Source organism: Lepisosteus oculatus, chromosome 3 (assembly GCF_040954835.1).
Source record: "Lepisosteus oculatus isolate fLepOcu1 chromosome 3, fLepOcu1.hap2, whole genome shotgun sequence".
NCBI classification, from domain to species: Eukaryota; Metazoa; Chordata; class Actinopteri; order Semionotiformes; family Lepisosteidae; genus Lepisosteus; species Lepisosteus oculatus.
Window position 1 is genome coordinate 17951425 of NC_090698.1, and position 144179 is coordinate 18095603.

At 36.4% G+C, this 144179-nt stretch overlaps 10 protein-coding genes and 2 long non-coding RNA genes across 16 annotated transcripts in view; 9 read left to right on the forward strand and 3 right to left on the reverse strand.

Annotated features, from left to right (window-relative positions):
- Positions 1–45, reverse strand: part of LOC102693275 (SPARC-like) — a 9975-nt gene extending 9930 nt beyond the window's left edge. Inside the window, exon 1 of the mRNA XM_015340233.2 lies at positions 1–45. This exon is cut by the window's left edge and continues 36 nt beyond it. The gene's annotated coding sequence lies outside the window, so the exon portion shown is untranslated.
- Positions 46–3338: 3293 nt separating this feature from the next.
- On the forward strand, positions 3339–8593 carry LOC107076515 (uncharacterized). Its single transcript, XR_001477733.2, has 4 exons — positions 3339–3399; positions 4736–4803; positions 4898–4942; positions 5740–8593. It is a non-coding gene; the product is annotated as an uncharacterized lncRNA (long non-coding RNA).
- Positions 8594–20981: 12388 nt separating this feature from the next.
- LOC107076514 (uncharacterized) lies at positions 20982–24874 on the forward strand. The gene is made up of 3 exons (XM_015340224.2): positions 20982–21175; positions 21712–21780; positions 22364–24874. The coding sequence occupies exons 2-3, from the start codon at positions 21727–21729 to the stop codon at positions 24602–24604; spliced, it is 2295 nt and encodes a 764-aa protein (XP_015195710.2). The 5' UTR covers positions 20982–21175; positions 21712–21726; the 3' UTR covers positions 24605–24874.
- A 4178-nt stretch (positions 24875–29052) lies between these two features.
- On the forward strand, positions 29053–32484 carry LOC107076512 (mucin-1-like). The gene is made up of 3 exons (XM_069187689.1): positions 29053–29131; positions 29240–29308; positions 30706–32484. Exons 2-3 carry the CDS (start codon positions 29255–29257, stop codon positions 31882–31884), a joined length of 1233 nt encoding a protein of 410 aa, XP_069043790.1. The 5' UTR covers positions 29053–29131; positions 29240–29254; the 3' UTR covers positions 31885–32484.
- Positions 32485–36886: 4402 nt separating this feature from the next.
- Positions 36887–41971, forward strand: LOC107076511 (uncharacterized). The gene is made up of 3 exons (XM_015340212.2): positions 36887–37032; positions 37235–37304; positions 38355–41971. Exons 1-3 carry the CDS (start codon positions 37001–37003, stop codon positions 40734–40736), a joined length of 2484 nt encoding a protein of 827 aa, XP_015195698.2. The 5' UTR covers positions 36887–37000; the 3' UTR covers positions 40737–41971.
- A 1859-nt stretch (positions 41972–43830) lies between these two features.
- Positions 43831–49370, forward strand: LOC102693675 (uncharacterized). Its single transcript, XM_069187690.1, has 3 exons — positions 43831–43969; positions 44308–44377; positions 46078–49370. The coding sequence occupies exons 2-3, from the start codon at positions 44324–44326 to the stop codon at positions 48706–48708; spliced, it is 2685 nt and encodes an 894-aa protein (XP_069043791.1). The 5' UTR covers positions 43831–43969; positions 44308–44323; the 3' UTR covers positions 48709–49370.
- Positions 49371–55462: 6092 nt separating this feature from the next.
- LOC107075343 (uncharacterized) lies at positions 55463–65374 on the forward strand. 3 transcript variants are annotated; one of them, XR_011189053.1, is made up of 6 exons: positions 55463–55584; positions 55685–55753; positions 58595–58666; positions 59065–59103; positions 64228–64307; positions 64687–65374. XR_011189053.1 is itself a non-coding variant. In XM_015340237.2 (4 exons), the coding sequence occupies exons 2-4, from the start codon at positions 55700–55702 to the stop codon at positions 59566–59568; spliced, it is 630 nt and encodes a 209-aa protein (XP_015195723.1). In that variant the 5' UTR covers positions 55463–55584; positions 55685–55699; the 3' UTR covers positions 59569–62636. The 3 variants fall into 3 exon arrangements, 1 of the variants encoding a protein (XP_015195723.1); XM_015340237.2 differs by lacking the exons at positions 64228–64307; positions 64687–65374 and having other exon boundaries at positions 59065–62636; XR_011189054.1 differs by lacking the exons at positions 55463–55584; positions 55685–55753; positions 58595–58666; positions 59065–59103 and adding an exon at positions 63705–63841.
- A 5108-nt stretch (positions 65375–70482) lies between these two features.
- Positions 70483–75086, forward strand: LOC107076518 (uncharacterized). Its single transcript, XM_069187691.1, has 4 exons — positions 70483–70611; positions 72569–72631; positions 72947–74521; positions 74927–75086. The coding sequence occupies exons 2-3, from the start codon at positions 72578–72580 to the stop codon at positions 74489–74491; spliced, it is 1599 nt and encodes a 532-aa protein (XP_069043792.1). The 5' UTR covers positions 70483–70611; positions 72569–72577; the 3' UTR covers positions 74492–74521; positions 74927–75086.
- A 7328-nt stretch (positions 75087–82414) lies between these two features.
- LOC107076520 (uncharacterized) lies at positions 82415–86537 on the forward strand. Its single transcript, XR_001477736.2, has 4 exons — positions 82415–82430; positions 82806–82890; positions 84703–84771; positions 85402–86537. It is a non-coding gene; the product is annotated as an uncharacterized lncRNA (long non-coding RNA).
- A 4902-nt stretch (positions 86538–91439) lies between these two features.
- On the forward strand, positions 91440–94892 carry LOC107076519 (uncharacterized). The gene is made up of 2 exons (XM_015340231.2): positions 91440–91574; positions 92424–94892. Exons 1-2 carry the CDS (start codon positions 91467–91469, stop codon positions 94035–94037), a joined length of 1722 nt encoding a protein of 573 aa, XP_015195717.2. The 5' UTR covers positions 91440–91466; the 3' UTR covers positions 94038–94892.
- A 353-nt stretch (positions 94893–95245) lies between these two features.
- rchy1 (ring finger and CHY zinc finger domain containing 1) lies at positions 95246–106008 on the reverse strand. 2 transcript variants are annotated; one of them, XM_006627259.3, is made up of 9 exons: positions 105874–106008; positions 104370–104489; positions 103196–103311; positions 101037–101115; positions 100669–100713; positions 99140–99198; positions 98701–98730; positions 98112–98232; positions 95246–96788 (listed from the first exon to the last, which is right to left on the reverse strand). In XM_006627259.3, exons 1-9 carry the CDS (start codon positions 105925–105927, stop codon positions 96660–96662), a joined length of 753 nt encoding a protein of 250 aa, XP_006627322.1. In that variant the 5' UTR covers positions 105928–106008; the 3' UTR covers positions 95246–96659. The 2 variants fall into 2 exon arrangements, with proteins under 2 accessions (XP_006627322.1, XP_015195742.1); XM_015340256.2 differs by lacking the exon at positions 105874–106008 and adding an exon at positions 104852–105112.
- Positions 106009–107356: 1348 nt separating this feature from the next.
- spp1 (secreted phosphoprotein 1) lies at positions 107357–114821 on the reverse strand. 2 transcript variants are annotated; one of them, XM_015340210.2, is made up of 7 exons: positions 114714–114821; positions 112032–112101; positions 111807–111857; positions 110364–110414; positions 110187–110252; positions 109334–109687; positions 107357–109090 (listed from the first exon to the last, which is right to left on the reverse strand). In XM_015340210.2, exons 2-7 carry the CDS (start codon positions 112083–112085, stop codon positions 108773–108775), a joined length of 894 nt encoding a protein of 297 aa, XP_015195696.1. In that variant the 5' UTR covers positions 112086–112101; positions 114714–114821; the 3' UTR covers positions 107357–108772. The 2 variants fall into 2 exon arrangements, with proteins under 2 accessions (XP_015195696.1, XP_015195695.1); XM_015340209.2 differs by having other exon boundaries at positions 109325–109687.
- Positions 114822–144179: the final 29358 nt, after the last annotated feature.

Genomic DNA, 144179 nt, shown 5'->3' on the forward strand with positions numbered 1-144179 from the left:
TTGCGCATGCAGAGTACAGCAAGAGTCTGAGCAGCCTGGTAAGACATTGTCATACTAATTAAGGGGATTAAAGTCAAGTTCAAGGATTTTCTTTTTTGGTTGTTTTTTTTCAGTGCTTAACTCTAAGTGGAGGAATGTTCCTGGTGGGATGGGGTTTTGTAAACCCCTCAGCACTGCACACTGACTATTAAACCAAGTTTATTAAAAAGAATTCTACAGTTTCCTTCTACCACGCATGCTGGATACATTTGATTACTATAAATTGTCCCTTTCTGGGGGTGGGGCTGTTCCTGGTATGATCAGGATCAAGAATAAGACTGAAACAACCGAGTGAGCCTGATGAGTTGACTGGTTTCCTCTCATTAGTTGTCATTATGTTTTACAGTAATCCAAGGGCAAAGAGGCAAACATAAACAGTGTCAGACGATATCTTGGAGTAAAGGCAATTTCACAACAAGTAGCACCCTTCAGTTTTGTCTCACTGTGTTGAGTTGGTAGACACACAGTAGACATAAAACAAGATTTGCTGCTTGATTACTAGGTAATTAATCCTCCCTTTCTAGAACGATTTAGACCTTAATGCCTGTCTTACCTGCAATAATTGTGGAAATCCATGCTAGACCACCAATTCCTATGGGTTATTACTCAATCGTCGATCATCCCATGAGGTTTGCTTAACAAAGGAAGGATTAACCATTCAAACATTCAACAGCTCATAAACCTGTAGTCTTGCTTGGTCTTGTTCAACCCCAAAATTTAAGTAGGAAGAAAGAGTTTTAAGTAGTATTTCTCTGTAAATGAATACTATTCTTTTTTTCCCATGTTTACATTGAAACATTCAATTCATTAATTTTCTCATTTGTTCAAATGTCACAAAAGAAAAGTAGCATGATGGCTTGCCACCTATAGTCTATTATTTTCTGAAAATTCAAGTTTAATATGATTTTACCCTTAAAAAAAGCAATAGGGTGATTTAAAAGAGATTTGCTCTTAACAAAAAACGTTCTTTCTATGTTATGAGTGTAATTTGATATTCTAAGGGCAGTCATATTGTTTTCATTTTTAAAAAAGCTTTGAACAAACATAATAAATTGCTTTTCTCATTCATTTCATCCTGTTATTTTATTTTGAAAAAATTAAAGTAGGCTTGTCACATTCTTTTTAACACGTGAGTTACTGCAGACTTTTAATTGCAGTCATTAAACTTTTTCCCCCGTTTTGCTCAGCTGCCTCAACCACATTTAATTAAATGCTTTAAATACCTTGACATGAGCAACCCGCAGTTGTGTGCTTCTCTGTAGCTCTGTAGTGGTCTAATTAAACGAAATGTTCCAGTTTTCTGTCTGAACAAGGTTACCAAGAAATCAGGTTGTCCCCTAAATGTCAGCAATGCAGTTATCAAATTCAGAAAGTCTTTTAAAGAGGATAATATGAATATCATGTCAAGAAAAGTAGGTACAAAGCATTAGCACTAGTATTAAAGGATGAGATGTGTTTGGAATATTTAATCAGTCTTTATTCATTTTGCAGTAGATCACTGTAATATAGTTGTCTTGGACTTATCCTAAAAAAAATGTTTTTTAGATTCTCTTCTGTTACTTTTTAATTACATTTTGAATCACAATTAAGAGGAAAACAGTCACTCAAACTGGCTGGACACTAGTAATTTTACAATATGCTGAGAGGTAGAGACATTATTTTCCCATTACTACTGCCATATTGTCTGTTTTAAAAAAGGAACACCATATTAATTTGCATATATTTTACATGCAAGAATCTAGCATGTTTCAGAAATAGGCAGAGTTCAGCATTTCTTACACTTCAGTAAAGAGCAATGATTGGAGATTAAAGTTTTTGTAAGACAGTATGAGTTATGCTTGTTTTTTTAGTTATTTTGAGTTAGGCCTGGGAGATGACAACACCCTCATATACTGTATTTGTGCATATACATTACTGTATATAACTCCTAAAAATTATTTATAACATCAGTATGTCTTTTGCTTTTTAAACAACTGTGGTCACATTTACTGTGGTTACTGTAAAACTATCTACAATTTTATGTTTTTAAATAATTAAAGATTTTTACACAAGTACATCTAGAGAAATCTACAGGAAGAATGAAGGTTTACTGACAAAAAAAAGTAGTTGAGAAGAATTTAATAGTAGAATATTACAATCACTACAGTTTAATTTATCTCAAGCATTGTGATCATTATGATCATGAGACAAGATAAGACCCGCCAATTTACTACAAAGCATACAAGCATTGCCTATTTTTTTCGATAACTGTCCTGCACCCATTTTAAGAGAATGTATTACAAACAATGACAAGAACCTGTGGAAGTCTAAATTGCTGTTTGCTCATTATGTTCAAATTCCAATTTGAATATGAATTCATCTACAATTTCACAGAACTGTTTTTAACATTTTGAACACAAATTGAAATAAGTTCACTTGTATGAGTTCCTGCAATTTATAATTAAAAACATATTTTATCATATCATTACTGTGGCCTTCTGCCACAAAAGATTCACATTCTAGATAAAGTGTTACATCTATATAAATGAAAGATTCTTAATATCTTTAAAGATTATTGGGAAGATTTTTAAAGAATATTGGAAGGTTTCCAAATGAGATGAGGGTGTTTGACACATTACTCAATTTTCTAGAGATGAAAATGATGTGCTCCCATCTGATTAGATCATTAGCCAAATCCTTTCTACAGCTTTAAAAAGCCTTAGGTGTTTATGTGGGCAGATCACTTTTGTTTCTAGACAAGCAGATACTTAAAATTTTGGAGAAGGTTTTGTAATTCTTCTAATATGAAAGTTTTAGAATACAGAAAGTGGAATGATGGTATGGCACTTAGTGCTGAGGCCTTATAACTCTTGCCTCCTGGGTTTGATTCTGGACTGAAACACCTTCTGTGTGAACTGTGCATGTTCTCTGCATGTTCGCATGACTGCATGAGTAGTGGTTTCCTCCCATCACACAAGACACACTAGCTGGGTCAATGGGTGTCTGGAGATTTTCTCATGTGTGAGTGTGTCTGTGAGCCCAGCGATGGACTGGCAACCCATCTAGGAAGCAGCCTTGAAGTAATGACACTAGTAGCAACACATTATGTCCCTGAATTCTGGTAACATGAATTTATAATCTGCACTTAGGAGCTGTAATTTATATAAAGTAAGAAAAAAAATCTGAACACACCCTAGAATGGGGTGCTATTATTTAGCAAACCATTAGCATTCCATTCCTTTAGCATATCCATGATAAAAAGTGATTCTGATTGGATAACATAATACAGAGTAAGCATTCATATGAAGCAAGTCAGCTGTTTTTAGACAAAACCAGAGTCTGAAGATAGAAAACTGACACAGCATTCTCATTAATTGAAAGGTAAGGGGTTTTATTGAAATGTTTATCATTGATTTACTATTTTGTTATTATTGCATTATTAGGAATTTTACTCTTTGGACTGATTTTGTCTTTTTTGTGTCTTTTCTGTTTAATATTTATAATCATAGGAGTTGAAAGCTTTGTTTTTAAAAAAAACCTTTTCTATTTTTGAAGTGCTTTTCTTCTATGAGTAATTCTACGTTTTGTGTTTGAATTTAAATTGCATATGAAGTTCTTTTTTAATATACTTGCTGAAATCAGTCAACATTTTCCAAAAAGATGAATATGATTTTAAAGTAAGGGTAATCACAGTTTTTCAGATTTGTTAAACCCTCATCCCCCATATCAGATAAATATACAGCTAATTGAATGATGCAGAAATCCAACCTAATGGTGTTTTTTAAAACATACTTGTATTTAATAGTTTTCATTTCATTAGATAAAAATGTTGTTAATTACAGCAAAAGCAGTCTGGTTTCATGACACCCTGTTTGATGTAATTTTAGCAAATATACTTTTTATGTTACCAGTCTAGGGTTAGATTAAACAAATGCAGTACATAAATAATATTTTTATTCTTATTATATAACAATGATTAGAGATAATATAATGCAAATGTTGAATTAGGCTCATATATTCATCAATTCATAAATGGAAGGAAACAGGTTATTAAATCCACCATTAACTATAGTGTCATAACCACCCATGAAGAGATCATTCTCTCTCACATTGTAATAATCATTGGTAATTCATCTTGTAACCTCAAAAGAAGTCTGGTAGTGAGCAATTCTAAGAAAATAGAATTAGTCTGTTGGCAAAGTCATTATTACTTGCTGGGAATCAGACAGCACTCAGAGGAGGTGTCAAAGGTTATTCTTTAATTTGCCACATGTAATAAGACTGTATAAGAGTTTGCATTTGTGAGCACTGTTAATTTGCATTGAGATACATGTTGCAACTCTTTAAATCCTCAGGAAAGTGATTGCATTTTTAAAAGTCTACCTCCTGGTGGATTCTTTTTCTGTCAGTAGTACACATGTCTTTATCTGTAACCTAATCAGCTTTGTTAGGGGGGTTCTCTATTTACTATCTTAAGTACAGAAATTGTATTGCTTGCATTCATTACAGTTGAAGTTGAATTCAATACAGTATTGGCTTAGTTCTCAGTATTTAATGAGTTATGATATCATAACATCATTACAGTTTACTAATATCATATATCTTTTGATGAGGCTTTTAATGAAATGCTCACTGGGACCCTCAGTTATAAGAAAACCATCTTGAATTATTATTACAACAAGAAAACAGAATACCAAAAAACAATGTATTTTTACAGGAGGAGATTGAGATATGAAGAACATAATCTTGGTGTTGGGTCTTTTAAGCTCTTGTCTAGCTGCTCCTGTGAGTACCTGAAACACTACATGATATCAATGTCTTAAATACTGACATCTTACACTCACACTTTTTAAACTTACTTATTTGTGTGGTGATTTAGGTGAATCAAATGCATGAGAGAAAAGCCAGATCTATCAGTTATGAGGTAAGAAATAGATTTGCTGTAAGATTAAAGTCCTGTCATTTCATGTTCTGATGTAAAGAAAATATTTCACCAGGGTTATACTGTAATGATCCATTAAATTACAATTCTTTTCAAGATAATTATACTCAGCATAATTTTATTTAGCATAATGCCATCTCTTTTCATCACTGGGATAATGTTTACTGTATTTGGTATGACTGTGTATTTATGGGAGCTTATTGTATTATTTTAGCACTTGTCTATGAATGATTTCTTTACATAAATGACTCAAGACATTGAGGTCTTAGACTATGATTACAAGTGCAAGCAGGTCTTATTGCGCCTTCTTAAACCAAAGCACTTGATGGTACTCCAGGTGTTGTCTTGGTATATATGGTAATCCTATGATGACATGAACTATTCTCCCTACTGTATATGATTGGCTCAAAATAGCGATCACATATGTGAAGTAATTCCGAAGTGATTGTAATTTTGTCGTTTTATTAGGTTGAAAGATTTGCGTTGCAGTTTTTATTAAAATTATTTTCAAAAGAAAGCCAGATTCAGCCACTTAAAGTCAATGGTCCTGAATTGTCCAGCACAACAAAATACCCTGATTCTGAACTGGTTTAAAATAACAGTTCCAGGTTTTCTCAGCTAAATTAGTTTTTTCTCCCTTTTTGACACCTTGCTCAAATTTGTAGATTTTTTTTTATAACTAATTATTCTCCACAGTCCCTGTCTATTACTTTAAGGATCTCAGGAAATGTGAAAAATCAAGATGCGGATTTTTTAACCAGATTTTTTTTCTTACATAGGATTTTGGTTTCATGATGCCAAGGATGATGCAGACTTTCTCAAGATATCCCTTTCCAATTCCATTTCCAGTTCCAAGATTTCCGATTTCTCTTCCTTCTCAGCCACTTCCCCCTCCAATAATCCTCTTACATGCTCCTATGGCTCCTTCAGTTCCAGAGCCCTTGCCTCCCATTATAATTATCCAGCCAGACCAGCCTGCACCAGGCCCCGCCTCTCCCCAGCCAGTCCCACCTTCAACCGGCCCAGGCAGTACTGCTCCTTTCGCTCCAGTTTACCTCATTCCAAGATTTTATCCCAAACAAACTCCCATTCAACCAGGACAACCTCTCTAATCCACTAATGAAAACATTAGAAATTGTATCATTGGTGAAGGTTAAAGGAATATAAATACTGTACTAGTCTGTCAAAAAAGACAAATATATATTGTTTTTATACCTAAATGGGTAACAATTTCTAATACTGTACACAAATTCCTAATTGATTTGACAACAATAGCACAGGAATAACACATGACTATTTAACAAACATCTTCCTAGTTCTTCTGCAATTCAGTGTGAATTTAAATCTCTTCAATAATACCTGATCACATTGGGTAGTGTGCATGCAACTCAGATTGTATAGTGTCACATTTCATACAGCTAATTCCTTTATACGGTTTCTTTTAAAACCTTGTTTTTACCCTTCCACATACATACAGTATCAGGTTGTTGTGCTTTCGAGTTCCAAAACTTAATGCTCTTAATATTGGCACATAGAACATGAGGTTTGTCATTCATCATGTGATTACAAAACTTGCATGGACTATAAGTTAATTCATGTAAATTCCTTTGCTAAAGAACAATATGGCATAAATAAATAACAGCTCAAATTTCACTAGAAGAGGAAAATGCCTACCCATGTATGATGAACAATGAACGGTAGCTTCTCACTGTGTGTGCATTATGTGGTTTTGCATTTAACTGAATCCCTAAAAAGGTACAGGGTAATTTCAGACTCATTGTTCATTATACATTAGTTAGAACAGTTATCCACAAACATATCCATATACAGATTCCTGTAGTGATCCTCTAATTACAGCCCCCAGATTGAAATGGGTGATAATCACCCTTTATCCACATTTGTTGTTTTTTATCCACTAACCAATCCAAACACATGGATCTCCTTAAATGCCTAGTGGCAGCAAGTACAGAATTGATCTATAATGAGGCACATTTTCAAAAGCATTCAGAAAAATTAATTATACCATATCAGATGTTTATATACTTTTATAAAATTCACAATTATTATCCATGTAACATTAATGAATAATGATTGTTGTTACTTTTGTCACCTTATTACATATGGGTGCAATTTTCCAGTAATACTTTCTTAAATGACATGCAAGAGCGTACATATACAGACAAAAGTGCAAAATAATGCTGTTCAGTCTCATTAAGATGTCAAATGATTAAGTTTTTCTCTCATTTTTTGTGACACATCTCATGTTTCTCATGCCACCTCTAACATGGACTATGTTAATATGAAATATTCTTTTTTTTTTTACTTTTATATACACAATAAAGTCCATACAATACACAAAGACAAGCCTTATAACTCTATGCCAGAATAGTGTTATTCGTTAAATAACATTGATCTGTATTTTCCAAAGCAGAATACAAATTTCAAATACAGGGAAAAGGGAGAGGCCTCTCCTAACTTTGAAAGGTGTTAGGCTTGTTTTGATTTTCTTCTGAGACTTGGTAACACTGTGTAGAATTTCAGATTAGACAGGTTGTCAGAAGATGTGTTACACTGAGAATTATTCATTCAAGAATTACTGAGCTTTAACATTTAACTACAGATGGTGACTTTATAATTAAAATGAGCATATTCATCCAGATCTGTAGATACTATAGCTGTACTTTATATGGGCTCATGTGGTTTATATGAGCCTTTAGGAATAGAAGAAATGCTGCTCTTTAGCTGAAAATCAAACCCTGCTAAAGTGTTGTTCACTAGCAGCAGCAAGAAACAAAGATATTTTACTGACTAAAAAAAAACACTTGACAATAAAAACAATACTATAGCATGTACTAAAGATATAATTATAAACAAAAGATTAACATCTCAGGGCAGCTAAAGTCCAAGCACACAGTCATGACAAGTACAGCAGAATAAATATACAAAGATTGTCCATTGAGATTTCCTGACCCGGATATCGTGGATGATCCTGACGGAAGACTGGGTACCTAAGAAGCTCAACATTCTGAAAACATTTCAAATTCCACGCAGCTGGGAATGATTCTAAAAAGGACAAAGGCTAAAAACTCATTGCACTCAATGCCAACAAAATTTGGTTTCATGTACAAGTATGCAAACAAGATGAAAACAAGTACTAAATCAAATATGTGGTGAAATAATATTTTTGTCTCAGCGTTATAAAAGTTTTTTCAAGTGTTGTATTGTTTCTATAGACATGTATGCAAACAACTACAAAATCTAATTAAACTAAAAAAATGAATGCCTGCACACATTTAGTAGTAAGAATAATGATTAAAATGTGTAATAAAACAGCAACTGCATGAATGATTATTGTGTTTTGCTTATAATTATGACAACTACTGTATGTAACATTATTTTTACTGTACTGTATAAAACTTACATGTATTTATTGTATATTGGAAAGTGAAAACTTTGATCTCCGAAAGAGAATTTGAATGCTAGAAGAAAAAAATAGTCATTGCAAAGGTCCCAACGTATATCAGCTATAACCCAAATCTGTTTTTTTCTTCTATGTACCACATATAATTAAGTGTACACTGCTTGCCTTGTATTCCATTATGTAAGACAATTAAATGACACATGTCTGGATTACGTGCAACTGTTTCCATAATCCTAGGTGCTCAAGTGTTTATTTTACAAGGAAATTATACCTATCCAGCACTGAGTCCATTCTTCTGCTGAAATACTTGACAAAAAACAAAGAGGTAAACAAAATAACAATAGACATATACACATTGTATTCATTACTTAGGCATATGATTAAAGTGTGCAGTTAAAAACAACGAAAATGCCATCCTTTGTCTCTTCAACTGATTCTGTTAACATCTGTTTTACGATGGTTGGAAAGGCATGACATTTTAGGATTTGCTTTCACATGCTTTCATTATACACAATTACTATGCAAAGAAATAGTGCAGGTTTACTAACATTCATATAGAAACTATACAACAAGTCTTGTAGTTTTGAAATTCAGCATACTCTAGTAAACTGTATGCCTTGAAGAAATGAAAATCGCATTTAGAAATTTTTTCATTTTTAGAAGGATTCTTTCAATTTCGTGGTCTGTGAAGATAATCTCTATCTAAAGCAAATACTTTTCTACAAAGCATAATTATGTTGTGCTATAACATCTGCTTCTTTTAACATATCTATATTTGCGAATCATCTAAATCTACAGTCAGCAAAAAATAATTACTTTAAATGACTACTTCTTAGCATAACCACCTCCCTCAGACCAATTAAATTGTACAAGGAATTATTAAATACACCTGAATGATTTTGCTGTGGTGAAGTCAAAAGTCAATTTAACAACAGTGTTTTTTTAAACATACACATAAAACCCTCGTTCCTATATTTGTATCTGCATAATCAACCTTTAGTTCCTCCTTTGTAATTAAAACATATTCAAAGATGCCTCTAATTTGTGTTGGGTTTCTGCTGAGTTTCCCCAATGTACAGTGCCTTGCGAAAGTATTCGGCCCCCTTGAACTTTTCAACCTTTTGCCACATTTCAGGCTTCAAACATAAAGATATAAATTTTTTATTTTATGTGAAGAATCACCAACAAGTGGGACACAATTGTGAAGTGGAACGAAATCTATTGGATTTTTGAAACTTTTTTAACTAATAAAAAAATGAAAAGTGGGGCGTGCAAAATTATTCGGTCCCTTTACTTTCAGTGCAGCAAACTCACTCCAGAAGTTCAGCGAGGATCTCTGAATGATCCAATGTTGTCCTAAATGACTGATGGTGATAAATAGAATCCACCTGTGTGTAATCAAGTCTCTGTATAAATGCACCTGCTCTGTGATAGTCTCAAGGTTCTGTTGAAAGCGCAGAGAGCATCATGAAGACCAAGGAACACACCAGGCAGGTCCGTAATACTGTTGTGGAGAAGTTTAAAGCCGGATTTGGATACAAAAAGATTTCCCAAGCTTCAAACATCCCAAGGAGCACTGTGCAAGCGATCATCTTGAAATGGAAGGAGTATCAGACCACTGCAAATCTACCAAGACCTGGCCGTCCCTCTAAACTTTCAGCTCAGACAAGGAGAAGACTGATCAGAGATGCAGCCAAGAGGCCCATGATCACTCTGGATGAACTGCAGAGAACTACAGCTGAGGTGGGAGAGTCTGTCCATAGGACAACAATCAGTCTTACACTGCACAAATCTGGCCTTTATGGAAGAGTGGCAAGAAGAAAGCCATTTCTCAAAGATATCCATAAAAAGTCTCGTCTAAAGTTTGCCACTAGCCACCTGGGAGACACCCCAAACATGTGGAAGAAGGTGCTCTGGTCAGATGAAACCAAAATCGAACTTTTTGGCCACAATGCAAAACGATATGTTTGGCGTAAAAGCAACACAGCTCATCACCCTCAACACACCATCCCCACTGTCAAACATGGTGGTGGCAGCATCATGATTTGGGCCTGCTTTTCTTCAGCAGGGACAGGGAAGATGGTTTAAATTGAGGGGTAGATGGATGCAGCCAAATACAGGACCATTCTGGATGAAAACCTGTTGGAGTCTGCAAAAGACCTGAAACTGGGACGGAGATTTATCTTCCAACAAGACAATGATCCCAAACATACAGCAAAATCTACAAAGGAATGGTTCACAAATAAACGTATCCAGGTGTTTGAATGGCCAAGTCAAAGTCCAGACCTGAATCCAATCGAGAATCTGTGGAAAGAGCTGAAAACTGCTGTTCACAAACGCTCTCCATCCAACCTCACTGAGCTCGAGCTGTTTTGCAAGGAAGAATGGGCAAGAATTTCAGTCTCTCGATGTGCAAAACTGATAGAGACATACCCCAAGCGACTTGCAGCTGTAATCGCAGCAAAAGGTGGCTCTACAAAGTATTAACGCAAGGGGGCCGAATAATTTTGCACGCCCCACTTTTCATTTTTTTATTAGTTAAAAAAGTTTCAAAAATCCAATAGATTTCGTTCCACTTCACAATTGTGTCCCACTTGTTGGTGATTCTTCACATAAAATAAAAAATGTATATCTTTATGTTTGAAGCCTGAAATGTGGCAAAAGGTTGAAAAGTTCAAGGGGGCCGAATACTTTCGCAAGGCACTGTATGTTGCAAACACACCCAATCTGGTCATTCCTTATGCACAAAAGGTATTACTGCAGGTACACATGAATAGTAATGAATATATGCAGAATATTGTCTGTTTTTTAGACATATTTTATTTCTGGTTTATATAATATTCACCTATAATATAGCCTCTAATAAAGTATTCTTTTAATTGTTTTTCATTTAGCATGTGGACAAAAAAGAAGAAGATGCCAGAGTGCATAAAAGGAAAAGATACGGATAATTACCACCTTGTTATTGTCTCCAAAGATCAAATATTGACATTTGTACTGATTTGGCTCACAAAGATGTTTTGCTTATTGAGAAACTGACAAACCATAACTTGTAAACGTGAATCATCGAAAAGCATGCCAAAATGTACTGTACATGCGTAGATTTTTAGTTTTCTTTTCTTTTCAGCAAATAACTGGGTTATTACATCATAGTTGTGTCTGAAAAAAATGTGCTTGCATGCTTATTTGGTGTAAAAGCCCCCATTAAATTCATAGAGGTTTCTCCTTTAGTGCTGATTGGTTAGCGCGCAATTAAGATCATATTTAAACAGCAGTGACAGGATTGGAGCAGAGACCTGCAGAAGTTTCAACTGAGTCACGTATCATGCTGTCAATACTTTAAGGGTCTGCCAAATCAGGCACTGCCAGCAATGGAGCATCCTGAAAGAGGTAAACTCGTTCATCCTTGCTCCTTCTTTAGAAAAAGGAATGGAATATCCATGCAGAGCTTATGACTTGTTCATTTTTAATGCTGCAATAATTTACCAATGTTTTGTTTTAGGAAGTGGCTTCAAAATGAAGTCGCTCGTGCTCACTTTTTTGTTCCTGGTGAGCTTCAGCAACTCTGTTCCTGTAAGTAAGGATTACAGTTTACCTGAATATTACTTTGAGGAGACACGTTTGATATGATGATTCTCACTTTATCTACTGTTATTGATTGTTGGTTGTTGATTTTAGGTCTCTGAGAAACATTCTCGTAAAGGTAGATCTTCAAGCTTTGAGGTAAGAATAAGAATAACTAATGTTTTTAACAACTCCTTATTAAAGAAAGAAGATACAATTAGATTGTTATTTATAAGTCAAACAAGGGATTAACAATTGTTCCTTTAAAATACTGTATTAAACAGAGCAAAATAAATGTGCATCTTTGTAATGTTACAATACATATACAGTACAAATGTATATGATGGAAATATAACCAATTCATAACTTCACAAACTTAGAAGTGTTTTTTAAGGGTGATGTTGTGGATGTCACAATAATTATTAGATCCCAATCAATTGAATTTTTTTTTAAGCAACCAAAATTTGCAAAATATAAATCAGTATAATAAATCAAATCATTTTTATGGAATAGAGTACAAGCATCAAAATCCAGGTCTCGGATTCAGTACTCCTTTTTAAGATGGCATTTAACTTTTTTTTTGCATGAGTTCATTTTTGGCAACTTCAATATTTGGTCTGAAATTAAATGATCTCGACTAAGATAGACCTACACCAAACACATTGGAAAGTTGTTGAAGTATCATGAGCTTATTTAAAATATTGTAGTACATACTGTACATATGTTACAAAGTTAAAAAAATAAAATGGGATTTCAGTGTTTTCTAATTGCGTTTAACTTGTGTGTCAAAATCAAAAATGCAGTTTTACAATAAAAACTACAGCATAACCATCTAAAGACTTTTGTAACTTTCGTTGAGGATATTTTGATTATTTTGGCAAAAAAAACTTATTGACATTTTAACTTAGTGTTAAAAACCATTGCATTGCAGCTGTCTCTTTCAACATTGTTTTGGATACATTAGGCATATGAGGTGGGAAAATAGTTGATGATTAGAGCAGGGTCCTGGGTTCGATTCCAGAACTAGGGTGTCTTCTGTACGGGTTTTGCATGTTTTACCTATGTTAGCATGAGTTTCTCCAAGAACATAGGCTTGCACCACCTCCCAGAGACATACTGACGGAGTTAACAGGAGTTTCTAAATTGTCCCTGTCTGCGTCCTGCAATGGAATGGTGCCCATTCAACCATCCACGGTGAAGTCCCACCTTTAACTGATGTCTTGATATCCTGATTTCCTTCAAGAAACAGCTGGATGAGTCCTTCAGATCAGTTAGCTACTGGCAACCAAATGAGTCAGACAGGCCGTGTGGCCTCCTTTCAATTGAAATCTTTCTTATTTTCTTATGGATGCATATTTTGGGCATGCCATCTAATTACTTACAGTTCAGCAAGGATGCACAATGCTGCAATTTTATTTAGATTACTTTTTGCCAGTTAAAGCTGATGTAATTATGTTCTACAAGGAATAACAACACCCAAGAATCAGATGCTTGAGATTCTTTATTGAGTATTTAGGTATGGTATTGGCTTAACCATCTTGGTTAAGGGCCAGCCACAGGATGAGGAGGCTTGGACCCCTGCAGAAGATTGACCAAGGGGCAGCTGCACAGGTGGAGATGGGGTAGAGGATGCAGGAGACGAAATATAGAAAGAGATGGATTTGTGTGATATCTATAGTTTTGGAGAACTAACATTGGGAAATATTATGATTTAAAACTGTTGGCTTTAGAAAATAACTTGGTTGCCTTCATCCCTCCTGAAATTCCATTTCACAAAAATGTGCAATGATCCTGCTCACTGTTAAAATAGTGCCTCAAGAGACTATAGTATAGATTTGTCTGAGGTTAAGTACAATCTGAAAACAAAACAAAAGGAAAATATTTTGATTAATTTAGGATTACATTTATCTGAATGACCACCTATATAAAAACAATTATTTTGTCAATAAATTAACTTGCCCTCCTATTAAAAGTGTGAGACACAGTATAAAGTTATCTGCATAACTAGGCCCATGACGTGGTTCTTAAGCCAACATATTTTCTGGGGTCTCCAATCCATATTTACTTGTTAGCTCAAGCTGAGAATGATTCATCACCAAGTGATGAAAGAACTTTGATTAATTTGATGCATATTTGTTATTTATTTCTGTTTTATCCATGCATGATTATTATGAAGTTCTTTCTAAAATTCTGTAAGGATGCAACTCTCCTGTTTCCACAGCTAAATCTTGACAAACTGTACTGCACAATGACAATTCTTTTTCATAACAGAGAGCAAAGAACTTGTGGATCACAACTGATTAGCAGCAGAATTAATCTTGTTTTTTCGTGTGTTTTATTTGCAGTCTATGGGAGGATTTGCACAAGGAAGGTTGACAAAGCCTGTCCGAAGTGCTTTTCCCTACCCTGTCCGATATCCAGTCTACAGGTCACAAGCTTCTGCTCTTGGTCACGCTCCTGTACCCCCGCTTATAGTTCGCCCTCCCATCCCTCCTCCACCGCCTGCTCCCCGCTTACCTCCCATCATAATTCGTCAGCCTGCCCCTCCCCCCCCTCCTCCCCGGTTACCTCCCATTATCATTTCCCCACCTGCCCCTCCTCCACCAGCACCCCGGCTGCCCCCCATCATCATTCGCGCTCCTGCCCCTCCTCCTCCAGTTCCCCAGCTGCCCCCCATTATTGTTCCTGCTCCTGCCCCTCACCCTCCTCCCTTTCCTCCTCTGCCACCCATCATCATTCGCCCTCCAGCCCCTTCGCCTCCACCAGGTCCTCCTCTGCCACCCATCATCATTCGCCCTCCAGCCCCTTCGCCTCCACCAGGTCCTCCTCTGCCACCCATCATCATTCGCCCTCCAGCCCCTTCGCCTCCACCAGGTCCTCCTCTTCCTCCCATTATTGTCCGCTCTCCCCCTGCCCCACCACCCCAGTTCCCAGTCCTACCCCCCATTATTGTCTTGCCAGGGTTTGGTGACTCAGAAGATCCTAGTTCTGGCCCAGGCCCAGGCCCAGGCCCTGCACCAGGCCCAGGACCAGCACCAGGTCCAGCACCAGGTCCAGCACCAGGTCCAGGACCAGGCCCAGGACCAGGCCCAGCACCTGGACCATCACCAGGCCCAGCTCCAAAGCCAGGCCCCGGACCTCAAGACCCATTTCAACCACCCATCATAATCATTTCCAGTCCTCCAGATCCTGCTCCGCAACCCTCCCCACCGGTCATCTTTATGCCAGGGGTGGGGGATGACATCTACTTTGGAGAGGATGGAGGACTTGTGTTCGGAGATGGAGGAAACGGAGGGGGTGGGCGGGGAGACAATGGCAATGGCGGTGGGGGTGGAGGAAAAGGGGGTGGAGGAAATGGGAATGGGGGTGGGAGAAACGGTGGAGGAGCTGGTGGATACATGAATGGAGTAGGATATGGGGGAGGAAATGGGGGTGGGGGAAATGGTGGAGGAGCTGGTGGATATGGGAATGGAGGTGGATATGGGGGAGGAAATGGGGGTGGGGGCAATGGGGGAGGTGGTGGTGGGGGTGGATATTTGAGTGGGTTAAATGGAGTTGGGAGAAATGGTGCAGGTCCTGGTGGAGGTGGAAATGGGGGTGGAGGAAGTGGAGGTGGCAGAAATGGTGGAGGATCTGGCGGATATGGGAATGGAGGCGGTGGAGGATATGGGAATGGGGGAGGAGGATATGGGGGTAGGAGAAATGGTGGAGGAGCTGCTGGATACGGGGGTGGGGGAGGAGGCAATGGGGGAGGTGGCGGATTTGGAGGTGCTGGGGGTGGATACGGGCCTGTAGCTTCCCCAGTTTTCATCTTCCCCATCGCTGATGATTTAGCTGGACAAGGTCTTTATCCCCCTTCTCCTCCAGCTGATCCCTCCAGTCCTACTATCTTCATTATCCCTGATGGTAAAGGACAACCAGTAAATGGTGGATATGATGTTATCCCCATCGGCTTCCAGAAAGCTCCCAAATCTACCAGCAGTGACAGGAGAGGAAGTGTGGGACAGTCATCTTCCTACAGACCCAACGTGCAAAGGTCCAGTCAGGGAAGCAGATCACCCAGAAGCACAATAGTGCAAAAGGGATAAGTAAAGTGATAAAAGACCATTGAGAGAGCCACAGGAAAGTGATTTTCAACATATTCATGTACTCACCTACTTTAACACCAACTCATAATAATGTGACTTCAGCAATAAACACAGAGCTATGCATGTTTCTTCTATATTTTGTTAATGAATAATCAAAAGTATTGATAAAGAAGACACTAATTGTATTTCCACATCACCAAAAGTAATGTTTTTATCTTTGCTACTCTTGAAAACGTCTATGCATATATTCCATTTTATTCCTAAAATTTAAAATCACCTTATTAAATGTAATTACCTCACTATTAAAAACATAGAGTATGTTGAATACAGAAAATGCAGAAATGTGAACTTTTCGGATAATATAATAATTCTCAAGGAACTCAGGCTTAAACCAAATTGTCTTGCAATGAAATTATTTGCTGTTTCATAGCTGGAACTCTGTGCCTTTGTGTTTCTTTGGACACCACTCTGTGTAAAAGACATTTATTTGTTAATGTATTTGCTAACAAAGTCTTCTGAAGTGTTAAAAATAAAATGTAAATAACAATATTCCCCCAGTTATTTGCCTTTGTGTTGGAGCTGATCCAGTTAGGTAGAATTTATTCCTCATACAGAGTATGTGTTAAATATACCAGACTTTACATTATACATTTTCATATTGTAGTAAATGAAGGCTTAACTATGAAAAAATATATTTTAAGTTAACAGACTTTCACTATCATAAATGTCAACACATCAGCCATGACGTCAAGTATAAATATATAGAAAAAAAAACATTGGTGCTGTTTTATCTAAAGAATCTAATTTTCATTTAACTAAAAGACCAGTTTATTAAAAGATCTCAAGTTGAAGTAGAAAGAAATTATAAATATTATTGAATACAATACTAAATCTCTTTTGTTGTGTTTTTCTGTGGCATTCCTTATAATTACACTGTCAGGAATTTACAATTATTCATAAGTCTGGCTTTGGTTTACCATAGGACATGTTTGGATTTGCACAGAAAAAAGAGGTTTCATAGACAATAACAATAAGTTCTAGTGAATGTAAAACATAACTCACGAAACAAAGCTTTGGCAATAAAATATTACTACAGTGCAAAGTATTTACTTACACTACTACTGAAAGAGAAGAAGTGATAGCTTCTGAGTTTTTTTAAAGCAATACATGTGATGGTAGTTCTTGTGCCAAAATGGCCCATGTTGTTTGTGAATGAGTACTGGAGTAACATTGAGAAATGCAAGTCAGAGCAGAAATGGTGTGTTCTTTATATTGTATATTAATGTAAATTCTACCTAATTGCAAAATTCAATTTTATCATGACACTATATACAATTATTTTAACTTATTATCATTAGTAATACGTATAGAAATATGTTTTCAGCAATAGAATTTCAATTGTTGTTTAAGGGTCAGAAAAGTACTGGTTATACTTTACAAACATTTTAAAGTGATTGTATGAAGGCTTTCCTGAATCTAATACAAGCTTACATGTTGCAATTCAAGAACTAAAGTGAATCAACAATGTACTGTAAGTGACATGAGATGCTTTTGTTTATGGACACACACTGAAACAAAAATCAATGCTGACCCAACATTAATTCCACTAATGACAAAAAGTTGAAAGACTATATTGTGCGATGGGGGTGTCTAATCTGGGTCCTGGAGTGTTGGTGGGTGTACGGCTTTTCACGGTTTCTTTAAACATCACCTGAAGATGTTTAATTGGTCCATTTAAACTAGTAACCAGCTGCTTTAGCTCATTAAGACCTGAGCTGTAAGTAAAATTTGCTCATGCAGTGTCCCTCCAGGACAAGAATTGGATATCTCTGATACACAGTACATCATTAAGATGGAATGCATAGAAAAAAGTAATAGAATTGCTAGTATTGCAGATACTGTATACTGTATGAAGAATAATGACCTTGGTAATCCTTCTGGGTTGTTGTTGGTATGCACTGTTCAAACCCCCATTCAACTTTCAAACAGTCATGGTGTTTCCAGGCTCAATTTGACAAAAAAACACAATCAAATAGTCAAATGCTTCTAGTAGCTTCCACTTCCTAAATGTCACATCATTTAACTGCTTAATGACTAAAGTCAGTTTTTACAGATTAACTATCATGTTGCTCAATCAATTTTGCTTTTTTGAGAAGCTACTGTATGTGCATTTTTATACTGCATAACTAATAGATTATAGTCTACAGTCTAAGTACTGTTGTTGAGACAAGCAATGACCAAACCCTAAAAGTCTGATAACTATTCTCACCAGCAAAAGAATACAATACATAAAGATGTATTTATGTTTTTAACACAATATCTTTGAAGTGTGCTTAAAGATGTTCTTAAAAGTAACTGAGATTTTGAAGAACTGGAATAGAAAATGTGCACGGATCACTGATAACTTTAAGTTTAAAATGCAAGATGAGTAATTATGTGCTCTTCATTCAGCTAAGGTAGGCTGAATGAATTTTTCCTCTGTTTTGTGCAACAGATCAAACATCCATGTCTTTGTTTCACCATATTAAGTACAAGTAGATTATGACTGATATTGATCTGGAAATTTATCAAAACTACATCAACCAAAATATTTTGGTTAATGGTACGAGTGATTGTGATGTATCTGATAACCTAGATCTAGAAATGTTTCAAAAATGATTGCTGCTGTCATCCTTTTCTTATCATATCCCCTTATCCAAAGTGACTTTCAGTACAGGTATGAAATGTCTTTAATACATACAAAATGAACAGTCACAATTACAGTATGTACTTACATCAAGCTTACAGAATAAAAAACAAGGGAAGTACAAGCTAGTAGCCCCAAGTACACAGACAGTGTGGACACTGTGCAGCAACGAATGTAGCCTGGTGTCATTCCCTCCATGTTTACAGTGAACAGGAGAAACCAGCAGACCACAAAACCGGCCTGAGAGTCAGTGACTCTAAGAGCAACTATGCTACTGAGTTACTCAGGAATGCAACTAGGATCTGAGAGCCCACAAGTGCTGTCTAAACACATGTTCTTGAGCAGGCACTGAAATGTGGTCAGGGATTGAAGAGTTTTGATCACTGTGGGCACATCATTCCACTGCTATAAAGAAGGGCAAAGAATGAGACATGAACAGGTTCTGGAAGTGCAGGAATACAGTGAGGGTACAGAAAGTCTGGCAGAACAAAAGGAAGGGGGAGAGTGAGAGGGGTTGTACACCTACAGAATGGAGAAGATAAAAGGCAAAGACTAAAGTTCTGAATCAGATGTGTGTGGATGTAATAAGCAAGTCATAAAGAAAACAGTCACTAGTGTTTGCTTTCCAGTTTTCCCAACACATGTTGATTTTCCTTTTTCATGTATTTCTGGATCATGAGGTATCTTTGCATTTTCTTTTCACTGCCTTAAGGATTTGAAAAGACCCATGTTGCACAGTGTTGACTTACACAGAAATTTGATATAGCGATGTTAAGTTTGATATAGTGAATTTGATATCAAATTTGATATAGTGGAAATAGATAAAGTATATACAGCAAATTTTGATATAGTGCTGGTTATAGCTTTTGCCCAGGATTGGCAACATCATAGTACCTTGTGTCATATGAGCTGATTCTACCCAATCACCTGATTCTACCCAATTCACTCTGCTGAAACTAGATAGGCTGACTGGTATCTACATACTGTATCACTTTATTGGGGGGAATTAGCACTGCTGTCTGTAGTTCCAGTGTCCTGGGATGGATTCTGGGTATCTGTCCAGGAAGAGTACATTATTTGATTATGTCTGAGCTTGTGAGACTCTCATCAAGTGCCCCAGTTACATCTTTAATCACATTTACAGATTACATAACCATATCTACCTTTAGCATGATCATTCTGAATAAGGGTCCTCCATTTTAAAAATCTTTAACTTTGCAGAAGAAGGCAATAAAAAACGTACATTCCAATATGAAACTTCCCCTTACACGGAGAGGTTAATTTGGCAGTGAACAAATATGCTTAGAACCAATTGATGGAGCTGAGAATAAAAGAAAAGGATTTTTACTGTTGCACTGACAAAATAATGTACTTACTACAACTGTCATTTAAAATTTGTTAAAGCTAAATCCCTGGTTTCTTTCAAGTAAAAAAAGTTAATTTAGTCCATCATTTGGTGATCTGAATAGGAAAGATGTTCTGGTCTTCTGGTTTTCATTCTATACTGAATTCTTAATGACCTGAACTAAGTATGAATTAAGTGTTTGCTTTCTAGGTCTTTGCTCAGTGAGGATTACAAATTACATTCTAGCGGACTGGTTGACTGCGGCACACTTGAAATTGGAGTGAATATTAGTATGGAATTTCGGAAAACCTGAGAATGGTCAGATATTGCAATAAGCTGCTTTAGATAGATTGATAAGACTTTATTGATCCCGAAGGGACATTGAGGTGTTACAGCAACCCAGCCCAAGACAAGCATGACAGACATCAGAATAGACTAAAATTTAAATAAGTACAGCAATACAAAATAAAATAGAGTTTGGCAAAATGTGCATAGGTATAAACAGATTGAAAGTACCACAGTATATCAATGCAGTGTCCAAAAGGTACATGAGTGCAACATGCTGTCCAAAGATGAGCATATAAAGGGCTAACAGTCCTAGCCTAGGGCAGGGTTATAAACCCTGACAGCCGCCGGGAGGAAGGATTGAGTTTTTTTCAGTATTCTTTGCCTCTTCTTGTAGCACAAATTAGTTAATGTGTTTATTTAAAGGTGCATGATATTATGACTGTGCCTAATATCGAATAATAGCATGAGGCAGGTACATACACAGAAATGATTTCATAACTTTTCAAAAGCATTCTTTTCTGTAGCTGGATGCCCTCAGGTGAATATGGAGATCAAGATCAAATTAAGGCTCTTGCAATTAAACACAATATTAGATCATAGATGGTTAAATAGAAATGATGCTTTGGGAAAGAGTAAAATTTTTAAAGACCAAGGTTTAAACCTGAGGGGAATTGATTGGTTATTAAGGCTTGTTGTTATGGTTTAAATACATCAGCTATTTGACTATTTGCAGATCAGAAGAGAGGAGACGGCAAGCAACTTGTTTGTCATTGTCACTAGACATTCCTCAAATGTAAAATTAACCTTCAAGCAGCAGTAGAAGGTAAGGCCAAATTTTTGGCATTTTCCTGTATTTTGTGTCTTATTGCACTTAATTTATCAAAGCAACCCAGATTCTTTGTTTCAATAGTTTCAGCCCTGCTGCTTTCAGCATAACTAGATTAAATGTAATAAATGCAAATGCAATAAAGAAAAAATATACATATACAAAATGCAAAATAAACAATAATAATTTAATAGAACATATACTGTAAAAAGATAATAGTTGTTAAAACAAGATGTTAACTCTATATTTTGGATTTTGATTATGATTGTTCTAATCACATTGAGCATAAAAACTGACTTTTTCAGTGGTAAAATGACAGCAAATTATTTAAACGATTAAACATAAATTGTACATTGAATTTTTTTGTATTTGATAGTTATGTAATTGGATTGAATTAAATAACTAAAACTTTAGATAGATATTCAGACAGAATTGCAGTTTTAAAAATATGACTTTAATTTCAATAATGTGATTGTGGTTTTCCCACTTGTTGATTATTTAATATCAATACTTTTAATTTTAATTAATTATAGGTTTGCCAATAAACCATGATGTTTGCTGTTCTCTGCCTGTGTTTCTTTGGCTCAGTACATAATGCCCTTGTAAGTATTTCTGTGAGGCCTACAATATTGTAAGATATTAATTTTAAACAGATAATATATTTTAATAAACATATAAAATAATAACAATATCATAAAATGTTTAACTTCTTTGATCAAATATTCTGTTTACTTGTATTTTATGAAAAACGATAATATTATAATATAGTTTAGAAGGATAATTAGTTATGTAACATTTATTTGAATAGAACATGTAAGCGATTTATTGAAAAGCATGAACAGGAATGTTGAATCTATCTAATTCCTGGAATTTTAGATTTAGATTTTGGAACTATTGTGCACAACACTGATGTATACAATTTGTGTGAATTAATGTTTAATAATATAATATCAAAGTTCAGTAGTTAATTTAAAACAGCAATGTTATTCTGAATATATATTGAATATTATTACTTCATAACTGAAAGGGCTCAACCCACATATACATATAGTTGAAGGCATGTGGTATCTATACGGTATGTAATTTTTTCTACAGCTAATTTTAGAGATCCATTTTCTTCTCTATCATTGAATCACAGCCATGTGCACTAATTTCTGAAGTGGACCTTTCCTTGGTTGTTTTCAGCTTACACAACGAAGAGGCCAAACACAAAAACACCGAGCTCAGTCTTTGTCGGAAGGATATGCAGCCCCCACTTATGTCAGGCTGTACCCACAAATAATATTACCTGGATCTCCCCCTGTTCCCTCAGCTGCTGGTCCAGATGTGCCTCCAATAATATTCGCCAGGCTTCCCACTGCTCCCCGAGCTCCTGCACCAGCAGTGCCCCCAATTATAATTGCTGGGCCTCCACATGCTCCCCAGGCCCCTGGACCTGCCACTCCTACAGTCATATTTGCCAGGCCCTCCCCTTCTCCCCAAGCCCCTGCACCAGCTGTTCCCCCAGTGATCATCACTGGAGGCCCTGCTGCTAGTCCAGCTCCAGCTCCAACCCTGGCCATCCCTCCTGTGATTTTCATATCACCCCCTGCCTCAGGAGCATCAGCAGGACAGACACCCCTGTCTGCACCGAGGCAGGCTCTCTCTCCTACTCCTGCTCCTCCCCTTGCTGCCCCCCCTATACCAGTCCAAAGGGGCCCACAGATCATAGTTCTGTCCAAAGCCCCAGCACCTCCCCCAGCTCCGCCACCTGCAATCATCCTTTTGGCCCGTAGGGGAGGCAGAACAGGAGGCAATAGTGCAAATAGGGGTCCAGGTGGTGGTGGCAGTGATGGAAGTGCACTTAATGGGGGTGTGCGTCCAGCTGCTGGGAGTGGGATTCCAGGAACGGGAGCTGGACGTCCAGGTGCCAGAAATGGTGGCCCTCCTCAGGACAGGGGTACAGGTGGTGCCCCTCCTAATGGTTTCAGTAGAGGAGAGAGTGCTGGCCTTCCTAGGGCAGAGAATGGGGGAGGCAGACTTGGTTATGGTTATGGCCCTTTCCCACCTCCTCCAGTTTTTGTTTTCCCCATTATAACCTCACCCAATCATGGGCCTTCAAACGGTGCAGCGTCTTTACCTGTTCAGCAGCTCCCATCTCCATCACCTCCAGTCATCCTAATTTTCCCACCTGGTGAACAACCAGCAGGAGCAGGATCAGCCAATGGAGAGAGTGGAGGCTTATCTCAAAACCTTAGCCCCAGCCCTGCTCCTAAACAAGATCAAGGACCGATGCCACCCCAGGGTACTGCTCCAGTGTTTATCTTCCCACCTCCTGTTCCTCCACAACGACCCCCTCCCGCTTTTCCAAGCGGCCCTGCTGCTGGAGAAGCAGGTGTAGCACCTGTTCCAAGAGCCCCTGCACCATTCCCTGCCCCTCAACCTCCCCCTGCCCCTGGCCCTGCCCCTGCCCCTGCCCCTGGTCCACCCATTTTCATATTTCCCCCTCCAGCTCCAGCTGAAGAAGAACCTTCTTCCCAAACACCTAAACCTCCAAGTGCGGCAGGAGGAACAGGCTCTGTGGCAACAGCCCCTTCACCTCCCATTCCTCCGATATTCATATTCCCTCCTCCTGCCCCAATAATCCCAGGTCCCAGTCTAGGGTCTACAGGTGGGGGTATGCAAACGTCATCTGGAGGTCCATCCCCAGGAGCAGGCTCGGTTCCAGTTCCAGCCCCAGCCCCACCCCCTTCTATCTTTATCTTCTCATCCCCCACGGACTCTAATGTAGATCAAGCTATGTCTGGCAGCAGCCCAGCTAAACAGCCTGCTGTGGCTCCTCAGGTGCCCCCACCTCCTATTTTCATTTTCCCAGATGGCGACTCCGAATTTGAAGTTCAGCAAATTGGTGGTTTTGAATATGGAGGAGCAGGGTATGGAGGGGGATACACACCAATTTATGGCAGAAGAAATAGTGTTGGTGGCAGTGGAGGAGGGAGTGGCAAAGGAAATGGCTATGGAAGAGGGGATGGAGGAGGGAATGGTGGAGGTAATGGAGGAAGGAATGGAGGAGGGAATGGAGCAGGGAATGGAGGTGGGAATGGTGGAGGGAATGGAGGTGGGAATGGAGCAGGGAATGGAGGTGGGAATGGAGCAGGGAATGGTGGAGGGAATGGAGGTGGGAATGGTGGAGGGAATGGAGGTGGGAATGGAGGTGGGAACGGTGGAGGGAATGGAGGTGGGAACGGTGGAGGGAATGGAGGAGGGAATGGAGGTGGGAATGGAGGTGGGAACGGTGGAGGGAATGGAGGAGGGAATGGAGGTGGGAATGGAGGTGGGAATGGAGGTGGCAAGGGACCTAAGACACTCTTCTCCCCAATCACAAGTCGATTTGTTAGACTATTCTCCACAGGAAGACCCCTGCAGCTTTCACATTCTAGGAGCTGAAAGGACAGCACATGGACAGTTTTTGAATATGGCAGTATGAATTTGTGCATCAGAGCTTCTATTGCCTCTCCTCCTGCTTAAGCACATTTCTCTGTCTTTATATATATATACGAGAAAACATTGTGAACTGTTTTGAATTGTATTGCTCTATAATATATGATTATATTTCCGTTTTGTAAATGAAATGAAACAAGATGACAACCAGCTGAGAAACATGTATTAAAATACTTGAAATACAACTCTGAAATACAACCCATAAATATTTTCAAAAGTGTGTTTCTTTTGTGAATTTTTTTTTTCAAATAGAAATTAAATGTAATAATACATGTGTAACTTGTATTAACATTTAATTCATTCAAGTTAACAGGACTGCATAACACGCATTGTCAATCTTTTAAAATGTTCTAATCCATGATCCAATCCACTTTTTAAGAATTGTTGTCTTCAATATGTTTAGAAGTTGCAGAAACTGTTGTTAAATTTAAATATTTTAATATAGACATTATAACTAAATAAGAAAATCATTTGAAAACACAGAACTTTAACAATTTTCTAGGGAATCAATTTGTTAATATGGATCCTGTAGCCCTTGCCCAGCCACCAGAAGCCACACTTAGGTCAATAAGCCAACCAAAATTAGCTTTAACCATATCCCAGGTACTGCTTTCCAAAATTATGCTTCAGATACTCAGAAACTTTCAAGGCAGAGAGGATGTTAATGTGAGATTGTCTTTTAGTTGTAGGTTAGGTTCCTTCACTAATTAGTTAAAATCTTCTCATGAAAAAATCAGGTGAGAAGAATTATTTGCAAACATCTTTTCTTCAACTTTCAGAAAGTTGGTATTTCCTAGTAAGAGTTTTGACAAGTTGAGCTCTATCCCCGAAGCACAGGGTGCAAGCTGATTACATACTAGAAGGGACTCCAGTCTATCACAAGGTGCACATGCACACTGACGCTTTAGACACAAATCAACCTACAGTAGATAACTTCCTGGGAAGGAAGGAGAAAAACTGGAGTTCCTGAAGAAATACCATTTTGAAATTATGATCATATGTACAAATGGCATAAACAACTATAACAATTTATGTCTTTCTGTACCATAGTTAACAAGATCAGAGACAAGATGAGTGAGGTGTGAGATGTCCAGCAATGGATGTTTTTAATAGCCTTAATGAATGTGACTCTACGTTTTGCACAAATCAATGCAAAGAAATGTTGTGATTTGGTGTTGGCCATCGATGGCTCAACTTCTTAACACAAAGAAGAATGCATAATTGCCCAGAAGCCTATATATTATATTTTCTGGGGCTACCACAGACCTAAAGATATAAGAGAAGACAGTTTTTACCCTCTTAGTTTGTGCTTGGCCTGCTGTCTAATCCGTGGAATCTAAGGAAAGAACTATAGTACAGTATATCAAATTTTAATGGAATACATTTTTGTGCCTCATTTTTTAAGAAAAGTTAGTTACATGAGATTCATGGTCCTTTCTTCACTGCATATATTTATATGACTACATATGATAATAACCATAATAATAAATAATAGTAACTTTTATTTATTAAGCGCCTTTACAATCCTTAGAACACTGTACACCGTGAATAAAAAAACAAGCATACAGGTTTTTATAGACATTGGCAATAAGACGTAGGCTTGGTGAAAAAGCAAGTTTTAAGTTTAGAAGTTGAAGACAGTTAAAGACGTTTTCTCTTGTAGAGTCTCAGGAAGATCATTGCATAACTGTGAAGCAGTGACAGATTAGGCAGGGTCATCAACAGTCTGTGATTTAGTCCTGGGGACAGTGAGTAGTGGAACAGGCCTGACAGAAAAGAGCCTTCATAGAGGAGTGTGAACATGGAGGAGTTCAGAGATTTTTGATGGAGCCAGATTGTTGAGAGTCTTGAAAGTCAGCCACAAGATCTAATATTGAATATGTGACATTATAGGCAACCAATGTAGAGACTTAAGTGTAGTGCTATGCTGCCAGGGTCTGGTGAGAATTCATAATCTAGCTGCAGAGTTTTGAACATATTGCAACTTGTTGAGAGCCCATAGGTAAAGAGCAGGAGAAATCAAGCCTTGATGTTATAAATGCATGAATCTTTTGCTTGACAGAGATAGTAAAAATAATATTACATTTTATGTTCAAATCTTTTTTTTAGATATTTAGGTTGAACTGCTTTTCAATATTATGAATCAATTAGAAACTTCCATTCTTGGAAAATCTTTGCACAAAGATTTAATTGCTGCAAACAGATCCAGCTACTACATGTCTAGTAAGTAATAAGCACACATCACAGCACAACATTTTTGTGGATAACCACAGTTACTTGCAATTAAACAATTTACAATTATTCCCTAGTTTTTGTTTATTGGATACCGGTATTCTTAGTTATTGACAATAGTTTGCAAAAGATACCCATACATCACTTTTCAGTGGTTTAGTATTTTCTTGGAATAGCAACCACAAAAAATGCTGCAGCACAGCCTACAGCCAGCACATTTAGAATTGATAGCTTTTAAAATAAATTTCTAATTACAAATTACTTTTTTTCATACACCCAAACAAATTTGAATCACAAGTTGTTTAAAACAAGGAACTTTGTCAAAAACTCAGATGTCTGCTTGAGTGAAGAGAGACACAAATGTCCTCCTCCCACATGCCCACCTACTGAAACCTTCATCACTTTACATGGTGCGAGCTCTGTAGCACCAGTACTTGAGAGATAGAGCTGATGTGGCATATCTTTCATTGACATCACTGCTTTCATATGCTCACAAGGCCAAGACAACCCTCATCCACTAATCCCAACTCTACTCTGGTGGCACTCAACCAGTTGTCTGCTACCATACAATTAGGAAGTCCTGGTGACTGTTCACCAGTGTTACAATCTAGGCTCACACTAACAATGCTGAGCTACAGCGATCAACATGGACTTTCAGGCTGATACTCTGGCTTCTTTGAAGAAGCAGTTGATAAGATTCTTGACTCCATTAACTACTAACTACCAAACGGGCTTGATGGGCTGAATGGCCTCCTTTGGTTTGGTACCTTTCTTATGTGGTTATGTTTTCAGCTGTGAGTTGTCGGGGAAGAATTCAAATTCAGAAACAAAGTGCCAACATACGTGTCTAAGAAAGCTAGACATACAGTAGGTTTCTTTGGGGTTGTAAATACTGTATAAGCACTAATATTCTCTTTCTGACCTTTGACTCACCTATAATTTTGGGGAATAAACTGCAAAAAAAAACTGCTGTTGGTTAAAAGTGTAATTAAATACTGCTTATAAAACTAAATTCCATAGCAGGTTAAATTCTCTCAGATAAAGGGTGATGATTCCTTTATGTACAACTGATATAATTCTATATATGCTATGCTTTAAATACTATACATTTCACAATACTGTATATGTACATTAATCAATACATTTTTAAGTTTAAATATCTTTACAGATATGTTTTCCTTTGTGTTTTGTGGCTACTCTGAAACATTTTAGTTTTATTACTAGCAATTTAGAGATATTATCTGTCAAATCTTTCGTACAGACACGTGCCTATGTCAAATCGAAACCACAAGGAATCCTTGTATTATAAAAACATGTTGAAATGCCAAATACCAACAAAAGGCAGTTGTTTCTTTGCGGCTGAAAAAAGAATTTAATTACACACTGATCAAAGGCTAATTATAACAAAATCTTTTAAAAACAAAGCTTCAGGACATAAGAACCAGTTTTAACATATTAAGAACTATTTGAACAAGGATTCGAAATACTACTGTTGTTATTTTTCATTTATATGTTAGAATATGTTGCATTTTGCTCAATTAGTTAAGTGTGATGAAGTGTGACAGTGTGTCGTTTTAAATGTTATTATATATTTCACTAATATGTACAAAGCAACAGAAACTAGTGAGAGAAACTACTGGATAGGAAAAAGCAGGTGCAGATCTAGAAAAACTGTCTTGAGTTTTGGAAAAATGAAAACACACTATGAAGATCCAGCTTCACTGTAGCTTCCTAGATGCAATGTCTTTGCATTTTGTGTTATGGTAAACACATTGTGTGGAAAGTCTTTGTACAGAGCATCAACAAGTGAGGAGAATAAAATTCATTTGGAATGTGATACCATTAGAGACTTGCACTGACAACCAAAAAAACAAAAAGATTTAAGAACACCTACAGTGTCTCTAAAGTTTTTTTTTTAACGAAAGGACTAAAGTCATTACAACTACTTTGTACCTAAATTTACATACATTTCATCTGTAACATCACTGCAGAACACAAGGAGAGTGTGAAATGTGTCACAACATGTTGCAGGATCACAAAGAAAAAGAATTATATTGTGTAATTAATTTATAACCCAAAGACATTTTTCAATGGTTAACACCTACAGGCCATTTGTGGCAAATGTTAAAAAAAAATGTTTTTCATGTGTTGAAACTTATATATGAGGCCTAAGGCCTTTATAAGCATGGGACGAAAACTATGTTATGTATTTTTTTCACTTCTAAGTATATGTGATGAAAGGTAATGTTATTTCTTATAACAGTATCACATACAGCATAAGTAAACTTTTATGTTCATATATTGTTTGTGTAATGAATGGTTAATAAAATATAGCTTTTTAATTTGTAGATAAAAACTACAGAAATGAAGAATTTTATCTTACTTCTCTGTATTCTGGAGGCAGTATGCGCAGCTAACGTAAGTATACAGTAATTGTTTTCCATATATGTTACAAATATTACAATGCATGGTGCATATTAATGCAATAACAAGATATTGATTTCCTGATATATGTTACTAATACTATTAATGACACCTTTATTAATATATCAATATTACATATTTTTTTTAGATTTCATTTTGTCTATAAATGTCTAATACACACTGCTTTGCAGTTCATTTAGAAAATGAAACAGAATTAATGTCTTGTAACTAAATTTGTGTATGTTAGAAAACACTTATTTTTCCTGCTCTGTTAAAATGTAAAATAACCTAATCTGCTTTAAATCAATTCATATTTTGGGAATTAAAAAATGCATTCATACAATATTTTGTAAATGCAAAATTCTGTTTAATAAAAATTTAAACTTGTGATTCTAATAAAACGAGAAACAAATATTGCTGAATAAATAATGAAAAATATTTATTTCATAAGTTTATTAATTAAGTGCAAAGCTAGATTACCACAGCTATATCATTACTATTACTATATTGAAAGTAACAATTTGTCAAAAGTGGTGCATAATATCCAAATGTATGTTGATAAGAAATTCTGATATTAAAATTCTCTATTAAAATAATCTTAAAATAAAACTTTTCTTTTCAGAAAAGCAAAACTGTTTTGCTTCTCGAAATAAATACTAAAAGAATTGTCTTTATGGCTGTTGATTGAAGATACTACTTAAAACTTTTATTAAGAATGACATAAGTTCGGGGTGTTGTTCATTTGCTGTGGTTCACTCAAGCATTTTGACAAATGGTTTTGACACCATGAGCAAAAAGGAATATATGGCATTTGATTTGAGTTCTTGGAAGAGATACACTTGTAGTTGATAGAGATGATTGAAGTTGCCACTGAAATTCTGTTCTAGGAGTCCAGACAAACCCTGTGTCAAATACAGTAAATGTTATTGGTGTGTGGTGTTTGGAAGGTATGATGCCAGGCCTACACACACATTGGATGAAACAAAGTGAAATGGGAATATTGGAGGGCTGTAGAAAAAGGATCACAGAGGAAGTAACTGACATTTCTTTGCATTGCATTGTGCAAGCTATAACACGAGTGAAAACTGGTACACATGCAAATGAGTAACACTCTTCCTAATTCTTATGAAGAATTATTATTATATTCATATTCTAATTATTGCGCTCTAATTCTTCCTATTCTTTCTGACCTATCCTACCTTACCTTCCTATTCTTTCTGAATTTCTTCATTCTTTCAGACTAACCTAACACTGCTTAGTGTCCATGGGCTTTGTCCGTGGGAAAGTGGCATGCAGTTTTCATAATACACTCCGTTGAAACAGGCCAGGTGACTTTAAAATCATTTTAGAATTTTGTCCATGATGTTTGTTCTTGTTTATTTTTCCCACAGAGAAAAATTAGACCTGCAAGGATGTTTTATTTTCAGAGAGTGCCTGGTAATCAACGTCTGAGGATGAATCAACCATCCTGGTTCTCTCATCCTACAGTTTCCAACCAGGTGGCACCAGCGCCTCCAACCTTTGCTGGACCTCCAGCTCCTTGCTTCTCTCCTGCAGGTCAACCAGTGCAACCAGCTCCCCCCGTACAGGTAGCATCTTCTACAAGCTCCAGAAGATTCCCCCCTATCTTTGTATTCCCTCCCCCTCCCCGTGCACCTGTCCCACCCCCTCCTCGTCCGCCACCAATTTTCTATATCCCACCGCTGCCTCAACGTTCTGCTTCTGGTGCGCCTAAAGCTCAACCAGTTTTTATATTTCCCCCTCCAAATCAGTCACCAAGTGTTTCTGCCAAGCCTTCCCCTCCCATATATATTTTTGCTTCTCCCCCTCCTCCTCCACCACAACCCCCCAGGCCTTCTCCTCCGTCCTCTCGTCAGCCCATATTCATATTTCCTCCTTCACCAAATGGTCGTTCTTTGTTACCATTTGTCATCCTTTCAGCCCCCTCCACTGGCACCGGAGTGGCCCAAGGAGTTTCTCCTAGTGCTGGTATGGGTTTGGTTCCAAAGGATGAAGTATTGCCCAGTCCTCCCCGAGTCCCAGGTACTAGTGCAATTGCACCAGCACCGTCACCTGCCCTCCCCACCATTTTGGTAGTCCCTACATTCTTACCGGGAGATTTGCCAAATGGAGGTGGGAGTGATAAGGACACCTCTGCCCCCAAAACAACCCAAGCCCCAAAGACAACAAAAGCCCCTGGTACAACCAAGGCACCTGACACAACCAAGGCACCAGATACAACAAAGGCACCAGATACAACCAAGGCACCTGACACAACCAAGGCACCTGACACAACCAAGGCACCAGGTACAACCAAGGCACCTGACACAACCAAGGCACCAGATACAACCAAGGCACCAGATACAACCAAGGCACCTGACACGACCAAGGCACCAGATACAACCAAGGCACCTGACACAACCAAGGCACCAGATACAACCAAGGCACCAGATACAACCAAGGCACCTGACACGACCATGGCACCAGATACAACCAAGGCACCTGATACGACCAAGGCACCAGATACAACCAAGGCACCAGAGCAACCTCCTAGAGGAGACCAATTCTAAAGAAATAGCAAAATATTTCCCCTTGAATAGTGTTCATTTTCATATACTTGTGTCCTTGGCTGCAGTATGATCTCATGATTATGACATTATCAACAGTTGCACTCCAATAATAGCTCACATAATCACAAAAAGGAGTAGATCGACAGATTAAAATATAAATCAATTTCAATATTAATCTGACACCATGAACAAAGTATCCAAGATAGGAACTGTTTGATGTCCCAGTTGTATAAAAATTATATAAGCAACATTATTATACAGTAGTGATGTTTAACCAATGAATAATTAACAAGCTAACTTGATTATAGAAACTAACTAGGAAACAAAGCACAAGTAATACTTTTCATTTTTCACAACTTTCATTATTTTTCCTAAAATTGCCTTAAATATTGTACACAGTAGATAGAACATACAAAGGAATTCCTTATTTTTGTGGCAGTTATCTAGTTTTATTCAAGAGATCAGTCTCAGCAAAGGCCACAGATCTTTAAAAAAAGAAAAAAAATTAGGAGAAATAAAATTACTCAGAAGTTCAAAAGTTAACGGTAGTGGAATGTACCATAGTACAGCATTATCGGCTGTTGATTTGATTCACTGCTTTCACTGTGTTGGGTTTTGGGTTTCTCCTATGCAATCTTTTTGGACACCTTAGGGTTGTCAATGCCTGTCTGAGAATCACTCTCTAGATAAATATGTACCCATGAAAATATACTTTCTTTCTACTTGTATCACAAAGGTGACCATTTGCTTACCTACAGGTATTTTTAAACATTGGTTTAATATCTTATGAGTATATAAAAATATTATACATTATGTGTCTTAAAAGCCTACTGTATGTAACCAAATGTATTGTTGCTTGTCATGTAATGCAAAGTTAAAAATACAAAGCTTCAAATCCTTATGGTGGGGGTCGCTTATTCAGTGTTCATATAAAAAAATGTCATAACATAAAAAGAAATAAAATCAATGAAAATTCCAAAGTAAACGAGCATCAATTATTGTCTAAGGTCTGATCCAAATAGGGGTAAAGTTTTTCTGTCTGCGCAGATCTGAATTTCCTAACATTTGAAATAATTTGGTTAAAGACTTTATGTACAATTAAACTAATATTATTACTAATACATATTCCCAGTTTTCTTCTTTTTTGCACATTTTGGTTTAAAACAAATTTACTTTTACCAACCCAGACTAAAATCCATATGAAATTTATAACACATTAAGCCACTGCACAGTTTATGTTATTACCTAATGTGCATCCAAATCATCCTTCAACAGTGAGCATTTACAGTATGGTGTCCAGAGAAAATATACTAATGGAAAAAAGAAACGCAAAATTTCCTGGAATGAGAATTCTATAGTTATAGCTTATGTACTTTCACAAAAAGTTGTAAATTTGTTTTAAGCCCTCTGACCAGAAATACAGCTTGTGCAGTGAGGCACTGCAACTTGCCAATCACATGAAAGCTCGTTAGGTGAACTTTTACCCAATGAGATCCAAGTGAAACAATGCCTGATCAAGTCACCTTTAAAAAGGCCTTAATTCAAAGCTAAGGTCACTGCCTCACTTAGTCAGTTTTCTGTGTATTCCATAATGCCTCAAATTTCACCAGAAGCAAAAGAGAGGGCCATTGGCCTGCTCCAGGAAGGCATGTCATGTGCCAGCATTGCCAGACACTATGGAGTAAGCCACTCCACTGTGTCCTGACTGCAGAGAAGGTTTCAGCAGACCGAAAGGACAGATGACCTTCCAAGATCTGGGCACCCTCGAGTGAAGACACCAGAGTAGGTCTGTCACATCAGACTGGTCCATCTGAGAGATCTTTTCAGATCTTCCACCCGTACTGCTGGTGAAACTGCCAGCAGACAATGCCCTCATCAGTGACAGGACTCTGAGGCTCCATGCTGCTGGCCTTAGAGCTGCTGTCAGAGGACCTCTCCTCACACTACGTACAGTGCCTTGCGAAAGTATTCGGCCCCCTTGAACTTTTCAACCTTTTGCCACATTTCAGGCTTCAAACATAAAGATATAAATTTTTTATTTTATGTGAAGAATCACCAACAAGTGGGACACAATTGTGAAGTGGAACGAAATCTATTGGATTTTTGAAACTTTTTTAACTAATAAAAAAATGAAAAGTGGGGCGTGCAAAATTATTCGGCCCCTTTACTTTCAGTGCAGCAAACTCACTCCAGAAGTTCAGCGAGGATCTCTGAATGATCCAATGTTGTCCTAAATGACTGATGGTGATAAATAGAATCCACCTGTGTGTAATCAAGTCTCTGTATAAATGCACCTGCTCTGTGATAGTCTCAAGGTTCTGTTGAAAGCGCAGAGAGCATCATGAAGACCAAGGAACACACCAGGCAGGTCCGTAATACTGTTGTGGAGAAGTTTAAAGCCGGATTTGGATACAAAAAGATTTCCCAAGCTTCAAACATCCCAAGGAGCACTGTGCAAGCGATCATCTTGAAATGGAAGGAGTATCAGACCACTGCAAATCTACCAAGACCTGGCCGTCCCTCTAAACTTTCAGCTCAGACAAGGAGAAGACTGATCAGAGATGCAGCCAAGAGGCCCATGATCACTCTGGATGAACTGCAGAGAACTACAGCTGAGGTGGGAGAGTCTGTCCATAGGACAACAATCAGTCTTACACTGCACAAATCTGGCCTTTATGGAAGAGTGGCAAGAAGAAAGCCATTTCTCAAAGATATCCATAAAAAGTATCGTCTAAAGTTTGCCACAAGCCACCTGGGAGACACCCCAAACATGTGGAAGAAGGTGCTCTGGTCAGATGAAACCAAAATCGAACTTTTTGGCCACAATGCAAAACTATGTGTTTGGCGTAAAAGCAACACAGCTCATCACCCTCAACACACCATCCCCACTGTCAAACATGGTGGTGGCAGCATCATGGTTTGGGCCTGCTTTTCTTCAGCAGGGACAGGGAAGATGGTTAAAATTGAGGGGAAGATGGATGCAGCCAAATACAGGACCATTCTGGATGAAAACCTGTTGGAGTCTGCAAAAGACCTGAAACTGGGACGGAGATTTATCTTCCAACAAGACAATGATCCCAAACATACAGCAAAATCTACAAAGGAATGGTTCACAAATAAACGTATCCAGGTGTTTGAATGGCCAAGTCAAAGTCCAGACCTGAATCCAATCGAGAATCTGTGGAAAGAGCTGAAAACTGCTGTTCACAAACGCTCTCCATCCAACCTCACTGAGCTCGAGCTGTTTTGCAAGGAAGAATGGGCAAGAATTTCAGTCTCTCGATGTGCAAAACTGATAGAGACATACCCCAAGCGACTTGCAGCTGTAATCGCAGCAAAAGGTGGCTCTACAAAGTATTAACGCAAGGGGGACGAATAATTTTGCACGCCCCACTTTTCATTTTTTTATTAGTTAAAAAAGTTTCAAAAATCCAATAGATTTCGTTCCACTTCACAATTGTGTCCCACTTGTTGGTGATTCTTCACATAAGATAAAAAATTTATATCTTTATGTTTGAAGCCTGAAATGTGGCAAAAGGTTGAAAAGTTCAAGGGGGCCGAATACTTTCGCAAGGCACTGTAGATGTCACATTTTGTGTTACACCTGAGGGCATATAAAATTAAACAAATGTTTTGTATGACCAATATGGATTCATATACCACAGAAATGCTCAGACAATTAAACAGATGTGTTTTAGAACACTTACGAAAATACATTAGGCAGACATTCTTTCAAATAAGTAGGACTGGAAACATGCTCCATGTACTATTTGAGGTCATTTTTCATGAAACACAAATTATTAACATGAACATAAAATGCATTTTAAGTGGTGAATCTATCTGTAGTAATCTATCTGTAATCTAATAACATGCAAAGTGAAGATTATATTTATCCGTGGTCTTATTTTGTATTGAGTAAACCATGTGGCATGAAGCATTACATATTTTCTGTTTATTAAATCTATTTAATAACATAAAACTATTGTAATTATTGCACACATGGATAAGTGAATTTCAAACCAGTCATAAATACAGTAATTGTATATGAATTGTATTTTATAATCTTCATTGTATTTAACTAAAGTTTAAACTTTTTCACCTTTTGACAAATCCACAAGGTGTCCAAAGGTTTATATTTTTATACCTTTTAATTTTTGCAGTTGTATTGCCTTAAGCAACTGTCTATAGATCTAATAAAAAAAAACACAGCATTTTTTCTCAAACTCTCAATGAGAAAATTAAGTTTTTCCATATATGATTGAAAAAGATTGAGATAGAGGAAAATTTTAAAAGAATGGATTAACTCTGCAGAGGTGAAATAGAAAGACAAGAAGTAAAATCAGACACTTTTAATAATATGCACATCCTATAAACATGTTTCTGCATATAAAAAATAATTTTGATTGCATGCCAATTTGTGTACAAAGTTTTGAAGAAGAATGATAAAAGAATAAAAGTTTACAATGAAAGACATTAATTGTGCTTTGATTCTGCTTGCTCACATTGTAAAGCTGAGCTCTTCTACTGAACCGTGAAAACAAGCATGCTGTGTACATGAGAAGAAGCAAAACATATGATTTGGAATCTAAAATGCTTTCTTTTAAGGAATTACTTCTGTTCCCTGTCATGAACCTATCTGTAATTCATTTTGATTTGTGTTGTCTGATCATTGATTGTCATTGGGGTTGACGTTATATTAAAAGTTAGGGTAATCAAACCCCACCATAACATGAAATTTAGAAAGTACAGTTTTTCCACATTATTTCTCAACAGATTAAAGTGAAACCTGTCCATGGGCTATGCCTAAAGCTTTTCACCTGACTAGAAAGGCTCTTTCAAAACATTCACATGTTTGTGACCTATCTGTCCTAGAATTATAATCATAATTATCTTTGGGCCAGTAAAACATCAAATAAATGAGTCACTGTTTTTGGAATTCATCACTGGCCACTTATTATACAAGCATAATTATATTATACAGCAGATTGAAACAGGTAGAAATTACACCTACCTTACCAAATTGTGTTCAGTGGTTATACTAATTCCAAAAGGGTGCTTTAAATTTCTGAGCGTACACAGAACTGAGCAGAGCAAAGGAAACCAATCCCTCCAGTGTATGAATGATTCCTTTTCTTCAGCCACTCAAAGGTAATTTTTACATAATAAGCTTATAAATGTAAATGCAATAATTAATACATAAATGTAATATGGTTTATTACCACACCATTATGTTTACATTTGTGCAGAAGTGCTTTAGACCATTTCAAATTGTCTTATCCTCTGTCTCGGTGAACATTTTCTAATGCATTTTGCTTAGTTGGTAACATTACTTATTTCTGCTGATGTGCAGGTGTGCTTATTGCAACATGAAGAGCCTCGTTATTTTTCTTTGCTTTTTTGGCATATTCCACAGGGCCAAGGTGAGTGATACATCAAAACTTTTTATCATATATAGAGTATATATCTATTATATTATCATATAGAAATTCTAGAATTCTAAAATTAATCATTATAATTCATATTCATTGTTTTTAGAAATATAAGAAATACGCTTTTAGTGTACATTTGATGTACTAATTAAATGGTTAACAGGGAAATTTAAGTCAGATGTTTTTAATTGTTACAGTTTAAGACGTAATAGTACAAGGAAGCTTGGAAAAAGGTACATCAATAAAACAATGGAGAAATAATCCATAAAGAGACCTAAAGGGTCTTTAGTTTGAGTATTTCAAATATCAAATGTTGAAATCAACCAGTTCCATTAAAACAAGAGAAGTGAATTTTACATTGTAAATGTTAAAAGTTCTTAAACTTTCTTTCACATTATACAATATGCTGTACATTTAACGTTTTTTAACCTTATTTTATTTGTTTGTTATTTTGAATTACACAAACAGTAATTAGTTTTAGTTATTTTATAAGCTATTTTATTTTTCATTTTTAATGTTGTTTAAAAGAGTGTAGGGTGTGTATGGGGGTTTCTTCATCTGTAAATAATAGCATGCACGTTAACAAGGCTTAATTACAAAGTACAACTAAAACTAAAGACTAAATATCATGATTGACATTAAGGCTTCCTAAATATTCTTAGCATTGATGGTCTTATTGTCATATTGATCTGATAGCAAAAGACCTCCTCCTTAAAAAATTATTAGGCAGATTGACAAGGAAGATTAAATTCCTAGCTAATGGTAAATCAGAGAGGATTCTGCACAAATTCAAGGGTTTCAGTCAGATACACCACTGCATCTATTAATTAATTACTCCATAATTAAGGGATTGACTAACATATCAAAACTACCTCTAAGTGGGTGACTTTATTCAGAAAAAAATAAATAGTACAAAATTAAACTTCTGTATGAGTACTGTGGCTAAGTGTACTTTTTGTGTTCTATTAATTTTCTTTTCTTTTTTTGTCTCTTTTCCATTTTAAATGTCTGTTTATTGCTATATTTACTTTTTTAATTTAGTGTTTGGATGGAAAATATAGAACAGTTCCAGATGTTCAAAGAGTTTTGAGATCCAAGTTGTCAAGCCTCAAGCCCTCTTTTCTAAATGCTCCTCGTGCACCTTATCCTTCAGTGTTTGTGATTCGGCCCAGGAAAGCATCCCCTCCACGTGGAGTGACCAAACCACCTAGTGGGAGTTCAGTACCTTCTGCACCAGCAGCCTCCCAGCCTTCTTCCTCCAGACCACTTTTTATCATCCCGTCTGTGGCTTCTCCCTCTTTCCCATCCCAAACTGGGACAGAGAAGCCTCAGGTCCCTCAAGCACCAGTACAGCCTGTGGTCAGCACTTCTCTTCCAGCACCTGCTGCAGGACCACCAGTTTTTATTTTCCCCCCTCCCTCCCGACCTTCAAGACGCACATCTGCCCCTGCTCAACGCAACACCGCTACGTCAACTATTTCTTCTCCCCCTGTTCCACCAGTATTCATATTTCCCCCGCCGGCACCTGTTGTCCATTCACAACCTGCTCTTGTCCCTTCCTATAGTCCTGCTGAGCCACATACATGGGGAGTTCGTGCTCCTTCCCCAGCTCCATCAGTCTTCATCTTCAAACGAAAAACTAAACCACGGACTGTGACACAACCACCTGCCCCTGTACAACTACCTCCTCTGGCTCCACCACCTCCAATCTTCCTCTTTCCTCCAGCTTCTCTGCCTCCAGCTCAGCCTGCTCCTCCCCCACCTCCTCCTGCAGAAGCTCCTGCAAAGGTTCCTCCACCACCTCCGCCACCTATTTTTATATTTCCCCCGCCACAGCCTCAGCCACTGCCTCCACAACAACCACCGCCCCAGCCTCAGCCACCACTGCTGCCACCACAACAGCCACCGCCCCAGCCTTTGCCACCACCGGTGCCTCCACAACAGCCATCACTACCAAGGCCAGAACCAATACCAAAGCCACCAATTGCTGTTCCAAAAGATCCTTCACAAAGCTCTCCTTCTCTTCCAGTTTTTATCCTTTTCCCCCCATCCCCAGAACCTTCCCCTGCCCCGGCTCCTTCAGTTCCAGAGACCACAGAACCATCACCATCTCCTTCTCTTCCCGCATCACCAAATATTTTTATCTTCCCGCCTCCAGCTTCAGCTCCTGATTTGTCAGCTTCTTCACCACCTGCACCCACTTCTGGTGATGCGCAGGGGCCCCCTTTTCCAGCCTCTGTCATACCAGCACCTGCACCTCCCCCACAGATATTCATTTTTCCACCTCCTCCTTCTGTTCTAGAAATCCCAGCCAGAGCCCCACTTATGCCTTCAGGAGATCCTATATTTTATGGGGGAATACCCATATTTCCACCTTTTCCTGGATTCTCTGGCACTAAACCTATAAGCCCAACATTGCCAGGAACAATTCCCACAGGCCCAACACTCCCTAGCATGTCTGTACCCACTTCTCCATTTTTACCTGAAACTACTGGACCCACAGGTCCACCTACAGCTCCAATAATTCCTGATCCTGGGAGTCCCACAGGTCCTGTATTAAGTGGTCCTGATCCAATCAGTCCAAAAGTGCCCAATGCTGGACATGTAGACCCAGTAATTCCTGGAATTCCCATTGGTCCAGCATCCACAGGTCCATCAACTCCCGGAGGAATACCCACAGGCCCAAGACTTCCTGGTACTGTCCCTACATTGCCTAGTACTGTTGGGCCCCCAGGCCCAGTACTCCCTGGAGCACCTCCCATTGGCCCGCTATTCCCCAGTGGAGGACCAACAGGTCCTGCATTCTCTAGTAGGCAAGCTGGTCCTGGCACTCGAAGTGCTCCAGCTCCATCACCTCCAATTATAATATTTTCACCTTTTTATCCACCTCAAGATGGTTATGTTGAGCCTGAACTGGCACCGGCTCCTCCTGCCCCTCCAGCTCCAGCTTCTCCAATAATAATATTTTCATCATTTCCATCAGCTCCTGCCCAGGCTCCTTCACCACCTGTTGTTTCTGGTTCTGCTCCTGTCTCGCTCCCTCAAGGATCCAACCAGACACCTTCACCACTACCATCACCACCTCCAGACAAAGGCCCTTTAACTTCTTCTGGGCAATTACCACCCTTCTCTGCAGGCCAGGGTTCACTCCCATCCAAAGGTCCATCCATCCATTTAGGGTACAAGCCAGTGAATCCAGAATTAGGCCCTACAGCTGTGGATCCTGCTGAAGCCCCCTGTGAAACAATTCCAGACCAGCCTGGAAACTTTCCTTCATCTGATCCTTCAATATGGGAAGATAATCTTTCCCCAGTCTTTGTGTTTCCACCTTCCAACAATGGGCAGTCAGGTGATCAGTCGCCCCTCTTCATTTTTCCACCTGTTCCCAGCCCACCCAGTCCATCACCTGCTTCAGCTCTATAACCCCCTTCTCAGCCCATTTTTCATATTCCCTCCAGCCCCCGATTCATCTTCTGCCTCTCCCTCTGGTGCTTCTTCATTCTTCAGGTCAGGAAGGCCCACTTTTCATTTTCCCCAAAGCGGCAGTATGAGGTGATACAGCTACAGAGACAGCCTTTGGAGGTCGTCTTGTTTTTACACCAGGAGCGTTTTCTTCTTCAGTGCCTGGTGGTGATCCCAAGCAGCCAGGAGAACAGCCAGTGCCCACCTCTGGAATCACAGGAAATGGAGCAGTAGGTCCAGTTCTCATCTACCCAGGAGCCTTCTCACCAGTTCCCATGAACAATTTATCTCCAGGTCCCCTGGAATTGACTTTTAAGAATGAAAAAGCAAGGTCTGTCCCCAAGTTTTCCATCAGAAAACCAACTGCCACGGTATCTAGAAGAACAGGTGACATGCTGAACAGAAGACCTTATATCTACCGAAGAACTAAGAGAATGGTTCCAAGTCAACCTGTATTTTATACAAATTAGATGGATGCAGACAACACAATGGAATTTGAAAGAAATGCTGCTATCATTCAATTTGACTTATATAAGATTACTTCCAGTGTATTTTTAAGTTTTCTATTTGAGACATCTACACTATTAAAACTGAGTTTAATGATAGATAAAATAACTGAGTTTTAGCATTCCTTGCAGTCCACCTCTGACAAAACATCATGACATGGCAGTTCGAATGAAGTTGTGTATCTGTTTGTGTATTCCCAGTCTTATGTTAAGTAAAGTATATTAATGAACAAAATGTTGCACAGCATTTGTACAGTATATGATTGGGTGTCCAAAGACACAACACTATACTTTCAAAACTTTTAAATTAGCAACCTGTGCATTCAGATTAATTTGAATGTTTTTTTTGTTCAGTATTATCATACATAATATTAACAAAACAAATGGTAAACTGGAACAATTTATACATTACAGCAGATATGATCTTCAGCAAATACGAAAAAAGAAAGATAAAAAGCTTTTTCCTTTCCTAAACATTAGAAAAATGTCTTTAGAATTAAATGATTTCATGCTTCTTTATTACTGCAGTGTCCTTTTTTGTAAATGAGCTATCCAAAAGTATATTGATTTTAAACTTGTATTTGCCAAATCAATTTCTGAAGGTTTTTCACTTAAATATTTTCGAGACCTGACTATTGTTCATTTTCTTTAAATGCAAAAAATAACTCAATAAAATACTCAAAAAGTTAATTTGCTGGTTTGGTTACTGTGTTTTTGTTATACAAAATAATCAATATTAAAATAATTCATTTATTATTATTTTTTATATATGAAGTTTTGTAATTAATCTGCATCCAAATAAAAGGGAGAATAGCCTAAAGTCTTCACAGTAGTGTTATTCATTTAACATGATATATTTACTGGTGCTCATTACCAAACCTTCAGAACTTTCATTTTATTTTTTATTTTTTTCATATCCCCAAATTATCAATGACTGTCAAACGTATTTTCTAATGAAAACTGTTAAGAACATAAAAAATGTTACAAATGAGAGATGTCCCTCTCAGTAAGACCTGCAGCTATCAAAGATCTGGAGTGCCCATCGCCATTTTATTTCATTGCCATCATCCCCATTGGTGCACTGCTAGATAAAGGCTTGTCAAAGACATTTGCTTCTGCTGACCTTCCCCTTCAGATCGTTTCCACACGTCTTCATTCCATCTTCTCTTGTTTCCTGAGACTTTGCTGTTAGTCTTTGCCATCTCCTAGGATCTACTTCAGAATTTCCTAATATTAAGTAAGTTCAATCCATTCTATTGCTTTGTGTCCAGATCATTGACATCTCGTACCTTTGCTAACTAATTTATTTGGCTGATGCTTCAATCCAGAGTGTTTAACATTTTGCCCATTTATACAGCTGGGTATTTTACCGGAACTGTTAAGTTGAAGTGTCTTGCACAAGCAGTCTCTGACCTGGGATTTGACCCCACAGCCTAACGGTCCTAAACCTAAACCTAACCACTGCTCATACTGTTGTCTCATGGCTCTTTCAATAATACCACAAGGTCCTGTTTGTTCTATAATGCATTCATTTAATAACTAGCCCATTTCACCCAACACAAATAAAAGAAACAGCTATAAAACTGAGGCTTCAAATAAAAATAATACGGAACAAAGCAGTGTACATTATATTATGTAATCATTTATGATTGTGTTTAGGTCCAAACTGATCTGATGATCGGAATGATTAAGTATTCTGATACTGTACATAATTCCATAATGCATCAGCTATTATACGTCCATGCCATTATTTATGCACATGTAACTTGGAAAAAACAGCAACATCCTGACTTCAACAAGATGCCAGAATGTAAACACCACAACCTTTGTGTACAGAAGGGAGCCGTCACTCACTCTTCAGGTTAACACAGGAATGCAAGCTCACAAGACAAGTGTCTCTACATCAGGAAAAAAAAACAAACAGAATATCTAAAGTCTTTTTTAAAGTAATGGTAGTATAATTAAAATTGTGTCTGCGTCGGTGTGTACTCTGTGATTGACTCTGTGATCCTCTCCAGGTTGTATTCCAGATGGATGGATGAATGGTAGTATGAGAGCCTGGCATCCTCTCAAAAAATTAAAATAGGATATCTTTTATTACTACTATCCTATTTAAAGAAATGTATGATCAGTAAAATTGTTTTCCATAATTGAAAGGCAGAATGAGACAAGAAAATTTAAATACACATGAAACTGAGAAGTTTATTTATTTTAACAGTAAAAAAAAACATTTTGTGAAAAAGTGTTTTTTATCCAAGAATATCAACTATAACATGTATGTCTTTAACCCAAGCTACTTTTTGGTAATTGGATGAATTTGCATTCATGTGACGAAGAAGAAAAAGTTTTGAGTAAGGAGTTGAAAAAGGAACTTCAGAAATGTTTTCTGGAGACATTTAAAGGTGAATATAATGTGTTCATCAACCGTTCTCTGAAGTATTCAATGCAGCATCAGATAGACTAACTGTGTAATGTGCTACTTCATATGGCAGGAATTCATATGTGGGTAATTAAAAAAGGAAGCAAGGAGTTATAGTCACACCTACTATCCCAGATGTGTTCATTTGCCATACATTACCAGAACGTCTGCTTTCACATTCAAGACATGCATAACTTTGAACTGAAAGAAGCTTGTGAATTTTCACTGTCCTGAAAGACAGTGCCTACTTCTTCTGTCACCAAATAAAGGTAATACTTTAAATTAAAAATACTTTTTATGTATTAATGTTTATTTAGATTATATTTATTTTAATAACTTAGTACAGTTTCATAAAATAAAAAAAAATGTTACTACTGTTTTCGGGCTCTATGTTAGTATTATTGATTAAGTAATTTCCATATACGTATTATTTAATAATGATACTGACAATTTATTTTCATCTTAAATATGTGAATTACATACACTTATGTAATTATCCAGCTAATCTATGGAATGCATTTATTTGGAAATGAAGAATGCTTTCACACAGCTGATTTGTGATATAATTATTCATGATGTTACAACATTTTCTTGTGTTAACTTATAGACCCAGTAACAGAAGAATGAAGAATTTAATTATTTTCTTCTGCCTCTGTGGCATAGCTCCCAGTGTTCTGGTAAGCAAAATATTTTATTATTGCTGTTAGTGTTATTATGAAATATATACATTACACAATAAATCATATTGCATCATAATCAAATTTTAATCTTATATGATTTTGATATGAGGGAATGCATTGCATAATTATTTATTCATTTATCAATGCAACTTAAATATCTGTATATTGTTCATAATATTTTTCCAGTCTTTTTTCTGGAAGATCAATCAATACACATTACAAAATTGTATCTGTCTACTAATAGGTAAAGGCATTACAACTTAGTTATTGTTTATTTCAATTATTTACTCATTTATGCTTTAAACTCAACAGATTTACAGTTAAGGATCTTCACACACAGAATGGTATTCTAGACAAAAATAAAAGAAAATTGCAATGTACACTGTTGATATGAACTATGAATATGACTGCTTAGCTGCCACATAATTTGCTCTAATGTACCAGTTTGATTTATGTTCAAATGTTTCTTTCATCTCTCTCCAAACCCGTAAAAACTACATTACTATGATGTGTTTCTGTCATCACTCAGACAGGAGAGAAAATGTTGGTGTAGAGAACAAAATATTGGAGTGTTAAAGTTCTGTATCAGCATGTTCTAAAGTCAAAGCAGAAGTGCTGCAAATAAGTCATAAAGAACAATGTGACAAGCCATTCTCATTTACTTGATGTTATACTAAATGTTTGGGTAAACTCTTGTCTACACTTGCTGGCAAAATCATTTACAGCAACGAGAACACCCTCTGCCCACTGCAATCAAGTTGTATGAATCAGTCTAGATTTTTTGCCCTAGAGTAATGATTTAAATTATTCAACAAGATTGGACATTGCCATGGTACTTACATACTTCTTAATTGAGTTCAAGAATGCCTTGCTGAACAATAGCATACATTAGTAAGTTAAAGCATAAAGATAATCACATGTTGTGTTTAAAGAGTGTGATTCCAGCATTATCAATAGAAATTAGTTTACCCCAGAAAAGTATTATGCCTCTGGTTTTCATATATATTTTCATATATTTTGTAAGAAAGTTTTACTGTAAATAAATAGCTAGTGTTCTATTTCACAACATTTTTGTGATAACTGCAGGAACAATTAACAAAAAGCTTTTATTTTTTTTTTGCTTTTGACCAATTAATTAAATATAATGCCAAACCCAGGACTGCATAACCCAGAATTTGCCAGCTAATTTAAAATATTTCTGGGTAAATCTAACATTTTCAGAACTGAAAACAATTTATTGACATTTTCAAGAATTTAGGTGAAACACAAAAAAAACAGCAGTCACTTGAGCCACCAGGACCTAGGCTTGGAACTCCGTCTTATATCTTTTTGATAGAGCCACAGTGATAGTACTTCATATAGTTACTGTATAATGGCAACTCATCTCAGTTGTCAATATAACTAACAAACTCTGATTCCTTTTGGTTTGCAATTGCTCTTTCCATGATTTTGTAGAGTGAAGTGAATATTCTCAATTTTCTTGAAATTCCATTAAAATAAACTGAAATATATTCATATAATGTTTCTATAGAAATTCCTGAATGTTTTATTATTACACGTCAAAATATGATATATATTAAGTAGTTCTAAAATGATATCTGTCTTAAGGTGCTTGAAAGATTTAGGGACTTTGCTCCAATGGCTTTAAGAATATTAATTTTGGGGTGCACACACAGACCGTTCTCCTTTTTATGCAGGGCTTGAAGGACCAGCACAACAAAAGCTCAAGACTTCAAAAAGCTCTGAGGCATCTTTCATCCAACCGTAAACCCTCCACTCAGACAGCTCCCTTTCCTCCGGTGTTTATCATCAGGAAAAAGAAGCCCACAGGGTCGCTGTCCACTGCCCCTGCCCCCACTCCACCCCCCCCAAAACCAGGTGCCCCTCCCCCAGCAGCACCAGCAACTTCTCCCATCTTTATATTTCCACCCCCTCCTTCGCCCCCTGTAGAGCAGAGGCCACAGGCTCCACAAGCACCCCAGCCGCCCGCCATGCCAGGCTTTCCACAGATGCCATTCTTCACTGGTCCAAATGCAGGTTTCCGAGGGGCTTCCAATCCTTCTTTTTCAGCAGGTTCCACAGTCCCTCAGTCACCAATGCTTCTGCCTCAATTCCAGCCTCCAGCTGCTGGATCATTTGGAGGTAGTACCACAAGAGCCTCTTCTCGTAACTCCCCATATGTTATCATTGTTCCCCCACAAAAAGGTCCATCTCCCAGTCTGAGTCCCTCAATGCCAACAGCCACGGCTAAGCCCCCTGCAGTTTCATCGGCTCCGGCTGCTCCTGCACCCCCAAACATTTTCATTTTCCCACCCCCTGCTCCAGTGTCACCCCCCTCTCCATCACCACCTCTTCCATCCAGTTCTTCCAATGTTGCTCAGGGAGCATCTCTGCCTGCGTCTGTTTCGTCACCACCTGCTTCTGCTCCACAGATTTTCATATTTCAACCTCCAGTTAGGTCTTTTCCCTTTATTCCTGCAACTGCAGGCTTTGGTCAGACATCAATATTGGGTCCTGCTTATGCTCCAACAACATCTGCTTTCTATAGAGGAATGCTCATTGGTCCACCATTTCCAGGGACAGCAGCCAAACTTCCAGCCTTCTCTGCTGGTCCTGCCGGAGCCCCGGCACCCACAGCCCCGACAAACTCAGGAGGCCCTGCACCCACAGCCCCGACAAACTCAGGTGGCCCTGCATCCACAGGCCCGACGTACTCAGGTGGCCCTGCGCCCACAGGCCCGACATACTCAGGTGGCCCTGCGCCCACAGGCCCGACATACTCAGGTGGCCCTGCATCCACAGGCCCGACGTACTCAGGTGGCCCTGCACCCACAGGCCCGACATACTCAGGTGGCCCTGCGCCCACAGGCCCGACATACTCAGGTGGCCCTATACCCACAGGCCCGACGTACTCAGGTGGCCCTGCACCCACAGGCCCGACGTACTCAGGTGGCCCTGCACCCACAGGCCCAACGTACTCAGGTGGCCCTGCATCCACAGGCCCGAAGTACTCAGGTGGCCCTGCACCTACAGGCCCGACATACTTTGGAGGCACTGCACCCACAGGCCCAACGTACCCAGGTGGCCCTGGACCCACAGGCCCGAAGTACTCAGGTGGCCCTGCACCTACAGGCCCGACGTACTTCGGAGGCCCTGCATTCACAGGCCCAACATACTCAGGTGGCCCTGCACCCACAGGCCCGACATACTCCGGAGGCCCAGCACCCACAGGCCCGATTTACTCAGGTGGCCCTGCACCCATGGGCCCGACGTACTCCGGAGGCCCTGCACCCACAGGCCCAACATACTCTGGAAGCCCTGCACCCACAGGCCCCACATACTCTGGTGGTACTGTAAGACAAGATGTTTCTGGCAATAGTGCAGGAGCTCCATCACCTCCAATTATTATTTTTCCTCTTTTTCCTCCTGCACAAGCCTCTCCCCCTAGGCCTCAACCGCCAGTCCCAGCAGCTCCTCCTCCAGCTCCTCCAATAATAATATTTCCACCATTTCCAACAGCTCCTGGCTCAGGTACAGTTCCTGCCCCAGCTGCTTCCACTTCTGCTTCTGAATCTAGCAGTCTTGTACCCCTTCAACCTACAATTTCTTCACAATCCAGACAACCATCAGTATCACTCCCCACTCCTGAGATAAGGTTTCCCACACCTGCTGAGCAACCTCCACCACCCCCCATTGCACCTCCTGCAGACACCCCTTGTCCCTCGGGGGCAGATAGTGATTCTCCTTCAGTTATCCCATCTCTGCCTGGAGGAGATGATATCCCCCCAATATATGTCTTTTCATCATCCAACAATGGAGAGACAAGTGACCAGGCACCAATCTTTATTTTCCCACCTGCTTCCAGCCCACCTAGTCCACCACCAACACCAAGCCCTCCTTCACAACCCATTTTCATCTTCCCTCAAGAAAGCACCTTGACGTCTGGATTCCAGACTGGTGAGGTGATATCTGGTGGACAGAGAATGGCAACCTTCTTCCTCTCTCAAGGAGCAGCAGCTCCAGGAGCAGAAGTGGGAACAGCAGTAGGCACAGGAGGAATGGGTGAAACCAAACCTACACCTCTTGTGCCAGCCACAGCTGCCACTCCGACAAAAGAAAGTACTCAGCCTGTATCTGGATCCAACGCAGAGTCAGGACCTCCTAATATTCTTATTTTTCCTGGGATATTTTTACCAATTCCTGAAAAGACAAATACACCAGAGAATATGGTTGCAGCTCTGAAGAAAGATACATTTCCTCAGGTTCCAAAACAGGCTTATCCCAGAAACCCACTGGCCATTTCTTTAGGAAGAAAGAAGACTAAATAATATTAGGGAAAAGAACATGCACACAAGCAACAGAACTAAACGTAGGGCAAAAACACTGTATGTTGTGTAAGAAACAGCATCTGGGCTCTTGAATATGTTGCAGGATTCTTGGCTAAAACTGTTTCATACTTGCTTTCTTTGTATTACGTCTATATTACTAAGTTATATACAGCTATAAGAATACAGCTATAAATACATGACAACACAAAAGATTTACTGAAAAACTAAAGGTCTTTTTAAAGGTTACTTTGCTGAATGATTTTTTTTGTAAACTGAAGCTGACCTTATTAAATGTGCTAGTTACTTATAGGCAAATATAGAAACACAATAACATGATGATCTTAATAATTTCCAATCTATAATTCACAAGAGGTTTTTCATTACTTATGTTATTACTTTTTACTTCTGAAAATGCTGTAAAATGGTGTTGTACAATTATGAATCCATAATTTAATACATTTGAATTTACAATTTGAAAAAAACTAAATTGCAGTTAAGCACTTAAAGATCACAAAGAACAGCAATAAATAGTTTGCAAATCTTCACTGGTCAAGGCTTCTTTTCCCCACCATTAAACCTGATTACACTTATATGAAAATGCATTAATGAATACTGAACTGTTGTGCCTGCTCTCTTTAATAACTAATAAATATTTGAAACAAGCCAAATGTCTCAGGAGGCCAGTGTGTGCTCTTTTTCTTCTCACAGTTAAAACCAGAATCTCCAGAGCTCTACACATTATTGTGTGCGTTAAGTGTGACTTCTTTAATTTAGTCTTTACTGGACAAAAGCTGAAAAAATACAAAATTACCATGTTCTCATACAAAATAATGATACCTGTGTTGAGCAGACACATGACAGGTTAGTACTTCGGTACTGACACATACATATAGATGTATACACATTTTATAGTGAATATATTAAGACACTTTTATGGATAAAATAATATAAATGTTAGCATTTACTTATTTGACCCCATCATGTCTGCTTGCCTGTTCTCCAGTTCCCCTGGCAGATGCCTCAACAGCCTTAGTTTCTGTTGCCTAGGATCCCAGAGCTCTGTCTGTTTAGCCCCCACACCTCCTTACCCATGGCTCGGTTTTGTCCTGTCGACTCCTGTCCCTTGCACTTTATCTTTTCTCTATCCTCTTTCCAGTCACCTTTCTGGCTCTTCTTTGGTTACTGTGGTTGCTTTCTTGGGTCAGGGCTCTTTTTTATTCCTCATCCTCCTGTCTCTTGGGCTGTCTGGTTCTATTTTTTCTTTTTCCTTTTTACCTTGTTTCCTTCAAGTGTCCCAGCGAAACCTTCTTTTCCTTCAAGGCATCAACCTCCTTGAGGATTATTTTTCTGGACTCTGACTGGGACCACTCCCTGCAGCTGTGACCCAGGGCTTTGGTGAGAGGTGAGATGGATCAGCAAAACCAAAGAGCTGATCGTTGACTTCAGGAGACAAGGAAAAGTCCACTCCCCCATCTACATTGAAGGGTCTGCGGTGGAGATGGTGAATAACTTCAAATTCCTAGGTGTTCACATCTCTAAGGACCTCACATGGGCACTCAACACTTCCAGTCTTATCAAGAAGGCACAACAGCAGCTGTATTTCCCTAGAAGGCTGACGAAAATATGCCTGCATCAACGGATCCTCAGCAACTTCTGTAAATGTACAGTAGAGAGCATACTGACCAGCTGCACCACAGTCTGGTACGGCAACTGCACTGCATCCGACTGTAAGGCACTGCAGCAGGTGGTCAAAACTGCCCAACACATCATCGGCAGTGCCTTACCATCCATCCAGCAAATCTACAACAGGAGGAGTCTGAAAAAAGCCACCAAAATTATGTCTGACCCCACTCACCCCAGTCATAACTTGTTTGTCCCTCTACTCTCTAGTAGAAGGTTCCTGGACGCTCCAGTTGCACACTACAAGACTCCAAAATAGATTCTTCCCTCGAGCCGCCAAGCTGGTGACGCCCCCACTTCCTCCCATCATACTGTACTCTCCTCACTTCTTTCTGTACCCAAAATGACTGTACTCCTACACCTCTACATACACGACAACTGAATGTAAGCTGAAATTGTACTTAAAACTGTACTAGTTGTACTATAATAATAACTAATAATTGCTTACACTTATATAGCACTTTTCTGCTTACACTCCACTCAAAGCGCTTTACAGGTAATGGGGACTCCCCTCTACCACCACCACCAATGTGCAGCATCCACCTGGATGACGCGATGGGAGCCATAGTGCGCCAGAACGCTCACCACACACCAGCTATCAGTGGGGAGGAGACCAGAGTAATGAAGCCAATTCAAAGATGGGGATTAATAAAAGGCCATGATTGGTAAGGGCCAATGGGAAATTTGGCCAGGACGCTGGGGTTACACCCCTACTCTTTTCGAGAAACGCCCTGGGATTTTTAATGACCACAGAGAGTCAGGACCTCAGTTTTATGTCTCATCCGAAGGACGGCGCCTGTTTACAATATAGTGTCCCTGTCACTATACTGGGGCATTAGGATCACACGGACTGCAGGGTGAGCGCCCCCTGCTGGCCCCACTAACACCTTTCCAGCAGCAACCTTAGTTTTTCCCAGGAGGTCTCCTATCCAGATACTAAACAGGTTCACACCTGCTTAGCTTCAGTGGGTTGCCAATTGTGAGTTGCAGGGTAATATGGCTGCAGCACACACACTTCTGACTATGCCAGTCAGTAATCAATTAATCGATTACCACCTTTCTGTTTCCGTTTCCTTCAACTTTCCCTTTCTCCTGGCGCATCCTAGCTCTCAATCAGTTGGGTCTACTTGGGTGTTCCGCCAGTCTCCGGTCTCTAGCACTTGGGTTTTAACACATCATCATCGTCACACAGCTGTAACCGGATGCAGCATTACATAAATAAGTTAAAGTAATGTAGATACATTTGATACGCAGAATGTGGAACATTTTTCCCCTTTTTGATTTTGCATGGTAGTGAATATAATATTCAGGAGTATAGAGATACGGGTTTCTTACAAGAATGTGCTCTGCACACACTCATACAGATGTAAAGAGTATAGTATGCTTTCTGTTTATTGCATACTTTCCTTGCTACTCTAATGTCTGTCTCAACATGCGCTGCGGTGCAACAGGAGCCACAAAGAATAATAAGAATAACAAAGACACTAAAATAAGCTTGCTGCAGGTGAAAATTGCTATACTTTAGGATTGCAGATGAACTCATCCAGATTCTTAAACTGAACAGTGAATACTCATTCATGAAGTGTTAACATTCTGAAAAAAAAAATCTTCTCTGAAATACAGTGAATGAACATTACCCTGTGGAACACTCTAAATATGTGGGATAACTTCAAATTTAAAAGTTTTATGGTTTGCCTCCAGGTTGCCAAATTAGAGCCAAACCAGTGACAGGAAGTACCAGGATCTCTGATAATTATCCTTGTGATCCAGTAGGATGCTATGATTGACAGTATCAAAAGCAACATGTTAGTCCAGAAGCAGGGAAATATTCCAGAATCCAGAAGTCATGAAGCAAAAATAATTTTCCAAGAAAGAGAAATAAACTAAAATCTGGCTACAAAAAACAAAATCAGCAAAAATACAGCAATAGACATAAAAAAAAATTCTGAGCTGATGGGATAGAATGAGTCCCACTGTGGATGAACATTTTTTATTGTTCATCCTGAGTCAATCAATACATGTCCCTGCAAATGTACTGCACTTCCACAGAACCACTGGTTATTTCATTAATTATAGAAATGGTAGATTTTAGTACATCTCACATCAAATAAGATGATGGAAAAACTAAAACATACAGCCTGGAGAATACAGTTTATCACCATTTTACTATATAGATATGTACAGTAGATCAATTTTTTTAAATTTAATTTAGAATACATTAATTTAATTTGGAACTTCATTTGGTGTTAAGTGATTCTGATAATACAAATGCATATATATTTAAGCAAAACATGGATCAAGTTATCATTATTGGTCTTTACTTCCCCTATTTAAAATCAGCCATGTAAAACAATAAGCAGATTCCAGCAATACTTTGTGGTAACTGTGGGATTCAGGCTTGTTCCAAACTAGTATTTCTGAAAACTAATGATAGCCTGATAGAGAGATGCAAACCAAAGATATAAATGTGTAAAGCTAAGAGTTATCTTGTTTTACGAGTTACATATCTTCAGATTAATAAACCTGTAAAATCTTATACTATATTTATTTTAAATGATTACTTAATTTTTTTCCCAGTACATTAGTTTTGAAGTCCACAAAAAATTTAATTTGTTGTTAAATTAAGTTGTGCTGTTTGGGTATCCTTTTGGAAGTCATAGTACTATCCTAGAGTCTTTGTTGTATCAGGACAGTTCACTGTTTATGTGTAAACATATAGCTTTCTAGCTATGCGGTGTTGGAATATCTATCTACTGTAGATTAAAAGTCTGTTGTTGAGATACTATATTGCCTAGCCCAGTTGCCTTAAAAATATAATTTCAAAGACTTTGATTTTGGAAAAGACATTTTTTTTACAATATTTTGAACCTGTAGTGGTCTTCAGAGTTAACTTGTTCATATTTTACTTTTTTTTAGTTTTATATGCCGTCATCAAGACCCCTCAGAATAAACACACTGATAAATAATTGAATAAACTTAAAAATATCTAGACAAAAGGCAATGATATATACTGTAATTAGCAACACATTCCACAAAGATGAGAAGAAATCATAAAGTTAAGGAAAACTCTGGGAGAACAATTGTGTGAAAGTATAGGAGAAGGCAGATATGCTGGTCAGTTTTACTAAGAAAGAACCAAATTAATAATTTGATCTTTATTATATTACTGTATGTACAGATTTCCATTGGTTAAAATGCATATTAATATAAAGTAATTCACCAGCTATTCTGTGCTGACATTTTGTATTCCATGGTGGTATGAAATGGAATATTACAGTTCTCGTAACTACAGGCCACATCATGACCTGGTACAATAATGTATTTTATTTTTTTAAGTCTAGTGTATCACGTCTTAATAAACAAGAAATCATGGTTATTGAAAATTGCAGACCACATAAAAACATGTTCAGATCAGCTCTATAGCAATTACAACAGAGCGCATTTATGATCTTTGGCAACATCTTTAAAAAATAACATTATTTAGTAGTGGTTCCAAACCCTGGTCCTGGGGCAATTCTTTGTCTTCTGGCTTTTACCCGTGCCAAGCTCTTAATCTAATTGATTTCTATCTGAGGCATATCGGTATATTTGTTTTCAGCACCCAAAAAGTCAAATGGGATTTGAAATTGGTATCACCACTGTACTTGTTTCTGAGTTTCAGTACTGAGCTCATTTAATTCTGTTCCCTGAAATGTAAGCAAGATAGTGTTATTCCCACCTGTGTCTATTCATTATCAACTGGTCACCTGATAAAAGCTGTTTTGTCAGAAATAATGGCCAACATGCTGAGGAGAGGCTGTGTAAAGTTCTTTGTGTAGATGGTGTTGAAAACAATACCCTCGAACCTGGACATATTCGACATTCAGGACTAAACAAAGGAACAATTTAAATCAAAGACTAAACAGCAAGCAGCTCAATTAAGTCACAGTTTAGCACAGTGTTTCTATTCTTACAGACTTAGCAAATATAAAGAAAAATATATTAGAGTATTTAATAATTATTATATTATTATTAATAATAATAATTAATTATAATAATTATTATTATAATTATAATGGAAGGTAAGAAAGATTTATTCTTACCACATTTTGAATTTTTGTTAACGTTAACAAAACATTTTGATTGTTTATGTCTTTACTTCAGTTTGGAGACTTTTTTTAACTTAGATGACATATTAATATTCACTTTCAATGCAAACTCATGTTTTGCATACAAAAAAGAAAGTTAGTTTAGATGGTTACCCTTCTGGTTTGATGTGTTCTCTCAGATCTTATCTGTTTACATTTTGACCGATAATTAGCAAAAACATTGCACCTTCATACATAGCACTAACATAAATTGATTCATTAACCAAGAATGTGACATTGCAAAAATATCTTCAAATATATACTTATGGGTAATAGTATTCAGATAAGATACAATATGTTGTATTATAAATATATTTATGTTTGTGATTTTAGTACTGTTCTGAGATTGCCAATGGTTCAAAACTACAGTACCATTCATTTTTTCTACTGGTAGATGGATGCCCACACCATCAAAACAGACAAAATACATAAATATGCTATAAAGAGGATTATGGTCTTTTTTGATGTTGTTATCCCTTTCTGGTAATAGGATACAGTAATGAAAGTCTTTTCAATTCACATATTACAAATGCACAAAAAGTAGGTTTATATAACAGTTTTATAAAGTGCATGCACTAGAAACCAGTTGTTTCAAAGTGACGGCTTCAGTACATACAGTATAAACTTTATTTGTTTGCTTTTAAGATAAATTATTTTATCTAAAACCATAATAATATTTTTTAGAACTAGGTAAGAGCATGTATTACCTCTTTTACTACTACTCCTTATAGTTACTATTACAAAATGGTGATACATTGTTTTGATTTACCTTTAAACTGCAGTTTAAACTGCAACAAAGATGTTGCAAATTATGGTGTCAATTTTGAGGCTTTCTGTGCAATGTAAATTGGATTGTTATGTGTCTGGGCAACCTTTACTGGAATTCATGAATTAGGCACAGAGGGCAAACTCTCATCAACACCCAAGTTCATTTGAGACATTCTGAATCCCACGTAGGATGACTGCATAATCTGATATTTGATTTGATTGTGAATGAACCCATTTTAAATTGTCAAAGGGGTAAACCAGGAATCTTCTACAATCTTCCAACTTTAGACTCTGAACAGGGGTACTGTTTTTGCTATGTCTGCCTGTTAGTTTTAAACATGGAGGAGATGGACACAGAATATTTTTATAAAATCCCATATCAATACTTTTTCTTCTTTTAGGATCTGCTGGATATCATGAAGGTGGCTGTGATACTTCTATACCTTTATGGTGCAAGCTTGAGCCTTCCTGTGAGTAATTTCTACTTTATTTCTACCTTATTTCTCTTGAAGTCCAGTTTTCTTTCTACTGCAGTAACAACGATTTTAACCTGATTAATAAGAAAAAACAACCTCATTTTGATAAAACGTGAATTTTCCTAATTACATACTAACTTTATTTTTACTTTCCAAACCCAATTTAAAAATTAACCAGTTTTCAGTTGAGTTGAAATGATCATACTATGGTGTTACAATTAAGCTGCTTTGAGAAGTATTTAATTTTGGATATTTGTAAATGAAAATAACTTTAGTATTTGTAATACTTCCTTTGAAATGCAACACAAAAAACACATTTAAGGGGAAATAATGTAAAATAAATAGTTTAGTTTTTTGTAATATATGGTCAAATGATCCCAATAAATATGATGGTTTGATGGAAAATTAATTACATTTTGTTCAGAGACAGCACTAAAAATCTGAATGTTGAGTGTTGCATTTCAACATTTTTTGTGTTTTCTTGCTTTTATGGGACACAACTCAAAAGTTGTATTATCCATTTAAATGCTCATGTAGGATTAGGTGGCATTACACCAAGCTAATCTCAATGAGCTGGAGTTGAATGAACAACTGGAGTTGAGAAGAACTGATTTATATCTTTGTCATGAAAGATAAACCAAATGCCTTTTTACTGTGTTTGATGTCTGTTTTCCTGCATCCACTAGATGGGGCTTTGGTAACCTTTTACCCAACTTCATTCCAACTATTGTACATACCAAGGCACAATGAAAACGCATTGGTCTAAGGTTTACATCGATAGCTCATTGAACACACACATGGGCGTAAAATAATTTATATTCTAAATAGCAAGCAGATACATTTGTGGATTGCTTGAGTAGTATTGTTCCTATGGGTAAAAAATGCATTTGAAATGATTAAAAAGAGTTAATTAAAAATCTCTATAAACTGACAAATTTTAATTAACGAAAGAGATATTACTCAAGAGTAAAATTGGGCAGGGTTAAAAAGTGTCTTACAGAGTGTAGTTCTCACTTGTACAATATCTCTAGATCAGTGTTTGAAAACCTACTAAGGGTTTCTTAAGAATAGGTACTGTAGGACAATGACTATTCATTCAATTAAGACTGAAAACTTCCTTTCCATTAGTTATCTTCCAAAGCAGGATATTTCTGAAATCAAAAACTGAATGAAAAAAATATTAATTATTAATTCATTAAGTTCAATACACAATGCAATACAGTTAAAGTTAAAGCAACTTAATTCTCATTTTGTTAGCTGATGCATTTATCCAAGGCAATATACTATTATATATTCCAAATATTCCAAATATTCCAAAAAGAAACCTGATGGAGAACTATAAACCAGAAGAAACCACCATGTATAAGATAATTCAACATTATTACTACTAACATTACATAATTCAATATAAATTAATTAAAAAAGCATTGAACAGGATAGAGAACTTGAAATACTGAGAAAAGTTATAGATACCACTAACTGAATCAAAAACAATAACAGAGAACTGCTTGGGCGCCTGTGGCTGAAAGGCTCATATCCTGTGGCCAGCAGAGGAATCCTACTCTACTGGGCCCCTGAGCAAGGCCCTTAACCCCAACTGCTCCAGGGGCACCATATAAATGGCTGACCCTGCACTCCGACCCCAAGCTTCTTTCTTTGTCTGTGTGTCTCACGGAGAGCAAGCTGGGGTATGTGAAAAGACAAATTCCAAATACGAGAAATTGTATATGGCCAATAAAGTAATCTTAATTTTTTATTTCTTAATGCAGATATAGGTGAATATATAAAATATCTCTCTATATATAACTTTTTATTTTTGACTTTTCTTATTTAATTGTATTCATACCTTTGACTGGAAACAAACATATCACACTGAAACTTTATTGAAACTCGGGCTGTGGTAAAAAGTAAAGACATATTCATCAGTTACTTGCTCGTCATTCTGTTTCACAGAAGGAAGTTACAATCACTCATGTTTTCATCTACAGAATCCAACATAGATGTCAGAACAAAGCCCACTCATATTTTGGTTAAGATGTGGTGTACAGTACGTCAGTGAGCAGAGATGTCTGAATACTTTGGTATTGCGATGGTGTAATGTTTTTTTAAGTAGATGACATCATCTCTGATGCACTGGTGTACCAAATAAATCTTTGGTATCTTAATTTGATGGTGTCATCTGACTGTCTGGGCTCTGTTTATGAAATTACATGGATTCTCATACAGTACACCTTATTAGATTTTCTCTTCAATATTAGGTTTAGCTTTAATAATAAATCATTATATGTTGCTTGTTTCCCATTCAGCAACAGAGAACCGAAAATACATAAACATTTTAAATTTCTTTGAACACTTGTGCTATTTTGTCATACAACTGTTTGGTTTTTAATATCTTAATGTCTAATGCATCTTGCAATATGTACATATTTGTATACTATATATACTGTAAATATGATGTACACAATATGTATGTCATTAATTGAAATGGACCTAATTGAAAGGACAGTAAAGTGCTCTTTTTAGTTCGATGTCTTGTAGATTTCATTCATGGAATTTATAGATTTATTACAAATGTATTTTTGATGTAAGAATAATAGGGGAGTTGATTCCAATTAAAAAGTCCAATTATGGGAGTTATTCTAATTACTACGGGAGTTGGACACATCCCCTGTGTAAAGATGTCTTTCCTGTTTTTTTTTTCTTTTGAATTTTCCAAACTTACCATAAGTCACACTTTCCTTACATAACAAAAAACTGTGGTCCCATTACACTTTATCTTAAACAGTAGAAGCAAGCATGGAGTACTCATACAGTACCTGGTGTGTATCTCCATAGGTGTTCAAGTCTGACTCATTTTCTCCCTGGAAGGGACTAAATCCTACAGCCTTGCCCAGGAAAAGTCCAAAGGTAAAAGACAGACTCTGTCATTTATTTTACTGGGGCAGATTTATTTTGAAAGCAAGCATTTACACTGAAAAAATCATCTTGCATGAAGATTAAAATGATTAAAACAGTGTGAACTATACAGTATAATGTTGATTTTAAGATTTACATTTTAACTAAATGTTTAATTTAAGTTGAATTAATTGATCTTTGTAACTTGCCTCCAATGGATATGTGTATTTCTAAATGTAGTTTTACCTTTTCTGCAAACTACAGGATCTTTGTAACTTGCCTCCAATGGATACAGTATGTGTAATTCTAAATGTAGTTTTACATTTTCTGCAAACTACAGGACTTGAACTCAACTGAAAGGTTTGTAGTCAGATCTAGTATATATAATCTTTCTGTTTTATGTTTTGTAGGCTATCCGATCTGACTCAAAGCTTCCATCTTTTCAAAAGGTCTTAGTTGTTCCTTTGAAGATGTCCACAACACAGAATGTAACAGGAAAACCTGCATTCTCTGTGTCCACAATCTTGTTCCATCATTCAAAATCTCTAGCATTTCAGCCAGACAAAAAAAACAAACCCTCAGTCCTTTCACAAGCCTCTAAGCTATCTGTTGCTGCTGCTGAGCCAGAGGCATCACCCAGCACGACAATCCCAGTGCCTCAAGTATTTATAATGCTTCCTAATATTGAGGGTGAATCTGTACCCGAGACCTTCAACATTCCACCAGTGATTGTGTTTGATCCAATCTCAGGCCCAATTAAATTCACCCCTCATCCAATTCCACCAATTTTTGGAGAATCACCTTCGGATCCTCCAGTATTTAAAATCCCCTCCATTTTCCCTTATGGCGAAATACCAGAGGATATTCCAATTGAGCCCCTTCGGATCTCAGTTCCAAGTTCAAACACCCCTTGATTTTCTGTGCACAATCTGCACTCATATAATTGGCATTAGCTGCAACAATACAGATCATCTGAAAGGTTTAATTCTAGTAAGTTTTATTTTGTTAAGTGCAAAACAGTAAACTCTTTTCAGCATATACAGTACAGCGAGTACACCAAAATGTAAAACTACTATGCCACATTTGATTCTTTTTGAATGAATCCATAAATAAATAGCGATGACAAGGGGAAGATTCCAAATTTTACTTAATAAAATATACTGAGAAACAACATAAAAGTGCATTTGAACCAATATTTGTTGTATGTGTAATACAGTGTACTGTATGTTATGTATATCCTCTAAATAAAGTGTTAGTGTTAGTTCAGAGTTAGTTCAGAAAAGTCTGAATTATTCCCAACCAGGAAATGTAGGAGGAAATAATCTTACATATACTATACATTCATTCAGCCTGTTACATCCATGTTACCTTAACATACAGGTATTTGCTCAGTAGTATCTCCTGCTATTGTTAATTCATATAGAGCTTGTTTGTTTCAACATACAGTACATGTTTAAACATTTGATCATACAGCAAGTACTTTGATCTCCTTCCAGTGAATCATTACCATTCTAAAAACCACTCACTTTGCGTGTCATTTCATGCTTCTTCTATCAAGTCCTTGGCAGAGCAGATGAGATACTATTTTCAAATACTGATGCAATTTTGTTAAACAATTTTGAAAAAATAAGCAAACTGACACAATTATTATCTAAGTATGCATTCAAACTGGATACCTAAGACTCAAGAAAACTAGTGTCACGGCCGTCCAAAGGGACTAACCGTGGGGAGCAGGAGTGCAGAAAAAGACCCATATGCGTAGCGGCGAGACGGGAAAAAGGCCCGGGCTCATTAGTGCAAAGAGTTCAGGAATGCCGTATAGAAACCTATGCCCTCAGGGAGCAGAAGTGGGGCGCCCTGGTGCTAGGCGGGTCTCAGGACATCCGAACAACAATGCTGAGCAAGGACAGAGTGCAAGACCCGGAAATATATAGCCCAAGGGAAAGACAGGGACAGGAAGGACAGCAGACCGGAAACTAGGGACAGGACAGAGAAGGAGCGCCCTCTGGCAGCAGAAGGCGTGACAGTACCCCCCCCTTCATGGGCGGCTCTCGACGCCCATACAAATAAATGAGCTGCCCAGCACTGGGGGGAGGAAAAACCTCATTTAACTGAAAGGAAACCTCCGGGAATCCACGGCTGAGAGCTACCCCTTCCTCCAGGGTATAAACCTTTATTGGGTGGAGGAAGGGGGGGGGTAGAGAAGAGCTCTAGAGACTAAAACAAAAAAGTACACAAGCACAAACACAACAGACAAAAACCTGGGAAAGACCAGGGAGACAAACCACACAAAACAGATAGGAACCAAAAACAGGTAGGTACCAAAGTTCCGAGACACAGAGAGCAGGGGGGACCAAAAAGGAGGGGAAACCAGGAAGAAAAAAAAATCAAAACAAAAAGGCAAAAAAAAACACAAAAACCCCGGGGAAAAATACCGCAGACTGGGCAAATGGCACGTTCCCATTCTAACACTGATATCGGAGTGGACAACCTGAGGAAAGCCAGACCGAAGTCCGCTCACAGACACAGATGCCCGGAGTGATATCCAGCAAAAAGAATGGAGGAACGGCAAATGGGCACGTTCATATCCTAACGCTGATATCGGAGTGGACAACCTGAGGAAAGCCAGAACAAAGTCCGCTCACAGACACAGATGCCCGGAGTGATATCCAGCGAAAAGAATGGAGGAACGGCAGAAAGCTTACCATTCTATCACTGATATCGGAGAGAGCAAGACCAGGAAGAGCCAGGCACGAGAACCCGCTCCAGACACAGAAGCTCGGAGTGATATCCAGTAATAAGAATAGGCAAGCCAGCTCAACATTCAATCACTGATATCGGAGTGATCTACCCGAGGAAAGCCAGGTACAGGACCCGCTCACAGGCACGGAAGATCGGAGTGATATCCAGTGATTAGAATAGAGGAACTGAAAAAAAAAAACAGCCCAGAGAACAAGAAAAAAAAACTGCGGCAAGACAAAAAAAAACGCCGCTCGCGGGGTCCGTAGGTGGCTCAGCATTCTGTCACGGACGTCCAAAGGGACTAACCATGGGGAGCAGGAGAGCAGAAAAAGACCCATATGCGTAGCGGCGAGACGGGAAAAAGGCCCGGGCTCATTAGTGCAAAGAGTTCAGGAATGCCGTATAGAAACCTATGCCCTCAGGGAGCAGAAGTGGGGCGCCCTGGTGCTAGGCGGGTCTCAGGACATCCGAACAACAATGCTGAGCAAGGACAGAGTGCAAGACCCGGAAATATATAGCCCAAGGGAAAGAGAGGGACAGGAAGGACAGCAGACCGGAAACTAGGGACAGGACAGAGAAGGAGCGCCCTCTGGCAGCAGAGGGCGTGACATACAGTGCATATCCAAGCAGGGATCATGTGTTTGGCAGAAAATAATTTTTGGAGTTAAATTCAAATCTTATGCTGATGTCTTTTTTTGGCTATTGCTGTTGATACTAATAATGATAATGTAATGGTCACTTATTTTCTTTAAGCCATAGAAGATATTAATTATATATTTGACACCAGTTCTATGTTAATAAGCCTTCAAGTTATAAACACATCTAGTTCCATCTATAAGACACACTCTTAGAGTGAATGACGCTTTGGAGAAAGATGGAAAAAGTACACCAATGGCTATTCTGGTTGTTATTTTAGAGCATGGAGTGTATTTTTACCCTGATGTTGGACATAATTTACTTTACAGACTCATGCTAAAATGTATACTTTTGGGCTACTTATGTCTTTTGTGGTTGTCAAGAGAGCAAGAGTTGCAAGTCATTCTTAAAGAAGAACTCCCCTCAAATAAAAAGAATGACTGGAAATCGTGACTGTAGGGGAAAGGAAGTGTATTCTGGCTTTATTGTACAAAATACATTGAGACATTCATGGATTCATGGATGTGGTACATGACTCATAGTATTACTGTACCATTAACCATTCTAAGTTAAGCAATTTCTTTGATGACATTCTTTGCCTATCCTTAAATTTCCCAATATTTGTAAAAAAATATTGATTAAATGTATATACTTGCCATTTGCAAAAATTTGAAGATAAGAACATTCAAGGGCCTTTTTTGTTTGTGTTTTGTAGATTAAAACATCTAACTAAAAACAATGGAAAAGGGGAAGTCACTTATGAATAAAAACAAGTTGCAATAGTGACAAATGGAGCAATAACAGCAAATATATCTAAAATGCAGGTGTTTTACATATACTTCTCATATAGTACATATAAAGTTATCTGTTGAAGCTGACCTTACTTATAATTTGTAAGGTCACTATTTATTAAAGTAATACAATTCCTTACAACAACAACAACTAACAACTTCATTATAACTTTTACACTGGTAAAAACAAAAAATTATGTTTTGAGGTATAAATTCCAATGTAATGTGACGATCTTCAAACCCGGACACAATACTAAAGTGAAAAGACTCCTTAAAATTTCATGGAAAAAGGAATGCTGGATTTAAAGACGTTAGAAATTATAAACATCACGTATTCTGGCAAAAGGGCAATTGCCCACTCTTGACTGTAAAGAGTTTCCATATTATGTCATATATAAACATGACAACCAGAGTCCTGAAGCATCTTCCTTGCTTTCTGTTTTACGCATTTTCAATGTGTTTTACTGTACCTTTTAGCATTTAAACACCATCATATAACCATCATGGCTGTGGCTCCAAAACTTCTAGGGTTACACGTGTCTGTAAAAGGCCTTAAACACGGCACCATGGGTGACTGGTTTTCTGTACCTAGTAAAGGATAATGGGTTGTAAAAATGTCATTTTGTAAGCAAAGAACGCAAAAGACAAACAGTAGCTGATCATTATTACCTAAATGAACCTGCCAAACTGGCTCTATCCTTAAAAATCATGGAATGAATACATCTTATGAATGTTTACAAAAATATACAATGGACACAGAAACTTTAAAGACTGCGGTTGGAAAGCTGTAATAATGGGTTTCTTGTCAAATTAGTCATATAATATGAGAAAGAAAAAACATAGGGAGATTGCAAAATCAGTAGAATAAAAAGCAACATCCGGCATAACAATTCACAGGGAATCATTGCAGCTTTAGGTTGACTCACAGATGTTGGGTATATTAATGTGCCAGAGGAGGTCTATTTTCAATGCAGATCACATTGTTTTTGTGTCTTTTTGGTTGAGAAGATACATCAAGGTAATGATTTTAATTTATTGTGGATACCAGAATAGAGAATAGAGGTTGATAGAGATAATAAAGTCACTGTCACTGGACAAATCTGCACGTACTATATAAACATTCAATTTAATTAACTAGCCTAGAAGAGAGGAATGTATTTTGCATATCTGTGACAGTTTCTTTAACTTGAAAACGTTAAACTTCCTAATTAGAAATGCACTCCTTTTAAAATCCTTCATTTTCACCATTATCAATTAATTATTGATATTTTATTATGAATCATCATTACTTCTCTCTTGCCTTTTCTTATCATTGTCATTACACATTGTTTAGACTGGCCTAGTAATTGACTTGATTGCTTGTCTGGTAATACTAATTTTACTTTTGGTTGTGTTTCCTTACAGTTCAGTACAGTTCAAACATGGAGATTATGAAGACTCTGCTTTTTATTTCCCTCTTAGTGGCAACAGCCTCTTCGCTTTCAGTAAGAATTCTTTAGTTTATATAAGTGTTGATAGATGTCATAATAAAATACAGACCGAAATTATGATTTTATTGTCTTTCACTAGCAAATTTTCTCCTGTTCTTAGCACACGATAATAAGATTCAAAACAAATGGAGCTACTCATCAGTAAAACATTTATTTGTGATTAACAGTGTAAAAATGCAGTATACAATATGCAGAAAAGTGAGGTAAAGTAATTACCATCTGACACAAATAAGGGAAGCCCAACGGAGTGTTGTTATTCACCATACTAGTTTGAAAATCCCCATTGGTTTTGATTGAGATCTAATGACATCAGGCTACAAGGAGGCAAGGAGACAAGTGTGTTTTGTAAATCGTGTTTCCTTTCTAACAACAGATGTACAAGTGGCAGGCAGAAAGGCTACTGAGGCAAGCAGCACGTTCTCAAAGCAGTTCAGAATCTGGATCAGAATCTGAAGACAGCTCCTCCTCTGAAGAAATCCTGCTGAGGAGGACAACCACCAAAGCTACAACTACAACTACCACTACAGCTACGACCACCACCACGCCAAGCGTCACAAGTTGTTTCACTACAGACATTGGACTTGGAAGCCAGACCACAGGCATGGTCCAGACAACGGACAACAGAGGAGATAGTTAATGTTTTGGCTTAGATGAAAAGATTTTTTGATACCACAACTGGATGTTGTTTTCATTTTCATCTCTTTGTCTTAATAACTTGATTGTGTTTACTTAATCAGTTCTAGCTTCTAAAGGTTATTTGTTATTAATTCATCAGATATGATTCACAAATGCAAACTCACAGAGAGGACAGGTGGACAAGCCCTTAGTAAAGAAGTTGGTATCCTATTAAAGCATGAAATGAGTCGGTTTTAAGCAGCAGCTCCTCTAAACTGCAGATCAAGCAGAGAAGTGAGAAGTTAATAACTGTGAGTTTGCTTCTGTCTGGTACCTAAATTTAATTTCCATTTTATATTGAAAAAATACCTTAATCCAATTTTTACCCGTACTCTTCTTTATTGAAATTTTCATGTAACCAAAAATAATAAAAAGCATTTATTTAACTATATGCCTAAATACAGACTTATGGTTTTCTGCATGCATACAACTGTGATACACAGGACATACTATATGAAAAGGAAGATACAGTATGGTTGGATTATATTTCAGGCCTTTGTTGCTAATCAGAGTGATCACAAGGTTTTTGAAATGGTTTTATAAACCTTGAAAAATCAAAGTGTGATTTATATAAAACATTAATAGGTTAACAGTTGATTTTATGGGCAGTAATGGAATCCCCTAAGCACCGCTGTCATTTGTATGAATATTAATCATCTCTATAGAAGTCTGAACAGAAAACAATTTCACAGTATTCAGCATTTATTATCTATATGCAGATTTTTAGGGTCTTTGAGACCCAAACTGCATTGCATTCTTTTACAATATTTACATATTGATCAATAATTTTTCAAGACATAAAATAAATTCCCTTTGTTTTATTAACAAAATCAATGAAATTTCAATGAAATGTTTTGGTTATATTATCAATAGGCCAAATAGTATTGAATAGTATAGTATAGTATTGTCTTTGACTATGTTAAAGACAAGCAAGCTTTGTTTTGTCTTTCAATGTTTTCAATTTTCACAATTGCCATACTTATTAAGGTCATGTATTAAGCTCTTCGAAGGACAGCAACATAGCACAAGAAAGAAACATGGCTGTCTGCTTGTCTATGTAAAGTTTCCTACTCCGTTATAATCCAGATTTACGTGCTTTATTCATCCTGATGTTGTGGTTGTTTCCATGACTTAAAATGGGATTTTGAAGGAAGTAGCTCATTGGCTTTACAAACTGCTCTGCTACAGTATGTTGACAGCAGACAGAGGTGGACTGGGAAAATGGGGTGTTGTCTCTATTGCTGGTTTTCTTGCTTCCTTGTGGTTTCCTCCACCCATAGTTACTATGAATACTTATTAGTAGTTACTTGATGTATTAGAAATGGGTTATTCTGTGTATATATAGTATGTACTGTATATATAAGGTGCAGTATGCTTTGTTGTATTTATTCTTTTCTTTTGATGTTTTATCAGTTAAATCTAAGGTTATTTGGATGCTTGCCTTTTGCATTTTAACATCCCAACCATTAATAAGAGAAATTCAAAATGTCTCATTAATTATTTTCCACAATTATAAAACAATTACAGCAGGAACAACAGGAGCATTTCTGCAGCAGCTCCCAACTGTTTCCTCTTGTTGTGCACTGCAGGGGTCGGAGACTGTGACACAGGCGTTGTGAGAAAGAACTGAATTAAATTATTTCTAGTACTTTTCTGTCCAATAATAAGCACTTACATTATTTTATAATAAATAAGGAAATATCTTTTGCAATACAATGCAAATCACATTTCTGTTTGTCCAAAACATCTTGCTCTCCCTTCACCGTCAATAGTGGGACTTTACCTTATATTACAGGTAAAGAGGTTTTCATTCAGTCTAGGCCTTAGTCAGATCAATGTGGACTATGTTCATAGACCCAGATTAACACCAACCCTGCATGTACAGTACTGTGAATTTAGCAGTAGGTAATTCATTATGTGTGCTAATTGGGGTCTGTGAAACTACTGATAGCATTGCCTGAGTTCTTGTTGATGGAGCAGCCCCTAGAGACCAGGTAAGATCACAGCCTTTTCTTCTGGATTTTTCCATGTACTCCTGTACACTGGACTCTTTTTGTACTCAAGCACACCTTTTTGCCAGTTGATTGCGTGTTCTGCTGAAAATAATGTACAGTAAATGGTACAGTACACGGAGCATTTTTTTTATGAAAATGTATTACAGACCTTATCCTTGCTGTGTTTAGTATTAAAGATGCCATTATTATATGGCACTACATGCCACCTTTAACATGTTTTAATAACAAACACCTCCATTATGTAATGTCTAGTTTTATAATGACAGTGGAGCCTCAGGAAAAATTACAGTTACTTTGTGTCTTGAGGACAAGGGTAGGTTTGGTTTTCCTGCAAAAACAAACCTTAGTCCACAGAGTTAAAGTATTACAGAATTACAATACTTTGTAATAGTGTATCTTGCATTGTTGTAATGACTTATTTACTTTATCTTTGTTTTATGCCATTGTCTTATCCTATTAAAGTCAGCGTGGTTTATACAAACTATGTACCACATTGTCCAGAAGTACCTACAAGATATCTTAAATTTACTCTTCAGATTTCACTCTTGCAGAACATACAGTACACAGTATGTAACCCGTGTGCCTGAGACACAATATACTGTACACTATATACTTGTACAGTTTGTCTTTATGTAATATTTGTAGCTTTCAAGCAATGTGCAAGACAGTTAAAATATATCTTGTTTTCCATTATTTTCATTTTATGAAGTTAATACAGTGTTAGGAATGTATATGGAAAAAAATAAAATAAATACTTTTTTATCAATTATGTTCTGTCCAAAAATATTGAGTTAAGTCTTCCCAAATTATATCCCTCTATACTACATGACAAATCTCGTTTATTTAATACATTTCCTTACTGGAAACAAGTCAGTGGATTTTTATGTGGATATTCTTTGTAGATATATCAAAACAGGGCTTCATACATCTAGAATAAAAGACTCAGTTTTTTGCTTTGTTTACACTGCATTTATTACATACCACTTTGAAAAAAATCTGAACTGGTGTATCCTTAATATTTAAATGTGTTCATACAGGAGTTTTCATGTGAATTTTGAATTGGATTGCTGAACTTTTATTGCACCTCCCGGGGCAACTGTAAATGCCTATTTGTGAAATGAAAAAAACAAGCGTAAATTTTAATTAAAATGTGGTATCTCATCAGAAATGTTCCTTTTGCAGCCACAACCTTCTTAGCAACTTTGGGATTCTGCCCTGACAAATACTGTGGTAATTTAATCCAATTATGAAGTTTGTTTTCTTAACAAGAAAAACATTCACCTTCATCAGACTGATGTCTGGAACACAAACAATAGAGTTCCTGATTGTGGTTACAGTTATGTCATTGGGTTAAGCCTAAAACTCTTCTGATCTCTAAAAATTCCAAATTCCATTCCCTCAAAAATGCCTGACAGATATCAATCATATTCCGACAGCAGGATGGAATTGTTTACATTAAGGGTTTAAAGACGTTCAGGAGGATAAGATAGGTACAGATATAAAATAAAAGCCAATGGCTAAATAGGTAGAATACTTGGCCTGTATTCCACATACCATCCACTCCACTGTCAATTAAAAGGCAAAAACAGTGGCAGCAGGCCAGCTTAAATCATAAAGGTGTTCTTGAACATAAGACATGAAATCAACTGTTTTGCAAACTAGTTTTTATTTTCACTGGTAGCATCATGCAAAAGTGATTTTATAGTGAAAACATTTATTAATGTGCGCTGTGGTATTCAGTGATAAGAGCCCAGCAGAGTAAGGCAAAGCACAGTGTTTTTGAAGTATTTATGAAGCATTTACTGTACTGGTCAATTCAAACCATGGGGAGCCATGCTGGAGTAAACCCCAAATAAATGTATTGTATAATAAGCAATATAAAAATGTTGTATAGCAAAATTACCATGCAAACTCTTCAATAAAAGATATCATAATACACATGCAGGAATGTGCTTTTTGTCCTTCCCCCAGCCAGTTACAGGCTTAAAATGTTTACATTTTAAACTGGCTTTTTGATCACTTCTCAGTTTCTTTTTTCCTAGGTATACTTTATTACAATTGGCTGTGTAAGCTATAGCATCTGGAATGTTTACACATTTACAAAGGAAAGTCAAATCTACAGTATCTTGCTTTCACTGGTTTCCTTTTCCTTTTCTAACAAAATTAGATAATTGCTATAATTTCATCAAGAAAGCTTTTTTTAATACATTTTCATAAGATAAATTAAAGGGAATGTGTATCTTGTAAGGTAAGTGCTAGACATTTAAAGTATTTCGTAATTGTATTTCTGAAAAGACAAGTTGCTTGTTTTATATCACCTTTCTCTGCTTGTCTTTTGTCCTAATTTAATTTTATAATGCTTTATAAATAATTGGTGCTTAGGAAAAGGTAGTCAACAAAATAATACATAATGGCTGACTGAAAAAAGTATTATAGTATTTTTGATTATAATAGAAAATGTTATCATGTGAGCAGTAATTAAAAAAACCAGATTACAAGAAACCTGCAGGTGAAAAGAGAATTACTGACTTGTCTTTATTGAACAGCTTTTAATAGTTCACACTACATTCATTTTTAACAGTCTTATAATACACAGCATACCTTATTCCTATCATTCTTGGATCAATGACCAGCTTGTCTCACAGTAGAACACAAAATAACTGAATCTCCCAAGACTAAATGGTCTTTTTGGACACTTTGTTTCAGGTCGCATTTGGGGTAAAATATTTAATTTTCCTTTAATCCACAACTCTATAATTCAGGACCTTATAACTGACTTTGCGTAATTTGACTCCTAAGGAAAATCTTAAAATAGATACCCCCTACAAATCTGTCTTAATTTCTTACTTAATTTATACCTGAAAATACATACACAAATAAATGCTCCGTAATACCTTTAAAGATTTCTGCATGCCTAGAGTAAAAAAACTATAATAGAGTCATGTACTGTACATGGTCTATAGGACTCTTTCAGGAATGCATCTTGCTTGTTAAAAAGTATTCTCCATCATTATACACTGTGATGTTCTGCAGAAAATTCAATCTATCCATAAAGATTCAAGCTCAGGATCTGAGAAATTCTGTTTGGAATTTCAAGGAATCCAACTTATATCTCTGCTATCTTGTTAATTTTGTACTTATTCTTGTGTGTGTGAGACAGTAACAGAACTCTCTCTGTTAATCCTCAAAAATAAGGATATTGTACACTGATGTGGCTTCCTTAAACGTTATCACATACAGTAGAGTCATTTGCCTTAATTAGTCTATTGACAAGTATTTATCTATACCTCAGAAACTGAAGCCACGCATTCAACAATTTACACAGATACTACCTGAAAAAAAGAAAAAAACAACAAAATGTGTTCAATAGATCATAAACATGGACAGCTGTGTGACATAATTGTGATGGAATCTGCTTTAATGTTGAAAACCCACTACATGATAAATGCTATGTGTAAAAGTACACCTACTTTTATGTCTTTGCATTCATTGGATATCTCAGCCATAAGCCAATCTTTAAATGGCAGAGATGAAATTGCAATTATGCTACTGAAAGGTGAAATAAAATATCGTAAATAGCATTCCAACTTCAGCATCTGTTGGATAAGGTAAGGCTGTCTTTCTTACATTATATATAAATCAAAATATTCCTTTAAATGGCACGCATAGTTTCGATTATGCTGTGAACAATTTACAAAGTATAGCATTTGTTTTTTGAAAAAGGATAAATTGTGCTTATAAAAACAAATGAATAAAACCATGAGGAAAAACCAACTCAGACAAACCCTCCGTGCTGCAACATTCTAAGTTTAAACCTTGTTTATATTTGAATGTATCTCTTAAATCTATTGTTGGATCATAAAACCGATGTACCACTAGTCCACCAAACCACAGATATTTAACGCTAAGGAAGTAATCCCCATTCTCGTCTGAACACGAGGATCATGAAGAGATCCTATAATCATGTGTATAAACTGTAGAAATCCCTCCTTGCATCTTTCACTGTTTTGCAAGACATGTTTTAAGTTTTGAAGTGAACGTACTGTTCCAGTATGTGATGAGAGCTAGCCCCATTCCTGTATAAAGAAACCGCGAGGTGTTGCAAAATCCGTAAACTCCTTGTTTAATTATATTTGCCTTACCTGCCACTTTAGTGCCAGTACTGCAAGTGTTGTCTATAAATATAAACAAACTTTTCTCTTTTACAATTCAGCGTTAATTGGGAAGAAAATGTATTTTATGACACATACATTGTAAGAAAATCTGAATGTACAGTAAATTGGTATAAATTCGTTAGAACACAATAGTCATTTAGGCGAGCTGAATTCCTAACAAATACAAACACCTACCTAAAGGTGGAGCTGTCTAATGGTGAAATACAGTATACTGTACCTCGCATTTGTAATCCAGTTAGAGGTAAATAGGCCCTGTAGCTACCTGTAATGCTTTTAGTAGCTCCCCATACATGTTGTATATGACGCAAACTATGTAAGATCTGGCTAATTTAAACTATGGGTTAATTCTATAGCTCCTATATAGGCCATATAGGCTAGTTCTGTAATTGTAATTTTATGCGTGCATCATTACGGGCTATCGGATTTCCACTAATTATGCAGATTATTCTAAAAAAATGTAAGACAAATTAGAAACAAAGGGGTTATTATCACCTAAAGAGACCCAATTGTAAATTTAGGCTTGTTTTATGATTTGAAACCGAAGGAATAGAAGACATACTCGTATATATCATCATGGCACACAATTGTAATGCACACCCAGATAAAAATACAAATATTCTAGAGTTTGTTGGTGAACTTAAATCATATATTGCAAAAATGTGCAACATAAGAATTAAAGCGGACAGATGCAGAATAAGGGGCAATGGGACTGGCAGTCTCTCGACTTTACACACCAGAGGGCACTGTAACAGCTAAATATCACCATACAGCATCGTCTGCTCTGTTCAACACTGATGATGTTAGCGCCCTCTGGTGTCTAAGGTTACTGTCCATGTGAATGTGTCCTCCATGATCTTATTCAAACACTATCAACAGTAGGATGCTGCACGACAGTCGGTTAACAGGTTAACGATTGGGTCGATCGATTAGGACTATTTCATTAGGCCGATGAACGTGCTGTATATGTGATAGTGGATGGGACTTAATAAGCATTGATCAAGCCAAGATTTTTTTTAATTGGCTTGGGTTTCAAGATAATAACATGCTAATAATATTTTTTCTGTTTTCTTCAATTTATTTAAATTAAAACAATTTCACACTGCCAATATGATAACAAAAGTCATCTGGCAGATACTCTTTCTGCATAGTTGTATTACATGAGTAGGTAGTAAAACAACTTTGCAACTCTTTTCATTTGGAAGTTCTTAATATCTAAATTGCTATTTAAATGTTTTATTGAGATAGGGTCATAATACATTAATAAATTCAGAGTATTAATTTTACTATTAATCAATTTCCTAAGAAAAGTTGTGTATTCTACAGTGTCTGAATTAAAAAAAAATAGTATATGTTTTTCTATTTATGTCTTAATTATGCATTGCTTTGACAGGATTTCAAAATGAAGTATTTTCTTCTGTTATGCTGGGCATTGGGGACATGCCTGTGTTCACCAGTGAGTAGATGTTTCTTGAAGCTTGTTTCTTATAAAACTAAGGGGAAAAAAATGAAATCTATTCTAAACAATAATTATGGAGGTCCAAAATGTGCTACACTCAATAATCTGTGTTTAAAGGCTACATGTTACTTGTAAGCATATGGACCTACAATATATACTTACTGTAGATTATACAGTATATGTACTGGTATAGAAACAATACTTCAAATACTCCACCACAACAATATACATTTTCAGCAAGGATGTTATTTCTTAATTTGAGTGCCAATTACTGTGTACTGTATTTATGTCTTTATGTTTTTTTCTTCACAGGTTGGTCGCACATGGCTACCACAATCCATGACTAAGAGGTGGCCTCCTAAGAACCCTCAGCCCTCTAATATGTCTTCTCCCCAAGTCCTTGTTCTACCAGGTGGTCAAGCACAATCTGGAGGCCCAAATATCTTTGTGATACGCCCACCTGCCCCGGCAGCGACAGGAAGAGGAGGGGGAGCACCAGCCACTCCAGCACCAGCTCCTGCAGCCTCTGCTTCCTCACAAGCTGGTGGGGGTTCCTCTCAGCCATTTATATATGTGATCAATCCTTGTCCCCCTGCTGGTGCAGGAGGTGAATCTGCAGGAGGCGGTGGGGTTGTTGTACTGGGTGGTGGAGGTGAGGGAACAGGAGGATTCGGAGCAGCAGGTGCAGGTAGTGGGGGAGGAAGAGCAGGTTTTGGGGGAGGTGGTGGCCTTGCTCCTATTTTTAATGGGTTTGGAGGAGTAGGAACAGAAAGTGGAGGATATGGAGGAACAGGGGCAGCAGGTGGAGGATATGGAGAAACAGGGGCAGCAGGTGGAGGATATGGGACAGCTGGTGCAGGATATGGAGGATCAGGAGCAGCTGGTGAAGGATATGGAGGGACAGGGGCAGCAGGTGGAGGATATGGAGGAACAGGGGCAGCACATGGAGGATATGGAGGAACAGGGGCAGCAGGTGGAGGATATGGAGGAACAGGGGCAGCACATGGAGGATATGGAGGAACAGGGGCAGCAGGTGGAGGATATGGAGGGACAGGGGCAGCAGGTGGAGAATATGGAAGAACAGGGGCAACAGATGGAGGATATGGAGGGACAGGGGCAGCAGGTGGAGGATATGGAGGAACAGGGGCAGCAGGTGGAGGATATGGATGGACAGAGGCAGCAGGTGGAGGAAATGGAGGGACAGAGGCAGTAGGTGGAGGATATGGAGGGACAGAGGCAACAGATGGAGGAAATGGAGGGACAGGGGCAGCTGGTGGAGATGGGGCAGTTGGAGCAAACGGAGGACAAGGGGGAGGGACAGCTACTCTAGGAATCCCAGGAGCCCCAATAGTAATATATCCACCAGGACCCTCCGGTACAAACATGCCCATCGTTCAGTCAGCTGGCCCTGGGATGCCGATTTTTGTCTTTCCCCCATCAGGAGGAGGGACAGCTGGAGCATTTAGTGGTGGCACTGGGGGAGGAGAAGGGTTTTCAATAGGGTCTCCTGGATTTGCAATAACAGCAGGCGGTGGGGCAGGCGGAGGGAAAACGGGGGCAGGTAGTCCACAGATTTTTGTAATTCCTCTTGATGGGTCTCCACCTGGCATGTCATTCCAGGGAGGCTTGCTCTCAGCTGGAGGTAGCATTGGTGGTAAATCCTCCAGCAGCCCTGCCAGCCCACCCATAGTCATATATCCCCCCCTCTCTCAAACTGTGGAGGAGGACCAGATAGAAAAGAAGCACCGGTCCTTCAGAGCTCCAGGTCTGAGATTTGCTTCAAAGCCAAGACCTTTGAGTGTCCCCAAAGTAATGCTGGCATCGTCAGCACTGAAAATAGTGAAGAGCCCTTCCTGAAGAGAACAAAGGTGTAAGAAAACAGAAAAGGTAACTACATGTTCATGGGCTTAGGAAGAACTAACCTCAAATAATGAGTTTTTATGTTTTTGAAACTTGCAAACTGTAAACAGAAAGACCACATTTTAAGATGTCTTAATCAAGAATCACTAAATAACATTTGAGGTCCGAATGTTCATTTACAGATTCCTTTGTTGAGTTTGGATTTTTCTGTACACATAGGACTGCATAATATATGTTGCCAGTATAAAACATGCACAAACCATACAAACCATTAACCAAAAAAGAAGGAGGAATATGTTTTCAAAACAATTCACATGCCAATGCAGTATATACAAAATTTAATGGTGTTCATTCAGATAGGTCTACTCTCAATTATAGAACAAATATATTAACTTTAAAAAGAAGAATTATATAAAAATATTTTTCTTTCAGATTGCAGTGGATGGCACTGATGTCTGATGTACAACTCTTTATGATCTACGTATGTCACAACCACAATTTGATTCTGTTTCAAGTTTCTGGTACATATACTGTATGTGTGTCTGAAGACTGTGAAAAGAAAATATTTTAAAAAAATAAACAAATCTAAATGCCTGTGTACAGTTTCAGTTTTATTAAGTAATACATTTCTTTTTTATAGCCATTTAACCTTATTACATTACATTCTATTACAGAAACATGATAAAGATTTGAATGTGTCTTTCATCAGTAATATGCTTACCTGGCTCAACTGAAACATGAAACCAATAAATCCCACAGATATTTGACAGTCCTGTTTGTTTCTCAGAAGGTTCCTTGGGTACTTGTTATACTAAAAATATAATTTCATAAATTTCGAATATTTCACATCACACAGTGTCCCAACAGACACATTCATACTGGTAAGTGAATACAAGTGACTTGCTTACTTTTAAGTGAGTACATAATCATTTTTTAAAAGAAAGTAATGAACAAACATTTTTTATACAGAAATATACAGAAATACTGGCATCATAATACACATTTTGTAAAGAATCATGGTAAGATGCAGCATGTTTTATTATTGAAATGCACTACATTTGGCATGGGACCAGTGTCTTACCTCTGTTGCAACCTGTGTAATCTGGTGACCCTTTCTTGAGTCTTAAAACTCTTAAGTCTTAAGCCTTAAGAACACTGGGATGTGGGTTTTGGGAAGAGGAACTGTATGTGATACTGGGAGATGCCTCCCAAAAGAAAACATAAAAGTGTGTTTTGCATCTACAAGTGATGCTAAGAAAACAAATATTCAATACTGGTTTCCTCCTCAACCATTCTTGAACAATCCTGAAAGCAGCTCTTCTGACATATCATCTTTCTGGATTTGTCATCAGCCCAAATCAGTGGATCCAACACCTGCCCAGTTAATCTATACTTGCAGAATAACCATCTATTTCACCCAATCCATAAACTGCAGGAACAACCCCTTTTCCCTCTTTTCCGGCCATGCTTGGTATTATTCTGAAGAGGGAGACAGGTGGATTGGAGAGCAGAGAGGGTGGTATGGTGGGAGTGGATGGAGGCAGATACAGTATGTTATCACAGCCATAATCACACAGTGAAAACAGCATCTGAATTGTCACATAAACACACAAATTATGGCTGATCTTGACCACATTTTCATTCTCTTCTGTATTGTATATCAGGCCTAAAAAAGCAGTAAGAGATACAAAAGTGCTTAGAAATTCTAGATTTTCTGGCCCTCATAAACACATGTGCTGATTCCACTGGGCATAAATCTTTGCTGCTTCACACAAAAAGGACTGCCAGTTAAAGAATATCATTTTACTCGATTAAGTTAAAAAATGTATTTTATGAAAATAAATCCTACGGTAAGTATTGAGGGAAACCAGGGCAATTGCCATTTCTTAAGCACTTTGATATTTGATTTGCAACATAGTTTGTGAACTTAAGTATAATACAATCTTATTACAGTTCATCAATTCAATGTATTTTATCTTGGAGTGATTCATTATCAATTGAGCTGAGAAACTTCCAAGGTGTGGTTTATGTGCAGTTTTATTAAATATGAGTTACAACATAAAGGGTTTATTAGTTTCAGGTGAGAAAATGTTGCACCATGTATTTTAGTGTGCGTCACTGTTGCAAAACAACTACATTTCCACCCATCCAAGAAAGATATAAATCACGATAACCTGAAACTTCACTTATTAGCCATTGTCAAGAGACAAAAAGGTAAGATATTGCATCAGTGTACTGTATGTCTATGTTTTTAGCATAAGTTTACTAGAGTGTATTTGTTGTGATAGATTGAGCAGTTCTGGTTTGTATTAATTGATATCACACAGCTTTAAATGTAATATGTAGCATACAATTTAATGGCTGTCTTTTTTAAGTCTGGTTTGCTTTCAAGGATGGATTGTTAAATAAAATATCTGTGGGAATAATACTGTACATAACAAGCAAGGAAGGCTTATAAATCTCTGTTGTGATTTGACATAAGAATGTAGAAGATGGTGGAGGCAAAGGAAATAAAACCTGTGTACAATAAAACAGTTTCTGAATAAAATAAACATCTTATCCAGTTTGAATTCCTTTGAGATGCCACAGTCAAATATATAATATTATCATAACATCTACTAGGCAGAGGGGATGTAAAGTAGTAAAGTAATGTAAAGTATAAAAATAGGCATAATTGCTATTGTTTTGTCCAAGGGTGAAACTCTTTGTACTGAGCATATGCAATTAATCCACTCACAAATGTCTGATACTTTAGGCAAAAAGACCTAAATTAAGTTCTGAATAATATTTCAAGATTTGAATGACTCACACCATAGATGTTTGTATTTACAGTAAATGTACATCAAAACTAATGCTGACTATTTATTTTCAGGTACTTTTGTCCAACATGAAACACTTTGTTCTTGTGGTTTTGTTTTTGGTTGCAGTCTCCAATATTTCTGTAAGTACTCTGTCTGCTCTTCCTGCCATTCTGAGTGTAACCATACACATATATTTGTATTTACTGTTGACCATAAATGAGATATATTCCATTATCTGTGTTGTTATTCTTTTGATAATATTAAATTAGTTTTCGTAGCAAAACATTTAAAGTATTCAAAGCTGAATACATTTTTATCTCCCCCTTTCTCTTCCATCTCTCTTCTTAAGAAGTCTAAAATTGCATTTTCTTCTAAACAATTTGACTGGTGTGCTATACTGTATGAGAATTAAAATGGTTGTTATTTCAATAGGCATTCCCAAGATGGTTACCTCTGCCGGGTTCAGGGAGACATGATGATAGGATGCCTCATCACCATGGAGAGCACCCTAAGTTCCCAGGAAGAGACCCACACTGCAAGGGAAAGACAACAGCTGCACCACCTTCAACCACTACTGTCACTACTAGAACAATCCCTGTTAAAACAAGTACGACTGTACAATCTACAACCTCCAGCACAACTGTGTCGTCTGCGTCTACTACTGTGTCCAGCACTGCTGGGACGACTGCACCTAACAGAGGGGATATTATGATAGTCTGACCTAACATAGAAAAATAAAGCTGTCTCTGCCCTTTCCTTTATGGAAGTTAATCCATTTGTTTTACTGCAATGTTCTACAGTACAATTCTATGCAGAATAATTAAAACAACAAATACAAACGTTTTGAAAAACATTCAATATTTTAGGTAAGATCAGATCAAAAGAGCTTTTTAGTCCCTGCATCTTCAAAATAATTGTAAATTTTAAAATTACTGTTTGCAAAAAGAAAAATTGTTGGAGACTTCTGTCTCTTTTATGTCTTTTGTTTTATTAACACATCTGAAAAATCTCAACAGCTAACTGCAAAACAAAGAACAATATCCTTCATTTATCTATTATACCCTAGATGCCAGCTATCTTAATTTGTAAGGCATCACATCATATTAGAAAAAAAATAATGATTTTATATTTTATATTCCTTTCACTTTTTCTGAAAGGTATGGGGATTCAGCATTGTTAACTATGCATTGTTAACATTGTTAAGTACCTATGTTTTCCTCTTCTGGTGTTTTAAGTTGTTACAAAACTAAATTAGGTTAGTAGGTTAAAGTTATTAGTTTGTAAGTACGTAGTCTTTCAGCCTCAATGGATTTTTAGCCAGCTGTTTGTGTCTTTCACACAATTCTTATAAATCTATGCTATGCTATAAATCTTAAATAAAATCTGTTCTGTCAGCAGCAATGAGTTTGGTTCTTATCTACTATATTGATTGGAATACGATTTAATAAATTAAGTATAGGTGGTTCCAAATGTGCTTGCATCCATCCATTCATTGTCATTATTCCTATTTCACATAAAATAAAATAAAATAAATGTACTCTGAGATGTTAAACAATCTGACAGCTCCTCATGCTCCCTATCATTGCAAAATCAATTTTATTTATTGGCTGTTAGAAGCTTGTCCACATTGTTTGTTTAACGTTCTCTTTCCACATTCATTATCTTGTGCCATTTTGTTGAACAGAAATTGTGACAGAGTTAAAAGCCCTAATTATGATGTCTGAATAGCAGTATTTGTTCATCTCTATGTGTAACTTCATTATTGAGCAATTTTGATGTGGGAGTTATTGAACATTACTTTACCCAATACCCTGTAAAATTTACTTTTGGTGTATATGTTTGTTAAAAAGTGCAAAGGTTTCTCTGAATAAAATCAAGCTGGCAGCTTATGCAAACCCTATACAGTAGCAGCAATAACACTTTTGTTTTATCATACTAGAAGCAAGAGGGGTGTTCTTTGATATTCAACATCACACAAATAGGAAATATAGAATTGTTATTCTAAAATTAATATTTAGCTATTCTATTGTGCCGATGCGTTTATTCTTTCAGCGCTAGCATAGAGCATCCAGCAATAATATGTCTGATATGCTCCTCTTGTTGGTGACACAGCCTGCATTTGCCATCCACATCTTGAGGTTATTCCTCTGATGATAGTGAGTGTTCAGTGCCTGATGTTCAACTGCCGTGATAAGACTCTCTGTCTGTCCTTTTAGTCCAGAGCTTTGTAGCCATCCAATTATTATTATTATTATTATTATTATTATTATTATTATTATTATAGTCCTCAAAGACAAGTCCAGACAAGATGTAATGAAGGTATGACTTAAATTGCAAAATTGAGAAAACCTTTTATTATTGAACATAAATTGTGACAGAGTTAAAAGCCCTAATTATGATGTCTGAATATTGTGAGCAGTATTTGTTCATCTCTATGTGTAACTTCATTATTGAGTAATTTTGATGTGGGAGTTTTTTAACATTACATTACCCAATACCCTGTAACATTTACTTTCGGTGTACTGTATATGTTTGTTAAAAAGTGAAAAGGTTTCTCTGACACCCTGAAATAAAATCAAGCTGGCAGCTTATGCAAACCCTATACAGTAGCAGCAATAACACTTTTGTTTTATCATACTAGAAGCAAGAGGGGTGTTCTTTGATATTCAACATCACACAAATAGAACATATAGAATTTTTATTCTAAAGTTCTTCCAGGATGGAGGAATCATACTATCAACAAAGATCAGACTATCTTGATGTAGAACATTATTCAGGTTTTAATGTGTAATGTTTTAATGTTTTAGTGAGACTGTGCGTAGTGAGACAAATAAATGTACAAATATTTAGAATCTTATTTGGCTGAGGCATAAATGAAAAACATCTTACATTTGTACTTGCCTAAGCACATGGGTAATTTACTGAAGTCAGCTTAACAATAACCGAGAAGGAAAACAATTGTCAATAAAACAGTTTATGGTACAGAAAGTTGATAAGGTAGAAAAGGATTTTATGTTTTTTTCTAACAGTCAAAAGTTGAAGCTGTTTGTTTGAGATGATTAGAAGGTTATCAAACAAGGGGCATAGGTGGAGAAGGCATGGTCATTCATGCATTAGTTTGGTTCTGGGGATTCAATTTTCAAATTAAATTTTCAAGATTTTAACAACCGGGGTGAAATTTGAAATAGTAGAAGGTCCGTGAGGTAGGCAGGACCATTACAATACTTTAAAATCCTCTCTCTGGTGGGTGGGAAGCTAATGGAGCTTTGCTAGAATAAGGATGATATGGCCTGACTGCCTTGCTCTAGTGAGTACCCTGACAGTGCTGTTCTCAAGCAGTTTAATTAATCTAATTGTCAGCAGCCATTTCAGGCTGCAGCTCACCACTGGCATCCCACTGAAGCTAAGTAAGTGTGATCCTGGTTAGAACCTTGATGGGAGACCTCCTGGAACAATTTGAAGGTTGCTGTTGGAAGTGGTGCCTTTGTGTTCCACATGCGTGATATCTCAATCTCAAGGTCATTGTATTAGCTTAAATTTTCAACCTCCTTAAGACAGACATTGGCGTCATCTGGAACATCTAATTCGATGAGAAAACATTGCTTCTTGCTCTGATCATGGAGGATGATGTCCGATCGGTTTGCTCCAATGGTAAGATCGGTGTTAACAGCCATGTCATGCATGATGGTGATGTTCTCCGTCTCCACAGTTTTTTCAGGCTGGTGATCGTCCCAGTGATCAGGCACTGGTAGGCCAAGCTCCTGAAGCTTGATGAAGCTAATGAAGGTATGACTTAAATTGCAAAATTGAGAAAACCTTAGCCAGGAGGTATTTTCCAAATGCAATTATGAGAACTTACAGATGTTTTACATATGATCCAAAAAAATGAGGAAGCATCAAATTTTTGACCATTGAGGACATGGAGATAACATTTTGATGATGACTGCAGTTACTAGTTTTGGCGAAATTAGCATGGATTATGTTCTGGTGCTATTAAGTATGAGAAAACTGTGGCTCATCCGTATCCTGATAATTTTCCAATGCAGTGGACACATCAGGTTTGGTGTTAATATACAGCTGTGTGTCATCTGCATATATGTGAAAGTTAATGCCCCAATGTTGCATAATCTTTCCCAGAGGGAGCAAATACAGTAAATAAGAAACAATATGGGTTCCAGAACTGAACCTTGTGGAACACCACAAGTCACTGGTAACAACTCTGATCTTGTTCATCCAGTAGAAAAGATAGGAGAAAAACCAGCTCAGAGATGTGCCTTGTAGTCTGTAGTCCAACATTGCTCTCTGCAGAAGAATATTTTCATCCACAGTGTTGAAGGCTGCTGAGAGACAAAGTCAGACAAGACATTCGTAGATTGTTGGAAGCTTTCACAAGGACGGTCCCTGTGCTGTTAAAGGGTTGGAAACCTGACTGGAATTCTTGAAAGAGTTGGAGAGAACTCATGTGAAACTGTAGCTGAGTATCTACTGCCTTCTAGAGAACCATTGAGATGAAGTGGAGGTCAGAGATAGGCCTGTAACTGGAGAGTAGGTTGGGGTCAAGCTTAGATTTCTTCAAGAGGGGTCAACAGCATCTGTTTTGAACAGGAATGGCACTTCTCCAGTCTCAAGGGGTTAATTAATCAGGTCTGTGGTAAACTGAATCAGAACAGAAGCAGGCTTTAAACACAGGCATAGGAATAGGATCCAAGGAACATGTAGTTGTTTTAATTTTAAGAATAATGTCCGACACTCCAATAGAAAAGACCCTGTTTAAGCTTTCAAAGGGTGGGGTAACTGAAGGTGGGACTGAAAGAGCAGCTGTGCAGATTGCACTAGTTGAGGAATTGTGCTTGGTTACTAACCTACCAACCAAATTAATGAGAAAACTGGGCCAAATAGTCTCCTTTTGTTTGTGTATGTTCTTATAATTCCTACATTGTTTGTGCAATATTATAACTAAGCCATTTCAACATGAAGGGATAATTATTCCTATTATGCTCAAGATTTTTCTCCAATTAAAGCTTTCCATTACAAATCCCTGTGGCCCACACAAGTAGATTTACACGCACATGGGTAACTATATAAAGAGCAATACATTTGAACTTCACTAATCTGCTCTCTCAACAAACCAACAGGTAAAACATTTATTACAATTGACAGGTATAAAAATGTATTAACTTTAACATCTGTTTTTAACATCAGAAAAAAACAGAAAGTCTGTTTTTTCTGCTATGGTGTGCTTGGCTGAATTGCATGCATGATTATTTTCATACTGTTTTAGGTAAAATATCTACTTATAACACCAGAGCTAAAAGCCTTTGTTTCTCATTTTTTCAATTTACTGCATTTCTAATAGCAGATTTTATTCTTTATGATATATAGTAACAGTAGATGGAATGGTATTATTCTATTAATTTTGTTTTATCATCATAAATCAGAGAGGTTACCATGATTAAAATGTCTGAGTGAAAATATTAAGAGGCTGTGGTGCTCCTTTTTTTGTTCTACAGACCTTCATTACATTGTAAGACTTTGCGACAGAAAGAATTGGAAATCCACTCATAACCAAACCGAGGGTTACAGTCAAAGCTACAGGTAAGAGCGATGTTTAAAATATTTTCAAAGTATCCGTTCACAGCTTTTTACCTCTTTATACTGTTAATATTAATATTAATATCTCTGCACGGAATATCTTCAAAATACCTGCTCAGTTGTATTGTAATGCTGCAAATAGGTTACTTGTGAAGTCTTACTATTTCATTTACCTTTAAGCTCAGCTTGAACATTATAGATAATTAAAATGAACAAATGTTTTTACTGATTAGCTGTGAAAGAGAATAGTAGACAGTTCCAGCCCTGTCTGTAAAATGTACAGTAACTCAAAGAACAGTCAGACCAGTGACAGTCTGTCCTAAGACTCCAACAGCACAACCACATATTAGTTTGCCAAACTTATAGATCAAATTTATTATTAAATTCATAATTTTTAATTAAACAGTTAATACTATGAGTATGTATTTTTAATAATTTACACAGTATATTATATGTGCATATTTCTAATATATAATTTACATATAATTTGTAATAATTTCCAGTATACATATACATAATACTGTCATCGTTTAGCATGTTGCACACAATAGATTTCCATTAACACTGTACTGTGTTTCTGTGTTGCCTCGAGGTGACAGAGCTGCAATGAACAAGATGAGCAACACCCATTGCAATCCCAAAAAACAAGCTTGTAAAACCAAAACATAATTTAAATGACACATCTCAGAACAGTGAAATTCCATTCAAAGCAACATAAGATTATCTACTGTAAATATGTAATTTGAGTAGCACATTATGGAAGGAGGCACAGTGGCTGTAGATTTACTTGTGGTGCTTTTGCTGCTCTTTCTTGAGCAGAAGACAATAAGCTAAACTGTAGTCCTTCTTAAATGACACTGCTCCTTTATACTCTGCCATTTTCTCCATAGCAGATTCATGCACAATATGACAAAGGCACAAACAGACAGGGTGAAAAAAGCCTTCCTGCACCCCAGAACAGCCTTAGTCATTTGGTGTTCAGTCACTCAGGTGTAAACAAACTGACCTTTCCTCAGAAATCTGTGAGCCCACACATAAGATAAGATCACTTTATTAGCCATATATAATTTCTTGCATTAGGAATTTGTCCCTTAGCATACCTCAGCTTGCTCTCCATGAGATACAGACACACAGACAGAGAGAGAAGCTTGGAGTCAGAGCGCAGGGTCAACCATTGCACAGCACCCCTGGAGCAGTTGGGGTTAAGGGCCTTGCTCAGGGGCCCAACAGAGTAGGATTTTTCTGCCAGCTGCTGGATTTGAACCAGTAACCTTCCAGCCACAGGCATAGATCCTTAGCCACAGTGCCACTGCTCTGCCCCAAGATGGCATATGTATAGTATTCTGCTTTTTCAGGCATAATTATAGTCTCTTTCCACCCTGACAGTAGAATAAAATTAACCTTGGTGCAAAGAAACTAAAGAAGGTGCATGCTTACTCTCAGCACTTTGCTGGGGTGTGGTGATTGTTCATGGGCACTGCAGAATCCGGTCATAGAATTACTGTACACTAGCTTCTTTGGCACAGCTCTCCAAGCCAAAATCCCTGATGAACCTAATAGAATACACTTCTGGAAATTTCTAAATGCTTGTCCCATGGTTCCTAAAGCCCTAATTTAAATTTATTTGATTAATGAGCTAGTGGGCTAAGTGGTATCCTTTTGTTTGTAACCAATAACTTCACATTAGCTTAAGGATGTCTTTTCAACATGTGTAAAATGTGACAAAAATGTACAGATTAAAACCCACACAAGGATACACATTCTTATGTAAGTGCTAACAAATATAATGTATTAATAAAGTCGCCTATTTTTCAGGTGATTGCATCAACCATGAAGTTTTTTGTGCTTACTTTATTCTGCATGGTTGCATCTGTCAGCGTTTCTGTAAGTATCTTTTAAATAAATAAGTTTGCTCAGTTCAGTATAACACAGCAATGTTTAAATTAGAAAAGGTAATATAAATCATCACATTTTAATTATCCTTTTTATCTATGTTTTTTTCCTGCTGCTGTTCTTTATTCCTAAATCATTAAAGTTTACTCTTTTTATATTTTACAAGTCATGTTTTTATGTATTGCTGTTTATGTATTGCAGCATATTATCATATTGCTGTTTGTTACAATATTTCTTAAATGCTGTATATTAAACTTTTGTATACAGAAAGAAAATGAGCTTATAGTGTAAAAAATTAATCACTTGTAAGAACTTTATCTAACATAACCAAAATGATTCTTCTCTTGCTTTGGTGTGATCTGTATTGCTGTAAATCACTGGAATTTGGGGATATTTGAGTTATACAGTTTCTACATTATATTCTGTATCTAGAAATGATTATTATATAATTATAATCATAATTGAAATACATAGTAAGATCCCTGCAGAAATATATATTTTAACACTCAAACATCCCCTTTTTTAAATTAGGAATAATGAAGCATAGTAGATTTTCTGCAGCTTTTGATACACCTTGGCTGTTGTGCTACATGAGAATTAAAAGGGCTTTTACATCAACAGGCATTCCCAAGAGGGCCACCTCCGCCGGGACCAGGGAGACATGGTGATAGGAGGCCTCCCCCCCCCCATGGGGAGCACCCTAAATTCCCCGGAAGAGACCCACACTGCAAGGGAAAAACTACAACTGCGCCAACTTCAACCACCACCGTCACTACTAGAACAACCCCTGTTACAACAAGTACTACTGTACAGTCTACAACCACCCTCACTAGTACTACCGCTACAACATTACCTTCTACTGCCACTACACTTAAGTGATTACTAGAGCTAGTAGAATGGTCAACACTTCCCTGTGCTGAGGAATAACACTGTCTCATACCTGCTAAACTTTGTAGATTTAAACCTCTAGTTCATTAGTTCAACCACAATTCCACACTTCACTATGTGCGAAGCAAGATGTGCAGCATGATGTTTTAGGAATTTCCTTTTCTTAACTCCAGGCTTTTTCACAGAAATTAATATTTTACCTTTACTAATAGAAAATAAAATAACATTAATTTATATCTACTGTAATCCTTCTGCAGATAATCATCTAGACTTTACTTTTGCATATACTGTATATTCTATATGTCAATTTACGTTTTGTTGAACACCACTCAAAACTACCACAATATGATGTTTACTGTTTTGCGTTGTACAAAATATAATTGGAAGGAAACTCAGAGATTACTGAAAGAAGTCTCAGCATTGTCAATTATGGTTTTTATCAATTTTAGTCTTTCCTTAATTAGAAGACTTATAATTGTTCTTAAATCTGATAGTAGTATGATAGTGGCTGTATTAGTAATAGTCTGACTCCTGTATATTGTTTGATATCAAATCTGTAATTTAGTTTAATAGCATAGTGAGCAAAATAGTGAAAATGATTAAATATATACAGTAAACAGTAAATCTTGCATATGTACAGTATACAAGCTTTTCTTGGTGTCCAACAGCAAACAATGCAAGATCACAGGGAACAGTGGTTATTATTTAGTTTTGCTTGAAAAATAATTTTATTTCTTTTAAATGGTAATGCTATCTCCAGTTTTAGTCTTTGCCTTGTTAAATTGAAAGCTTTGTTTTGTCATCTTGTCAGTGCTATGTTTTACAGTAAACAGTCTACTCTCTGTACTGTGTGCATTAAAGGTCTTTCAGCATCAGCAAAGGCTTGGTTGGTTTATTTACTTTAAACATCTTGGAATGATAATTCAGAATTTTATTAATGAAGCCCAAGCAATTGAAATGTTTGCCTAATCAAGCTAAATCTTAAAAGAAGATTAACTGTCGATAAAGCTCTCCAAAGCTTTCTCACACTGAAGACGTCTGCTTGACATCTTCATTTAAGCTACAAACATTTTCATTTTAATCACATTTACTGTACAGTATATTGTGGTGATTAGCACTGACCAAAAGCAAAAGAGTGCAATTTTAAGAGTGTAAAATGAGTGTTTAGATATCTTTGCAGGCCTTACCTTTATATATACATAGTATATACAGCATATATACTGTATGTCAATTAGTAGAATTTCTCAACTCATTAAACTGTATGTATTGAATTATACTGTTATGGAAGCCAGTACTGACACCCGTGATGTGCGTTATTAAAGACCCTATGCAGACAGGATAATCCTGAAGTAGGTGGAAAAGGACAATGTGGAGGACACAAGGATCAGGGCAGGTTGAAAACAGGGTGTGTGGCCATGGCAGACAATTCCAGAGTCCAAGGGAAAGTCCAGGATGAAGTCCAATTGTCCAGAACCAGGTGATCCATCCAAGACAAGTCAAAGTTAAAAACCGGAATGAGATCCGGTGCAGGGAGAGGGAATAAAAATGGGATGATGGGGCCAGGCGCTCTGAGCCCCGGACTCAGCTGGGTCAGGATGCCAATAGGAGGCTTATGCCCTCAAGCCGCGGATGTAGGGCAACTTGATGGTAGGCGGGTCTCCGGGCTTCCATCTTCCAATGCAGAGCCAGGAGTAGCGAGAGCGCCTAACTTAAATAAGGAGGGGCAGGATTGGAAACAGGTGCACATGATCAACTGAAATGTGAAAGAGCCAGAGCGCCCTTAAGAGGAGGGATTACAATCGTGTCGTATACACAGTCTTAGTCATGGACATTTCACATTTCTAATTTTTTTTATTAGAGCTGAGTTGTTGTTTGTTATTCGGTAAAGTTGATCAAGCCAGTCATTTAATTTAGGATATCATAATAACATCATACTTCATACATCATAAGACAAAGACACTGTTTACCATATGCCTCTTTAACCACTTTAGATTTCAGTTTTCTCCTCTTAACAGGGAGTCTCATGCAAAGATGTCAGTTCAGTAGGTGACACTAGAGAGCTAGCAGTGCATAGCAGTGCATACAAAACTTGAGAATTAAATAGCAATCAGAAAGTGCAATAGTGCCGTTAATGCATAATTCTGTTAATGCATAGTGCCGTTAATGCATAAAGTCACACTTTTGTGGTAGTAATGTTCCAGGGAAAGGTCATTAAAGCATGTATACAATATATCTATGCTGGATTTGATTTTCTTAAATTGGTATCCATTGAATTTGTATTTAAAAAACTTCTGTGAGAAATAATAGAATTATAGAATAATTCTCTGGAATTTTCCAAAAATAACATTCAGGATATACTTTCCATAGTATCCTACAGTAGCACTGTTATCAAATAACCATTCCTAATTAAGGCAGAAATGAGTTCTATAATATAGAAAGTTCTTCGGAAGCAAGATAATTCCATTTTACAGATGTCACTACTTCGGCATTCTGAATTTAATCATCTGTTTTTAATTCTATATGGTACTGAAATGCACAAGAAGCGTGGAAAAATAGATTTACTATGGATTACACATTTTTAGTCATTCTAACTTTAAATTATATACAATGTAGGGTACTATTTTTTACGTTTTAAACAGTGTTATTTTTGAATATTTAAATTAAAATATTTTAAATGCAGTACTTAGCCATTTACAAATCCCACAAATTCTTATCAGAACAATTTAAGAAAAAATTGACAGGCTGTGAGTACATAACCAAACCAGTAGCCAGTGGGGAAAATTGTGTTTGCCTTGAAGTGTGAAACAGGTTCAGTCTTGTCAGCATAAAATAGTGTGGTCTGCAAATCCTGGATCTTTGCATTGTGCAAATGTTCCCTTTCAGATATAAATGTTGGAAGATTATATTGTCTTTAAAATAAACTAAAAATATACAGATTGATATCATTGTTTTAAGCAAATGAAATCAAATACTAAGAAAACAAACATTACATACAAAATCCATGTTAATATCAGAAACTTTCTATTTACTTTGTGCTTCTTTAAATTGTAGAAAAAGCATACATTTAGCTGAAATAATCTGAAAAGGGACGGACCTTCATAAAGTCAACATCAAGAGAAAGTCAACATAAATGCACTTGTTAGTCATTTTTATTTTTACTTTCACTACTGCTCTTCCAATTTGCTGCTTTATGTAGATTCTTTTTCACTTTTTATGTCACTTAAAGACAATGGTGTTCCCATTCAAAAATGAATTAACTGTAGTTTCTAAGGCCATATGATAGATTAGTATTTAAACTGTTAAGAAAAATCAAACAAACAGGGAGGGCTCTCTCAATAACATTGCAGCTGGTGCAGCTGGTGAAAAGACAATAACCTGATATTAAGGACTGAAATTAAAGTGAATGCATTGGGGTTTGTGCAAGATCTTCTCTCTCCTGGTTTCTACAGTAATCTCAGACCACAGGACTCTGAAGAGGTGTATACTGTAGGACAGTTACTTACAATAGAGAACACAGTGCACATTCCTATTATAACCCCCCATTTAGTGCATTAAATGAAAACATATAGAATAAGAACATATGGTAAATGCTCAAATGATTTAATTTTTATAAAAATGTTAGCAGACAGAAAAAAATAAAAAGCTAGGTTTTAGATAAACCTTTTTTCTCTAATAATGGGTGGTATACCATATTCTTTTACAAAATGTACATGCATTAAATGTTTGCATGCAAAGATATAATATAAGGAAAAACATAAAACAAAAGGTACTGCAAACTAGATATGGCACTATAAGTCTTGTCTTTGTATCCCTGAGGAATGTTTTTTTTTCTTATCTTCACATACTGCCTTTACCTGCTGTGGTCAATATAATCACATACTGTACCATACCTGGTGGTTTCACATTGCACAACAACATGACCACATAGGGCCACATAGAACAGAAGGAAAAATAAAGCTAGTGAACTATAATGGTTCTTTCATTTCAACATAGAGATAATGATCTTGGAGAAGAAGCAGTTATGTTCTCTGTTTATGTTTAGCTTGCTGCTTTAAGTAGCACTTCCACAACATTTACAAGGAGACCAATTCTGAACAGTCAAATCCTCTAAGTTGAAGCCTTCTGATATGAGCAAGTAATTATCTCCCTGTTTGTTTTGATGCTTCAAACAAAGATGTTAATTTGTTAATTGGTGCTTTTCCTCCTTTTGAGCAGTTATGGCTGTTGTCAGCCCTCTGCAATCTGTTTTTTGTCTTTATTGTCCAGCTGCTGGCTCAGTAACAGTATTCTATCTCTGTTCTTTTGGTCTGCTACTCTCTTATGTCCTCCTGTTTAACACTTTAACACTCTTTATGCTGTTGTAACTTCATATTGATCCTGAAATCCTGCTTCACTCTTGACTGACCTCTTTGGCAGAGTAATATGACCTCTTCTCAGTTTTAAATACACTCTATATACAGTAGTTATCACATGCAGTTTTTGGTTTGTTTCACTGTTTCACCTTGTGGAAACAGCCTTAGAAGAGATCCAAATAAGAGATCAAATGAGACATATTTACAACAAATTCCATAAAAGTGCCTTTAACATTCTGTTCTTGAAATGTATAAAAGTAGTGTTTGGAGATTTATGTTTTTTTATATTAACATACCTGATGGGTAAGACACTGGTTTTGAAATTCAACACCACAGACTTCTTTATGGCTCCAATTAAATTTACACCTTGGGACTATTGGTAAGTGAAGTATGTTGGCTTTGTCATCTTTACAAACATTTGTAACATCACACATGTGAGCAATTTCTGTAAATAGTTGCTGGATCACACTAATTGCCTGCAGCATTAACAAGTAGCCACTGGAACACATGGTTTCTGTTGATTAGGTGTAGAATGTCAGAACTGCTTTTATTATTAAATTTAATGTTGAGTTAAAGGCAGACCAGAAGATGGATGAGAACTCATTAGAGCCTCAGTATTAAATTAATAACACACACAAATTATTCATACCTTTATTTTTTGATCGTTACAAGAAGTAGAGAGGATTTCAGAAAAATATATTTCAATTAGAAAGTCTTGAGACACCAAATAATTTTGCTACAGTGTACTAGAAAGTCAGGAAATGTACTGTATATTTTCTTGGTGCCAAAAATTTAACCCAGAGCTTTGTGAGTACTTATTGTTATTGATATTACAAATAAGAGGAGGCTTGCATAACCAAAATATAATACAAATATTTTTATAATAACTTTAAGAAATTTCACAATACAACCTGTATAAATACTTTTTATAATGTATTATTATGTATAATACCCTAAATATAACTTACATTTATTTCCACAGATGTTGGTATTTTACTATCATACAATTGACACATTTTATTATTTTATTTCAATAGCAGTAATTCAAGTGTCTCTCTGGGTCATTTGCCACTAAGGCATGCATAATAACTGATTAGTTAAATATCTAATCTAACCATTATTCAATTATTGGGCAGGCTGAACTTTGCAAAATAGCACAAGTGATTTCTATATGTACTTAAGCAGACTAGCAATACATACTGTAATAATGAAAGAATGCATGATTCAAGTCCATTGGAATCCTTTATTTTATGATCTATACTTAACATACATTCATTTATTCATGATATAATGGGGTTTAAAACAATCTTAGTTGGCTGCAGGCAGATGAAGATGTTTTGAAGTGTGTGTGGGGGGGTAAAGGTGTTTTAGTGATTTAAGGCAAGCACACATCAAGAAACTGAACTGGTGCACTGAAAACTCACAGTTGCACGAACACTGCTCAACATGTTTTTGTTATATTTATTAGAACTATTGATTTTCTATCAGTCACCGAAGAAGATGAAAGTCTACATTTGTTTTCTGATTGTTTTAGACAGCAAAGCCTTTGTTGTAGTAAGTATTATTATTACTATTATTATTCAAATATATTTTTAGCTTTTGATATGGTAACATTGGTAGGTTTAATTATATTTCAAATGTCATTAAACCACGATTTATACAAAACTTTAAATATGGATAACATATACCATTGTACCTAAATGTTCTTAAATTTGTCTTATACAGTAGTTATGTTATTGCTTTGGAGCCAATTGGAGATTTGATCATCTAATGCCTGTGTTTCTTTCTTCAGTAATAATGAAAAATATGAACATTCTTTGGTTTTTGAAATGTATTAGGAGGCACCATATCAAGCTGAGTTTTCCACTAGTTTGAAACATCCTAAACAACAAACTTTTGAGAAGGGTCAATCATACTTCTACTCTCTCATTCATTAAAGGGACAGAGCTATGTAAGTTTTATTTAGCATGAAACCATACCTAACATATCACTTTTTTACTGTACATGAATAGAAATGTACTATAGGCTTATAAAAGATTTGCTATGTGAAAAACTCTGTGTACTTACATGAGCACAACACTGTCTTATACGTTTTATGAGGTGTTAATGAATCATGTGAGCTAGTAAACATAGAAACCAGCTGTGTGTTTATGGAGTGCATTTATACAGTACACTTATTTATAATTGTTGATAATCTGACAGTTCTGAGTTGATAAGGACTAATGAGTTCAAAAGGATCATACTTAGGGCTAATTTGTTAATTTAAGCTGTTATCTTTCAGAATAAATTCATACTCACAACCTATGTTTGAGAACTAAAGTGAAGCAAAGTCCTCTGCTGTTGGTAAATTTCATTTTGGTTTTCCTTTATAATTAACATTTTTTCTTTGTCCCTTCAACACAGCCCACAGAAAAAAGGATGCCACTCTCCTCTAAACTGCACATGTCTCCTGGAGGTTTCTTCAACGCGTCCTCATTGAACGAGCCTCAGTCCCAAAAAGAAACAATACTCTTCCCACTCCAAAGAACAATACCTGTGGTACCCAGATTTTCAGGCACATACCGGAGACACTCTACAGTGTTTGTCATGGGACCTCAAATGAGCAAGAATTCACCTGTTTCTATTCCTCTACGAGGTCCATCTCTGGCTCTGCCGCCAGCAGGCCCTGCACATCTTTACAGACCACAAGTTTATGTATTCCGACCACCTGCACCCGCACCCTTACCACCTGTTGAGAACAGAGGTTCTCAGCTGGATGCCCGTTCTACCGCGCCAGACCCGGCACAACCGTGTAGCACTCGAGTCGCTGTGAGATCGCCTCCATTGGCGCCTCAGGCCCAAAGGCCAGTGTCTCCGCTCTTCGTTTTCCTGCGCCGCACTGTTCCCGCTGTGGCGCCTCCTCCGGTGTCGCGTTCAGGTCCACGCTTTGTGTTTGCAACAGGCCGCGCAGCCTTTCCTGGTGTATTGTTTGTGCCTGGTCAGAAGACCCTGTCAGCACACGTAACATCTCCAAGACTTCCGCCAGGCCCACAGCCCAGTCTTACAATACGTCAGCCCCAGCCACCATCTCCACCTCTTCCCCCTGCAATAATTCCAACCTCAATGCCCAGGATCCCATCCCTCCCAAGCATTGTAAATCTGCAAGGTCGAATTATTGTCATACCATATGTCTTTGCTCCTCATAATCGTTTACACAAGCAAAAGCTTATGGCTCACCCTAGCCTCACAACGGGTTCCCCAACTACAAGCTCTGCTGTATCCACTGTTGGTAAAACAAGCGCTCTTGCCACAACTGTAGCTACCACCACCAAAGGATACACGACTACAGTCGACACAACAACAGGTAGTACAACTATAACAACTGTATCTGTTGATAAAACAACTTTAGCTGAAACCACTATATCTGAAAAAAACATATCTGGCACCACTTTAGCTGCCACTACAACAGCAACTACAGCTGAAACAACAGTAGCTGAGACAACTGTGGCCGAAATGACAGTAGCAGAGACAACTGTGGCCGAGATGACAGTAGCTGAAACAGCGGCAGCAGATGTAACACTTATTACTGCTGCTATTCTAGATGACACAACTACAGCTGAAACAACAGTAGCTGAGACGACTGTCGCCGAGATGACAGTACCAGAGACGACTGTGGCCGAGATGACAGTAGCTGGAACAGCTGCGGCAGATATAACACTTATTACTGCTGCTATTTTAGACGACACAACTACAGCTGAAACAACAGTAGCTGAGACGACTGTGGCCGAGACAACTACAGCTGAAACAACAATAGCAGAGACGACTGTGGCCGAGACAACAATAGCCGAGACTACGGTGGCCGAGACAACTGCAGCAGAGACAACAGTAGCTGAGACGACAGTGGCTGAGACAACTACAGCCAAGACAACGGTGGCCGAGACAACTACAGCTGAGACAACAGTAGCTGAGACGACGGTGGCCGAGACAACTACAGCTGAGACTGTGGCTGAGACCACTACGGCTAAAAAAACAGTATAATATGTTAGATAGTATTTCCCTCTTCTGGAAATAAGTGACAATACAAAGAATTGCAATTTATTCATGGTTAAGGTAAAAATATGTGGTGCCATTCTAAAAGGCGATTCTTTTAAAATATCCTGTTGTTTGTCATTTATTCACTAATTGTGCTTTTAACAACTCTTGTCGAGACTTTTGGACTTAAAAAGTTATCTCACTGATCCCTCTTGTGACCAATCTTGGTAATGTACACAAATTGAGCTGGAGAAACTTTATTCTAAACTAGGTTAATTTAGGGTCTGCTAGAATGCCATATTTTCATTGCAATCTTTTTGTTAAAAGGATACATACAGTACTCAATATAAATAAAACCGACCCACAAATCTACTGTATTTCTGTTTAAAAAATAAAGCCATGACTAGAGGAAAACTAGTCACTGCCAAAATTGCTGCATATTAATAACTTAGCCATATGTGACATGAGAAAACGATGAGTTTTGAAACAACTAAATACAAAAGGCAGAATGTTGTTGTTTAGATGTAGAATAGTATGTTTTACGATGAAAAGGTTTTATCTGTCACGTGTATAAGCAATGGCACTTTTCTGTTTTGTTTTACCTTGTAAAGAAGCATATAAAGATTCTCTTAATCCCAATGTAACACGGTCAGTCATTGTTAGCAAATGTTTTACCAGGCTAAAGAATAATTCAACACTGAGCATATACGTTTACAGTCTTAAAAATGTACTATTATAAGTGCTACCTGAGTTTGTCTTCCAGAAATCCAACTACATTTACTGTAGTTGACATCTTTATCTTGTATTTTATATTAACTTCCTGTCATCAATGTTTTACAAACCATGTGCTCTGGCAATTTTCCCTCCAATTTTGTTTTATACATTTAATCATTAAAAGTTTAATAGTAATTAATTTAACAGAAGTTCTTGCTGTTTTGGGATACTAGGCCATAAACATCACCACATGCCTCACCAGTAACACATGGAAACCTAATCAAATCCATCATTAACATTAGTTAAAAAAAAACTTGCTAATTGTAGTTGTGTGAACACTCAGGTGACATTACAAAATATTAATGCTTCAGTAATCTAGAATTGATGTGTTGTTCTTATATACTTTGTAGAAAACTTTTCAGAAAAACAATGCTTTTAATTTTAATATAACACAGAGGCATACTAACAGTGCAAAAGATGTGTAAATAACAGGACAAAGCTGAAGAAGGGCTTATTTTTAATGTATTTTCAAACAGCAGAAACTAATGGAAACACAGCAACGTATTTCACAGGAGCAATGCACCATTCATTCACATTTTTGTCTTCATAAATTAATGAAGCAGAATAACTGCCTAATTAATCTAAGTTACTAATCCTATTTTAATAAGCATAAAAATAAGGCCTTAACAATGATGTACAGTATAATACTGGAAAAAGCCAAACTAGGTTTTCTACACAATATACATTTCATAAATAAGAAACCAAGGGTGTCAATTATTTAATGGAAGGTCAACATTGTGTGCTGTTCTAGAAGTATGACTTTCTCACATAGGCTTGATCTGCTGCAGTTTAAGAACAATAATATCTCCATTTAAAACCTGCATTTGGACAATATACCAAGTTGAACAATTAAGTAAACCTGAGATTTGATGAGTTTAGGAATTAAGAGCAGAAAACATGACATTAATAAAAAAAATTACAGTTAAAACACGTGGAATCTCATGTTTTATAAGATTTAAATGCATTACAAGAAACGGCGGCTGACAAGAAGTAATGGAAAATGTGTCTAAACAGTTGATGCATTAGGGAAATCTTCTAATCTAAGTGCCTTTCAATACAGTATAATGATTACACTATTTTTCTATTTTTACCACTTTTATTTTTACTTTTATGTATTTTAGAGACCAAATGACTGGATTTGTCTTGAAACTGCTTTAAGGAGTTACATCACAAAATGCTGAAACAGGTATTATCACTTTTGCATAGTGTCTGCCTTCAGTTGTTTCATCAAGACAGACTGGGTGGCCAATTTTCAATGCAAAATATTTTTTTTCTCAGGGCTGAACTAACACCACAGGACTTGTTCTACATTGTGACGTGATTTGAAGCACATCAGGAGTACAAAAGGGCATTCTGCTGAACAACTGGAAAAATGCATTCCAGAAAACATGCATTTCTGGTTTCCTGTCCCAACATGTATTTGCTCGAAGAGAACAAAAGCAACTTCTAACGAGCTGGAGAAAGAAAAATATTTCAGAGTATCGCATAGTAGAATATCCAGGTTTTCCAATATAACTGGTTCTGTACTCTCACTGCACAGGTCATTCAATGCAATGCTAACTGCATAAATCGACTTATTAGACTACTTGAATAAGTATAGGAACATCATACTAAAACAAATGGTAAATTAAAGTTTATAGTACCAGCCAAATAAATATTCTTGTACAAATCAGGGCTTAACCAAATTGATTGTGCACACTGCAGACCAAATTCAAACACGTTCAATGAACATGATTAAAATAATCAATGAATGAATCTCTACAAGATTATGAACACTTTTCCAAATTAGGCTAGCTGTGGGATTGTGGGACTGTGGGATTTTGCTAGCTTCTAGGCAGCAATACAGTGGGTCCATCACTGTGTGTCCTCCTGAGGCATGAGCCCTCCATCCTGCGCCGTGTTGTAGGATCCACACCCACTGCACTTCATTCCCAGCACATGAAAAGGCACTGTGCAGCGAGTCTGGCAGTCATTACACAATATCTAAAGGAAAAAAAAAAGAGGTCAAGTGAACTTCTGCCAATACTATAGCAGAAGACCTGAAATTAATTACTGAATTGAGAGAGTGCAGTTAGAGAGCCATAAAACTATGGCTAAATCATATACATGCAATGTCCCACTCAATCATATACTGTAGTCGCATGTAACTCATACACCAGGGATACAATTCCAAAAGTTACATACAGCATCTCCATGATTAAGATCACTTAACATCTTTTATCTTTTATCTCGCAATAGAACAATGTGAGTGCATGCAACTAGATAAAGAGTATTTAGTAAAGAGACGCACTACACAGAACTTTTTTATTTTAAAAGGTAATCTAAGGTAATGGTGATAAATGGTGTCAATATATTTGAATGGCACAAGTCCCTACCTGAGCAGCTGGTGTGCAATTCACAATGTGACAATGGCCGAATTGGTTCCAATGCTTGTATTTTAGCAAAAAATATTGTACAGTCAAATGCCCATAGAAGACACGGTGGTGTTAATTTTATTCTCTTACAATTTGAGGCTGCCTGAAAATATCAACCTCATATTCAAAAAGGTCTCAAAGCTTTAATCATCCACTTATTAAAAAAGTCACAAATACTATTGTAAAAAATAGCAATGACAATCCACATTTAAGTCATTTGTAACAGCACCCACTGAAGAAACTTGTTATGCATCTGTACAGTATATGGGTCCCAGACATTTTACAATGTTCTCAGTCTCAATGTCCTGAAGTTATACCCGTATGTCACAATGTTCTCTCAGCGGGGTAGGTATCAGCTGCTCTCAATACAAGTTCTTCCTTATTTTCTCAAGTCTCATCTTTTGTTGTCCCTACCTATGCCATTGGATCCTTTTACATCAACCAGCTCAAGTGTGTTGCTATTGTACAACAGGATTTAGGAAGCAAAACATTCCCGCACAAGGCAGAAACAGTAAATTCTGCCTGACACAGCTGAAATACTTCACACAATGTAAACAGAACCTATGCTATTGCCTTAAAAACATGACAAAAGACAAATGCTATTATAAATGGCATGGTATATATTTAACAGGACAACAAGGTTTAGACCAAAAAAATGATTTTGGAGATAAATATGGACTAATTTACTCGTCTGGTTACTGTTTTCTGACACTCCTCACTAAATGAAAAACGTTAACTGAGGATTTATTCACACTAAGACACAAACACTATGATTACCCTTTAAAGCTAAAGATTTTTATTTTTGTAATTTATTTTTCAATGTCAAACGAGCTCTAGACAGTTTCTGGAGAATTAAAAAAACACCAGCTTGGCTGTTTACTTTTAATATTACCTTTACAGTGACATTCCGATATTCAGTTGGCATTGGAGTCTGCGAGATTTCTTTGTCCAGTTCATCCCAATAGTCTTCCATATTCCAGGCAGAATGCATGCACAGTGGGCACCTGTATGCACTGAGTTAAATTTACTTTGTTAGAAAATTGATTTTAGTTTTTAATGAGGATCGGAACCTTTTAGAGAAAGGAAAGAGTGAGAAGCTGTTACTAAACCAATATTACATAGAACATTACATTCACCAAAAGGATTAGAAAGGGTATAAAGGATAATGCATGCTGTTAAATCACGTTGCGTAGTGTTATGCATGAATTTGTGCTCATTTTGTAGCCTAAGTAAAGTGATGCATTACTGCTACATCAACTAGGTACAGTGTGTGTTTTACCAAGTGCAAGTCTTGGTTTCTCACATCACTAACTTAAGTAAAGGTTTACAGAGCAAAGAAAATGAAGTATTGCATACTATAGAAGCAAAACATGCAAGGAGCAGAACAAAAGAAAGCAACTACAAAAACAAAAGGAAATCTGTTTATTAAGTTTACAAAGCAAATCAGAAAAGCCAACAATCCTTAAAATCTGCTAACTTACCCTGTTTTAGACATGTCTTCGAAACAGGTTCTGGAAAAGAGAACAAATGCAGTTGCCACATTACTTAGTGAACAAGTGAAGTTGGTATCTGGCATCTTAACTTGAAGTGCCACCACAAACTATAGCATTACAAAGCAGTTCACAAGTTCTGATGCAGGGTATATATTCAAAACCTGGGAAATCCCTTCACAACAACATGTACCAAAATCAAAAGCACTTAAAAGTCCAATGCGATAGATGCTTACTATCCTTACAGAAATTAAAACTACTTCATATTATTTCAAAGCTGCCCTTGTGATCCAAGGTTACTGGGTCATAGATGGATTATCAAACAGTTCAGACATGAAGCCATGATACCTGAAGCTCAGACTGGACTCCAAGTGTCACTGATGCTCGAACTAACCAGGAGTCAGTTTTTAACTGAGGGACTGGAGCTTACTTGTGAAGAAGGTGACCGCACGGCAAAACATGTGCGCCAATCCTCGACGTATGAATATCCTAAGGAATAAAAGGAGGTGGGACTCAGACATTTATATCTGTTTTGACAGAAAATAACTTATAAAGGGTTCATTTAAAGGGGAACTGCAAAACACATTTTTTGTATTCCGGGATTAGAAAGATTTAGAATTGATGAGTGCGCTTCAACCTCCAATAAAAGTTAGAAGCACACAATAACTTGTACAGCCTCCAATTTACATAACAACATAGAAAAAATGTCCAGGTATTTGCAGCACCATATTCTGCAATTCAGAAAACAAAACTTCCAGTGACGCATGCAGCCCTATGACATTATAAACAAGCAGGCTTGTGAATACACTGCCTTTAATACAACAGACATATTGCTTTTGATTTCCAGACAGTTTTGCCGTCAGATACCACTTACTTGTTAACTCTGCATGCAAATGAAACTGCAACATTTCTGCAGTTAAAATATACAAGTGAATAAATACAGGTTGTGCTGCAGACATCACATTACATTAGTCGATACAGTGACTAGTGAGCAAGAAGGGCCACATCATGTCGCAATTCATGGGAACTCGAGTTTGCGAAAACATGGCGACTTACAGTGCTTTCACAAAGTCCATGGTTTTGTGCTTAATTCAAAATGTGTTAATTGTTCCTATAACATCAATGAATTTATTTTTTACAGAGATTTAATAACTGGTCTGAGAAATTGGGACTGTAGTTCCCCTTTAAACGCGTTTCCATAGTTAGACATACGTAACATGTACCGAAAATTAGATTTTTTACAGATTTAAGATCTAAGTATAAATTGACCACTGAACAATTGACCAATGAAACTGAAGTGACAATCTAGATTTTAAAAAAATCAAACCTTAAGTTATCAAGCATACTATGTAGGTGTTAATTATATGCAGTGTCTCTGAAACACTATTACTCGGGATTAGTGTGCTGCATTACTCGATTTGTTTTAAAAAAAGCACACTTACATTTGTTTTGTCTCCAAGTGCCAAATGGGTGCTTTAAGAATACTGTATATACCTGAGGGATTTTTTTTCTTCCTTACTCATACGACTCATGACATGTGAACTCAATTTAAAAATGAGTAAATATATTCCAAAGAACAAGAGGCCTAGGGACAGACTTGGGTGCATGAATATTAAATATATGCATGATATAGTACAGTTCCTTTAACATGAGCTCAATATTACAAGCACTCCATGCCTATCACAATGAATAATTCTGTTACTTGAAAGTGCATCCAATATTTTTTTTTAACACAGAAATAGAAATGGTAAATGGCACTGCTGTCCCTGCCTTTAACGCTGTAAGGTTGTCTTTCCATCTGTGGACGACACCCAGACAGCTACCGATTAACTTTGCAGGGTTTTAGGATTAATTCCTTTAATTTGATATAAATCTGATAAAAAATGTGTAAGCAAGATTTTTTTTAATATTAAAAATGTGAACACTTATTAAAACTTAAATTGTGATTTATAGGCTTACCTCCATACAAACAGGGCAGTTTTGTCTTGATACATTTTCGACACACTGAAAAAAGCAAATAAGTATGAAATAAGAAAATCAAAGCTGCAAATAAGCATAGCAAAACCACTCAGGAGTCTCTTGCTGCTCTCCATACAATTAATAGTTCAATTTAAAAAAACAACAACAAGGAAACATTTCTGCAACTCAAAGTTGCATAAGTTTGTTAAACTCAAAGTGTGTGGTTATTGGTCAGGCAGTAGTCAAGCTGTGATGCCCTTAAATAACTGAAGCTATTAACTTAAACCTTAAACTTAAAACACATCACTGTCAAGAAAATGAAAACAAATTAGATATTGCTACAAAACAAAAAAGTGTGCATAAGATACCTTATGATTTCCTTGCAGGTCGCTGATTAAACACAGATTACATTTCAGGCAGTGAAAATACTTTTCTCTGGGACCAATTCTAAAAAAGAAAAACATCATATTACCATTTTGACATACTGTAAAATAATCAATGAAAGAATACTACAACGTATTTTAAAAAAACACCTAAACATAACCTAAGTGAAACACATATTAATGCCGAAAGTGGGACATTAAAGTGGTGAGCTTTATCATAGAGATTATTTTGTGCAATTTGAAAAAAGATTAAACCAAATAAAAATTTAACTGGATCTTAACTTTGCTATGCCATTTACAGATAGGTCAAGAAGGCAAGTTTTGCTTAAAATGAGTCACCTCTTCTAAGTAAAATGTTTACATATTTAGAAAGGAAAATAAATAAGGTCACATGTCTAGCTAAGGAAGTGCACAAGTCAGAACAAGTGAGTGAAATTGTTTTGCAGACACACTTGTGTAGACATGAAATGTGATCCAACCAGTACACGCAGGCACCTATGACCATATCACACCCTTAACAATTATCACTAAAGAAAGTATACCTCCCACCCAACCAATTTACCCGTGTTGATGGTCAGCAAAAGTCCAGATACAAACACTAATGTCAATCTTATCAATCATGTGTAACATGGTTAAAAATTCCCAATATTTATTTCTTGATTTAATTTGCACTAAATATTTGTAGTAATTTGCTTTAATATGCATGCTCTTTGATGTAATGACTTCTAATGGTGAGGTTGCTTTTTAAAAAAGATCTTGATGAGGGAAGAACTTGAACCTGTCCAAGGGAAGGGAAGATATGCATTGAGGCACTAAAGACGTTCAAGATCGTCAGGTGCTGTTCAGAAAGCTTCTCTACTAGTTCTTAGAGGGAGTGTAAGAGTTAGTGTAATACCAGGTCTATTTTAAAGGCACTAAACACAACAAATGCAATAATTCACAATGATGTGCAATATGTGGTCATAAAAAAAGTCTTCTCTTTCATCCAACCAGATGTTTTGTGACTGTGGGCCTGTGTGTGCTTTTTTTTGGATAGCTGGATAATATATAACTGTTGGTGATCTTGGAATTAACCACAATCAGACAACCGTCTTCAGCTGTAAAAATCTATAGTACCAGAGAGATATTATACTAATTAAATAACCATTTTGCATTTACACTTGTTGCAAAATAATTTATCAGCAAGATGATGTGATGGCCTTTTGTTACACTCCTGCAGTTATTGCTTTTGCATTTATAGCATTACACGTGAAAAAGCTTTTGATACAACCGGCTCTTGGGTGTCCTTCCATTATTTGTTCCACTTGCATTAGAAAGAACCTGTGCTTGAGGGTTTCTTTGAAAGAGTACTTAAAACTATTAAAAGTTTTTGTGCAGTACAACTTTGTAGATCTTAAATGAGACTTATAAATCCTTAACAGGGTCTGATCCTACTTTTCCCTTTATTAATCAAAATCTTCCTGATACACATTGTATATCCTTGTAGTTGGGGTAAGGTGATTTACATTGTGACATTTTACTCCCACATTGTGTTAAGCCATTTTCAATTCACTCCTGCCCTGAACAAATATGGTGTTACAACTCCCCCCAAAATCAGGCCAAAAATTGATAAAGGGCAAAAACAAAAACTTTCATTACTTAACCTGCACAGGTAACTACTCTTTACCAAGAAAGATGTGTGCGGAACAAAGATACAGTATAACCGAGAGACATAAATGAGTTTTTGCATTAAAGGGGCACTGACAATTAAAAGGTAAAGTGTAAACAAACAAGTCAGAAACTAGTCACAGGTGACCAATAAGTGGAAATATACAGACTAATGCACCTTTGAACAGTGGTATTTGTTCTCTAAGATGAGGCAATTAAACAAAGATGTTTGTCTGGCTTGAATATTAATACCACTCATTTCTTAGTGATTCAACAGTAACTTAAAACACCAAGTCAATCTCTGTGTGATGCTGAGCTCAAAATTACTTTTTACTTTAATACTGCTTTAATGACAATATTAAAAATGGAGTTAAACCTTTAAGAACAAAATGGGTCTTTTCTGGGCTCTTTTTCATGTCTTGCAAAAAAGCAAAATGAAAAACAATTCAGACTACCATTGGTACATACTTGTACAAAAACTGAGAATTTGTTCCTACCTACATATTCCACATTGTTCACAATGATACTGTTTCTTGTCTTTATCAAACAAGTGGCACGTGTCACAGTAATAATCACCAAATTTCACTCTGCACTCTTCACATGTCTGCTGAGCCTAAGACAAAGAAAATTAAAAAATCATATTTTTGTTAAAATATGACCGCATAATCAACCACAGAATCTTTAATGCAACTAGCTTAACCCGTATGACAAATCACATGCTGCATATGCATATACTGTAAGAATGTATTAATTGCAATGAGAAGAAGAATGTGATAAAACTTTGTGAAATCAGCTAGAATAACAACAAACTATGAAATGAAGCAATCAATGCTAGCAAAATTCTGGACTTGTCCTGCAAACAACACAAAACAGAACATTTCCAGGTATGCGCAATGCCATATTCTGGGATTCAGAACGAGGCAACAAATCCCTGGAGATGTGAAGTGGCCCTATTACATTGTAATAAGCAGCTTGTAAATACATTTATTTAATCCAATAGAAATATTGCTCTTGACTTCAAGACAGTTTTGCCAACAAATGGAACTTACTTGTTAACTCTGCACACAGATCACATTGGAAACTGTCTACAGTGAAATATCTACTGCACAACCTGTATTTAGTCGCTCATACATTGCATCACATTAATTATGACAGTGACTAGCGAGCTGGAAGGGCCATATCACGTCACAATTCGTAGGAACTCTCACTCTCGCCCCATGGTGAGACCAGGGGTTTATGGCAACATGGCGACTTGCAGTACTCTCAAAAAGTTCACAAAGATTTTGGGAATAATTTAAAATTTGTCAATTTTTTTCTATACTGTCAATGAATTTATTTTGTTACCAAGATTTAATAACCGGTCTGAGAAATTGGGACTGCAGTTCCCTTTTAACAGGTTACTACTTCATGATAGGTCGAGGACATAAAACCAACTCAACCTCAGAAAGTGAGTGTGGATGAGTATAAGCCTTTAAGCAGCTGAGCCAGACCTCTATAACCCTGCATTTGTGAAAGGAGAACTCGATCATTGCAAGTCACATTAATCAAGTCTCCTCTAAAAGCAACAAACAAAACAAAACCACCACTTAGTTGTCCCAAGGCACAGGAAGGAATTCATTGACTGTAAAACTGTAAACATTCCTAACTGGAGCTTGAAAACCAAGACTTTACCTTTTGGATTGTGTTGCACACAGAGCATTTGACATCTTTCACCTGAAAGCGATCCATCTGATGGTTCTCTTTTGCGTCATGGCACAGACGGCACACATAAAATTTACCGCAGCATGGAGCCTGAGTGGAGAGACACCAGATTTTCAATGACAAGCTTACCATGATTGCAACATCTTGTAGAGGACTTCAACACCACATTACAGAGTATGGAAAAAACTCTAGTTGCAAGAATTGTGATGGTGACAGCACATTTTTGTTGCGTTTCACAATTTTCAAGCACAGCAGAGTGACAAAAGCGAATGTGGAAATAAGCTTAATAGGAACAAGAAACACACCATGGACACATTGTATTAGGCACGGCAGCTTTGTCCACTGAAACAAGATTGAAAACAACTTACACTATGGTGAGAGACAAGTCTGAACTGGGGTATTGAAAACTATAATTAAACTAACATTATATACAATCATGGTGCAGTACATACCTAATCTACCAACTAAAAGGTCCAGACAAAATCACAATTTTAATGTTTCCCATAGGACCATGCTTCTTATATGTGTAACTCCAGCCATTCAGCATTCTCCACAGCTACAGGTCCACTCCCTTCTTCTGTTTTGTGTTGTGCCTACATGATCTTTAATCATGAGTGCAGAGCCAAAACATGGCAGTTTTGAACAGCACGATTATTTAGACAAAACAAAAAAAATTGAGCTCCATTTCACTTTTGAGTGTCGTCTTAAAATTCCAGCTGCAGGAAAGCGGGTTTATATTTTGAATTAAATTTACAACAAAACGAATGTTTGATGGAGCGAATGACCTCCATTCTTATACAATAATCTGCACAAAGTGCTGATCTGACGTTTCATCAGGAGGAAAGATTACAATGCTACGCATGCAGGAAGCATAACACTTTGACCTCTATGTCTAACTCGGCTCTCATTATTTGATGATTTTTATTATCATGTTATTTTTTTGGCCTATTGAATCGAAGGGCAGTGCACCCAATTAAGTACCGGTACACGATAAGCTCCACCGGTAAATTATGAAAATCAATGACTACAGGTGTACGGTCCTTAACCGGCCTAGTCCTTTAAATCCTTCTTCACAAGGGTAGCAAAAACATTCACCTGCCCAGAAAAAAAAACGATTTTTTTTTCTAGAAATCAAACAACATACTAAATAGTCCAAAGAATCCCAGGCCTGTTAAGTTTGTCCAAAATGCAAACACCACTGTGTCCTGCTGTATATTGGACGTGCTGAAGGTGCCCCGATTTCCAGTTTAAGTTCCAGTTTCCAGTTTAAGCAATTTTCATTTATCCTTGTTTGTAAATTATTTCGAACTCGACTTGTACAGAATACAACCAAATGAGTGCTTACAGGCACCTCTTACACGTCTTCGTGGTTGTAGTTATTCCCTGTATACAAATTGCGTGTTTTAAGCAGATCTACAATCCACAAGTCAGCTAACCAACAATGTGTATGCAATGAAATGAAAAGCATGCTTACTTTTAATGAACAGCTACGCTCATAATGCTCACATCCCATCGCAGAAGCAGCCATTTTTGCTGGAGTTTCATATAAATGTTCCCCTGTGTTCAGCTGTCCTAAGACTAAGAGTTGGAAATTTTTCAGTGAAACACCGCAACATAACGGGAGAGGGCGTATACCACCCATAAAATGCACTCGATACAGCCCTGCACTGTTTTTTAGCCGTAAACCAACATGTGCTGTTTGCGACGCCATGTTCCTACGGTCAAGCACACCGTATTTCATATAGTACTGTATTTATATTATGTATGTTAATATTATATTCAAAATTAGCAACGAACTGTATAAAACCATCATACATAACCAGTACTTGTGCTCTTTTAGATTTGTAAACGTTGAATTACAGTGTACAGTGTATTTTCAAAAAATAATAGACGCAGTAAAATATGCTGCCATTGTTTCTATTATTTATGATAAACTTAGTTGATTTATTCGAGCGCATATGTTGTTCAGTTAATAAGCAATATTCATACCTCGGCATATAACTAACACCCTGTGATAACATAACATCAACAACAACCATTGCAGATAAAATATATTTAACTACCAAATATGTTTATCAAATCAAATACACTTCAGTGTACAAATATTGACAGGTTAGTGCAGTTGTAAAATAGACAAACACTAAAACAATTCATAGCAAAAAATTGATTGCAACATAATACACATCAAAAGTAGGTGTTAAGTAAATATTACATTGAATATTACAGCAACAACGATACAGTACGTGTACAGTATACTGTATTACAGGCTAATAATGAATTTTTATTATTTTCCCAAAATAGAAAATATAATCACTATAGATATTCAGGTACGTGTAATATAATACAAAATTATACAGTTTCGTTACATAGAAAATTGCATGCAAAATAGATGCAATAGCGTAATTTTAGTGGTGATAGTCATTTTCAGTTACGTCCGAGGTTAAAAATCAATTTTGCATCAACTCTAAAAATTGTTTATGCTTATGTAGTTTCTATACTGCACATGCGCTTCCGTACAATTCAATATAACATCGTCACAATTAGCAAAAGTTTGTGTGTTTTTTTCTCACTGAAGCACTGTTCACTAACGTTACAGTACGTGCTTGAATGTCACGGGTTAGTTTCTGTACTCCGAAGATAATGATGATATAATGACGTTTATAATTTTTAGCCACTAGATGGAAGCAAGACTCTAATGTTGGGACAACTGGCCTTCAGAATTGGAGTTACACATTGAGAAATGACATTGAGGTTGGATTATACATTTTTTAATGGATGGGTAATAGAAGATATATATAATGGGAGAATTCTGATTTAATGTAATTAGAGGAGTGCCACATTTATATCAATGATCTAAATTCTGGTATAGCACAGTTGTAGACAATACCAAATTAGGATGGTATTGTTAACGAATGCTAGAGAAGCAGTAAATGCAATTCACAAAGACTTACAGCAGATAAAACTAAACACTCAAATTTTTAATGCAGACAAATACAGAATATGGCATACAGATAGCAAAATCATATAGATATAACATGGGAACACTCCACTTGAACAGCCTGATATTTACTGTATGATTATATTATTTATATCTTCCAACGATGTGGCAAAGCAATAAAAAAGGCAAATTTGGCTATATTGTTAAAAGTTTAGAATTTAAATCAAGGCATATGTTAAAATTTTACAATGCACTAGAAGGACCACATTTAGAGTAATGTGTAAAACTTTGATCACTTGATTGAAAATCCATATATTTTTGCTTCTCTGGAATCAGACTAGAGAAGAGCAAAGGACACATTCCCTGGCTGAAAGGATCTGCTAAAAGAAGCAAACCTTTTTAGTCTTAAACAGAGAGGAATACAAGGAGACACAGTGGACTGCTTCAGAATCATCAGGGAAACATGCACCAGAGGTCACAAGTGGAAAAGGAGGGACTTCTCACAAAGGATTATGGGTGTTTGGATCAAGCTACCCAGCCATGTTTTCATACCATATTAAGAATGGGCTAGACAAATTGAGCTTAAGTCCAGGTGTGCTGAATAGGCATACTTTTTGTAATGTTTATTTTATTCTTATGTGCCTAAAGTGAAGTAATGAGGGAGTCTATTGGGTATAGAGAACTCTCTATTTACTGTATGTTAGTTGTGAGCACTATCAATTTATAGCTCTTGGATCCATGTGAAGGTTTATAAGTTTTAGACTTTTGTATGAATTTCACAGCTGATATATATATATATTATGTGTTTGATTAAATTATCTATGTGTGAAAATTAACTCCAACTAAAGTCAAAAGTTTCATATATCATATATGATATATATTATATATCATATATATATATATCATATATTTCATATATTTAATGGTATGTTGAACCAGAACTTGTAGCTGATAAGTTTAACACTGACCAAACAGCTATGCAGTAGGTCTCAATTCCTTTATGCAGGCTTTACCCTAATACAGACATCAAGGTTTGCTGAGTATTTGTTGTTTGGGAATCTAATAAGATTTTAAAGGATAAATAGGTGTATTCTAAGCATTAGTGTCTCTTTTATATATTTATAATTGTTTTTTTATAAATGTATATTATACTGAAAGAAGAACAGCACATACGAAACAAAGGGAATTTTATTCAGAAATAACAAAAAATGTTAAAATGCAGTACAAAAATTAAAATTAAAATTAAAATAATAATTGTGCAATGAACAGAAGTTCTGTTCTAGTGTATGTCTGGTTCAACCATTAGAAACATTTGCAGTAAGTGGGCCAATGGGGCCGTTTTCATAGTAACCTGCTACAATGAAGAAATGCAGAGGGCATTTCAAAGGTTCGTTTTCTAACATGTTTGTGTTCTCGATTATCAGCACATATTCATTTATTTGACTTCCAGCGGCCTCTCGCCCCCCTGGTTCACATCACCAGCGGAGACGCTCTCTTCGCTCTCGGAGGTTTCGTCACTGTTGCTGTCCACGGCCGGCGACGCTGTCGACTCCTCGCTGCTCTGGGCCTCGTTGCTGGGGCTGTCGGTGCCCTCCACGCTCTCGGTGCTCCCTGTTTGGCTACTTTCTTCGCTGCTCTGCGGCCCTGGGGCTTGACGCTCTTTTGGCGGGCTGCCTGGTGCATCCAGCCCTTGGCTTTCCACCTCTGGAGTGCTGGTGTCCTCATCCAACAAATCGTCAGTCATCCGCAGGGCCTGTGGAGCACAGAACAAGAGCTGTTGGTTTATTCTTGTTTCTTGTTTATGGCAAGCAGAACAGTGCTATCACAAATATTTATCAAAGTAGTCCTTTGCCCCTTTTTATCTTCTAATGTTTGTTACTAATTTATTTTACCTTCTATTTTGAGTATCCTTACTGGAGTTTATTATATAGTTTGGGTATAAAGTAGTTGTGTCATGTAATGCCTAGAAATGAAGAGAGAAAATGACCTTAAAAACCTTCAGGTCTTTTTCAATGGCGTTTTCTTCAATGTTGGTGTGAAGGGATTTGATTGGCTTCTGCTTTCCACCTACAGTGTTCTTGCTAATGAGGTTCATGCTTTTTTCCATTTTTTCAGCGTCGTAGTACATAGGTCCCTTTTCTATTTTGTTGCTCTTCAGGTACTCCATGGACTTCCTGTACGAATCATCATAGTATCCTATGCTGTCACCCCGAGCATCCCCTCTCCCGGTGGGCACGAACGGTGGAACGGTGGGCTCGGAGGTGAATGGAGGCTCAGCTGTGAAGGTCCCGGCAGTCGTTAGGTCTTCTGCAGAGTCTGACTCATCACTTTCATCTGCTTCTTCTGTGTCCTGTAACAAAAGTTTGCAACAGTGTCTCCTACCACTGAAATGTTTTTAATCTGGTTCACGGTAACCCTTACAACAGAAAGGTTTGTACATCTTATGTTTGAAATTATAATGCAATCCACTTTTTATCATTACTTTCAATGATAATAACAAACTAGACAGTGAATAAATTCAGTGATAGTAATACCCAGAGTAGGGATGACTTGACAGTTGCCATTATTCACACAAAGGGTATATGTATTCATATGTGGGATAATATTTATTATTACTTTAATTTATCATTTTTTTAAGAAAGGTGTAAAGCATAACATTATGAATGTGGTTAATGCATAATTATCCAGCAGTACAGAGTGAGTTATTACATTTGTGAGACTAAATTTATAAAGTCATGATACTGTATATGCCATTTACAAATAAAATGTAAATGGAATTTGTAACCCTTAATCAAAGCTATTGCTGTTTTTATATGGTTATGGTTAGTGAATTTAACATTTTCACTTACATTGTCCTCATCTGTATCGGTGCTATCAGTGGTATCAGCACTTTCATTAGATGCTACTTCTGGCTTCTGAAATATAAGGAATAAAGACATCTTTTATAACATTACCAAATATTTTTTAGATTTAGAGCAGCCCACGATTTCTTTCCATGGTAATCGTTTGTGTCAATATAATCTTACCTGACCCTCAGTAGAACTGTCAGAACTCTCATCAGATCCGGCTGTGAGGACCTGGAATATCATACCAACAACAGGTATTGGATAGCATGCTCATAGTATACTCTGTCGCATTGTATGAGTACTGTTCTGACATCTGATTAAAACAAAAGTGTCAACAATGTTTTTGAAAAAACTGACACAAAGAGGGAATATTTTTTTTATGCAAGGAAATACTTGCCTTCCTATTTTCTTTCAACTTTTTCAACTAAAATGTAGTTTTTAATTGCATAAAACTACATTTCCAGAATTAAAAATACAGTAAATCCTTCCAAGTCAAAATCTGCATGAGGTCAAAACAGGGTATGAATGAGATCCTCTTTTTTCTACCAGCCAAATTAAAATGTGCAGTTAGGTCAGACTATCAAAGTTCCCTGATTTGATCTCATCTGATTAAAAAAATATATAAAACTGGTGTGTGGTGTGTGTGGGAAGGGGTAGGTAAATATACATTAGAAACAATGTTTACAAATTTGGAATGATAAAATATATTTGTCTAGCCTACTCATGTCACCCTAGTGTGGTTAAGTCAGTACCTGTGGTGTTTGAAGCACTATTGATTGTGCCTTGAGCTGTTTCTGAGCTTGGTTTCTATAGTTGTAGGCCTTAGATGTAGAACAGGAAAAATTTATTCAATGGCTTTGTTTTTTAAGACTTAACCACACAAAAATAAAATCCTGATCTCAATTCCTTTATATGAAATAAAATGATGTCACTTCTTTAGCTTGTGCTTTGTAAAAAGAAACACACCCCTAGATTCCAAAGTCCTACTGTATGTAAAACATCCCAATAAACTGTATATGTCAAATTTTCATCCTGATCCACACAGCATGCTGTAATTTCTCAAAGAATTTGTTTCTTCATCGTTCAGTAATAGTGGGAAAATATGGAAAATTTTCAATTACAAATGGAAATATGAATCCCAATTCATTTTATGCATCAGTTTTTACTTTTGGCAGGAATAGAAGGTTATTTGTGGTCAACCTAAAAATGAAGACATTCTAGGCAATTTTAGTATGGCCTGGCTTGATGGGCCAAATGATTGTAGCCATTCTTAAAGTTAGAGCACACAATAGAAACTGCTGTTGTGAGGCTTATCTTTCAACACATCTTTAAAAAACATGCTGAATTTTGTATTTTTAATTCCAATTCAGATTAGCAGAAACTTCCATGCTCTGAGTGCCTCATGTGACCAAAAAAGTCAAGTCATTTCTATTAATCCATAACATGTAACAAATGTGACTCACTGCTCCTGTCTGTTGTAACCACACAAGCCAGGCATGTGTTTCCATTATAGTGATGTATTTTGCTCTGTTTTAATAAGCTGCTGTAATGTGTCACTGGAGAAAAGTGTACCAATTGGAAAGTTCTTATAATATACTGTGTACAAAATGACAAGGATCCTACCTGCTGTTCCTCAGAGCTGTCCTGCTTCATTCTACTGAAGGAGCGTCGCATCTGAAGTAAAACATTGGACTAAGTATCATGAATTTATCAACATTAAAACACCAAAGGCAGGATTTCAAATGTATATTTCTTTTGGTCAAACATATTGGAACAGTGCTCAACAACTTAAAGTGTTTTGTGATGTATTGTTGTTTTGTTCTGATTAGTAAAATTGTGCATACTCACAGGCAGGCAATACACAGTGCCCAGCAGGAAGAATAACAGAAATGAAGTTTTCATCACTACTGATTTTCACCTGATAAAAACAAAAAAACATTATTTTAATATTTGATTAATATTCTAGCTACACTTTCCATGGCACACAACACTTGAACTTTCACACATTTGTATTCTAGCCTCAAGTATAAAGTAAAACAAAAAAAACATTGGTAATTATTTCCCATCGGTGGCAAGATGTCTTGATTAATGTATTTCCCAGTCTTGTGGTTCTGGAGGTTTGGGCTAAAATGCAAATAAGATCATCAGCAAGTTCACATGCTTGAGTTTGTCAGCTGGCATTCTTTATGATTACTGTAGGACTATTTTTCATAAAAGTTGGGATTTTCAGAAAGTGATTTGAAACAAAGCAAAGGATATATTTAGAGTCTGAAACACCTTAGCAAGTCTATGACACTTTGGCACACAGGCAATTCGGGTTTTTTCAAGGGTTTTCCAGAGTTAAATTTTCAGTCTTACTAAAATAATAAATGTCCTTTTTCATTGTAATATTAAGTGTTACATACTGTATAGCAGCAAGGTAAAAGGCTTGTTGCTCTTGGCAATGTGAAAACTGTTAAATCGTTTAACATGATTTTTTAAACTATGCTCCCTGGAATGTCATATGCCTCTGAGTGATATGTAATATATAAAGAATCACAGCAGTGCAGTCAAGCAGAAAAGACTCTGCAGTCTGCCTGCATAATTTAAGGCCAATTTTCTCCATTTCACAAAATGCTGAATTGCCTTGTTAAGGTTTTATATTCCTTTATCACTGGATATTGAGTTGACAGGTTTTATGATGAAATGGCCTTTTTATTGTATTGAAATGAATGCATGTGGGATTGAGTTAACAACATGTTTTAACACAAAAACAACTCTTGTGCTTTGACAGTACCTCAATCTAACCCTCATCAAGTAAGCATGTAAGCCATTCAGTTGAAAGCAACGAAAGGGATGTTTCAGCATGACACGAATGAAGTGAATGAACTCTCATTTCATAATGATGCCAACAATAAAAAAACTATAATAAGTCCTGACTGAAAACCACACAGCTCTGCCTCTTTTTTCCTAAGTTGAGTTTAATTACTCCGAGAAGAGTGTAGTTTTTAGTTAAGTGTAAATCCTGGCAGACTCTGGGGGAAACATTGTGGCTTTCCATACTAATCAGATTCAAACCAAACTTTCCTTCAGACTCTTCTATATTCCATATTAACTACAGCTGCACATTCCTTGAGCCATTGAGCCATGAAGTGCCATTTCAAGGTAGTTATGCAATTTCAGAAAAAAAACACAAAAAAGTCTAAATAAAAACCTACTTTAAAATGTAATTTTATGGCTTGTCAGTTTCTTTTCTGTAAATTCAATGACTCTGCTCCCACCCTCCCCTATTCTCTCTTGAGAAACAATGCCGACCGTAAATTGGAGTTTTATTTTTCAATGAACGTCTCACAAAAGATCTTTTGTGGGCACATTTGCTGGGAATGTGAGATTGTGGTTACGTCCTTTCACAATGTAATCAGTGCATGACTGGACTGCAGAGACTGTCACTAGGGTTTATTTGTCTGAAATCTGTAAGCAGATATACAGTGACATTTGATGTCTTTGCTAATAATTATTTCTTAGGCCCCCTGTTTGGTGGGAACCAAACCATAAAAAAATCAGTTTGTTTTTTATACAATATACAGTATAATAACACCATTTATAAATAATGATACTCATCTGGTAAAAAGAACAAATATAACAATCACAATATGAATAGTATCAAAACAATTATCATAAACTATAAATGGTCAAAGCTTGTTCCTTGCAATTCTAGGTTGGAAGTAAAATAAAAGACCACATTTCACTGAAATTCATTGACAATGCATTATAATCTCAGATCTGTACTACAATGAAATATTTCCGCATGTTGCAATTTTGTTTCTGCATCACCTATTTGCCATAGCACATCCAGACATAGATGAGATCAGTGAGCACCAGCCAATCACACACAGCCTCCTCAGGCCACCCATCTTTTATTCTTCTGTAGACTTGTCAAACATCTGGGTCAGTGGAAAGAAAATTCTGTTTCTGTCTGGCATTTTCATGTTTGTGTTTATTCCAATGTATGTTTCCATTCCCAAAAAATTATTTCAGACAATAATAGGACACATATGTATTGTATAAATAATTCTGGATCACAAAACACACAAGAGTGACTACTCATTTAGTTAATAGTAATAATTATTATAATAATAATAGTTGTAAACACAGGAACAGATTTCACAACCACATAAAGAAAAGATCTGCTGTTTTTCAGAAGATATCTATGAAAATGTGAATCTAAATTCTTTAAATTGACCATTTTCTTCTATTTTTTCAGTTTGCTCATAAGAGCCTTTAAATACATGAAATACATGTGTCAGTACTACCACTGCATAACACCAGAATGCAATAAAAATATAATTCAGAAGATAAGCGCATGGTAGCACATCGTCAGTGTCAATGTCGTTAGTGCCCTTACACACTATGCAGTATTTCAAGGACAGTTTCAAGACCTTTCTTGTTTAGTTACAAGATCTTTTTGCAAGATTGACAAAAAAAGCTTATTAAGCCGTCTTGCTCCATTGTATTGTCATTCATGCAGTAATTAGACATTGAACACTTTACCTTGACTCTTTTTTTGAAGATAAATGCAGCCACTTGTTGCTGAGCTTGAGGGGTTGTCCTGTTATTAAGCAAAACAATGCTTCAGTCTACTTCAGTGCTTCGATGTCGTGTAAAAGCAACTGCGTGGCTTTTAAACTCTGCTTTAGGCAGAGCCAGCCAATAGACAGCAAGGCTGTGATGTCATGAGGTTTACCACTGGAGTCCCACCTTTATTCTCCCACTCTTCCTGTGGTAACTGTGGCAAGTCAAGGCAAACATTCACCAATTCGTACAACATGTGAAAAAACATGATATCCTACACTGTCATTGTCGGTACCCAATGGATGCTATCAAAATGTGTATATATTTATTATATGCTCCAATTGCATTTGTTGTTGTTGCTCTTTTTAGTGTAGTTTACTCTTTAAGATTTGGAGTAGGAGCAAAGACAGTTCCAAAAATCACTCAGCTCTTGCTACTATCATTCTTTCTGTTTATTCTTCTAGTACTGCAATTTGTCATGTCAAACACAACAAGCAAATCGTAAATGTTCAGAGAGAAAGGGTACAAGCTACAATGATGACCTTCTATTGTCAAATCAAAGATGAGCTATTTTATAATCTGGGAAACACACCAAGGCACTGGCCTGCCTGAAGAGAGACCGTGAGCGGAATACAAAGAGAAGTCATACACTCAAGGGAATAATTAACTGAGAAAGAAAAAAAAAGGTCATCATAATTAATTAATTAAAACTTAAACTTTTCTTTAAGCAGACAAAGACAAATCCATAAACAAGATCTATATCCATATGCCAGTTTTAGTCTGATCAGCTCTGGTTTTGGAAGATTATTTCATTTGCATATGAAGACAGCAGCTCTCACAGGGGAGTCAGTGTGGATAGTCATTGTCAAAGAGAGATTACAATTTTCAATGTGATTTATTAATAGAATACTGTATACTTGTTACAGCACATTTTATTGGCCATGACTGGCTTGACGGAAACACTGATAGCGTGATTGATAGGCATGTGCCAATGTGTCAGCTATTCCTGTACATCAAGTCAAAAAAAAAGAACTGTAACTTCTGGTATCCATGCTCGGGAAAAAAGGGGGAAAAGTCATTGAAGCTTTAGAATGTTTGCACTTAATTCCTCACATTACTTTAAGTAATGTGCTGTTCTGTACACCTCATCTGATGTAGGGTATCAAGAGTACAGTGAATAGGACGCATTCAGTTGAAAACAAGTGAAGAAAGTAGTTGTTTCTCAAAAGAGCAAAACTCACATGGAACACTTGTTTAGTGGAAGCCTGTAAACATAGAGGATCTCTTACGAAGTCTAGTCAACTTCACCTCCTGACAGCTCAATGACACAATCAGTCAGTGATTTTATCCTAGAAACCCCCTGCAGAGGAAAGAAGTCCATTTAAACCTAAAAATAGCAGGGCCTTTTTTTACAAAGAATGTTCTGGCAATAAATTGTGAGCTACCCAGGAATGCTTATGAAGACAATTCCCTTGCTGTTTTCAAGAAATAGCTGGAAGAAATCCTTGGATCAATTAGCGACTATTAGCTATGAATGTCCTCTTCTTTTCTATAATCATTGTTATGCTCTTATGTACACAGAAGGCTCTTTTTTGGAGTATGTGATTGTATCCATTGGAATGGAGTATTTTGGAGCTGTACTGAATACAGTTGCTTTCATTTTCCTTCAAGATGTTTACCTGAGTAACATATTTATGTAAATCAAGTTTAAATTGTGCAATGATACAGTTAAAGGGTAAAAGGGTTTCTCTACATAAGTAGGAATTTCTGGACATACTGTACTGTACCTGATATTTACATTTGTTTACATGTATTTGCATTGTTTTACTAAAGAGTACCAGTTCATCACAGGGTCTACCCCAGTCAATATTGGTTCTAATTCATACAGTTGGGTGGACAAGACCTACTGGGGTAACAGACCTCACCTAAGGTTTGTCTGCAGCAGGGACTGTAACCCACAATCTACTGGTATCTTACCCACTGTGCTGGACAAAGGTCCCTGAAAAAGAGGGACTGAGCACAATGCCTACAAACACGAAAGCACAAAATTATATTATTGGAAAGTACAGGACTTACAGTTGCCTGCACTCAAATGAGGTTTTATTTTTACATTATTTTAAAAAATGGTTATAACTCGGATTTTGCATCCTGTCTAAATTATAGCTTTATTATATTGGATGATATTTGACCTTTTTTAGTCTTCACTTTTTAGATAAAGCATATACTGTATTATATAGTGAAAACATTTGCAAGAGAGTGCATGGTATACATATACTGTAATTAACTTCACTCCTTGATTTAAAAAGATACCCAGACAGTTCCACATTCCTTTAATTCTAATATTGCAAATGAAACATAATTAACTTGAAGTAATACACAAAACCTGCCTGTACAGGTAGCATTTAAAGGGATTTTAATGTTTTTTTGGTATTTCAGTTTAAAGTGTTCCACTCAAGGCGACAATAAAACTGTCTGCATTCCTCTTTTTGTGTATAATCATATTAAATTTGCAGTACACAGTAATTTTCCTTCTTTTTTTAAAATAGTCAAGAACATGATTTAAAATTGTCCTAGAGTGTGTGTGTGTAGAGTGTGTAGTCTTGATGTTTATGAACAGGAATATTAACAGAACCAGAAATAACTACTGAACAATAGTCATGAACAAATGAGTTATAGTACAAAATACCAGTTAATCTTTTATTTATTGTATTTTTTTAAATAGATAAACATGTTTTCAATATTTTGTGGGATTTCTAGATTGACAATGGCCTACAAAATGGGTCCATTCAAAACGCTATGCTACCCTGAACATTCTAAGATTTCTTTACTTTTTTCTGTATGAAAACATAACAGTGAACTTATTCTAAAATACTACTCTGTAATATAGCATAAAATAAACTGTGAAAAGATTTATTAATTTGTGTGTAATTTCCATACCTTTGTTAAAATCATTTATGAGCTTTTTCTTGAGTATAGGCAAAATAAAAATGAATTATTCTTTAAAATATTTGTCACCTAGGCAAACACTTTAAAACAGTTTTATAAAAATAAAACTCTGAAACTCAAAATTATCTAAATAAATACCAAATTCAGCACCTCTTTAAAAACAGTCACAGTCAATATGTTAAGACTTGCTACCAGAGACTTTGTACAATTCAACAGTTAACATTTTCTATTATCATACTTGAACAAATGGAGCCTGAATCTGCAATATCAATGTGTCCTATAAGTCTGCTACTTATAAATCCTTTGTGAGACATACAGTAGACTAAAACAAAGATACTATACAATACAGCCACAAAACCACAGGCATACAGTACATGGATTTTCCATATTTTTTATTGTGATATAAAATACTTTCCCATTGCTTTTAGCTGACAGAGTCACTTTCAGAAAGGTACAATAGTGTCCATCAAATATTTGAACTGATTTGGGAGTCATGTAAATGGATTAAAAATACAAAACAGGTTCTGAAATATGGGCCTCTTAAGTTGAAATGGCTATACCTTATACAGTACCTTCATTTGGGGCTTGTATGAAGCATGGAAGTACATGGAAGATCAACTGAGATAAATTAAAATGTGGCAACAAAAAGTACAGTGTTAGAAGGGTAGATTCAGGCATCATGGCTAGGTGACGGAGGAAGACAGAACATTCATATTTCTCCATCTTTACTCAACCTACCATGCTATTAGAATTAATCAAATGCAGGTTTCCCAAAATACTGTAAATATGTAGGTGAAAACATTTTAAAGAAGACCCTCTGTCATAGAGTTCATAGATCAGATTCAAGAAAAGGTCTAAAAATCAAACAAGCAATATGAGCCAAATGGCCTCCTGTTGTTAGCCAACACTGTATTCGGAGTGATTTGGAGTCTCACATTTTTTAAACCTTACGATCAAAACATATATTTAATGTATATGTAGTTTTAAAATGACCCAATGTCTGGAAACATTAGGTTTTTATTTTTTTTTGTCTACACAGATATTATACTCCATGATTATTTTAGCAGTTTTTTTTAAATACTAAGTTCAGTATTAAAATTTCTAAATGTAGTAACTAGAAGAACTTGAAAATCAGGTTCCTAATAAGGTTCCTAATAGCCCATTTTGTAAATGGTATCATTTTAAATGAAAATATAACATTAAGCATTGTTGAATTAAGCAACTTGTGTTATTGGAGTCTAAGCAAAATAGTTGAGTTTAAAGAAAAACCTTTAGTTGTTTAGTTGTCTGTGTCTGTGAATAGTGTTATCTAAGAATACTTACTGTACCTAAACAATAATACTCTTCTTTTCCATAATGACTTTCAATATTTTAGTGTGAAGCCACATCATTCTTGTGTTGTGGTTGTCGTATTCCATAGATAGGTCATTCTTGAACTACAGACCCACACTGTGGTGATTGTCTGGTGTTTAGGATTTGAAGCCATTGGGTCAGGTCAATAGTGTGGTCCCTGTCTCAATGAAAATAACATATGGATTCAATTGCACTGATGTCTACAGGACGACTTTATTAAGCTGGAGCAAACGCTGGGTATAGCCACCTTTTATAGTTTAAATCCTGTAAAATATTTTAAACCATTGCAGCAAATGGTTTCAAACTTCATAATCTGTAAAGATTCCATTATGTTATTACTTTAAACTGCCCTTTGCATGTGTGCATGCCCCTTTTTTGGAATTTAAGAGACCACAAAATTACTGTCAAACGTTTTTGCCCATTAAAGTTATTTATTTTTACTCTGGGCTGACAGCTTCAGCATAAAAGAAAAACTATAAATCTTCACAAATGTTCAAGTTACAGGAAAACTGCTGTTGTTACATATTTGTTATATGAAATTGTTTCCAAACACATTCTTCCAGCAGTCTTTGTGTATTTATATATTCATTGTTATTTTTTATATTTTATTTTACTTCATGCATATTTTATAAGTGTTTCTGTGTTGCCACAGTGTTTATATATACTGTATTCAGCCTTCTCACTAGTCTTTACATGAACATTTAATTGAATTATTACATTTCATAAACTTATTTATGGGTGTTATTGCTTTGTTACTGAATCACTCATTTCTCTACAACATTAAATTAACTTTAGTAATTCAAAACTCTTAAAGCTGTTTTTTGTGACTTGAACATGCTTTGACAGCAAGCTTACAGAGACTTCTGAAGTGATTAAAACACTTACTGTACCTGGCATTGTTCAAGGGTTTGATATTACCTTACCTGAACTGTGTGGTAGCTTTGCTGTGTTGGTCATTGGATGTTCATACCATACTATCTTCAAACTTTTACCTTTGCATATGGGAACATTTTATGCCAAAGATTCAATATGGATCGAATAAAGGAAGACAAATGGTTGTGATCTTTTCTACCACCAATATACACGATATATACAGAAACTGAAGTCCATCCTTTCATGACAGTGGAGAGCGGTATTAATCCATATAATTTAATTCTCCTCTTCTTGCTGTTGTCCTTATTATAAATTATGCAGTAATAATTTATTATAATTTTATTTTCAATAAGCATTTAACACTGTGTAAGGTCTTAATATCAAAGTCTGAAACATGCATGTCTCACCACCTTCATCAAAAAGTCAAGGTTTTAGAGCAATTTTCAAAAGCTGCCATGTGCTGTATGTTCAAGTGCTACTATGGCTACCTGGTAGCAGTTTTGAAATGCAACAGAACAATGAATAAGGTGAAGGCAAATTAAAGGCAAAAGCAAAACTAGTCATGTTACACATCCTGCTAATAATCTGAAAACCTGCTACAACTGAAGAAACCTTCACAGCTCAAGAAAGCTCTCCCTCAGATATCTGGGTTGAACCTTTGTAGTAGGCTTTAAATTACTGATAAAACTATTCTTAATCTAGAATCTGCTTGTATATTCTGAGTAGTACATTTCTTACAGGTTGTGTAACATGACTTTTAATGGTGCCAGATAAGTTTCTTTGGTAACATTTCCTATTTAGTTAGCCTATGAAGAGTTCCCTTCAAATATGCTTACTGTTCTGGATGTGTATTCCCCATACAGTACAGTGTATAACCATTTTTGTGGAAGGTATAGCAGATTGCTAAGCCTCTGAACCTGTTATGAAATCACATTGCTGCTTGGGCTAAAAGCAGTTACCTCTGTAATGATACAGTATGTAATGAATACCTAAGATGAAACTAAACATCCATAACATCACCATAACGTCACGTTCCTCTGTTGTTTCTGATTATCCATGTTGTTCAATCATTCTGTGATTTCTTCTAAAGGATTGGTTCATACTTTCAATTAATGATTTGTTCACTTCAAATTGCTTTTCAGTGACTCTGGCATCAGACCCTACAAGGTCTTTGCAGTTCTGTTAATATTATTGCTGCCCATGTAACACATAAATTATTCATTTGCATGTGTACCACAGTGACTGGCCACCTGCTTTGATGTGAGTCATTATAATGCACTTGCTGTATTAATGAGTCAGAATAAAGTGTTCCTTTTGCAGTTGCATTCTGTATACACACATTTCTTGAAGGTTCAAGGGAGCAGGTACTTAAAAAGGAATGTGATTCTATTTCTTTATTTATTTTGCACAACCCTGTTGTGTGTGTTTAAAGACTTTCTTTTAAGGCTTTTGACCAGCTTCTTGTTTTGTGGGTTAGAAAAAATATATGCCAAAAAATTGTTTGAGGCAGAAAGCTGTGAAAGTTGAGACACTGGAGATCTCGGTGGAGCTTTTCAATCATTAACCTGCTGACAAACAGATGAGCAAAAGGAAATGAACGGCTTCCTCTCATCTGTTAGGCTTTTTTTCTGAGATGGAAAACTTTGCCAATTTTATTGTAGGATTTAACATACCCTCGGGTTGCACTCAAAGGTTAAACCATATCTTACCCAGGAATCATTCCGTGAATCCCCATTGATTGATTGTGTTCACAAAGTGACGGCTGTCATTTAGCAAATTGCTGGGTAATTAAAAAGTTAGTTGGATTACTGTACAAATGGGACCATGGTGATTTGTGGCTGATGTATGTCCATACTGTTACAAATAATAATGGTGAATCACAGAATATGACAGAGAAGATTATTCAATAAGAAAAAATAAACAATCATAATCTCCCATTTATTAATGATTTAGACAAGAATATACCTGAGCGGTTGGTATAATTAGAAGCTTACTGTATGAGTTCTATGTTCCCTGGCACAGTTTTGGTTCAACGACTAATAATTCAGGCACACTGGGTTAAACAAATATTTATTAACAATGACAATACTCACACTAAACTACATTTAACATAAACATAAAACACACAGGTCATGTTATTGACAAATGTAGACAAAAAGGAATCCAAGAGGCCTTTTTTCCTGACCACCCAGAAAAAAAACACTCTAAGCATTCAAATTCTTATATAACACCTACATAGGCCAAAATAAGAGATAAAGTTGCCTTCTAAACTAAATAGAGAATACAGCCTATGGTTAAATCTCTCTCTGTAAACCTGATAGATAGAAAATCCCCCTATTCTAAAATGCACCCAATAACCAAGAGAGGCCATTTTTAACTCAGCATATCAAAGTTCCTAATGACAACAGTGAGCTCTCTTAACAAGGTACTTCAAATACTTAACTCCAATCTGGTCTTTAAGGATGATCAGGACAAGGAGCTCTCGCCATCTGTAAAAAAGACTTCATTAGAATGTTAAACCCACCCAATGGCCTCTTTCTGGTTTAATACTGAAAGAAGTGTTTGGAGAAGCAAGTGGAGACTAATAGGAAGTGTGTTTGAGATTGAGAACAGGAAGCACATCTCTGCAGAAAGTCGTGGGTGTCCGGAAGAAACTATGCAGCTGTATTTTTAAAGATGATTCACTAGATCCTGCAAAACAGGGTTTTATGAGTTCCTCACACCAATAAGCTCCTAACAACCCAACAAGCAAGATGGGCTAAGTTACCCCCTCTCATTTATACTGTTACTTATGTTCTTGTGTAATACTAAAAATGGCTTCACTGACAATTCTGATTATCAAGTTGGTGGAGAGACAGTTTGAATTATTGCTGAATTATTATTGAATTATTATTAGCTCTCAATTTTGCCATGCTTTACTTGCATATATTGCATCTCATGATAATTATGCCCATTATGAAGGCAGCATATCATAAGAAATGTCCTCCAAAAAAAAAAATGAAGCATCCTTTCAACGTAGTCTGAGGCATCATGAAGTTATCACCACATTACTGAATAGACCTGAACTTTTGTGGAGACAACACATACTGTAAGCACATTTTTATTCTTTGCGTTGGCTTGCCATGGTTTGGACCACAATCATTCCATAACAGATACCAACACATCTGGTGCGTATACACAAGCAAGAGTTATGAGGCAAAACCTAAATTATTTCAAATTAATAAAGAAGACTGGAGCATAAACCTCTCTATACCGTGTATCACTTGAGACTACATTCAGTTGCAAAAGCCAAAGTGGCAGCACTACTGTCATCGCTAACTTCATATATGTAAACAAAGCTAGTACAGTATGAGCTTCATTTAACAAATTAAAACGATTACATAAGTAGTTGTACAATAACCCATCTTAATTTCTCCCACCCCACGCTTAGCCTTGGTAGAGCTTAAGTGTAATAACTTCCTGATCCTCCACAGTCAAATAAAAACATTGGTGTTAGATGAATCATGAAATGGTTCCTTCAGGAAATTACAAAGACAACTGTTCACTGTCACTGCCAGCTGTAGTGATTAAACCTTTATAAAAGGAAGAAGCTGTAACATTTATTAAAATTAGCAAATTCAAGTCTATAACAGTCACAATATCTTTGAAACATAGAACAACAAACACAGCAAATGAATATTAGTATAAGTGTTCCATTTTTATATGTCAAGAATTACGATTATTTGATGCACAGCTTGTACAGTAGGTGTAAGAGTAATGGTTTACTATAATTTACTATAAAAAATCTATTTTAAGTCTTTTAAGTCTTCTTTTGAATTTTGTATAAAAGTAATGCCATTTATTACTATTTCTTATCTACCATTTATTACTGAAAACTAGATGAAAGATGTTCTGTAGTATGACAGAAGTTACAGTAAAACAAAAAAACAGATTGAACCAGTAAATGCCTCTCATAAAGTTCATAGTGATTCCCAATCCTGTCCCTTGTCTAAGCTGATTATTGCTCCAGCATAGCTCCTTCAATTGATTTCAGTTTTGTATCAGGGGTATATTTTTATATTTGCTTTCAGCTCTTTAACATTTTAGTGGGATTTGTAATTGGCTTTAAATGAATACATTTCTGAGTTTTAGAGCTGTCCTTATTTGGGTGTTTTGTCTGAAGTTGGATCTCTGCAGAAGGAAAAAGGCGAATTATGGGAGTGTTCAATACTTTGTCATTCCCACTTGTGTCTATTCATCATAACCTGTTAAGATCTGTTTATTCAGAAATAAGAGCATGCAAGTTGACAATGGCTGCTTAAAGTTTTGTATTCTGAAAGTGCTATGAACAGTAACCTGTTTCTCCTCCTGGAATACTGCTGTGCCTGCTGGTTTTGGTCTCAACTAGGCACTTAATCCATCCATTTTCTATTCGCCTTATCCTAGCAAGCAAAATGCTCATGGCAGGCTACACCCTGAAATGCCAGGTAATTGCAGGGCACACAGATACAAACACGCACATACTCACACCATGGCCAATTTTTAACATTAGCCAATTAACCTACCAATACTGTATGTCTTTGGAATGTGGGTAGAAACTGGAGAACCTGGAGGAACTCCACATGAAGACTGGGAAACCATATGAACTCCATGCTGACAGAGCCCCAGAAACAGAGCCCCAGCGCTGTGAGGCAGCAATGCCAGCCACCACACCACAGTGCCACCCCCTGGGTCCTGAATCACCAGTGCTAATTAGATCTTAGAACTGTTCTGACTTCTTCCTGCACTCAGGCTTTAGTTTAAAAAAACCCAGATAAAGTGCATTATTATCTAAACTTTGGCAAACAAACCATTATGCAGACTCTCCTCAAATTGACATTTAATTTATAACAGACACAGGTGGGGATGACTTTATATAGTTGGTTAGATTTTAGCAGTAAGTGTAACCACATTTCATCATCATTTTCTGGGGTTAATTTTAATAATTTGCACAATGATTACATGCATTACAAAGCTCTGTATTTTTCGTTCACGTTAAACTGTTTATGTCTGTACTACTTCTGCTTTACACATGATCATGATGATTTGACTACAATATATCCTGTCTCTGGTTTGACTTTTTACATAACTCTTTAGTCCAACTGATTTTTCCTTTGAGTCATTGTGTTAAGAGGTTTTAAGCTGTTGCTTAACTGCTTCAGCAAGCCATTTTCTGAAAGGTGTAGTGCTATTCCTTCACTCACACATGGTTAGTTCCAAATGTTACGATGATTGAAATTTAAACACACTGACAGATTACTTTTTCAGAGTATCTGAACTAATAAGCTCCATATATTCACAGTTATTATAACTGAGCCTTTTCAACCTACTGCTGGATGAAGGCCTCCCCTAAATCCCCTCACAGAACTCTTATAACTTATAAATTCTTATTAATTCATTTATCTTCCATCCAGTATTGTTCCCAGCGTATACTGTACTTATTCTTCCTTCTGTGTGCGGCTTGTAGATTCTGAATCATTGTTGTACTTGAAATCTAAGTTTCATTTAAGTATGTGAGCACAGAAGAGCCTGAAGCAGAAAATCAACCTTTCCTCATAAAACATGCCTTAGCTTTTCAGAAAAAAATGCACTACATAATATCTGACATGACTTTGAACCAACATACTTTTTACAGATCTGTTGATCTTTCCCATTTAGTATCTTAGTTCAGAAAACGCAGTCCTGTTTAGAGCCTCAAATAAATAGCACATTCCCCTATGGAGCAATAAATTATTGAATGATTTGTGAGGGAGGATCCCTCTGCTGGTATTTTATAAAGACCTGTATACTGTACATTGCCTATTAGAAAACATTATTATTATATTTGATATACTGTATTATAATAATGTTTTGAATATTCATAATAATAGATAGATAGATCTATAATAATATATTATTGTAAGAATAAATATTATTCTTACAAATTCATCCACGTATATTTTTCCTTTTCTTTTTTTACCCTTTGGGGTTTTGTAATACTTTGCAGTTCTAATAAGCATTCATTTGTGTTCAGCCTTTAGAGGGTTATTTATTTTTCTTGTGTTAAGAAAAGTAAAAAATTAAGCTGGAATGATTAAAAACAAAATGGGAAAATAGCTGAAACTGATTTAAGTAGATTGTGTGTGTTCTAAACTCTGAAAATGGCAGAGCTGTGTTACTAATTTGAGGTATATATTTGATTTCCAAAGGTCAACGGAATTATGGCAATGTAAGTTTGTAGTATACCTTTTTTGCTTTTCTTTTTACTTGCAACTTAATTTGTTCCCATGATTATATTTAACTTTATCACCACAGTTCAAAATGATATTTTTAGCATGTAATAACTTTGCAAGTTACTATTTGTAGTATCTATTAACAGGAAACATAGTAAATAAAACAGAGACTCCCTGTCTGGGGTTTTTGGAGAGCACCTAGCCAAAGGGTGGTTCTCAAATAGATACTTTCAGGAATTCCTGGCATAACTGGATTTTATAATGAATAAATACCAGTAATATTATTAATTACAGATAAATAGAGTTGAGCTATTGGAAATTATATGAAGTTAAGTAATTTTGAGTTGTGTTTTCCAAAGAGAACAATACAGAACTTTGCTACTGTCTTTCTTTCTACTGATAGCAATAATATAAATTCCACCAAATTGGGGTTTATGAAGCAACAACTGACAATGGCTGCGCTTTCATTAATGGTATCAAAAATGACCTTTGATTGATAGGAATGTAAAACTACTGAAACAATTAAGAAGCAAATGCTACATTTTCCATACACAGTAGTATTGTGGAAACAAATAGAAATGTCAAATCAGTAATGTGTAAATTGAACTAGTCCCATTTTTGATGACAGTGGTGAATATTGATGAATACAAAGGCATGTTAAAATTAATTTTCGAGATGAAATTATATTTCTTGCCACTTATGTTTCCTACCATTATTTATCAAATTGTCAATAACAAAATTGTAACCAAGCAAGAAAAATTTGAGTACTGGCCTTTCTGCTCAGACCTTCTGTTCAGGTTATAAATACAAACCAGAAGAGGTTTATTAGACACAGGCTGTCTGTAAAAGGTTTAATAAGGCCAAGAAAACATTGTTTAATAAACAAGAAAACATTGCAGTGATAGGATAAGATTTACAGCAATTTGTGAACACAGATTTTCAAAGCCTTTCCAGGTTGTGTCTATTTCATAATTGATTTCTTGTGAAGGAATCAAAATGATTTAGAACGCTTTCTGATACTAGCACTAAAAATCATGGAGAAGAAGGTCATAAAAAAAGTACCACTGAGCACGAGGGAATGGTGCTTTGAAAACAGCTATGAGATTATTAAACATGGGGGTGGCAAATTGTGCTTGTGTGGTTGTTTTTTAAAACATAAAAACCCGTGGGGGTAATTCTGTAAAGCTGTGCATGGATACTATCCTTCTTAATTCCATAACTTGTAAGATTTAACAAGATATTATAGCTTACCCTATATAAATAGTCTTTCATTTTTTACTTTTCCAACTTTTTAGGAAAAAAAAAGACATAAATGTCTTAGAAAACCACACCAAAGACACAGCACTCTCCTGCACGACTGGTTAGGAAATGCTCAGTAAGTGTTGGACCAGGGGTCTAAACAAGCCAACCCTTGTTGTAGAGAAATAATAGCTAAGTTGTGTTTAACAACAAGGATAAATGAAGGTCATCCAGAGACCTGGGTTTTCATGTCTTTAGCTGAGCTTTTAAGTATGAGTAGGAGTGTTTTTAAAATTATTGATCAATATTGATCTATCAGGAAAATACAAAGTTTTACTAAATAATTTGTCATTTTACTAACTTTCAGCCACCAAAACCAATGACGAGCACCTCACTCAATGTTAAGCTATTCTCAAAGTACTTCTATAGCTGTCCTCCTACAAACACACCAGGGTGTGCCTTATAGATTATTGGTAATGTAAAGGTAAAAAATACCATTTTGAGGGCAACGCTGGTTTTGGTGTTAAGAAACTAATCTAGAGAAAAGTAAAAGTGTGTATAGGATCATACTTATGCCATTTTTCTAGTCCAGCCAATATTATTAGGCAGCGGTTTTGGGGATTCTCCAAGCAAGTGCAACCTTGGTTTGTGTGTGTGTGTGTTTAATTTATCATAGTTTTTGTGGGGATGGCACTTTGGCATGGCTGTTAGTGTCACTATTGGACAGGTCTTGCTGGAAATTACTAAAACTGGGAATCCTGCTGTATGAATGTTCTCCCAGGATATTAGCATGTTCTCCCTGTATTTACTTGGGGTTTTTCCTGAGTGCTCAGCTATCCTTCCACTATTCAAAAATGTGCTATAAATGCTAATGTTTCTAAATTGTCCCTGTGCTCTTGGACAGGTGCTCTACAACTGAGAGGTGCCCAGTCAGAGTTCACTTTTAACTTCTGCAGGCCTTACCAAGAATAAGTGACAATCTAATAATAGATGAGAGATTATTTTTTTAATTAATATTAACTGAAACAAAACATGGCGGTATAGTTAGCATGTACCATATAGATTCTGTAAAATCCTTAACCAGAGTGTAAATTCTGCAAAGTAAAGAAAATAAGTGTTTTCTCTTAAGTAAATATCTTTGTAGATATATACAGTAACAGTAGAACCTGTGTACGTCAGATTATTTTTCCAAGAAAAAGAATTTTATCAGTTGTGTCAAAAACATCTGCAGTGTACTGTAATAAGTGTGGTGTATTTAGTTAAACCATTTTTATTCGATTTTTATTATATCTTTCCTTATTAGCTCTTTATATAATCTTTGATTTTATTAGTTTTTATTAGATCTATTGAAAAACAATAATAAAAGTTTAATACATATGGAAGCAATGTGAGTGTATACAATTATATCAGCATTTCAGTACATCTATTTCTGAATTTGGACCACTTACTAACACTTACTGGAATGATGTAATGATAAATTACGTAGTGCTATTTCCTTGTTCAGTGTTCATAAAATCTACTGTTAACTTATTACTGTTTGTTTGCAGGTCCGCAACAATGTGAAACGAATGAAGGAATATGAAAAATACAATAGAGACTGCAGAGAAATATGTACAGTACCAACCTAATACACCTCACCTACTATATAGTGCAGGTGGCACCTCCAGGAATTTTTTTCTAGGACTGAGTGGTGTTTTGTCTTTTAGGCCACCTTAATGATACTGAATGATAACTTGCACTTTCTGAAATACACTTGTTGATAGAAAACTGAATAATTGTAATAACTAGATCATATGGAAGGCTGATCACTTAATGTGAAGAATAGGAAGAACTTAATGAAGATGGTGAAAAAAAAGGTTTGATAGAGCCATATTGCAACTCATTTAAAATTTCATCAATGTATTCAGTTTTTAATACATTCAGTAGAGCTGTGAAAGTGTGCATTGCCTGTCAAGGAACTAGTAGATGTTAATTACACATTGAAAGTTACAAAGAAAGAAAAACAAACAATGTTAAGCCTTCTTGTTAAGGGTATTCCAATGTTAAGGGTATTCTTGTGCGAAGAAGGATGATTTACAACAAACCTCTGTATTTCTATTTTTCATTGTAGAATTATTAACCTTTACTTAATTCAAAGTACTGTCTGTCAAGATTACATAAAGGTGACACCAATCAGACAATGTCTGAAATTCAACAAGGGAATTACAATTGCAAGAGAAAACCGTAGATGTAAAAATAACTGCTGGGCAGGGAAAGATTCAGTTTGTAAACAGGATCCCTAAGAATAGAAAATTAATATGAATTTATGGGCTTTGAAAGTCAATCTACTTTGGGCCAATGGAACATTGGAGGACGCCAGCAGGAAATCTCCAACGCACTGGATATTCCACTGTCTGCTCAACATTGGCTGTTATTTGCACACACCATCCATTCCTAATCCAGTATTATACAGACTTTAAGTGGAGAGGAGCAACTAAAACTGTCAAAAACAACCAGAAACCCCTGCACATGATTAAATGAGCTATGAAGTTGCTTCAAGGTTAATGATGGAGTGGTAGGAGAGAAGCTAAGTGACAAATATAGAGGAAGTGTACAGTAGATACTGTACCTGATACTTACATGTATACTTAGGTGAGTGAAAATGATTGTGTAGCTGGGGTCAACCCCCTCTGAACTTTTATTTAAACTCCATTCAGGTGGAATTAATATCCCACCTGACAGGTATTGAGGAAGACTGTATCACTTGATACAAGATGGATACTTACTGTCATAATGATACACTTGAACGACAAGTCAAAGACATGGAGCAAGACACACTGTGAGATGGGCCTAATGGCAAATTATAGATAAGATATGGCATTTACTAGAGGCACGTGAACTAAGGCTGAAACACAACATGTTTATTTACCATAGAAGAAATAATTTTAGTATTGCTCGTTAGGTATGAGATGTGTTCCTTGATGGAAATAACTCTGGTACACTTTGTGTTCGTAATAACTAGGGGGATTGCCAAAATAGACTGCAACCTTGCATTCATGTGATTTGCCTGTACTAAAAATACATATTCTTATGTTTAATTCAGAATCTAGGGCCTAGTCACCATGTAAAAGCAATTGTTACCTTCTGGGATTAGGTAATCATCTTAACGGCATTTTCCTGGGTGCTAGATTTCCCCACAAAACAATTATCAATTTGGGCTTATTATAGAATGGGATCAATTGAACAATTCATTAATACACTTTCCAATAAATAAGCACCAGTGCAGCAATACAACTGCCCATATAACTATGGACACATTCATTGATTGTAATCGTAAGCAAGAAAATAACTAATTAAATTAACAAAAAGTGATGTGATGAGATATTAGCCAATTAACATTCTTTCATTTTAAAAGCAAAATGTTCATCTTTAGAAAATACAGAGCAGAACTGAATATTGTTCTCCACATCGAGAGAAGACATACAAGACCTTAACAAATAACTACAATGGACACGTTAATTGATTTTTAAAAAAAGTATAGTTTCAGATTCTTGGGTATAAAATTAACAGTAGAATCTAAGTGCGAAGAGGTTCCAATGAAGTTGTAAAATATCACATATATACTGCAGGACTCTCAGAGTCTTAAAAAGGACATTATTTCCTTTGAGGTTAAAATAATAGCATCTTGGCATATTCCCAACAAAAAGTTATTGAGTGGCGATGACAGATTAAAACAACTAAATTGCTTTAAGCTTAGTCAACAGTGGGTTCTGAGCACACTTGATTGAAATCTTCAAAAAGCCTGATTACAAAAGATTAATTCCAGCAGTTAATTTTAAACTAACAGAGCAGAACGTCAGGATACACATATATTGTAATTCATTAAAATTAGAGGCAGTGCTGATACAAGGTAAGCCTTTCTTTCACACAGTAGTTGAAAGCTCATGTAGTTTGCCAAACAATGGACAAACCACGGACTGGGTTCAATTAAATAGAGTATTTTCAAAATTCAATGTGATGTTGCCATTGCACTGAATAAAACTAAAATCTAATACCATTTTAATTTTCCAGGATTATATTCTTATTTTTTAAAATTTATGTCTAATATTTATTAGGATTTGTTCATGTCCATTTGAAAACTTCATGTCAAAAACGTTAATGTCCATTTCTTTGTGTAATTGTTTTCATATTTGTTAATATGAAATTAATGTGAATGTGAGCCATGTTTCAAAAGTTGTCCATTTTTCCACTCAGATTAGTTTTATGATTAGTTTGGTAAAACAAAACACACGATGTTACAACATCACATAAAAAAGTAAAACTGCCTACAGGGACTGGTATTACCTTCCTCAAGCTTTAAAAGCTTCACTTGAAAAAATGCTTGAAAAGTTAACTTATTAGGAAACAAATGTAAAAACTTTGACCGTTTTCTTATATTCATGAAAGAGAAATTAAGTTTAACAATGAGAATTTCTGTAAAAGTGCCTTCACTAAAAAAGTGTTTCAATAATAAGATAAGAATGAGACACAGAGCTTAGAACGTCAAAATAATATCATAGACATTGATAGACGTGTGAAGAAACAAAAAGGTTCATTATTTGAATTTCTGCAGATGATCAAACGTTTCTTTGCTTATTAACTACTATGCTTACAGGAATAGTTTGGTGGTTGGAGTTGTGGGTAACTTTGCATAAGGTCATTGGCTGAGAAACTCACAACTTGCCTTCTTCTTGCCTTCAAAATGAGTGGGAGGTGGGTGTACAGTTAGGGAAGTCTGTTGTGGTCAGCTGTAAAAAGTGACCACATTCCTTGTTTTGTGTGCCCACACCATAGAAACATGCACCACTGACTATGCTTGTCCTGTTACTATGCATGTTTTGAAAGGATCATTAGATACACAAAGGATCTGAAGAAAGTAAAGATTTTAAAGCTAACAGAACTGACACGACTGAAAGTACTGTAGAACAAAGTGTTGAGACGTGATTAGAATGTTATATGCTGTTTTCAAATCCTGTGTAAACCTACTCCCTGATACTGTAGTTTGGGACCAAATTCCACTGTGATGAAAAGTGTAATTAACTAGACTCAATTTTCTAATTATAAATATTTTATTAAAAGGAAATCCATATCAGCTTTGTATAGTCACAAAACTATTAGGAAAATGTTTTTAATGCCTAAAAGCAAATAGTGTCTCATGCCACTCCTTATAATAAACCCCGCTATTCCAAGTACTTTTGTTTTGCAAAGACTGTCGGTTAGAACTGATAAATTAGAAATCAATTTGAATGGTACAGTATATATTCATATTGAAATTACATGCTAATGTGTCTTACATTGTTAAACTAAGCCTTATTATTGGTAACTTGTTCATTCTCCTTTAACAAATGACAAGAATTATAGCTCGGCAACTGGAAAAAATAATAATAAATTAAGAGAAACAAACTCACTATGTGCATCAATGTGGCTGCTTTCTCTTAAGGCTTAGCTTTAAGCTTACTTAAAGGAGACATTAAACCATATGAAACATATAAATGAAAATACATTCAGTTAAAGGAGACAGATAGTCATTTCACATCTGTCACATACATGCACTGTTCAATCCCTTATAGAAAACAATTGTAGTTAAACACTGATGGAAAGTAATAAGGTATGTTTTCTTGTGAATTCAACATGAAGCTCTATCTAAACTGAATTTTTATTCGTGGAACTCCAATCTATTACCAAAGGAATATGTGCTGAAAAACAAATAATAAAAACAAGACTTTAAGTTAAACCCTTGACTGGCTCCTTACCAACCTGAACAGAAGTTACAAGTCCATGCCACATCACAATGGCACCCAGGGGGGTGCTGGGCCATGACTGTCTGTGGTAAGTTGACATGTTATTGTTTGTAAAATGCCTAGTCTGACCACAGAACATTTTCAACCCCTCCCAACAAACAAACCATTGACCAGCGGTATGATATCCTATCCATATTATTCCATGCAGTTTCTTTTATTCAGAAATACTGGATGTCTTTTCAGTGAAAAAAAGAAAAAAGAGATTCGTCTAAGTTCCAATAACATCAAGGAAGTAATCTAATGATTAGAAAGCTAAACAGAGCACAGATGAGAGGTGGTCCTGCAATCAGTAACACTAACTAACCCACCAAGTATGCAAGTATGGAGTGCCCATGAGAATCTCCTTTTAAATTTAAAGCCACTAAAGCCTCTGCATCTCCTTAAATCGAGGGAGGAGCCAGAACACCTGGCAAAAACGTTTGCAAACACAAGGGACCCAAGTAAACACAAGACAGAGAGGTTTGCCACACTGGGATCAAACCCTGGACCCTGGAGCTGCGAGGCAGTACTTTCTCAAAAAACAGTGTGCTGATTTCCAACAAGATACAATTATTGTTGCACAAAGGATAAGGATTTTATACTAAGTAATTATAGTGGTAGAGAGTGTTGTTCATCTTGGACAGCTCAGTTTCTTTTATTAAAGCTTTAATGGATATTATTGTGTTTTCCCTTGGAATATCATATTTAATAGTATTATGGACTAATAAAGGAACCATGGCTGTTAACAGTGTACTGATCCTATTTTATTTAATTACAAACAATACACCATTCAAAGTGGTTGATGAGAATCCCCTTCCATTGTTTTTAATTGCCTGGTTGTCATCAAGTTTGCCATGTGTCTGTTGTTAAAAGACAAATAGATATGTTTTGGACCTACTGTACAGAAAACAAACCTAGGATCCACTGTAAAAAAAATGAAATGTCATGTATGAATTGGCTCAATCTGGGCAGTTTTAATATAACTTTCCCCATAATATACTGTAACATAAATATGATATAATGAATTTGCCCTTCTTTAGCCTCTGTGCTTAGGAATATTCTGTGGATAGTGTAAGGTTCATCACAAGCTGCAGTATGTCTGTAGCTCTAGAAATAAGTTAAATGTGGCTGGTTGAATGCAATGATGGATTGTAACCTCTGCAAAAATGCTTCTTTTGGTGAGCATGGAATTGTGACTATAAGTATCATCATTAATCTATTTTCTCTACAGTGATACCTACAGTATTATGCAGACTTGAATACCCATGTCATGATCTACTCAGGTTTGCCAAAGAAAATAAGATATGCCTTGGTAATTTGACTATCTTTCTTCACTCTTATAATGCACATTGAAGTTTATATTTGACTCAAATATTATCTAAATATAGGTGTAGCATTGAATTATTCGGGGGAAATAGAATTCATTTTTGTAAGTCATGCACAAATGCTTTCATAAGCATGAAATGGAACTAAGACCACCCATATATTTAGAATCATTTAGGTGTTTATATTATTCTCTAATGTTAAACATACAGTAACTTCAGTTTTTTTCTGTATGTGCACTCATGGTGCTGTCCGTGTGCTGTGCAGTGTTCCATCATGTAACATCTCTCCCATTTTCCCATTGCAGTGAGAGAGCTGGTACTTCACTGTACTGAAAAATCTCCCTGGTACAGGGGTCTGCACGGCATGACCCTATGTGTGTCCTCACCTAATTCTATTGAAAAGCATTATGTTTTAGTGATTAATAAGAGAATGCATACTGGAGCATTATATTCTTTGTAATGTTTTACTGTATTCAACAAGTATCAATATAATTACAATATTTGCATCACAATATTTTGCCATATTCAGCAGTAGCATAAACGTGTCAGTCTTCTTCTGGCTGAATTAAACTATTTTCATCTCCTGCTTTTAGAATGATTAAACACGCCACTTCTAATTCCTTAACCAGCAAACACAAACACTGCTTGGAAGGATAAATAATTGCAAAAGGAAGTGTGTAGGACAGTTAACCTTTTCAGGATGTGGTATTCAGCATTTCCATGGACTAAACCCGAGAGTGGCACTACAATGCAACCCAGGGAAGAGAGGTAACTCAACAACTGCCTTCCAATGCACACTAGCTTGGATTTAATCATGCGGTGAATAGCAAGCCATAAATGCCAACACGAACATTTTATCCTCTGTACGAAATCAACAAAAAGCATGGGAATGCCGGGACATGAAAGGGGGCTGTGAAAACCCTTTTTCTGAGAGGATTAAATCCTTTTCTTAGAGGAAATTTTCTAAAACAATTTGAAAATGTTAAGACCACAAAGCAGGATGCGGGCTACAAGGCAGCCCAAACAGAAAGCAGCCTAGGTCTGTCATTGTCAGCAGCAGCATACACTGTCTATGCCTCCTTCCCAGTAATTACATGTTTGAGTAATTGTGGGATGACTGTCTCTTTGCAGCAAACCTCTGCAAAAGCATGTTAAGTTTAGAAGGAAATTACCTTAACTGGGCAATGCAGACCACTCCCACTGAGCAAAATTCCCATCTGTAAGATTTCCGGGAGCCTTAAGCAAACATTGTCTAAAGATGGAAGCAAAGTCTGAGGTTTCACTACAACTTTGACTCTTGTGTTGGAGCAGGCAAGCCAAAACAACTTATATTTTAAATAGCAAAGGTCTACCGCAATTAAATCTATTTAAGGAAGAAACATTTTATCCCTTCTTAATCCTCACTTGGTACACACATAAATACACAAAACACATATATATATATATGGTAATATATATATTATTAAAAATTGTTTTCAAACTGATAACTTATGCACAATAACAAGCATGGCACCCTAATAAATAAATGTACAAATGTGTTTTTAAAAAAGGTACAGTAATATCTTTCTTTGCTCTACTATGACATGAAGAAAATTAGATTTCAAAACTGAGCCTGCATAAATGCTGAGGTATTTTGCTTATTGATTCTGGCAAAAATGTGAAGACTGCATTAAATATGACAAACGTTGGTACAGTATATCCTAATTACATCTGAGGTCCCTTACTGCTCTTACTAATTTGCTCTAATAACTTCATTTTCCCCACATCTTAGCTTACATCTTGTTTTGTACAAAGAGACTTTCCTTCCAATAGTGGCTTGATGCATTGTGCATTCGTCTGTAACAGTATGTTATAACCTGGTCTCACTCCATTGCCCAAGTATCCAGTTTCGAAAGACTCACCCAGCTATACCACTAATAGTAACTATGAAGAAAGGTTTCAGACATTAGTGTGCCAGTTTTATAGTCAAATTTAATTGTAATTTCTTAATGTTAATAAGTATTGACTGCACCCCGTCCAAAGTTTAATAAGACCTGTTTCTAAAGTAAACCATATTAAATTAGGCCAAACATATTACGTTGCTTGAAACTAAGTCAAAATTGAAAAGAGTTTGTTATTTCTGGGAAGTGTATTTGGGATCCTTATCTTCCTGGAAAATCTTCTCATTTACTTTATCTTCACATGGAATTGCATGATGGATTCAAATATTGTAGCTCCAGTACTGATCCATAATTCCATAAAGTTACAACAACTATGAACACATAGTTGTTTTAAACATCTGTCGCATATTAAATCATATTCCTAGTTCTTAGTTTTGTCTTTTTCATTTATACACATTTTCTATACAATATATGAGCAAAGTTTTTTTTCCGGACAAATTTTTCATATTGGCCATATTAGAAAAGAGAATGAAAAAATCATAATGTCATAAAATCAGAAAGGGACCTTCACTCATATTTTGCAATTGTTTTGTGTAGGATTTACTCAGCATCTTTGTATTGTTTTCTCATTTATTCCTACTGTAATGATTTTGTCATGTTAACTTTAATGAAATACACTAGATGAGTAAAAAAATACTGTATTATCCATACTGCCTTTAATTCTTCATAGACATGTTTTTCAAAGGGCAAAAATCAGCATTATTTGGTAAAAACAAAGAGCGGGTGTTCAGGAGGTTATCCATGATGGACAGAAATACTAATCAACAGCAACAGAACCAGACAGTACAACAAACTGATGTTTTAAAAAGATTTGACTAAAACCAGCCTTGTTACAATGATTCTAAATGTTTTTTTTAATGAAATGCTTCATGCAGCAGATGGTATTTATCTTGTTGCCAAAAATATGGACTATAGTTACTATACTGCTTTCCAGCCAGTGGATTATGCTGGCGTGAGACTAAAAAAATGAGAAACCAAGAATTTTTTCAACAGCTGCCAATACACCAAAAAACTTTAAACTTATGAAAATTACATGCTAGAGTAGTAGGTTCATTTCAGTTGTATGCCTTTCAGTTATGTAGGCAGTTATTTTGAAATGTTTACTATTTTATCTTCATTTAAAAACTGCTCTATGATTTATGAATGACTGAATTGTCAGGTCTGTTACAAAGTGCAGAGTACTTTCAGACATCTGTAAGTTTAAGCATGTAAATAAATCAATTACAGCAAGAAGAAAACTTTGAACAGTGAAGAAATATTCTAATATATAAATAAAAATGAAACAGTCTATGTTCTACTTTAGTAGCACATTGTTCACATTTGAAATAGTGAGAAAATAGGCTTGTTGGTTGTTTGAGTAGTATTGAACCTTCTACTGTATGTAGCAAAATACTAATCTCATCCTACACTGCATGATTTCATAAAGGTGCGCTATGCTCAGTAGTCGGTATTTGAGTTGAGTTAAAATTGCCAAAATTGATTTTTAAGAATCTGCATACATAAGCGTTCGGAAATATGTTGTTTTAATTAGTTTAAGGTGCGACCATGCCTTGCAAGAGTGATGGTTGCTTAATCTTTATGAATGATGGTACCCTAAATGTGAAAGAAACCTGGAAAATTAGATGTTCTGCTTCAATATGAATATGCGGACCAGTGCAAGGAGACTAGGAAGGTAGGTTTACCACATCAGCCCAGGACTGTCATGTCTGACATGTCTGTCAGATCTTTGTAACAATTTCGAGACATTATAATGCCCTGGCTACAACACAGGAAATTCCAGAAAGAAATAACCCGAGCATCAGCAGAATGACCATAGTTCACTGTCTTCATGAAAATAATATGTATTTAGAAGTTACATAATCTCCACTAAAGTGACATGGAGGAAATGTGTTGACAGCTGAGTGGTGAAATTGCGGTCTCTGTTGGCTGAAGAAAACGAATGCTGTTTTGCCTTTGACAGACCTTATTGAAGCCAATGTGTGTGGAAACATCACATTATGCTTTATGATGCTTTGTTAAAGCCAACTGGTCGATGTGAGAAATATGATAATGTGAGTAGAATCTGTAGCTCAAGAACACCTACGGTACAGATTCAAGGTAACGTTACTTCTCAGTCATTTATCAATGAAGCCCCTGAGACTAACAATTTGGAAGTGTTGATTTTCATATAGGACAACGCAAGACCATACATTGCTAGCATAACAGTGCACAGAGCGAGTTGCAGAAGTGGCGTCACCCCCTTCTGAAATTTACATAGTGTAAAACTCTGCAGCTGCAGAGGCTCCAGTCTTGTGGTGAAGTTGGAATTCTCTGCTGTCCAGAAAATAGTGCTACTGTATGTGGCTCTGGGCCCATTAGTGATTACGACTGAATCCTGCAGGGAATGAATAGAGCTACTCTGGTATCGTGTAGAATCCTGCAGCAAAGTGTCCTGTCTTTTGGCATCTGAGTTATCTGCTGTGTAGACAATAGGATTAAATAAAAGAACAGTCAACGATACAACATCAAAGTCCATCCATTGCCAGATTTTCTTTTCCTCTGACCTCAGTCAAGCAGAACATCTGGGACTACCTCAATAATCAGGCAACAGATTTGAGGACTGGACTTTGAACTGGAATGAAATTAGTTTAGATCTTGATGTGATGCTTATACAATAAACCTGAGTAAACTTTATTCAAGTCTCCTCAGCAAAATACCTTGCTGTACAAATATAAATTGCCTTTGGGTGAAAAAACATAAGTGAAGTATGTTCATAGATAATGATAACCCTTAGGAGCGTGGGAAGAGCGGTCTATCCAGACGCTCATCAGATTTATGCATCAACAAAACAGCAACTAATGTGCAGGAGGCTCATACCTTATACTAACCTTTTAATGTTTACATTTTTAAGTGTATCACATTTCATACTGAAACCTTACCATTCTTCAATTAGGGTTTTCTGTGACTTTGTTTGAGATCTGTTTAAAAATGTAGTTTTATTCTATGAGACCAGAGTGTTGTGCGACCTTTGTTTATCAATTGTTTTCATTGAGAAATATAAGAACATAAGAAAGAGGACACTACAAGAGGAGGCCACTCAGTCCACCTAACCTGTTTGCTAGTTAGTTGCTCATTGATCTCACTCATCTGTTTCTTGAAAAAAGCCAGGATATCGGCTTCAACAACATGTTTGTGTGGCCTGTTCTTTACTCCTACAAACCCATTCCAAGCGGAAAGGTCTTATGCTATAAAAAACATTTTTTTGATTATGTTAATATAATAAATTGGATCACGTAAGGTAGCAAAACATTCAGTGGAATAAGCAGTTTCCAAAAAAATACTGCTGTATGGTAAATGTATTTACTGTACTTGCACATTATTTGCAGTTATTTCCCAAAGGTATTGAATTTGTTTACACCCCTTTATGAAGCTATTTATTCTTATTATTTATTAAGAAAATATTTTGAATGGTAAGAGAGCCCGGCTTTCTGACAGATATTTTCCATTTTACTGACATGTTTGCGGATCTTGTAAAATGTCTGTTGATGGCTGTTTACAGGAGGTAAGAGAGCCAAGAAAGAACTGCGGAACTGTGACAAAACCAAGTATAGCTTGAAAACGCCACATGTTGCAGTTGTTTTGAATTGTTTAATTTATGAATTCATAAATAAAAAAGTGCCTTGATACAAAATTAATTCAACAGCTTAAAAAATGGTTTGCCACCTGGCATTATAGTGTTTTATTTTAGAGTTATTGCTTCTCATGTTATGCCTACAGGACTATGCCTAAATCCTGCATTTATGTGCTAGAAATCTTTATTGACTTCACAATCTGTATAACACAGATGAACAGGATGAACTTTTCAAAGTGAAGGGAATACTTACAGACAGCAAGCACAAGAAACACCATTTAGATTACTGTTTCTCAGTTACTCGTAGTCAGCATCTATTCAGAATTGCAGCACACTGCTCTTGTGTAAATTTCCTAAACATTTTTCACATACTACCTAAAACACTAGGATTCCCAATTCAAATAAGACTCTTTTAGTGGAACAGGTAAAGAAGATTTGAAGAAGGCTCCACAGCTGAAATGTTGTGTCTCATTTCTTTTCCTTTCAGCATGGAATAAACCTTTACCAGTTGCTCTAAAGCTGATGCAGCTACCTACTTGATACTTTTTCATTGGCATTTAATAATTCAATAGCAGACAGAATTCAATAGACAGAATTCTATCAACCAAAGTTTTTTTATGGAGACATTGGCAACATTTCCTGAATTGAAGTCTCCAGGGCTACTCAGCTCCTCTGGTAACTGTAAAGTGCTGACAGGTGCCATCCTGTAAAGGTTAACTTTGGTAAATATATTATATGATCTTTGTCACTTGATTTTGCTAACAACATAGTTTGTCTGTGGCTAGGGCATACTTTCATTGTGCTTTATTAAACTGGACCCCTTCCTCGTTTGTCGGGCCGAAGTATTGTTGAAGTATTGTCGCATGCGGAAACATACATATTATTTGCACAGATAGGGTTATAGGGTAAAAGGTGAAGACCAACCACAGAAACCAGAACCAGTGACTCACATACCGTAAGAGAACAAATACGGTAAGAGGGACAAATAATAGATATTTAAAAAAATTGAAGACCACAAGACAAAACCTAAAAAAAGCAAACTGTTCACAGATGCTGTAATATAAAGACCATTTATAAGATGGAGAGTAGGTGTCATATGAGGGTGAACTTCCAGGAAGATCAGATCAAACCGGAGGCACCAAGAGACAAAGCAAGACACATCACAATGATGCTTTTCTCTCCACTTTCTGCCCACAGCCCTACTAAAACTGTGGGCAGAAGTTGGAAAGAGATCTTATTTTCTTGTAAATTAAACTGTATCTTTGACCAAAGCGTACAGTACATGAGCATTTATATTTTATACTTTAACGCAATGTTGCCAAAATCAACCTTTTAAATCATATCACAGCCACCAGTGCTGATAATGGGCTACAATACTGGTAAATGAGATATTTGTGATACTGTTTTATTATCTGCAAGACAAAATAGCTAAAACCAATAAAATATTGGTATATGATTAATGATATGATATGATTAATCAGTCCATTAAAACTCTTTAACAGCACTATACTGATCGATACACTCAATTTACTTTTAGCATTTATGCCAGAATTTCCAGATTCAGGTCATTATCACCTCAAATATCTTTTGGTTTCTGTTTCAGCTGAGCTCTAATTTAACTGAGAAAGCTAATATGTAGCCTTGTGACATTTCCCAGTTATGGAAATTGTAATCACTTTTATGAACATACTTTTTATATTTAGTTTTAATTAAAAAAAAATAAAAAGCCTTGGTCAAATTATGTCAAGGAGGACTCTATTAAGGAATTGAAGCTCAAGCTAGACAGAAAACTACCAGAGAGGGGGCTTTCCAAGACTAGGAATATAAAGGCCTAGTCTACATAATGATTAAAACAATTGAACAATAATTCAAAATGATAAACCAGAACACTTGTGAATGTTTTTACATTTCTGTCCTGACAACAGGCAAACTTTCATACAAGAATTATTCGACCTAAAGTTCAAAATTAGACTTGCATCCCACTTTATTAAAGGAAAATTTTGATTTAAATGGTCATTATTTCTGAAACAGTGTGCATTCCAAAACCTGCTCTTATATTACATTTATTTTACCATGTCTATGGCAAGAAATATTCCATGGAATTCTCTGGTGGATACCCTTTTACTGTCATGATGCAGGAAGCCTAATTAGTGGTTACTTATGGGCCAACTTTTAAAGGCATATTATCTACTCTGAAACTGCATTTTATAAAATCACATGCACAACAGCTAGTAATTACTATCCTCATTGTGCACACAATTCAGTTAAATATTTAGACATTTTCCTTGAGAATTATTGAAATAAGGGACTTGAGTTTTGCAAGATCATGGCAGCTACTAATACTTTTACAGCTGTGACACACCCAAGAGTGCAGGTCCTGCAGTAAGTGATCTTTTAATAGGTGGATATCAGGAAAACAGACAAATGCAGACCAGAGGAATAAAAATCAGTGCTTTTTATTTATCAATCAAAATAAAAAAACACAAAACAAAAGCCAAATCTCTTCTTTCAGCTATGAACTACACTTCCCTTTTAATAATATCTGTACTGCTAATCTGCTTATCAGCTTCTCAAACACAGTCTCTCACTACAACTCTTTTCACAAAAATCTCTTCTCAAAACCTCACTCAGACCCATAGTCATTTGCTTTTCTTCTCCCTCCAGGAGACTGCACAACAGTGCATCCGTTGTTCTTATTTTCTATTTTATTATACATCTATCATGAAAAATAAACAGGAAACAAAAGAAACTGTGACTTTAAACACAAAAATCTAACAATGAAACAATTGCATTTAATTATTAAAGAACACACCCAAAGAAAATCTAATGATTGAAACTAATAGAACAATGTTAACAATTATCCTATCTGATGCCTGTTCTAAAATGCTGAGAGAAACTTTGAAAAAAGGAGAATCTGTTGCTGGTATTAAGATTCTTTGTTTTTTCTAAATATTGTTGAGGAGAAAAAATCTTGACAGATACTGCTGATGTCTTGAACTAGTGATCCTGTTACTTGTTCAATTTGAAAGACTACTTGACTACTAGAACCAATTATGTGCCTGTACAGACACAGAGAACTAATGTTGAGAAAATGTCAAAGAAGCTGACAATCTGTCACAGAAATGATGTTCCACTTTGATATACAGCAATAAATGTCTTATGTAAGATGATTTGATATACTGTATGATTATGTCAGATTCTTTATGTATGCAATTGAGAGCAGTAGTGTAGAGCTAGTCTATTCCAGTCACTCAATGTTTCTCAAACAAGGGACAGAAAACTTGTGGATCATCAGAGCCAATGAAACCACTTTTAATCTTCAGTCATCATCTCTTTTAAACCTAATTTTAGATTTTAATTTTTTAGAGGATAATTTTACATATTGATACAGATTAAATATTGGTGAATTAATTAGAGAAGAATTGATATTAATCAAAATCTATGTCCTGTTTTTATACTACTTTATTCAGGAAGTATTATTTTTTTCTCCCAAATCGGCATTGAAATTGGAATCGGCATTAATGAGTGCATTTCTAACCCCAGTGAAATTAAAATTTACACAGTAACATGTAAAACCCCCAATATAATGTACATTACAAAATGGACTAGATTACATAGGTATGCGAAGAGCCATATTACCGTCATTGACTGAGATTCAGAATAAGACAACTAAACTTCTGGTGAGGTGAACATAACAAAAGAGTTCTTTCAGGACCCTATGCAGATGACACGATTCGGGGTGGAGTGAGGAAAACACAGGGAAAAAAGGCATGCAGGAGTCAGGAATTAAAATGGGGGGCGTGTCCAAAGTGCGCAGGTGTCCAGGGGAGTGAGTCCGGGACAAACAATCCAGAAGTAGCCCAAACAGGGAATCCAAATGGGCAAAGTCCGAACGGGCAAAGATTTGTTAACTCTTCATGCAGATCACGCTGGAAAATTTCTGTAGTGCAATGTCTGCTACACAACCTGTATTTATTTGCGCCCACATTACATTACATTATTCATTACAGCGACTACTGAGCAGGAAGGGCCACCTCATTCTTGCCTGTAGTGAGACCTGTGGTTTGTGACAAAATGGCGAGCGTACAGTACTTTCACAAAGTTCACTATTTTGTGTTTTGTTCAGAATCT

What these genes read in the sequence shown, in the direction of transcription:
- LOC107076514 (XM_015340224.2), top strand. Translation starts at nt 21,727, where the DNA reads ATGATGTTTGCTGTTCTCTGCCTGTGTTTCTTTGGCTCAGTACATAAT. An exon ending in GCTCAGTACATAATGCCCTT is followed by an intron (nt 21,781 to 22,363) that starts GTAAGTATTTCT and finishes GGTTGTTTTCAG; the next exon opens with CTTACACAACGAAGAGGCCA.
- LOC102693675 (XM_069187690.1), top strand. Translation starts at nt 44,324, where the DNA reads ATGAAGAATTTAATTATTTTCTTCTGCCTCTGTGGCATAGCTCCCAGT. An exon ending in GCATAGCTCCCAGTGTTCTG is followed by an intron (nt 44,378 to 46,077) that starts GTAAGCAAAATA and finishes CTTTTTATGCAG; the next exon opens with GGCTTGAAGGACCAGCACAA.
- rchy1 (XM_006627259.3), bottom strand. Translation starts at nt 105,927, where the DNA reads ATGGCTGCTTCTGCGATGGGATGTGAGCATTATGAGCGTAGCTGTTCA. An exon ending in AGCGTAGCTGTTCATTAAAA is followed by an intron (nt 104,490 to 105,873) that starts GTAAGCATGCTT and finishes CTCTCCACTCAG; the next exon opens with GCTCCATGCTGCGGTAAATT. An exon ending in ATCGGAATGTCACTGTAAAG is followed by an intron (nt 96,789 to 98,111) that starts GTAATATTAAAA and finishes TTTTTCCTTTAG; the next exon opens with ATATTGTGTAATGACTGCCA.
- spp1 (XM_015340209.2), bottom strand. Translation starts at nt 112,085, where the DNA reads ATGAAAACTTCATTTCTGTTATTCTTCCTGCTGGGCACTGTGTATTGC. An exon ending in ACAGCTCTGAGGAACAGCAG is followed by an intron (nt 110,415 to 111,806) that starts GTAGGATCCTTG and finishes ATGATATTCCAG; the next exon opens with GTCCTCACAGCCGGATCTGA. An exon ending in ACAGTTCTACTGAGGGTCAG is followed by an intron (nt 110,253 to 110,363) that starts GTAAGATTATAT and finishes CTTATATTTCAG; the next exon opens with AAGCCAGAAGTAGCATCTAA.
- LOC107076512 (XM_069187689.1), top strand. Translation starts at nt 29,255, where the DNA reads ATGAAGAATTTTATCTTACTTCTCTGTATTCTGGAGGCAGTATGCGCA. An exon ending in AGGCAGTATGCGCAGCTAAC is followed by an intron (nt 29,309 to 30,705) that starts GTAAGTATACAG and finishes TTTTTCCCACAG; the next exon opens with AGAAAAATTAGACCTGCAAG.
- LOC107076518 (XM_069187691.1), top strand. Translation starts at nt 72,578, where the DNA reads ATGAAGTATTTTCTTCTGTTATGCTGGGCATTGGGGACATGCCTGTGT. An exon ending in GGACATGCCTGTGTTCACCA is followed by an intron (nt 72,632 to 72,946) that starts GTGAGTAGATGT and finishes TTTTCTTCACAG; the next exon opens with GTTGGTCGCACATGGCTACC.
- LOC107075343 (XM_015340237.2), top strand. Translation starts at nt 55,700, where the DNA reads ATGAAGGTGGCTGTGATACTTCTATACCTTTATGGTGCAAGCTTGAGC. An exon ending in GTGCAAGCTTGAGCCTTCCT is followed by an intron (nt 55,754 to 58,594) that starts GTGAGTAATTTC and finishes GTATCTCCATAG; the next exon opens with GTGTTCAAGTCTGACTCATT. An exon ending in TGCCCAGGAAAAGTCCAAAG is followed by an intron (nt 58,667 to 59,064) that starts GTAAAAGACAGA and finishes TATGTTTTGTAG; the next exon opens with GCTATCCGATCTGACTCAAA.
- LOC107076511 (XM_015340212.2), top strand. Translation starts at nt 37,001, where the DNA reads ATGAATGATTCCTTTTCTTCAGCCACTCAAAG. An exon ending in TTTTCTTCAGCCACTCAAAG is followed by an intron (nt 37,033 to 37,234) that starts GTAATTTTTACA and finishes GCTGATGTGCAG; the next exon opens with GTGTGCTTATTGCAACATGA. An exon ending in GCATATTCCACAGGGCCAAG is followed by an intron (nt 37,305 to 38,354) that starts GTGAGTGATACA and finishes TTTTTAATTTAG; the next exon opens with TGTTTGGATGGAAAATATAG.
- LOC107076519 (XM_015340231.2), top strand. Translation starts at nt 91,467, where the DNA reads ATGTTTTTGTTATATTTATTAGAACTATTGATTTTCTATCAGTCACCG. An exon ending in ACAGCAAAGCCTTTGTTGTA is followed by an intron (nt 91,575 to 92,423) that starts GTAAGTATTATT and finishes CCTTCAACACAG; the next exon opens with CCCACAGAAAAAAGGATGCC.